At 37.4% G+C, this 144179-nt stretch overlaps 4 protein-coding genes across 4 annotated transcripts; all 4 read right to left on the reverse strand.

The window, feature by feature from the left end:
• Positions 1-5621: 5621 nt before the first annotated feature.
• On the reverse strand, positions 5622-20839 carry LOC140168650 (A disintegrin and metalloproteinase with thrombospondin motifs adt-1-like). Its single transcript, XM_072192066.1, has 16 exons — positions 20653-20839; positions 19716-19886; positions 18156-18284; positions 17755-17916; positions 17458-17634; positions 16455-16619; positions 16079-16249; positions 15160-15327; positions 14692-14859; positions 11054-11191; positions 10597-10779; positions 10142-10309; positions 9010-9162; positions 8755-8870; positions 6888-7897; positions 5622-6444 (listed from the first exon to the last, which is right to left on the reverse strand). The coding sequence occupies exons 1-15, from the start codon at positions 20837-20839 to the stop codon at positions 7568-7570; spliced, it is 2586 nt and encodes an 861-aa protein (XP_072048167.1). The 3' UTR covers positions 5622-6444; positions 6888-7567.
• A 311-nt stretch (positions 20840-21150) lies between these two features.
• On the reverse strand, positions 21151-81399 carry LOC140168659 (uncharacterized). The gene is made up of 33 exons (XM_072192076.1): positions 81213-81399; positions 79563-79720; positions 74663-74754; positions 66905-66972; positions 63089-63352; positions 62015-62317; positions 61056-61313; positions 58780-59034; positions 58020-58277; positions 55329-55580; positions 53561-53626; positions 51788-52039; positions 50016-50267; positions 44692-44943; positions 41505-41732; positions 40588-40854; positions 39586-39831; positions 36845-37099; positions 35730-35987; positions 34180-34437; positions 33421-33687; positions 32954-33202; positions 32052-32303; positions 31369-31635; positions 30732-30998; positions 28567-28821; positions 25562-25726; positions 24755-24919; positions 23039-23209; positions 22267-22449; positions 21903-22068; positions 21590-21754; positions 21151-21289 (listed from the first exon to the last, which is right to left on the reverse strand). The coding sequence occupies exons 1-32, from the start codon at positions 81397-81399 to the stop codon at positions 21715-21717; spliced, it is 6876 nt and encodes a 2291-aa protein (XP_072048177.1). The 3' UTR covers positions 21151-21289; positions 21590-21714.
• Positions 81400-114239: 32840 nt separating this feature from the next.
• Positions 114240-127515, reverse strand: LOC140157094 (coadhesin-like). The gene is made up of 11 exons (XM_072180170.1): positions 127348-127515; positions 126300-126521; positions 125572-125708; positions 123249-123343; positions 121987-122087; positions 120805-120972; positions 120019-120201; positions 119497-119670; positions 118036-118203; positions 116172-116330; positions 114240-115175 (listed from the first exon to the last, which is right to left on the reverse strand). Exons 2-11 carry the CDS (start codon positions 126484-126486, stop codon positions 114985-114987), a joined length of 1563 nt encoding a protein of 520 aa, XP_072036271.1. The 5' UTR covers positions 126487-126521; positions 127348-127515; the 3' UTR covers positions 114240-114984.
• Positions 127516-134954: 7439 nt separating this feature from the next.
• On the reverse strand, positions 134955-135632 carry LOC140164284 (uncharacterized). Its single transcript, XM_072187557.1, has one exon. It carries the CDS (start codon positions 135630-135632, stop codon positions 134955-134957), a length of 678 nt encoding a protein of 225 aa, XP_072043658.1.
• Between the last annotated feature and the right edge of the window lie 8547 nt (positions 135633-144179).

Here is a 144179-nt window from a genome sequence, read left to right on the forward strand (position 1 = left end):
CCTGTGTCAGAGAGAGGAGGAAGAGAGAGAGAGAGAGAGAGACAGGGCGAGATAAAAGCAGAAAGAACAACATCGCAATAAATAGGATGCCATCTTATCTTGCTTAGTAGGTATACGCTCTATACTCTAGTCATAGGGATGTAGATGTGACTTAAGGTTATTAATTATTTTAAACTGTTGTGATTTGGTAGTTCACAGCATCTTACGAATGGTAGTGAGAAATAAAAAAAACTGCATTGCTCAATTCATAGCGAGCGTGTAAAAGAATTAAAATATAACAGATACACTTTTATAGGTGCTGCGGTTCTTGAGTTACGTTGTAAAGAGGGCTGAAACAACAACACTTTTATAAAACGTACATAACTCATTAACAACAATAAATTAAGCAAGTTTGCAAAGTATATGATTTGTAGAATGAACTTTTGCAAAACATCAAGGCGTTAATTTTCAATAATATATTGATATAGATAACGAAAATCGATTTTTAGGTTGCTTCGACTAACAATACCTCGTCTACCCTTAATGTACAATGTGATATAAAAGCATTATACAAATTAATCAGCAAGAAAGGAATCAGGTAAAACATTGTAATAATAATACTTTGAAAAAAAAATCAACTTGTTGCAGACTCCGTGCGTGGGTGTTCCTTAACCTTTTTTTTTTAGTTCACCGCGTGTTTATGCTATGCTAGTTAGTTAATCAACGTAAACTGATATCAGACCCACGTGTATGTATGCATAATTAATTAAAGAATAATGAGTAGGCCTATACATTATGTAGTGTCAGGATGCAGCGTCAATGAAGCAATTTATCAACACTTGTTTTAGCATAATTAATACCTCTTCCCGTGTTGGAGTAGTGAGTAGTAGATATATGAATAACGTAGCTAGTGAGCCTATTGTATTGGTCAAAATGTAATATGTATAGGCATATATTCAGAGAAATCCAACTTGAATAATTATTTTCAAAGATTTCAAAAGGAAATAAAAGAGGTCAGGGGCTGTGTGACATTTATGGCAGAAAGTAATTAACATAAATTGTAATCTAGAGCAACAATAAAACATCGAGATATACTGCGTGCGGCCTTCTGTGCCGTATAATTCTCGCTATTCGCAATAAGAGGCGCCGCCAGCGGATTTGCGATGTAATCGTGATGTATCATGGGAAAAGGGCGACATCCAAGTCCGCGCAATACGAATATTACCATGCTATTACATCGGAACACGTGACAATATTTTTTTAGTTTGTCAAAATAAAGGTGTTACGCGAATCGATACTCAATAATACTTAATAATGTGATTTGAAATGTGCACAATTAATTTTTTCTCTATCGATTTGCGTGTAATGCCGACTTGATGTTGACTTTAAAAATGATACATCACGATTTTCCCATGATACATCACGATTACATCGCAAACCGCTGGCGGCGCCCTTATTGCGAATAGCGAGAATTGATTAAAGACTTTGTTAAGAAGCCCAACTCTGATTGGTTGGAAGTTTTGCATACGTATTATGGGCGTAAACCACCAAATAACTTCTCCATTGAAAAGCACGTAAAAATCTACTTTTTTAAGCGGCGTTTTCTACCAGGCGTGACAATATTTTTCACTTTTTAACGTCATCCCTGTTTTAATTAAGGACTGAAATTTCATTTAAGCTTCAATTTTGGGGAATTTAACAGATTCAGTTTTTTATTAAAAAATGTTGAAAAGCGACGCCGCTATTTCAACGCCAAAACTAGCATTAAAACTTGTTCCGTTAGCAGTAATTCGGACAGGGCCTACTTTTCTTGTGAAATCGATTTGTATAATTTCATATCTATTTTAGTCATTAATAGGTTAACATCTTTCATTTAAATCAGAACATGCCAACCTCACGAAGAACATAGTCCGTAAGGACACCACATAACATTGTCTCCAGTAGCCATATACTTTTAACCGGAACTCATCACCAGTGCACCTTTCGCCCAGTGATTTGGTGTAATGCGCCCTCATGGTTGTATTACATAGAGACAACAGAGGGCGTAAATGACTCTGTCTATTGGACCTGAGCTAGGCCAATACTTGTAAAATGGTGGCAATAAGCAGAATTGTACCCGGGTATAATTATCATTCAGCAGTTTATTACAAAGAATGATGGTATTTTATTTCAATTTTTATTGCAGGATTTTCCCCCGTTTAATAGAAAACATAATACCAAAATGGTTGATCAAACGTACATAAATTTTACTTTCCCGTGACCCGTCCGTCCGCCTTTAACTGACAACATTTTTCTGGTTACGCCGCGCCCCTGATGTATTATTTAGGCCTAATGAAATGTACTAGAACTAGAGAGGTACAAAATACACAGTCTGAATTCAGGCTTTTGGTACGGTATAAAGCAACCACAATTTCCCTTTGCCGGTCGTTTGTAGATTCAGTGATTTAAAAGTTAAAAGGGTAGCCCGATCGCTATAATAGCCTCATCCCCTGAACCCCAGATTTTACCGGAAGTGGTTTAAATTTTGGTATCAGAAGAAAGATACTATATATTTTTGTCATTTATCCTGTAAAATTTTAGGGCTGAAATATATTTACTTTGAATGTCACGAATGAAAAGGTGTATCTTTTGGTCGACCAATAATTAATACACAGTATTCCTATGGGTCTAAAAAATATCACATTTTAGCTCCCATTTCAAAACCAATTGAAATTATGGACATGAAACTTCACAGATGGGAATAGAGGTTATCCGTGTTCTATAAGCTGCATATCCTACCAGCGACTCCTATTCGCTACTTGCACAGTTCCGCCATTATGCACTATGTGCGGGGAGAGCCTCGAACTGGCAGCATACATGAATGGGAATTGAACTAGTCATAACGTTCTGTGTAAGGTTACATAATTCTTCCTTTCATGTATGCTGCCAGTTCGAGGCTCTCCCGCACATAGTGCATAATGGCGGAACCGTGCAAGTAGCGAATACCTTGTTTAGGACTTTCAAAATAGCCCTCCAAAGTCATGCAGGTAACTCCGAGCAAACGAGGTCGTGCATTGAATTAGTTTGAATGAGGAATACTACGGGAACCAGCGCCTTTTGTTAGAAGTCACGCATGAGTAAAGTGGATAACCTCTATTGATTGGTTAAGGTTTGGTGGTAAATGTCATTCAATCAAGCTGAACACTGTATATTGGTAAATCGTGGCATCCCCCTTTAACTGCCATGCGTGCTTTGGACATGGACATCGGTTAAAAGTTTTGTCATGACTTTTGAGAATCATGTTCGTTTGAAACAATAGTTTTAAACATAAATTTTGTTTTATTTCACACAAATACTTTTAAAAATTGCTTATTTCCCTCTTTTGGTATTAGGTGTGAGGGCGGTGTTATCAAATTTCTTGCAATAATTATGTCAGGGCCGTTGTCATGACGTATAGATAAATATTATGCAATGCACCGAAATCTCGTGTTCGCTGTAAGCTGTTAGTGAGTTTTGGCATTTTAAAGTTCTTTAATCCACAAATTCGCTTTTAATGCCTGTTGTGCTAATATCCTTTGATGTTATTTTCCGGGGGGCACTTCAATATGAAATGGATCTAGGTGTAAGACAGGCACTTTCGCACTAAGGGGCATTCGGTGAGAGCAAAATGTAAAAAATATGGGTGAGAGCATGATTTTTGGCATTCGGTGAGAGCAAAATGTAAAAAATATGGGGTCATTGGGTGAGAACATGACCTTTTTTTTAATGGAATCTTTGGGTGAGAGCCGAAACAGCGCTACAGAAACCTCGAAAATCGAATTTCTAGTTCTAAATGCTTCAAATTTCATTGTTTTTTCAATAAGCAACAAAATCAGGGAAAAATGAAAGTTGCTGTTCAAATTGAACTTGTAAGGGTCTTTGGGTGACATATCAAATGGAAAAATAGGGGGTCTTCGGGTGACAGAGCATGTGTTCATAAAAAAAATATGGGGTCTTTGGGTGATAGCGATGCTGAAAAAGGGGGTCTTAACAGCCTTACATACGCGTCACCTCCAAAGTTGGAGTGCCCCCGGGGTTATTTTGAAGTGATATACCAATTAGATTTGTTGACAAATTTCCCTTTAAACAAGCTGGGGATGAAAATAGAGCTAAAATCTAAAAAGTACCAAATAAAATGTTTTTACGCGCTATTTTGTTATATTTACGGTCACCAATTTTAAAGATTCTGTCGCTAGGAATTTACACTTTAATAATGAAATACTAGACTAACTTCAGCAGGAGACCAATTGTTTTCATTTTTCTTCCTCCACTTAATAAAGTAGGCTATGCTTACAAACCTCATCACCAATAGAAAATCAGAATGCATCGCGGCCAATTGTGGAGTATATTATTATAATAGAAATTATCACAAAATACAGTACCTCTAAAGGCTCTAATCACTGAAATGGAAACCCATCACCTACAACCGTACCGTACCCATGCATACGTTCTTATTCCCAAGTTTAGTTGTTACTTGTTAGGTTTCGCACTGGCCCATGAAAAACACGTTCTCTTGGGAACTTTGATTGGTTAAAAGTTTAATATAGAGAGGGCGTAAATAATTGTCCACTTTACCCACCAGGCGGTATAGGACTACAAGACCCTAAATCGACGGTAAGCAGTTACAAATTGAAAAACAACATACTTACAGTGGGGTACTTTATCGAACACAATTTTAATTGTTAACCGTTTTTTAGAATAACATAAACCCCGCGTGAAAATATTTTCATATTACCATGATTACATTATCCCCGTATCAATTGAGGTCTAAATTTTTTTTTTATTCTACTTTTCTTGTGAAATTGATTTGTATGAATTACATAGAGATATAAAAAGGAGAAAATGTCTAGCAAGTATTTTTCGTAAATTTCCACTTTTTGCGGCAATTTTGCGCAAAATTGCCCCCGAAATTCACTTTGCCCTCTGAAGTCCTGAAGATTCATGCCATGCTCGTGTTGCCAAAAAACTATTGCAATAATTAATATCCTAATACAGCCACAATCAACGAAAAAAGTCTTGGAACGCTTGCGTGTAAATAACGGAAAACTCTCACCCCTCTCCCCCGTTCAATGTTGAGAAATACCACCCAGGCAAAATAATACGTAATTTCCATGGTCATATGAAGTTCTGCACGGAATTTTGACAGAGTGTATCAAGCGTTCCAAGAACTTTTTTCGTAGATTGCAGCTATGTCTCAATATTGCATGCAAATGATTACTAGTATATATAGAGCAACCAGAATAGAGGCATGTACCAATCGGGGATGCACGAAGGGCCGCTCCCTGGCTCGAAATACCGGGACAGAATTGACCAAAAATTGTGGTCATTCGCATCTTCCTGAGTAACGGGTCAGCGGGACATTTGGATATTTTGCCCCCCCCCTCCCCTTCAATGGGCCCAGTATATAGTATGCCACTGATTGATGGTATAACCTAATCTGATGTTGGAAGAAGATCCATGATGCTGGGAAAACAATGGGGCGAAAGCGAAAGGGGTATATAACCATGAAGGATGGAGAGGAACCAACTTCGACAAAATGTGCATTCACCGACTACGATGGGCAGCCGATGATAATGATGAATAATAAAGGAATTTCACACTAAATTATGACACTCAAACAACACTAACCGTTTTAAATATTTATATTTCAATCACATTCACCACAAGCACTATACTACCATGACTATAAGCTAATATCCTATTTTGAATCGGGTAATTATATTTTTTATCAAATCCTCACGGTACGTTATGTAAATTTTACTTCTTATACACGCCTAAAATATATTTCATGTTTAACAGGTCCAATTATTCATTGTATATCAAATCAATATTACCATAACCTCTATTTTTCACATAAATTATAATTTATTACATTATGTTTATTTTCCAATAATTTAAATAATTTCCTGTTTAAAAACTAGGAAAATGGAATTCAGAATAACAATATAATCGATAATATTGAAGTATGCTGATTTAAAATATTGTTAAAGATGTTAATTTATATAATTTTGTGTTTTATTTGTCATAGAGAAAGTGCATTTCTGACATTTTAACGCTGTATCGTTTTGACCATGTTTATAATTAGGCCTATAATATTCACAAGTTTTAACTACACTATACAATATTATACAGGTAATGATTCTATTCATAATATCTTTCACCATATATGCTAGTATGAATGATGATTGTGCTTGTGCGGATAGAAGAAGGCCGATTCATCATTTTTGTTTTACCGTTTTCTTTACTTCATTGTGACATTGATTTCCAAATTACATTTACAACTAAAGTGATCTTGAATTTAAAAAAAACTTTTTATACAAAAATAAACAAAACACATTGGGAATTTAAAAACCAACAAAAAATTTTATTTTTGAATTGTGGAACAATTTAACACCCAGAAAAAAATAAATAGATACATAAAATAAAACAACAACAACAGCAACAAATCTTCATTTATGAATTCTCGCTATTCGCAATAAGGGCGCCGCCAGCGGTTTGCGATGTAATCGTGATGTATCATGGGAAAATCGTGATGTATCATGGGAAAAGGTCGACATCAAGTCCGCGCAATACGAATATTACCATGCTATTACATAGGAACACGTGACAATATTTTTAGTTTGTCAATATAACGGTATTACACGCAAATCGATAGAGAAAAATTAATTGTGCACATTTCAAATCACATTATTAAGTATTATTGAGTATCGATTCGCGTGTAACACCTTTATTTTGACAAACTAAAAAATATTGTCACGTGTTCCTATGTAATAGCATGGTAAATATTCGTATTGCGCGGACTTGATGTCGACCTTTTCCCATGATACATCACGATTACATCGCAAAACCGCTGGCGGCGCCCTTATTGCGAATAGCGAGAATTGTAGCACAGGCATGACAGTTGACCCCCCCCCCCCCATTAAATAAATCACCATAATGAAGACAACAAAGAAACAACATTAATTAGAAAAGGTACATCGTTCTTGAAATATCATTGTAGCAATTGCACATTGGAATTCTTGCAATTATACTATACTAGTAATACTAATAAATATTACAACATGCACGTGTGAAAAACTATTTATAAAGAGCATTAAAGGGTGTTATGAAGCAGATAATAGTATGACAAAGTCGCTTTTTCTGCCGTTATTAAGTATATACCCTATACATTGCTTCAGGTTTACTGTTATATACTGTTTGTGTAAAAGTGTTGATACGGTATATTTAGTACTGTTTATAGGAATCTGTTACAAAAATAAAATTTAGTATAATTATTTTGAAAATAGTACTGGAGAATGATAATAGTACTGTATCGTGTTAACGAATAATATAAAATTGAAAAAAATACAATTGAACACCTTAGTTTTTATGTACAATCCATTTCATTAAAACCTCTACCAAGCAAAACAGGCATAATTTTTATACCTCATCAAAATTTATCATTAACAACACTGCCTTTATTCGAATTATAAAAATAAAATATGAGTTTTTGTACATTTGTATAATTATTTTGAAGGCCTGTCGCGTCTTAGTTTCGATTAAAATTCTAATAACTACTTGACTAAATTCTTCAAATGAAGGAATTACTTATTCCATCTAGTACTTTTCTTTGCTCATACGGGTACCGACCCCCGTCTAGCAATACCCTGTCCCCTACACTTCTAACATATCTAGGCGGTTGGTCATAATTGCCGTCAACATACAGGGCTGGTCTTACAGTTCGTGCAACTCGAATAACCGGTTTCTCCTCCTCGCGGACGACCGCCCTCACACCAGGTACTCTCCTAGCTACCCAGCGCGTTTTTGGTTTCTCTGGAACCAATTCCACTTCCTCTACGACGCGTCGTACTCTAGGTGATGGTGGTGGTGTTGGCAAAGGTGTAGGTGGATCCTTGTAAACCTACACAGAAAATGTTTAGAAAACGATAATTTGTATGGGCTTTGAGCCGTCGGTCCCATGTATACAGAATAACACGCTGTCAGGTTCGAAAAGAGTAGGGTTTAAAGCTCGCAGGAGTGCCAATCTGTATTCTGTAATAGTACTGTTTACATATTTTATAATCTAAGAACAGCAAATGATCGAATTCTGATATCCATTATAAAACATTATTGTATAAAAATGGCCGGTAAAATTATAAATAACTCTCATCTGCCTGCAATATTTACTCTCAAAAACAACACAAGGGATTCATTCGCTTTAACTTGTATTTTCTCGGTTCTGTACATGGTCATTCCTACGCTTTCAGGTATTTGGTTGCAAGTATGCATTACTTTTATTAAGATAATGTAAACATATAACTGCCAAAAGCAATATAAATACTGTTAATTTTGACTCATGGATTTTGGGCCAGAAATAATCACAAAAAAGATTATTGCCAAAATATTAAAAAAAATGAAACGGGTAATACAGACATCTACGATCTTACTCATGCAAAAAATCAAATGTTAAATATGACTTTCGAGGATATCTATGCTTGCGCAGGTTTTTGGCCTATGTTGGGTTTATAATCCAGTCGCTTCTTTTTGACCAAACTGAATTATTCTTTGCAATCTGATTGGTCAGATCTCTAGCAGAGTTTCAGTCGGATTAAATAATGGATAGCGAGTTGTGTTCAGAGTTAGCGTTGTTTAAATTCAAATGAAATGTCAACTCTAAATTCAAATTAAAGCTAACTCTAACTCATAACTAACCCATAAACTCCAACTCTAACTCATCAAACTAATTTTTGTTAGTGATGTTATTAAAATGTTAATTACCACCACTGCTGGTCGTCTTTTTCGGCAGAATAAGAGGAAGCAGATTGCGCCAACAATAGCAGCCAGAAGCAATGCTGCAGCAATGAGACCAACAGTGAGGCCAATATTGGTCTTCTCTGCAAAATATAACAGCAATAAGTAGTAAAATAAATTAAATGATTATTATACAAAATACAAATGGACATTATAGATGACTTGATTAAAAATTGATATTTTTTAAGTACGGTGAATTCCTGGGTTATTATGATAGCTTACTTGGACAAGCTTCAGGATTGCAATCAGTGTTGTCATAATTCGCTCCTGGGCAAGTGTAGGCAGAATCAACACTATTGCAATTACGTTCACGTCTTCTGTCGCCACCTCCACACTCTACTGTACATGCAGACCACGTGTTCCAAGGACTCCACGCTGCAAAATAAAATATATAATTAAGCAAAAATGTAAGTTACGTTAAATCAAAATTATTACAAATTTATAAGGACGCACGAACGGGCCGATTTTCGAACGCAAATGGTGAAAACATTCAGAAGTGGCGATTCAGTGACGTCTTTTAAAATGATTACGCCATTCAAAACCGGATCGTTTACCTATACTACCTAGCCGTATTGAATATTTTGCACGTATGAATTGAACGCTTGGACACAGCTGCAAATGTATTAAAATATGTCCGTTTTGCACCAAGGAAAAGACAATCAAGGATACTGAACGTCAGAAAGTATCTTAATATGATCCCTTTGTTGGTAAGAAATCATTATAATAAAGCAACCGCGAGTTCGCCGAGTTGTGAAAATGTGACTTTATGTAGCCTTCACGTGCGGTACATACACGTCCATTGATTCTGGTGCGAGATACAACAAAAGAGGTTGCGATTTACATCGTTGACACAAACTTCCCCGCCGAACGGCCGCCAGGCGTCGAAATGGACAGTTTTGTACTATTATGGACTATTTTCCCAGGAAAAAGTTTATTTTAAAAATAGCCTCATGATGTATGCATGTATTGAGTGGTCCTTAAACTACCGAAATATTCAAAAACCATGTTGAAGTAAAAAAGATTCATGTGAAGTGATGCACGCCCTCACCATATCTTGAAATGGTATGCCGCCCTGCAGTGACTATAATGTTGTCTATTTGGTTACTAAAATTGGAAAGTTTTCTAGATATTCGCCTTTACGCACAAGAAACTTTAATTAGCCGAAGCAACAAGTTTCATTTATTTCATGGTTGTTTCTGTTTTATATCAAGTACGGTACTCATTGATATGAGTCATACGGCATGCGGCAGCAAGTCGTTAGTTCATACTAACGAACGGCGACAAGGCGCAAGGCATAAAGAACTATGTCCCAGAAAGGTATTGTGGGATATATAAGAAGACGTTTGGTACGCACCTGCGCAAACCTGTGTGTTGCAATCCTGGCTTTGTATTGAGTTGCCTGGTGCACAGAATCTGCCATCGTTGGGCTGTTCGTCATAGCATGTACGTATACGCACTTGTTCACCACCACCGCAAGGTAGGGAGCAACCTCCCCATGGCTGCCATTCATTCCATACTGGTGCTGTATATTTAACAGAAAGTATCAGTATTTTGGTAGATGAAGTTATAAAATAAGTTAATAAATTACATGGCTTACTAAAATTTTCCAGGCAAGATTAAATATATTTAACCTGGGATTTCATCTCAGATGGAAAGTTCTTAAGATCTTTTAAACGATATTGTCTTCTTCCTTCCTACATTCATTCATTCATTCATTCATTCATTCATTCATTCATTCATTCATTCATTCATTCATTTCTTGGGTATAAGTTCTAAATGACATTATTATTTGTGAATAGAAGTACTTACGTTGAGGACATTCGTCTCTATTACACAATGTAGGATCACGTTCTGATGCAGGTCCTTGGCATTGGGTGAAATCAAACGGATCTGGATCATTACAATCTCTGGTACGTTCACGTATGCCTCCACCACATGTAACACTGCAATAGTCCCATGGACCCCAGTTGTTCCATTGAGGTGGGATGATAACTACAATAATGATAGGTAAGAACAAGTGTCGTAATAATAACTTCATGATCTACATTAAAACAAACCCTTTCTTTGCCACCTGTCTCTGTGAAACAATTGTAAATACATTTCCCCTATTATATGACACAATACCCATTGACTTGTGAGGATAACTGTCATATATGTTGTTGAAGTAACCGAAGGCCATGTTGGCAACCTTTTTGAAGTGACATGTAAGAAATTCAATTTGCCAATTAATCTAATCTAATTTCGCTCTGCTGCTTTTTTACCATACCTGGACATGCTTGTGAGTTGCAGGGTCCGCCATCCGGTTGCACATCAATTCCAATGCAGTAAGAGCTTGGTGGCAAGGTTGGCGGTACATAGCATATTCTTCTACGTTCCTTGTACCACCTCCACAACTGGCACTGCACTCAAACCAAGAACCCCATTCATTCCAATATGGCTCTGTGTATTCAACATGTAAGTAAATGGTCAATAAAAGCAACAAAAGACACATCTGTTATGACTTTCTCAAGTAGACAGGTCTCAGTGTGTTCTCATTCAACCCCCAACTTCTGCATTATTGTAAATAATCACAATGTTTATAGGTAGCTTAAGCTTCCCTTCCCCTGGTCCCTTCTCTCCTCCACCTCCCTTTTCAGCCTTGATAAGGTGATTATGGGTAGTGCTATGCAACTGTTCATATTAGACAACAGGAACTTGTTCTTTCATAGTGTGTGTTCTGAAAAAATGACTCAAACTTGGTCTTCCACACAGCATGCCCAGTATTCCTCCAATTAGAATAAAAAGTTACATACATTTACGTAAATTATACAAAATCTTTCGATATTGACAAGGGGCGTAGCCAGGGGAGCCGGGGGGGGGGGTGGTTGGAACTGCCCCCAGAATATTTTCAGGGATAAAATGGGGTCGACAAAGAGTAAAGTGTCCGTTAAATGTTTAAAAATGGGAAACAAATTGACAAATAGGGACGAACATTTGCTTTTGCCCCCCTACACTAAAATCCTGGCTATGGTTCTGGATATTGACCCTTGCCGTTGCCCCTAGAACGTTGCAGATCACACTAATCAGCTAAATAATAGAAGAGTTAGTTTTCTTATATAATGAAATTAATCAAAGTACAATTTGTGCAGATTTGTCCTTCCACAGGTTTAAAGTGAACAGTTAACCAAGACGTGGAAAACCAACATTGCTAAAACGATGGACTATACCGTATGTATCTACATTGTACTACTATTCACTTCCTATATGGTACTCTAAGAGTACCTTTAGAGTACCAGGATAGAGCCTTATCTGACGGCAACATGAATGAGAAGTGGCATGCATTTATTATTTCATCTGTCCAATCTCCATGCCAGGTCGCGGTTGACCCTGCTAATGGTAGACATGTGTTACGAGTCGTACTTGACTCAAGGCCAAAATCACCTTTTACCCGAACTCACACGAATGCACAACACAGATACACTGTTTGATTAAGCTAACAAAATCTAAGTCTTTAATTGAAAGCACGTTATGATTGGTATAATATATGACAACAATTGCACATACACAATAATCAAATATAATCACTCTTTATCTATTTCACTTAGCCAGCATTCTTCTTCTTGGTGATCATAAAGAGTTCTTGCAATGTTCTGGATGGCTGATGTATATATCAGCGAAAATCAGCGAAGTCCTTTGTAATAATAATAATAATAATAACAGCACTTAATATAGCGCTTTTCCAACCTGATCAAAGCACTTTACAAAGATACAAAAAAATATACAAAAACATATAATACCTGAAAAAAGGCTTAAAACAGCAACAATCAGAACAAGTGAGTTTTAAGGTTACTCTTGAAACTATCTACAGTGGGGGAAACTCTGATGTTTAAAGGGATATTGTTCCACAGTTTGGGTCCCTGTACACTGAAAGACCTATCACCAATTAATCTGTTGCTCCTGGGGACAACTAGATGAGTTGCGTCTAACGCCGAGCGTAAACCCTCTCTGGTTGGGATATAGATCGTCAAACAATCAGACAGGTATATTGGTGACAGATCATTCAGTGACTTGTAGATGTATAAGAGGATTTTGAACTTGATGCGTTTTTCGATGGGTAGCCAGTGGAGGGAGTCAAGAAGCTCGGATGACGAGTATAAGCGGCGAGGGACTTGGAATACAATGCGAGCAGCTCTGTTCTGTAAGCGCTGGAGACGAGCAATATCGGTAGACCTGCAACCAGATAGAAGCTCATTAGCGTAGTCTAATTTGGAGAGAACAAGTGCTCGCATTGCATTGCTACAAGTATCTTGATCGATATAACGACGAATTCTGGATATATTCCAGAGGAAGAAATTCAAAGATTTACACAAGGAGGTTATGTGAGATGACATGTTCATTGCTGTATCAAATGTTACACCCAGGTTTTTGATTGTAGCTGAAGGTGTTATTACAGTACTACCAATGCAAATTGTAGTGTTGAGAAGGCGATGCATGTTATTTGGGGATGCAGCTATGAAAAAATCAGTTTTGGAATCATGAGTTTGAGTTTGTTTTGTGTCATCCAGCAACGTATTTCTTCCACACAGGATGACAGCTTGAACAGAGCACTAGCTGCTTCACCTGGAATACTGGGATTGAATATGAAATACAATTGAATATCATCTGCGTAGAGATGATATCTAATACCATGATTTCGGATTATTGAGGAGACAGGTTGAGCATACATGGTAAATGCTTTTGGACCAATGACCGATCCTTGAGGAACGCCATAATTCAGAACATAAACATCAGATATTGAACCATGTATACTGACATGAAATGTGCGACCGGTCATATATGATTTGAACCAATTTAGAGCTGCGCCTTTGATACCAAAGTCAAGTTCAAAACGATCAAAAAGAATGTTATGATCAATGGTATCAAAGGCAGCAGATAAGTCAAGCATGATCAAGAAGGCGGCATGGTTATTGTCAAGTGCCCGATCAATGTCATTTTTTACCTGCAATAATGCGGTCTCAGTACTGTGTTTGTTTTTGTACGCTGACTGGAGAGTTTCATCAAGATTATTCTCTTCCAAGTGCTTGCTAACCTGCTGAATCACAGCCTTCTCGATAACCTTGCCAATGAAATTGATACTGGAAACAGGCCTATAATTTTGTACACTTGCATTGATAAATATCCTTGCGTATAAAATCCTCACACAAATCTCCTTCCACCTTTCACACAATATCTTCAGGAAGCAGGACTGCGATGCAGTTGTCCCCACTTATTTTGACAGCTGTGTTGTATCAAAACCATAGATCATTATATTTGGATAATCTATGCATGAACCAGACTTCAGCGAGTCGACAGAAGAATATATATTCCTTTCTTAGAAGAAGTACGTTCTTTCACGTATTCTAGATCTTCTCCGACAACACTGGCAGGTAGTAGTGCATTGACTACTTAAATTAATTCTGGTTCGCAATTTCCTTTCTTTGAAGGAATTGGACTGTAAGCATATTAGCTTGCTAGCCCAGATCAACACTATCAACTGTGAATAATTGTGTTTACATTTTCTTATATATCAAGCAGTGGGAAATCCCAAATATTAATAGCCAATTGTGATCTTGGAAATTCCCAAGCCTTAATTATAACATTAACCTTTCACATGACATCATTTCCTGAGGGGAATCCCGTGATGTCATCTTCACTTTACAACCTCAGGGGGTTTCCAAATATTCCAAATTAGATATGATTCAACTTGTTTTGCTCAAATTGAAGAGGGGAATCCCCCAAAATGTCATCACTCATGTAACTTTGTAAACAAAGGTAAATCATCAAATTAAATTACTCAGGGCACATCACACATGGTAGAAGTTCGCAAGGAGCAAATTGTTGCAACACCACCACCACTAATAATAATAATAATAATAATAATAATACCTGGACAGGCATCTGTGTTACACTCGAATGGATCCTGTTCAATGTTGGAACCCAGACACACATCTTCATCTTCTGGATAAGGGTCATTACATGTACGGAATCGGGCTCTTTTTCCACCTCCACATGTTACGCTACATGTCCATGGTTGCCATTCATTCCATTCAGGGACTGAGATTGAAGGGAAAAAAGTAATCAAGCAACTACAATACAAGCAGAAAATGCTCTTCATTCTTACAAATATCCCCAGATCATGATATTTTAACTCACTTTTTGCTAAGGGGTGGGTTCAAAACTCGATCGGCGGTTGACCGGCGGTTCCACCGGACGGAATCGGCGGGTTTTGAAGCCGTCCCTAAATTAGTTTACTTTTAATATCGCTATCACCGCATCATCATGATCATTACAATTTATTACTTGTTAATGTCTGCCCGAATGGATTTGTTCACCTTCTAAACAACTATTACTTACAGACACATTCGATGCCACTGCATACTCTGCTGTCCGCACGGTCACCATTTATACATGTTACATCATCAGTGCGATCAGGATCTTGGCAGGTTCGTACACGTTGCTGTAAACCTATGCCACATGTACGACTACAACCAGTCCATGGAGACCAGGCACTCCAAGCAACAACTGTAAAAAAGAACGTGCCAATTTTGGTTTCATCCGTGTGTGTGTACAAAATGTTTGTTTTTTTAAACTTAAAGGAGTATTTCGTGATCCTAGCATCCTCTTTTTATGACAATTTTCAGTACATATCCACGAAAAAAGCATATTCCCAAAATTTCAGTTGATTCCGATATTGCGTTAGCGAGTTATGCATGATTATGTGTATTACACTGCTCCATAGACAATACGTTGTAATTTCGTTCTGGTGCACCAGAACGAAATTCAAATTTCACGATATCTTTGCTAAACGAATTAATCTGCAAGAAATATTTTGTACATAAACATTATGTAGCCAAAGGTTTCCAGTGATATAAAAATCTCAACTTTTTTTGAGAAAAGTGGGGGGATGAGGCTGTGGATCACGAAATGCCCTTTTAATGTGGTTGAAAGTAATTTTGGGCAGGTGGATTTAGGTCAACAAAATCAATATTAACTAAAATTGTAACAAATTTAGAGCCAAATTGCAGTTGTTGAATTGCAATATGAAAGTTGAATTTCAGAATGAAGTGGTTATTTTCCATGGTTGTGTACACTTCTTGAATCTTTTAGATCCATCGCATCCCCCTGCCTGTCAGCTGGTATGCCTACTTTTATGTTTAGATGCAATATGAATGTTTGAATTGAACCTGCAAAGTATTCATGAGGAGTGACAAGGACATTAATAGAATAAAAGTTAATACATTGATTAGTATTTTAGCATCCGCGTTGTGCTTACTTGGTCCTTCACATGGGTCTAAGTTACATGGCACTGGATCCAGTCCAATAGGTTGTCCCACACACGTCGCTTCGTCAGTTCTGTCCGGATCATAGCATGTGCGTATACGTTCACGTGTGCCACCTCCGCAAGTCACAGAACAGTCTCCGTAGGATCCCCAATTATTCCACTCTGTTAAAATAATAGAGATTGATAAATATTCCTAGAGAACGTGTGTTATAAAGTAACGGTGTGACACCGGTTGCGACTTGGAGGCATGTGTTTGTTGATTATCGAGTGCCCCTAATTTGACATACAAGTCCGGTATAACACCTTATTGACGTGTCAGTTGTGTTTAACTCAGGTACACATTACGAGCAATTTTTTTTTCACTTACCAGGACATGGCTCCACGCTACAAGGATTAGGATCGGTGTCTGTATTGCCTCCAGGACAGTCCTCGAATATGAATGGGTTGGGGTTATTGCAAGTTCGGAAGCGTTGTCGTATACCAGTGCCACATGATGCCGTACAAGGTGTCCACGCCATCCACTGACTCCAACCTGTAATTGGAAGAGTTGCATAGGTAAGGTAAGGTCCATATCCCAATTATTTGGGAATTATTTGAATTATTCCAATACTGATCTCGCTATTTCTTGTCTTGAAAGGGGGACCCTATTGGTTATGGATATGGATTTTCCTCAAACTTCCATAAAATGTCAAATATCAAATATTGTCTCATATAATATCCATGTAAAACAACAAGAACATTATCAGAGTAAATGTGAATAATTAGCACAATTAGCAAGCCGATACGTTGGTACACGCCCGATCATTGTAAACAGCGAAACCAATGTGTTCCGTATTTACTACTTCATTTTGCAGTTTCTTCTGTTTATTCAATATATAGCCTATTGTTCTCTTACATGTTATAGAATGTGTGCACTTTAGCAGGAATAACACCAACATCTAAATGTAATTTAGATTATCAGCAAGCTCTAACCAAGATTTACAGCGTTTTATATGGAGTTAATCTCTTCATTGGTGCCAAGTGAAATTCTTGGACCTACCCACAATGCAACGTTTGCGTGGTTACCACAAAGCGACGGGTTGTTCACGATTTCTTCGGTAATACATCGATTTGGAATGTCAAATTTCAGGATGGTATTAATGAGAAAAATTATATGATACCAAAATCTAATCAACAAAGAGGTAAATCGGGGGGGTGTGTTGCTGTCGATCGGGTAAAGTCCCGGGTAAAGTGTACGAGATTATAGCCAGGGTTGCTCTGTTACAGTTAGGATTAATGTTAGGAATAGGATTAATGTCAACCTGGAACACCTATCAATTGAAGTTGAATACAATCGTCATACTTTCCCCGATTCATCCTCTACCACTCACCTGCGCAATCTTGAATATTACACATCCTTGTTTGATAGTAATCGTAGCCGTTTAGATCTGTCTGACATCCTATGCCATCATCTGGGTTGGGATCTACACAGCTTCTTTCCCGTCGTTCAGTTCCGGGCCCACATGTTGTACTACATTGACCCCATGGTCCCCATACATCCCAATATTCTGTTTGTGAAAAGAGCATAATGTGGACATAAATAACAATGCACAAAGACTAATAAATCATATCTACATGTGAAAGAGAAGTAGATAATGTTTGAAACAATTGCAAAAAGTGCTAATTACCTGGGCATCTATCAAGATTACATGTTTCCACTGTGGTACTCGATCCTGGACACGCTGGTGCTAAGTAACCTGGGTTGTAACACTCTCTTGTTCGTTGTCGCACACCGCCATTGCAATCAACACTGCAGTCGCTCCAGTCACCCCAACGTTGCCATTGTGATACTGATAAAACAATACACCAACGTTTGGTAAAAGTTAATGTTTTTTAAGTACTATAAATAATTATTTTGGGGCCTTATATTAGTGCATATATTTCCCGCAACCCCAAGTGCATATTTATATTGCTCTCAACACTACAAGATGAATCAACGATTTAATGACTTCATAATGGGCTAATTTATTTGAGTTTTCCTTATGGAACATACATGGACATCCGAATTGGCTACAAGCCCTGCTCTCACTGTCTTCGCCCTCACACGTATTGGTATCAAATGGATAGGGATCTTGGCATTGACGATCACGGAACTGCGATCCACCGCCACACGTAGCGCTGCACTCACTCCATTCCGTCCACGGTCTCCACACAGGTTCTGTAATATTAAAAAACATTGTCAATAGCAACAGCGCTTTATGTGACATAGAGAACCGTTGCTATGTACACACTGATGGTGTCACCAACACTAATTTTACTATTTCACTGTGAAAGTTTGTACTAACTAATTAATGTTGGAAGACATGCAAATCACATTCAGAGGTTTGTTTCCAAACATGAACACATGTTTAGATTATAAAACAACAACATTACTCAAACATTGGTTGGTTAAGAAGTTATGGGTCTCGCAAAACCTTGTTTCGTTTTGTCAAGGTTTTTTGTCAAAACCGAAACGAAATGAGGTTTTGAGAGACCCATAACTTCTTCAGTAGATAAGATCCAATGTTTCTGAGGCAAGATACTGCTTCTCTGGGTAAAAGTCACCCTAGGTAATACTTTTCAGCTTAAAGCCTTAATGTACGATCTTTTTTAATTTTTAGATTTTTCTTTTTTTTCTTCTAAAATGATAATATGCAATCATGAAAGTTCCCAATACATTTGGACGCGAAAACATTGGGAATTTGCAAAGAAACAACATCATAAACTTCACCTCTATCACTCGAAACATCTCGCACTATTTGGATTTATAGGACAGCGAGTGCCGCCTCAGAGTTAGTCTCCTACGCGGCCAGTTTGGTTACGCTCCCTCCACATGTGGAGGGAGCGTAACCAAGCTAGTTTTGTAGGAGACTACGGTTTGCGATCGTGGCCGACATAAAGTCATAATCTAAAAAAATTATGACTTTATGTCGGACCAACAGAAAATCGTCCCGTTTTACTACAAATAGGATGAATTTGACAGTTAGCTCATAGATTTAAGTTAGAACATGTTTAAGTATTACAAATATGCCAAAAAATCGGTTTTGAAAAAAATAAAGGTAAATTCTGAAAAAAGATCGTACATTATGACTTTAATATCTTTTTCGCAAAGTCAAAATATGAGTGTCCTAAAACGTGACTAATTCAACGATGCGACTCGAGAGAATAAAAAGTGGGGGTCTGGGTCAAATTTTGACAAGCCATATCTCCAAAACCGCTTGGAGTTGAGCATTCATTTTTTCCATGTGTTTATTATACCCATAGAGGTATGCTAGAAGGGGTTCCCTTTATACATTTTACGGACCTCCAAACATCGTCTTTCGCGTTGCGACACATTTTTTACGCTGACCCCCCTAAATTTCAAATTGATGCCACAGGAAAACGAAATGGAGTATGAAGCTCAAATTTTCAGGATTTTACTTTCTTATCAATATCTACCACCACACAGAAAAAAAAAAAAAATTGAAGAGGTGCTGCGGTGCACATCCCTGGAGTTGATGTGTCCGTCACCTTTTCTTTTAGGGAAGAGTTACAAAGCTTGCAATCATAAATACGCTGAATCCAAGTACAAAATACACTGTAAACAAAAAAACAAACCCATGCGTCTTACCATCGCAGGGGAAGTCATTGCATCCTCCAGTCTCGACTGGACCTAGGATACTGCCTGGTTGGAAACAAGCATTTACGTCAGAGTGGCTACATATTCTTTCCCTTGTACGTGTGCCATCGCCACATGTTACACTGCATGCAGCCCATGGACCCCAATTCAGCCATATAGGATCTGTGATAACAGTAAAAATTGTAAATAATTATGTTCATTTATGTCTTGTTCCTTTCATCACTACCTTATCATCATCATCATCATCATCATCATCATTATCACGAAGTCAATAGACGTTGTTTGTTGAGAAGAAAGAAAAAACATAAAATGTCATTTTGTGCGGATCACCAGATAAATGGTAAGAGTATATTGTAACCTTTTTAAAATTGACTTCTTAGGGGTGTGTTGTGTAAGTGCGGGGTGTGTGCCTGCATATGAAGGCGCTGTGTAGTATGTGGATTTGAGGGTATGTAGGGGTGTGTATGTCAATTCGACGACGATATGATGCAGGGGTTAAATAATTAGATATCTTTTAATGTGTCTATTCGCAAGTTTTGATGTAACAGGATAAACTACCATAGATGAATAACGTCCTGCACTACAAGCAGGTTGTACTCATCACCTGTGTAAGTCTGTAATCATAGATCGAATACAATACCGCTCTTTTCAAAGATACTACATGATCAGCATGATATATGAATATACTATAGAATTACGATGCACGTCTTTATCCAGTGTTCTTTGACATCTACGGTTCAATGCATATGTACCGCGTGAATGTTGTAGTGCAGGGCGATATATTCATAAATGATATTCATCTATTGCTGTGGTAGTTAGTCCTGTTACATCATCGCTTCTACGACGAAATGTAAGTCTTGTGCCTTTTGTTAAACTACGTTTATATCCTTAACCCTTTGTGTTAAACTAGGTTTATATCCCAACTAACCAATGCATTCTTGAATATAGCAATGTTGCGAGTCTGTCGGAGATCCAGAACAGGTTTGACCAGCCACAGGATTTAGACAGTTACGTTGTCGTGTTCGAAGTCCACTACCGCATGTTTCACTGCAAGATCCCCACGATGTCCAACTCGTCCACGTTGCCTCTGAAGTTAAGAACGTATGATTCAACATGAAAGGTCATCAGTGTTGGTAGAGTTCATAATCAATTATTTAAACTTATGATCTCAACATAAAATTAAGAGGTACCTTGGTCACAACTTTGACCTTCGTCTGGAGACTGGCATCCCAAGTTTGGGATTAGTGATTTTAGACACTTGACCCCAAAACTCGTTTATATCCTAAACCTTTTGTTTTGGGGTCAAGTGAGTTTTGGGGTCAAGTGTCCAAGTTTCTTCGTTGCCATGGTAGCTCCGCGTGAGTGCAATGGAAAATTGCCTATTGCACTTGCACACTTACCTTGGCATTGCAGGGTGTTGCATGTCACGGTATCAAAACTAGAACCGCTGCAAGATGTGTCTGGGTTGGTATCCGTGTCTTCGCAGGTTCGGGTACGCTGCCGTGTACCTCCGCCACAAGTGGCTGTACATGTACTCCATGACCCCCACGGTCGCCATACAGGGACTACGATTTCATAATAACAATATCAACATATTGTGATTAATACTTTATACACAAATTTATATTTTAATTAACTTGTGAGATTTTTTACACCTAATGATGTGGCAATATAAAGATAATGTCACTTGGTCAGGTCAGTCCATGTTGAGAACTTATCCTGCTGAACATAATAATCTTTCTGCTTTTATAATGACGCATGTGAAACAAATAATTCTAATTTATGATAATTGATATTATTAAATAAGCTAATAATTAAATATCGAAGAAAACCTCAATAATGATGTCCATTCCATCACAACTTACATGGACAGGGCTCTCTATAACAGGATTCAGTGGAGGATGCCGATCCTAGGCAGACATTGAGATCAAGAGGATTTGGGTCATCACAATCCCGATAACGTGTCCTTACAGCAGTACCACACGTAGCACTACAGCCACTCCATGGTCCCCATTGTTGCCACATTGCAACTACAATAAGAATAACAATAAAGATATTTTATATTATATCCTGATATATTTCATGTTACGAAACGATTTGATCACATTTTTCTCATCTTAAACAAGTAAATAATACGGTGCTGGCAAATGGACAGTTAGTTGAATAAGATCTACTTACCAGGACATATAAAAATCATTGCACACGTCTGTTTCGGTGTCATCACCAACGCATGTCTCAGTATCATCATCAAACGGATCAAAACATGTACGAGTACGCCATCGGAAACCACGGTCGCAGGAAGTGCTACAAGGTGTCCACGGCCCCCACGGGTACCATTCTGGTTCTAAAATATCGTGTAAATACGGTACAATCACTAGAAAATATAACTTGTGAATAATGCAAACATAGATGAATCAATTCAAATAAAAATGACTGGGCTCAAAAATTTATAAAAATAGTTACATTACCAGTAACAACCCTATAAGCTGTAACTAAATTCATTTTCCTCTTCATTCTGTAGATAATTATTACAAATACTTACCAGGACAGACCTCTATGTTGCATGGTCTTGTTTCCCTCTGTTGTCCTGTCAAGTCCGTTTGTCCATCACAATAGATTTGATCCTGTGGGTTTGGATCACTACAAAGTCGCGTTCTTTCTTGAATTCCGCCATTGCACCTGGCAGAACAATCACTCCATGGAGACCATTGTAACCACACTGGATCTACACACATATCAAACAAAATGTCACGTTTGTCTTACTGCCGATGTTTTTGGTTTCATTTTTATGTTGTTGAATCCGTTAGATATATAGTTCGTCATATTATGAATTTGATGATTAGTAAATGAGTTTTGTATTATGGAAGTTAGAGAGAATAATCAACATATCTTACGAAATACACTTGAATTTAGTAGCATTAGTAGACCTATACGAAGGAAATTTCTTAAAACCTGATATTTCACGGCTATAATAAATATATCTCTTCATCGAGAAAAGATCGCCATATACTCTTATGTATAATACCGCCATACGATGGCGGTATTATATTGAGATGAGGGAACGTTTGAAGACCTTTACTGCAATCAATATCAGCATGTGTCTTACAATTGTAGCTTCTGACTTACTGAAGTTAACATTACTAGTAGGCAGATCAGAGGCGCCCTATTTAATGTGAGCTTTGGACGTTTCATTATTTTATTGATATTTATCAATAGGGCGCCACTGCTCGACTTCGCGACCTATACTATCAAAACAATGATGATTTCTTATATATTGTACATGTTCTAGCATCTTCGATGTAGATTCAACTAACCTGGAGGACACAATATAGTGTTACACGTTTCTAATTCTTGGGGTAAGCCAAAACCACATAAGTTTGGCGGCTGCTCTATTCCAATATCGTCGATACATCTACGTTCACGAGTTCGAGTTCCTCCATTACAAGAAGCGGTACATCCAGACCATGGTCCCCAAAATGTCCAATCTGTCAATTTCAATTTCACATTTTAGCAACATCTGTTTAGTGTAATCAATTCATAGTCAATTAAAATGTATGTTTCAATCTCCATTGCGTTTCTGTAGCATTCAATGATTCCTTGATCGGTTTTAAGGTGATCTTAACCTCTATTCTACCTTTTGTCATTTTATTTTATTGTCCTAGCAGAATATGCATCGCAGGATTTGGATATCAAAAGACTTTGGTTGTGCATACGTACTTCTGTAACAGCTCTTTTTAAACTGATCTTATTTTCATTAGAAACTACGTGGGCAGTTTTTTGTCTTAGATAAAGAAAACGTTCTGACAAAAGATGTGTATACCAATCCACGCTATCATCTGCCTGTACCAATCCACGCTATCACTCGCCCATACCAATCCACGCTATCACCCACCTGTACCAATCCACGCTATCACCCGCCCATACCAATCCACACTATCACCCGCCCATGCCAATCCACGCTATCACCCGCCCATACCAATCCACGCTATCACCCGCCCATACCAATCCACGCTATCACCCACCTGTACCAATCCACGCTATCACCCGCCCATACCAATCCACGCTATCACCCACCTGTACCAATCCACGCTATCACCCGCCCACACCAATCCACACTATCACCCGCCCATGCCAATCCACGCTATCACCCACCTGTACCAATGCCCATGCCAATCCACGCTATCACCCGCCCATACAAATCCACGCTATCACCCGCCCATACAACTCCACGTTATCACCCGCCCATACAAATCCACGCTATCACTCGCCCATACCAATCCACGCTATCACCCACCCATACCAATCCACGCTATCACCCACCTGTACCAATCCACGCTATCACCCGCCCATACAAATCCACGCTATCACCCGCCCATACAAATCCACGCTATCACCCGCCCGTACCAATCCACGCTATCACCAACCCGTACCAATCCACGCTATCACCCGCCCGTACCACTATTATTATGATCCTTTTTGTTTGTAAAAAATCATTACAATAAACATGATCAGGGATGTGTGAAAATTTGATTTCAGTCATACTCGCGGTTCATTCGTACAGATTGTCCATTGAAATGCATGTGAGATCGGCAGTATAAAAATGACATTGCGATGTGCCTTTTCGATACATATGTGCCTAATTTTTACCACGAAAAAGTAATCATTTTGAAAATGAAGTCATGATATTGGTCCCTAATCTACAGAAATATTAGGTTTTTTGTAATAATAATATTCGGGAAGCACTGGAAAACAATCAATTTAAGGGCCATGTTAGGCCTGTTCTAAAATCAAATGAGGCCGAATTAACATTATTATATAGACATGATAGATCGCCGTTAAAAAACACCCAGATTTTGATCACAAATATTTGGCCACAAGAGGGTCGAATGCTGTTTCCAAAATCGTTGGTTGACTATATACAGCCAATACATGTATAACCGTGCGTACAAACGCACGATACGCGTGCCGCGTATAGAACATCGCAATCTCTCTTATATCTATTGAAGATATGAAAGCAAACGTTGTCTCACCGACACAAGGAGTTGTATTGCAGTCCTCATTCTGCACCGCATCACCTACACAAATGTCATTGTCATTAGGTATAGGATCGTTGCACGTACGTGTACGGGTGCGTGTACCTGTACCACACGTGCGGGTACAAGGTGTCCATAAGCTCCACGGATCCCAATATGCAACTGAAATTAATATATATAATCATTTATTCAAACATTAATAATTGAGATGTTTAAGAAAAATCTTTGTAGCTGTACACGTACTTTACATAGATGGAATATACAGGACAGCGCGCGCTTCGTCACAAAGAACAAACATGAACAAATTTGTCTTAGACAACGGCCTGAAATTTCAAATAATATCCTGCCTATCGATGTGAAGTTGAGGTTGTCATAAATAAATCCCCTAGGGATTTCTCACTGGTTTAAGGTACACAGGGATGAGCCATGGTTTTGGGGTACCTTTCAGCAATTTTGGTATATTGATGGGTGGGTTTTCAGTGAAGACCAATGCACCCAATTGGACGCATTTGGGCAAAGTGCTCCTAAAAGCGCCCAATTAGGGCAAATTTGGGTGTTTTATGTGAAAAATTGGTATACTGACAAAACAAGAAGTAGGTATAGATAAAGTCAGCACCCGAAAGTCTGCGTGCCATATCCCCGTGCAATGTTTTTTGCGGGGTTTTTCGCAGACACTCCCTGGCAGTAAACTAATGCTATATAAATTGCGTATTGCACAGTACCAGGATTTATTTTGATCATCAGCAAGCTTATCTTGTACATGTAGTTGGATTAGAGAAATGATTACGTCACCAGTTAACTTACCTCCACATGACCCAAATGGACACTCCCGTTGTTCAAAGCTGTCTCCAACACAATCAATGAAATCATTAGGGTTCGGGTCATTACACACTCTGCTGCGAGTTTGTTCACAAGAGTTTACTATTAATGAACACGCACCCCAAGGTGACCATGGTCCGAACTCTGGCCCTAATTTAAGAAGACAGATACACGTTGATTAGCGGTGTGCATAACTTCATTGTTATTTCATCATAATTTTATTATTTCAAATGTCCTGTTAATGGTGACAGTTAAACTACTCGTTCGTTTTGAGTGGCTATTGGATAGACACAGCAATACATATTAATATTCCGTAACCACATGGCTGTCTGTAAACATTTCGATTTTTAAGCAATCATTTGAAAATATTGACCTTTCACATACTTTCCTCCCCAAAAAAGACTTGCTTCTTTTTGGGGTTTTGGGGACAAAAACCTTATCTTCAATACGAAAGGTCAAATGTTTCAATCATCCTTAGCTTTTCGTACCAGCTACATACACTTTAATTACATCACTTAGATTTAAAAAGTTTACTTCGACAACTGTTAAGTAGGCCTGTAAACAATATCAATTTTTAATCATTTAAAAATGTAAATTATATCCCGAATATCCAAATTATTTGATATAATAACGACATTCTTAGTATTCAGAATGCAACTCCTTCCGGGAACTCCTTATGTCTGATATGCTCTCATGTCCCACCAAAATAATATCCAAACGCTCATACCCCAACCATTAAGTTCTTTTTTTTTGTGTGTCCCAGTTCAGTCATTCATACCATATTATTCCCAATATGTTTGTTAAACATTTACAATACCCTAAATCATTGACAGTTTTCTTTGGTACGCCCATTTCCTTTTTAAAGGAATTTTTTTAATTTTCAATTGTTAACGCATGGATGAGAGATGAGAATGAGGCGTCACTGTGTAGCTGTGGTAAACAACAATAGTGGACATACAAGATATTGAGTTGAACAGAGAGCTACAAACCAGCAGTATTCAAATGACATTTTTGTTTCTCTTTAAAAAATCTTTATGAACAGAGACATTATTATTTACGAGTCATTATTATGTTTTACTGTTTTTATTAAATCTAAAAACATGCTTCCACGAATCTTTAAAAGTGTTTTTAATTGTATGTATGTTTAAATGGTAAAAGGAACGTGTTAATACACCGTTAAAAGTTGAAAAAGTTCTAGAGCGCTGGTATTATCGTTTTAATTTGGCTAGCATAGGTAAGGCTGTTTAAACTTTAATACTGATAGCCAGAATAGAGTCAAATGACTCTCAAACATGTCAAAGTGGAGTAAACTAGAACTGACTCTCAAAAGGAATCGTCTGACTGTCACAAAAGTGTCAGTTGACTCTACCTGCGGAGTCGTGCACGAAGTGGTAATTATTTGACGCTAACTCTCAAAAGGTGTCGGGACCCGACTTTCACTACAGAGTCAATTGACTCTACCCATGGAGTCAATTGGTTCTACATTCGGAGTCATCGACGAGGTACACAGTGTATTTCTCTTTGCAGCTGTTCAGCATGCTTGTCATTCACACCGGTATATCATGTACGGGTGTGATGTGGTATTTTCATGCTGTAGGATAACTTGTTCTTGTCTTGAGCTGGATTCCACAGAAGAGTTTTCACCTGACGGTGAGGTAAAGCTAATAACAGTACGCTTAAATTATTGTAACTTGAAATTGTATATGTTCACCTCACTGGGTGACTCTATACACGGAGTCTGGGTTACTCTAGAAGCAGAGCCTGGCCACTGCGCGATTCTGTCTAAAATGACTCCATATCGAGTGTCAAATGACTCCTGTGTAGAGTCATCAACAGTGATTCTTCAGCTGAGTCAACAAATATGACTTGTATTTTAGACTCATAGAGTCGCAGAGTGGTTGGACCCTTGTTAGAGTCACCTGACTCCAGTTTGGCTTTCAGTGAACCTGTACTTCCCCGTTATCATAACAAGTTACTTTCTAGCATTGTTCTGGTGCACCAGAACGAAATTCAAATTTCACGATATCTTTGCAAAACGAATTAATCTGCAAGAAATATTTTGTACATAAACATTATGTAGCCAGAGGTATCCAGTGGTGTAAAAATCTCAACTTTTTTTTTTTTTTTTTGGGGGATGAGGCTGTGGATCACGAAATGCCCCTTTAATTAACAATGAAAGGGTAAAATCACAATTGTGCCACTTTTACTAGGGAAGAGGGCTGTGCATAAATCAATGATAGCATCAATAGCATCAAGTTTATCAAGAGTTCCTTCGTGAAATCAAAAGAATGCATCAATTACACAACAATACAAAATTGTTTTTAATGTTTTATCATGATAAAGGTATATTGATTATCTTTTTCCACTTACGACAAAATAAACGATAAATAAATATTTCACATTCTGCTGTAAAATAAAATGATTTTACCATGGTAAATACTGTTCTCTTTGTCATTCAAGATATGTTAAATGACAAATAAATATTGCACACTTATAGGTTAATGAACTTTGACAAGTTCATGAAATTTGACAAATTAATGAAATTAGACAAAATAATGCACGCGTGCTGGTGTTGATGCGTCTAATGCACGAGCCCCGAAGGTGGAGTGCTTTAGACGCATCAACATCAGCTATCATTAATTTACATGTACAGCTCTATTCCCTAGTAAAAGTGGCACAATTGTGATTTTACCCTTTCGTTGTTAACTAAACATATCTTGAGATTAAAAAGAGCAAATTGAACAGAACAAACGGTATGAGTGTTTGGTAGCAAATTTGGTAGCAAATTGGAGCTAAAAAAGATTCTGCACACGACCTTATCAATCAAATTGTCATAACAAGATCAGGTTTTGGTGTAGGACGGGTTACATAGCTGCAGACTTTCTTTATTTGAGGTGTTTATAATTACGTCGTATCTTATAGTTGTTTTCTTATCGCGAGATACTACGTTTACAAAAGCATAATTTTAAATGATGTTATACGTTACTTACGTTGGACAATAATAGTGTAAATGCACGAGTCAGTATTGCCAGTGCCGTCGGTCACAGATACAGTAACAATATTGTTTCCCAGCTCTAAACCTATTAAGGTCACCGGTGAGGTCCCTACGACGAATGTTCCTAATGTAGTGCTACCCGACGAAAACGTCATAATTCCTCCGGCACCAAATCCGACCACAGTCGGAGCTGGAACTTGGATTTGATTGGTGTTCGAAGTGAACGGCCCTGATGGACATTGTATCGTGGCTATGTAAAAAGTGACAAAGAGACAGACAATCACGATATGATGATTAGCGTCAGGGGTCACTAACCCCAGCCCTAATAAACGTAACCCCTGACCCTTATTAACATATCGTGATGGTCTGTCCATAGATAGTGAAGGTGATCTGTCGTAAATGAGACATCTACCCCATCATCATTCCATATTATATCTTCCGTAAACCATTGAACAGCAGTAAGTTTCTTGGCCTGGGGCGTAATTTCTTTTAGCAACCATAATCATGATAATGGGCCGCAATACGATAACACGCAGTGGATACATGTAAGTATAGGCTAGATATAACACGAGTTTATTAACATTATTATTTCCTCTTACTTAATAAAATAAAAAGAAATTTACTAGAATTAAAATTCTACAACGGTTTACCCGGGGTTCGAACCCACAATCTATGGATCCATAGTCCAATGCCTATACTGAGCTATGAGTCGTTGTGCCAGGAAGGTGTTTGTTCATCATATTGATTACGGAATAAAGTGCCTACAATATACTATTACAAGTATATTAGTACTAATAAATACGTAATAATCTCCGATCAATAATGAACCTTGCCTCACCCTAACCCTAATCCTAACCCCCTAACACTAACAGGCATGAGAATGATCATCCATGAAAAAAACATGAAAAGTTTGAAAAAGCGGGATGAAATTAAAAGAAAGTGCGGAAATTTGGACCATCAAAAAGCAGGAAAATTATCATGCCTGCACAAACCCTAAACCTAACCCTAAACCCTAACCCATACACCTTAACCCTAGGACCATAACCCTAACAATAATGAACCTTGCCCCGGACTTTGCGATTAGTGGTATATTGCGGCCCATTATGGTTGCAGAAAGAAATTAAGCAGCCGGGGTGGTCAAGCTTAATCAATTTTACACAGCGTGCTAACCACCGCCAAGGTTCGAACCCGCAACATCTTGCACCATAGTCGAACGTCTTATCGATTGAGCTAACTTGACTGCATAAGACACGCCAAATTTAATAACATGATTAGGGTAAAAGAAAAAGCGATACAGAACACTCAATCTTCTTTTAATTAACTCTCAAGGAAGGTTAAAACCCTAAAGTAATCCCACACAAAGATAGTAATACGAGTATAATGCTTTAGTGACGGTTTGGTCAATGTTATAGCGTTTCATACATAACTTTACGTTAGGAAACACTCTGATCTCTTATTGACCTTTTGGCCACATCACACACTATATTTTTGCTCTTTATACTATATTTTATCTGGAGTTCATAAAGTAAAACTTTTAAGGTCGCTCAGTGTTTGACTGACTACATATTAATCAGCTTCGGTGCAATTATGATAATAGTAATGGAAGTGAGGCTGAACTTAGACTATGCCATAGTCGAATTTTATTAAAAATATGTTATTATTAGTCATGATGAACCCATTTCGTTGAACTCAAAATTATACTGATGTTTATTAAAATTAAAGTATTCAATAGTGAAATGGTCATAAAGAGTTAAAAATATCAGATAATTAGTGACAATAAAAGTAACTGAATGCAACATTATCTTGCATAATTATAATGGCTCAATTAATAATGAACAATCCTGATTTTGGAATCTACCAGTTTATTGATAGCGAACCCCGAAAATCCGACTATGGACTTTGAATTTTAAGCAGAACTTTACCCCCGGGACTTTGCTCTCTAAAAACACACAGTCAAGCATACTTGTTTATCAGTCCATTAACCACAAGTACTAAGCATGGTATAGTACAAGACGCGCTAGATGTTTGATGAGAGATTAACTTTCGCGTCAACACAAAAGTCGATCACTGATGACACTGGGTCGATCAAGGATGACCTTGGGTCGATCAAGAGTGACCTTGGATCGATCAAGGTCATCTGTAATAATCTTTATGTCTTACCGGAAGGAGTAGTGAAGGTAAATGAACAAGTAACAACATTGCCCTGACCATCACTCGCTGATGCTGTGACGATTGTCGTTGTACCAGATGGAAAAGTGTATTGTAACTGGTTATTGGACGTCGGATTGGGATTAATCGCATTGCCTCGGTCGTCTACATAAGTTATAAATACATTGGCAGGATTAGGGAATCCTAATGGGCTGGGAGCACTCCAGATTACCGTTGAAGATGAAACACTAGGCACAACTGGGCATTGTAGTCTGATCACTGTAAGAATAATTAACATAAAGACAATATACATGGTTACGTTGATTTTGAATGAAGTGGGTTTATTTTAAAGTAGCGCCTTCCACCATGCCACAATAACAATCTTCACATAGCTTAACATGAAAATTCAAAGCAGAAATTAATCAAACAAGTGTATTGTAACTGGTTATTGGACGTCGGATTGGGATTAATCACATTGCCTCGGTCGTCTACATAAGTTATAAATACATTTGCAGGATTAGGGAATCTTAATGGGCTGGGAGCACTCCAGGTTACCGTTGAAGATGAAACCCTAGGCACAACTAGTGCGATCACTGAAAGAATAATAACCTTCTTCACATAGCTTAACATGAAAATTAATCACACAAACCTGATATTCTAAAACTGCAAGTACTGGTTAGGCCGTTTCCGTCCGGGGCTGAAGTCACTGTGATTGTTGTAGTTCCCACTGGAAAGTTACCACTATGTGGAGTAAAGCTAGTGTCGAAGTTAGCTACATTTTGATTCGGATTGTAGAATGCAATAGCGAGGTTATTTCCTTGGTTATCAGTAGCCGTAGCAGGTTGGAACGTAACAGATGTTGGATTACCAGTAGTCGAGGGCACCGTCTGGTCTTGAGGACATATAATGGTTGGTGCTACAAATAAGAAAATTTGACGTAATGAAAGTCATTTAACTCTCGTGTAAATTGTTTTCATCGTTTGTCGTGAAGAGGATTCTATTCCAGGACGCCTTATGATGCTTTTCTCCCATAGGACCCATACCCATTGTATTTATTAATGCCATAAGAAATTCTTATAAGAATAGCATGCAAGCATATCAGAAGATTCCTTTAAAAAAGGCTTAATTGTGTTGATGAAAAAGTGCTAAAGTACAAAAAAAGGTTCAATTGCCATTATTGCCACAAGTGAACATTTAGACCCCTAGTCACAATGCGTAATGCGAGAAAATGCGATACACCCAAAATGCGTAAATTATTGGGTATATTTGCAACTTGACATTTAACATACATTATCATTTATTCATTCATGTGTTGTGTGTTGTTGTACTCACCAGTCGGAGGTGATACAGTGATTGGGAACACACATGTTACCACGTTGCCATTGTCATCAGTAGCAGTAACTCTTACTATTGTTGTCTGGCCCAAGGGGAAACCTGTATATTGGTTCAATCCACCAATCCGTGTTGGCACAAAAGGAATGCCATCATAAGAGTAGCTGATTAATGACGGATTGAAACCTAACGGAACAGGATCAGTCCACTCGCTTTGAGGTGGAATGGGAGTAGGGCATCGAAGTCCAAGTACTGAAATAAATAGAGATTTAGACAAATTTATTTTACTGTCTTTCTGTAATAGGACACAATGAAACATTTCTTTCTTAATCAAGGCCATCAGCGTGGAAAACTCAGAGTTCGATGAATCGATGCATATCTATAAATGAGCATACAGGTAGAGGTAAATAACTTGCTTCAACATCGGTTTCACATGTGATATTACCACAGGTGGGTCCACAAACATGATTTCTACACACAGAAATCTGAAATACGTCAATTTTAATTTCTAAAACATAAATTTAACCCTTCCAAAATTGGTTTAAATGTACAAGTCTATGGGAGCAATCAATACCATGACCCCGGGACCATGACTCCTAATAAGATACCAAGTATGAGCAGAACCTGATCGTTCAATTGGAAAGAAATGCTATGCTATTGCATGTAGAACACAATAGTCATCAGGATGTAAAACAAAAATACTGTAGAAAAAGGAATTTGGTAATGAATATTACACCTTACAGCTCAGTATTGCACAATACCGTACAAATTACATCAAACAATATTATTGATTTTATTATTAATACTCACCTTGCTTGGCTCCTCGTGTTTTGTTAGGTCAATTGTGTAGACAGTAACTATGGTAACCTAAAGAACGTTGAGCAATGAAACTTATTACAAACCTGTTATTGTGAATGAACAGGAGTTGCTAAGGCCATTTGAATCCAGATCAGTTGTTACGGCCACAGTTGTTCTTCCCAATTGGAAAGTACCGCCAAAATTGTTCAGGCTTGGTACATTTTGGTTGGGTGAAAGGAACACATTCAGTGCGAAACCTTGACTATCGGTTGCCGTTGCAGCAGGACTGAAGCTTACAGATGCTGGTTGTTGCGAAGATATAAATTGTGAGTCTGGACAGACGATAGTTGGTACTGTAACATGGTAAAAGGATCAAGGAATTACAATTTCTGCATATCTTGAAAATAAACGCTTTGTATTATTCACTAAATTTGATTTGTTTAAAATGTAGGCCTACAATTCAATGGAAGGCAGTATGGCGTTGACCCGGCGTTGACCCTGCTACGCTTGCTTGTAAGCTATAATATTCAGGCTCAATGTTCTTATCACTAGAAAACGAAGCAAGACTTACACTGTGGATTAAATGTGACCACAAATTGACAAATTGCAGTGTTGCCAAAATTGTCGGTTGCTACAACTCTCACAGTGGTCGTTCCTGATGGGAAATTATACTGTAGGAGTCCATTATTTTCGGTAGGTGTCAACGGGACGTTAGTGTTATCATCGAAATAGTTCACGGTGACACCAGAGGGGTTAGAGAATCCAACTAGGCTTGGGCGTGACCAACTAACGGATGACGTTGTCGGTGTAAATGATGATGGGCAAATCATTCCGACAACTGAAAAATAAAAACGAAGATATTTTATTAACAAAGTCTTACAATATATTATTGACGCTAAATGTATTTAGCAGTTGTTGAAAATCATCATCAAGTTACTTTGATTTATCCCAGTTAGTGGATTTCACTGAACAAAAATCTATTGCAAATGACATTATTTTACCGAGTATTTGCCCTTTGCACGGATCCGCCATCTTGCTACCAAAACGAGATTTTCCCTGCAAACGCATGCGCAAAAAGGTTCATTTTTATTTCTCACGCTTTCTAGAGGGCGTAACACTAAATCACTAAATCTTCAGATCTTTGCGCTGTCGGGACGGACGCAATTTCAAACGTACACATTCATCTGGCGGATAAACAAATTCAGATGAGTGTATAGAGGGGCCTATACTAGTATCCAAATATCTGGCTTGTAATATGTGTATTTTGTGTATTAGAGTTTGCATATTGTCTATAAACGGTAAAGTACAGACCTGATCGGGAACAACTAACCTGTGACAGTAAACTGGCAGAAGTTGGTCAAACCATTACTGTCAGGAGATGACAACGCTGTTACTGTTGTAGTGCCAATTGGGAATGTTCCCATTATAACGTTACCCAATTCATTTCTATTTTGTACATTTGTAGAGTAGCTGTAGGAAACACCAAGAGGAGCACCATTGCTGTCACGTGCGGTGGCGGGAGAGAAGCTTACTTGAGTATCGACCGTAGAATCAAAGGTCAAGTCGACTGGACAAGTTACGATTGGTGCTAATGTGTTATAAGACATAACAAGTTAAGTTAGTATTGATTTAGATTTAAAATATAACTTTATATTAGATGCAAGATAAATACACATTCATTCTTTTCTTACTTTTTCAAACATGTACGCCTCGAATTATTGTCATGATTATTAATGACTAATTAGCCGCTATTACAGATTTTACACAGTACGATATTACACACAGTGCTGAAACGTATCGAAGTAGCACTCTACCTTCTCTCAAATCTTGAACACAAAAATAATGTAATTAATTAATGACAAGTCATGCTTATGATAATAGCACATGCATTACCATGCATGATTACCATTTGATTATGTCTTTTGCCATAGTTCATAGTGGTGTATAACTTGATACATCACTATGTCAGAACAAAGACGATCTCATTCATAAGTGGAAAATGTTGCGTACATCTCAAAATATGTGCGGTATGTCATTGGAAGTGACATTTTCAAGTTCTGACATACTGGCTATATAGCCATAGTATTCAGGAAGTCCTTCAGAGGTGCCCGATTGCTCTTCCTGTTAAGCCGCGTAAAATGAACTGGGTCACGCGATGCTACGTGGATTGTTCGGCGAATCAGGTGCCGATGTGATGATGACGTGATTCAATTGGCCAATCAGAACCTTGCCGAAAACTATTAGTACATCAACCGAATTGGATCACATGCATCGCGTATATATACGAGGCTATGAATCACAGATAATAACTTCCCATAAGCCTTTGCAGGTAGACCTGTGATGTCGTCACGCCAATGCGAACATCGTTACTGTGCACTTCACGGCTTTCAAATCTTTTTTAGTTTGGTATTTTGAAATATCTAAACATTGTGCTTTGGACATCGGAATAGCCACGGGGCTACACCCTAGGGATATTCCTCGGGCAACATTTCGATATTACGCCCTAAAAAGGCGTAGAAAGATGTTCACTGTAAATAAATATTTTCGGCCATGACATCTACGAGTCGTAGATTATACAATGTATAATAATTATATACGAAGTAGATAAGGCTGACTTGCCAGTAAACAAAGTGCTCGGTCCGTAAAGGAGAGCGTAAGTATAAACAGAAGTAATGCAAAAATTAAATTTTTATGCAACTGACAGTTTCATCCATGATGGAATCATCAGGCATACTGGTCTTAAAACTACAGTACAAGCACACACATATGTGTGTGCTTGTACTGTAGTTTTAAGACCAGTATGCCTGATGATTCCATCATAGATGAAACTGTCAATGTATAATATACATCAAAATTTGGGCTTTCACAAACAATACTCACGATTTGGTACTTGAACTGAAACAATGAAGTTACAACTGATAGTGTTGCCAGCACTATCTGTAGCTGTTGCAGTTACCGTTGTGATTCCCGTCTGGAAAGTGTGTATCGCTTGTCCGTTCTGAGTGCTTGGTAAGATCGGATCCCCATCAATACTGTAAGATACCGTCGGTGTTGATGGAAAACCAGAGGGAGCAGGCGCAGTCCATGAAACAGATGCACCTATACTTGTTATCGTCGCTGGACATTCCAGTCTCAGAACTGTGAACAGCAATGTGTATAATATGAAAATAGAAGATTAATTTGGAGATGAATTAGGCATTTTTTTAATAGTAAAAATCATTGCAGAGATGTATTCGTGTAATTATTACATGGAGAAAACAGCTGTATCGATATTATTCTATGATTGTATCATCGTATTAAGAGCCATTTGTAATAATTATAGCTAAAACACTATCTTGTCTGTACTTGGGACGTTTCAAGACCTTAGGTCGGCTGTCCCTCGTCTACTATAATCATGTACTGATGTATTCTTTGATGACTTTGACCATAATTTTTTATTTTTTCAAATGTCTAAAAAATACAAAAAGATAATTGAACAGAGAGTAGTTGCACTATGTGTATCTCTCAATACTAGACTTCTTGTCTAAAAATGCAATGTTAACTAGGAGCATCGACCTACTGCTCTTGAAACATCCCAAAGTGGTAAATTGGTCATGTTGATAGGGGCGGAAGAAAGTAACCTGGGATGTCAAGGGGCCAGAGCAGGTTGGTGGTGATCAGGGAACGAAACCCTCTGAACTTAATTGTTTTATTTATTTACATTTTTCCAATTCGGCTACAATACATACAAAAGGAAACAGAGAAAATAGACCCAATAGAAGAGTCTGAAGTATCTGTCACCAAGAGGTGTGACTCCTCCAAAAGTCTCTTTTTATTATTTATACATGAAACGTACATGGGATGAAAAGGTCTATTAAGAACTGTGTAATAGATAATTAGCCCAGGGTAATTAATTATGTTAGTGATATTGTACCGTCAGATTAAATTTAAACTGTTACACATTCTGTAAACTGTATATAATATTGGCAGGGCAAATTTGGAAATAATATACATACCGTAAACATTGAAAGAACACGAAACAGTGTTACCCTGCGTATCTGACGCCCTTGCTGTTACCGTTGTTGCAGAACCCTGATTAAAGGGAAACTGTAGCTGACCAGTCTGTAACTGAGTTGGGTTGATTGTATTACCATTATTTGTAGTGTAGGTAATGGTTGGGGCTGCGTTCGGGAAGCCAGTGGCAACAACGGGATTCCAAGTAATTAAAGAGAACAGCTCAACTATATTCGATGGACAGCTTATTTGAAGAGCTGGAAAAAGAGAAAATTTACCTCATAATTATATCCAGAAATAATAGTGGTACAGTCTTCAGCAATATTATTCTATCAACCAGGGGTGTGATTGTATTGTGGCCCAAATGTATGCATTTTTTATTTATAACATTTGGCACAAGGCCAGGCAGATCCAATATTGATTACACAATAAATTGAAGGATTGCCCTTACATTAAAATCAAAACATTACTAGAAAATACATATAATCAAATACACAATAAAATAAAACAAAAATAACCACAAAGTAACTGGGCAGTAGTGTACCTCTGGGTTTGGCAGCACAAGGAATCATTTGTATAGACTTTCACCCCGTTCATGCAGTTTTTCTGGATTTTCTACTACTTTCATGATATTTCGCAAGCTTTGAATCGCACCCTGATCAAAAGTAAATTATGTAACAAATGCCTATTTATTAACCTATTTATTATATTTGCTAACTGTATTTACCGATGTCTTTGATTCATCAGTTATATGACATTTTCTCTCAAAACTCCGAACTACAATAGCAGATTCCTTGTGCTGCCAAACCCAGAGGCACACTACTGCCCAGTTACTTTGTGGTTAGTCTAGAGTACCAGCGCAGTACCAATCCAGTACAACACATGTAGCAACAGAAATCTGGCAGTGTAATCTGGGACGGAACCCTAATCCCAAGTCCTAACCGCAAAACTGATTTCTAAACCTAAATCAAAACCCTGAACCTATAGTCCTGAATTATAACCAGGATCATAACCTTAAAACTTCTCCAGACGTGATCACTTAACTGTGTTGTTATGTTGACGTTTGCACTACAAAGAGGCAAACTATTAAGAACTGAAATTCTATCGAGAACAAGTCGTAATACTGGCATCAAGAAGAACGGCCACGTATTGCGGATCATGATCCCAATCAAAGGCATGAGGCAAAGCAAATTACTGTTTGTGTATGAGAAACCATACCCGTTCTTGTTTTCTTTAATATGGAAAAGTTATGGGAACGGCGTTCTTCGACTGATGTCCGTATTAAAGAATAGAGAACAAGTAACCTATGGGTTCTCTTACTATAGTTGCCTCAGAGATTTTGTGGCGCGTTGTTGAAACGGCCCGTGTTAAAGCAGGGATGTCACATCCCTGGTTAAAGCCATAATGTATGATTTTGTTTTTTCATGAAAGAAAACCATTTATCTCAACATTTTACTGTAATTAAAGCACTTCTGGATTAGTCTTTCACATGGTATTTATATTAGTTTACCACTGGGCATTACAATGGTGCTAAAATAATAAATTCGAGAAAAATTGAAGGCATCGCTGTGGAGCAAATCACACATTATATAGTTTAAATATTCTGAACGCATTATTTTTTTTCTGAAGAAAACAATTTCTCGAAAAAAATATCACTACTGACTATCGCTGCTGACAGTATCGCTAATATGCTTACAGTCCAGTTCCTTCAAAGAAAGGAAATTGCAAACCAGAAATATTTTATGTAGTCAAAGTACTACTATTTGCCAGTGTTGTCGGAGAAGATCTAGAATACGTCAAAGAACGTACTTCTTCCAAGAAAGGAATATATATTCTTCTGTCGACTTGCTGAAGTCTGGTGTTTTGATTCAACGCAACTGTCAAAATAAGTGGGGACAACTGCATCGCAGTCCTGCTTCCTGAAGATATTGTGTGAAAGGTGGAAATAGCACCAAGTTTGGAGAAAGCAGCGCAAGGAGTTTAGTATTGGAGAACGGCGCAAGGAGTTTAATATTTGGAGAACTGCACAAGGAGTTATAAATGTGTTTGGAGAACGACGCAAGGAGTTTAGTACTTGGGAGAAAGTAACACCATTTTCGTATGAGGATTTTATACGCAAGGATTTATAAATGCAAGTGTACAATGGACTTAGCTGATTTTCGCAAGACAAGTGAATAAGGATATATTACATCAGTCGTCCAGAACATTGCAAGAACTTTATGATCACCAAGAAGAAGAATGCTGGCTAAGTACTAAATAGATAAAGAGTGATTATATTTGATTATTGTGTATGTGCATTTGTTGTCATAATTATATTGTACCAATAATAACGTGCTTTCAATTAAAGACTTAGATTTTGTTAGCATAATCAAACAGTGTATTTGTGTTGTGCATTCGTGTGAGTTCGGGTAAAAGGTGATTTTGGCCTTGAGTCAATTACGGCTCGTAACAACATTGATGGACTACTGTGATACCAAACCGTTGGAGCCTTATTTAACTCAAAACTATGAATATTTAACGCTGCACGAAAGGTTGAAAACACCTGAACACCATGTGAAAATCCTGACCACCCGGTACCCGCCATTTATAATAACTCAAAAACCTGACCACCCACCTTCAACTCAAAAACCTGACCACCCGCCTTTAACTCAATTGTTTTGGTGATAGGCCTCCTTCCATGTAATGTAGAAAATACCGTATGAAAACATTAATGAGACAAATGTAACAAAAAGAGTACACTTACTATTGACTGTGAAAAAGCACGTGGCGCTAGTGCCTGCACCTGTTGCCGTGATTGTAACCATCGTCTGCGTACCGGGTGTAAATGTGTATGTTGGTTGCCCATTCAGTAATTGTGGGTTAATGATGTTGCCATTGATAGAGTAAGAAAATGTGGGCGATGTGCCGAGACCAGTGAATTGAGTAGGGACATTCCATGACACAAACGTTGACGGACTTACGATATTTACAGGGCAGAATACGTTCGCCACTGTCAGAGAAAAATAACAATGCAACATGGTTATCAATTTGAAAACGTACAGGGATTTTCTTATTTCGTGTGGTTCGTATAAAGCACCCGTTTTACACTGTAACCTGCAATACACATACATTGAACTTTGAAGTAAAATACCCTGAACATTTTATACATTGGTTTTTAGGACACCAGGATTTCCCAGTTTTTAAATGAAATGTTTCTCAAGCTGGGAATTCCCAATTGTTTGCAATATAGAAATTATAGCCAGTTTATGTTCCCATTTTTATTTAATTAAAAGACTTAATTAATGGAATACGGAGGGGGGGTACTCAGTAAAATGACAATATGGGGACGTGCCACAAACATGGGTAGCATTTTCAGCTTTTTGGAATATCAATGACCCCTCTTTCTAGGCCAATTTTGGTATATGGATGTGTCTATTTTTTAAATAGCCCAATTTTGCCTTACCGTAGCCAACATTTTTATGAAATTTTCCCAAAAGTTGGAGGAAACTTTGTAAAATTTAAGGACAATTTGAGTTAAATTTGGCCGAAGATTTTGATTTTTGGGTATATAGATGGGTTCAAATTTCTTGAAATTGGTATATTGATAGGTCCCCTTTCAAATTCTCAGCGGCACATTCCTACCCAAACCAAAATTGAGTATCCCCCGGATACTCAAGAAACTTTCAAGAGATAATAGTGTTGGAAGAAAAATAAGAAAGCACCTTTTACTGGTTAGTAAATGTAAACATTTGAAACATAATAGTACCTTGAGATACAACAACGGTGAATTCACAGAAATCCGAAATGCCAGAGGCGCCTTCGGTTGCCGTTACTCTTACTACAGTCGAAGTACCGGCCGTGAATCCACCATATTGAGATTGACCATTTCCTAGGTCTGTTGGGGAGATTGGTGCAGTGTTTATGCTATATGAAATAGTAGGTGACGAGAACGCTTGCAATATAGGATTATTCCACGTAGCCGGTAGGTTGCTGGAGGAAATCGTGATATCCTGAGGACATTCCACGTTAATAACTGTAAATTAGAATAATCAGAATTCGTTACAATCTATGTTAATATGCTGATGCACAAGGATTTCACAAAGTTTTGCAAATTATTTTTGTGGAATTTATCAAGATACATTTAAAAAAGAGTTCATTCCGGGTTCAGTCAATGTCTAATAGGTTGTTGTTATAATTTGTTTATGTATTTTCTTTCCATCCACCATGCTAATATTAGACCTTTTTGCTCAGCTTGGTCCCATCAGGACCCAAGCTGACCACTCAGGGCGACCGTTTCAACAACTTGACAAATGTTTAATTTGTGATTCTTTTTATTGTCTGTGAGTGAATTAAATACTTTTGAAGAGAGGGCTATAGCCAAAACAACAATTGTCTATACCTTAGCGGTTATGAAACAAAGGTACACCCTGCCCCCCCCCCAAAAAAGGGATTATTACAAATTCTCCGGGTCTTTTATCTGAGATGAGGATTTTTCACACTGCCTGTGACGATAATTTCAAGTCTGAAGTGGCTCTCAAAAACTACCCCCACCCAGTCGGTTGTACTGGATGCTTGATACGTTACCTGCATATTCAACAACTGAATACAGTACAGATCAGAAAAAGCTGTGAAAGACATTAAATTTCATAAGTTCATATTCGAAAAACCAACTTGATTACATACCATTTACGACAATGTCACACGTTGCTGTTGCAGCACCTTGGATTGCAGTCGCTGTTACTGTTGTACTCGCTCCCAAATTAAACGTGTAGAAGTTAGGATTTATAGTTTGGCCGTTAATGGAGTACGTGATTGCCGGCTGACCCACAAATCCACCAAACGGTGTAGGAGGTGGCAAAAACACAGTTTGTTGCGATGTGGTTATTGGTGTTTGACAAGCTAAGCCTGGAGCTGTGACAAAGCGATTCATTTGGAAATTTCAATCAGTTTAAGTGATTTTAAAAGGAATTCATAAGGCGATGAATGGACCTCTCAAGTAGCCTGTAGGGTTGGTCGGTTTTTCCTTAGCAATTTGCAAAATTGCTAAGGTATCTTTCTGTCAAGTTCTTTCTTTCTTTCTGTCAATTTTATAATGAGCCACCGTAGCCATATTAGCCATGTTGACCATAGTTGGTCATTAGGACCATTTGGTGGTGGGACAAATAAAACATGATCAACTTCAGGTCAAAGGTCATCCACTTCCGGTCAATGGCCAAAAACGTGATTTTCACTAGAAATGCTACTTCTTCCACAAATTACACAGCACGATGATGGCACTTGGGCACATGCATCAGCTATACCAAGTGTCTAAAAGTTATTGTCCAGAATTGGAGTCAAAGGTCATTAAAGGGATACTTCCGGTATATGACCAAATACTCTAAAATGCTGCTGATGTCGCAAATTACATACAGTACAACGATGTTACTTGGTCACCAGGACCAGTGGCTGGTGGTACAAATGTCACATGACCAACACAAGTTCAAAGGTCATAGAAAGGTCATTATGGCCGAAAATGTGATTTCCTGTTATTTTTACTAAAATCGCTACTCCTTACACGAATTACATAGCATGATGACATCACTTGACACATGCATTAGCCAGGAGGTCAAAGGTCATACAAAGTTCATTATGGCTAATGTGATTTTCTGTTCTGTTACTAAAAATGCTAAGTCATTCCACAATTTAGCCTATAATATAACATAATGACATTACTTGCATACATCCATTGGGGTCAAAGGTCATGTAGGGATTACTTCCGGTATGAAGCAAAATACCTTAGGAAGTCAAACTATAATAGCGCATGACCAAAGTTGTACAGAAATATTTACATGAATATTGAATAATTTTTGGTTAACAAAATGATTTCACATACAGAGTGTAATACTAGGGAAAATAATTATGTAATATAATTGATAATTATAATTATAATACTACAAACGTCTGTTCATATTCCGAATTATACCAATATGCTGGTCCTTTTGAACTTGCATAATGCTATTATAGGTGAGCTAACAAATTAACCCTAGTCCCTTTCCCTGGTCAAATTCCAAAGTAGAGTGCATTTCAAAAAAGACCTCTCAGTGAAATCAGCAAATATATTACTGCTGGCTTTTTATATGCCTTACATGCAGATAGCTGGGCTAATTGGCTATAGGTCTAGTTAATTAGCTATTGCTAAGGTCGCGTATATGTGTACGCGCAATTAGCTCTAGTTGTTTTTGCAAACATATTTTCTAAACATTTTCAGCAAAAATTGATCAATTTTGGCCCCAAAACGTCTGATTTTACATGATTTTAGAAAAATAATACAAACAAATTCTCCAAAACGCAAATTCTGGATTGGTCGGGCCCGTAGACTATGCCATAGTCGAATTTTTATTAAAAATATGTTATTATTAGTCATGATGAACCCATTTTGTTGAACTCAAAATTATACTGATGTTTATTAAAATTAAAGTATTTAATAGTAAAATGGTCAAAAAGAGTTAAAAATATCAGATGATTAGTGACAATAAAAGTAATTGAATGCAACATTATCTTGCATAATTATAATGGCTCACTTTAATACTGAACAATTCTGATTTTGGAATCTACCAGTTTATTGATAGCGAACCCCGAAAATCCGACTATGGACTTTGAATTTTAGCAGAACTTTACCCCCGGGACTTTGCTCTCTAAAAACACACTGTCAAGCATACTTGTTTATCAGTCCATTAACCACAAGTACTTACTAAGCATGGTATGGTATAAGACGCGCTAGATGTTTGATGAGAGATTAACTTTCGCGTCAACACAAAAGCGCCGCAAATACCACAGATAGTTGTGTACGGTGTAGTTAACTGTAATGACGCGGGCCCGGAAGATTTAAACCATAGCGAGATATGGGCGACCAATCAGAAGGCAGATCCATTTAAAGATGCATTACATCATGGCCAATTTTAGTTAGGCCAGAAATTGGCCTAACTCTCCACAGAGTCCCGTGTTAAAAATCTTAACCGCAAGGCAAAGTCAGTAGTCCACTTGGGAAGCTAACAAACAGAGGGAGTGCGGTGACTGAAAAGATCAGATACAGATGTGAAAATCTATCAGTTGCACACAAATCAATATAAATCAGAGTTTATGCTTAAATGTAATAGCCGGAGTATGCAAAATGGGCAAGTGGACTACCGAGAAGTCTATCGGGCCCGTGGAACAGGCGGGTTTTTTTTCGTCGCCTTAAATCACCATCTGCGTGTAACGCACATGATATAAAATTTATATAGTTGCTTCTGATTTCTTAAACTGTAATAATAGTTAATCCTTATCTTATTATAGCTTATTATCTAGCTCTCACTGGGAACATGGGAATGAATCATGATTTCAGAGGCAAGGTGGCATGGTGTGTTTTTGTGCATGCTGCATATAAGAATTCTGTGAATTATATAAATAAGGGCGATGTAATCAGACTATTTGAAAGACGTCATTCAGCATATAGCATAAACATTATGGGAAACACTAAGTTGCCTTTATTCAAATTGCGGTCTTTTAAAAACGGATTTAATTCACTTTGGCTGATTTTAGTATTAAAATAGATTAAAATAAGATCTATTTTTAATCCTTTGTCACGATTCAGTCTTGGGTTTTAAGTCTTTATAATTATGTAATATCACTTCAAAAAATAATGTTTGAGGAAAATCTTTCTGTTCCCGTTCAAGGACTTTTACACATTCCCACTCAAACTGGCGACCTTTAAAATACGGCAAGCTCACTGATTTTACTTCACCTGGAAAAGTGCGAGGGTTACATCCGGTTGGTGACAAAATGGTTTTTTCTGGCCTTTTACCGAACCTTTGTAGTTCTTTGTATAAATATCATATTTTGAGGACCTTACCTTGACTAATTTGGACGTCAAATGAACATGTTGCCTGGTTGGAGCCAGCTGTTGCTGTGACTGTAACTGTAGTTGTAGTCCCAGGTGAAAAACTTAATTGAGACTGGCCATTTGAAAGCGTTGTTGGAAATATTTGCTGTCCATTGGCAAAGTAAGTGAACTGCGATGTAAAACCCGGAGTATTAGGAGTGACAAAAACGTAGTTTTGAGTGGCACTGAAGTAATTTGCTGGGCAGTTGTTTATGACGTAAGCTGTGGAAGTGATATAAAAACTACAATTACTATTTTAATATGGTTATGATTATATCATTCCAATATTGATTATAGAGTCAACAAAATAGCAATATGTATATTAACATTCCCATTACTTCTGCGCGATTTTTATTGTCTGTTTTCTTTGTGTTCACCAACCCAGATGTTGCATGTTGCTGATCATCTTTAATGTTATATTAATTACAGACTTGACATTTAATATGGAATATTTTTTCGCAAAATTTCAAGACTGGACTGGAAGGGGTCTGGATAAACCGCACGGGCTAAATTTAATTGGGATGTGTCGGGAGACGGTGTAAAATAATTGTTTGATAGAAAATATGCTTTACATTAGTTTACATTATGGTGCTCGTAATGTGGCAAATTTGCCTAAAATGGCGGATTTAGGGAGGCTGAATTTCAGCTTTGTGGGGGACACAATTTCGGACTTTATGCAACATTGTTCTGTTATTATCAAATTTATAGTGGTTTGAAGTGGTATTTCGTAAACTTCGTCAGCAATTGGCATTCATCACAGCTGAAATACACTTGCAACGTACCACTTTTTTTTAACATGGGAGGAGCTTAAAATATGGCTTATAAAAGTTTCACGTACTCAGAAAGTTTGAATAGCCCCCCTGAGGTCAAATGTTATAAATTTACAGTACAAAACAACTGCGCGGATTCTTGGTTGTCCAATGAACTCACGCTGTTTCTTTGTGTACAGTAAGTTCATAACATTTGCCCCCAGGTAGCCATTCAAAATTTCTGAGTGCGTAACACTTTTCAGAGCCATATTTTTAAAAGCTCCTCCCACTTTCAAAACTGGTACAAGTGCATTTCAGGTCTGACGAACAGTTATTGTATTTAGGTTCAGTAAATATAACCTCAAACCTCAATAAATTTGATAATATCAAAATAATATTCCTCAAATTCAGATATTTTACACCCACAAAAATCAAATTCAGTATCCTTAAATCCGCCATTTTAGGCTAATTCAGTACATTATGAGCGCCATTATGTAATCTAATGGAAAGCACATTTTCTGTCAAACAATTATTTTACACCATCTCCCGACACACCCCAATTAATATTTAGCCCGTGCGGTTTATGCAGACCCCTTCCAGACCAGTCTTGGAATTTTGCGAAAAAATATTCCATATTAAATGTCAAGTCTGTAATAGATATGTGTACACTAAGTGCCATCATTATTTTTTCAAACAAAAGCACTGAAAACCAACTTGAACTTGCCCATTTTAAAAGTGATATAGAGGGTCTCAATGCGAAAATTTTGGGCTTTGAAGAGGAAAACTTTTTTGGCCCCCCTTTCCTACCACCTAAAACTTTTGGCCCCTCCCTCTTTTAAGATTCAAAACTTTTTGGCCCCCCTCCCTTTTTACCAGCCCCCCCCCCCCCACCGTAGTATTTCTGAACGCTCCCTTAGAATGATTTGTACCAAGTTTTCAAAATGTTTTTGGAATGTTATTAAAACGTTTTTATACCCTTTATATAACCCGACATTTAAATGTTTTCTGTAAAACATTTGTGTTTGCTGTGCAGTAAATTACCAACAAATGTTATTTAATGTTATGAAAAATGTTTTATACCATTAATGTACCCTTTATATAACCCGACATTTAAACGTTTTCTGACAACCTTTTATAACCTTTTGCGAATGATGTCGAAAACGTTTTGTGTTTGCTGAGTATAGAATCTTTCCCTTCTGACTCAACTACTTGAAGAAGGTGATCAATATGATTGAATAGATCAATAGAAGACCCAGGCACTCTATACCATTGGTTTGAATTGTCACTTGATATAATCATACCATTGTTGCTTTCGATACCCATACTGCAAACTTTATTTAAAACATAATCAGTATAACTGTCATTGCTATTTTTAACACTATTTTCCTTTAAAAAATGGATGCTATTTGTTAATTCATTGATCGCTTCATTATCATTAGGATCAACCTCAATGTCATTCTTTATGTTAACATGAACAATATTTCTCACAATTGTATTTTCATTTTTGACACTATTAATTTCTTCATCAAGATGGTTTATGGCCTTATTTGCATCTTTGACTTTGTTTTCAGCAACTTCTTGCGTATTATCATTCAATTTAGTATACTCATTTATAACAATACAATTTTCCATATCAACAACACTATCATTGCTACATGTATAAGCATTTTTTTCATTTGAAAGGTGAATAGCACTATTGAAACAGTTGTTAACATCATTGTCATGAGAGTTTCTGTTATGATTAGTATCAAAATTCATATTATTTACAATATTTATATTATTTACATGAACATTACTATTAGGTACATGGGAACAATAATTCTCGGCAGTAGTGTCAGGATAAACATCTGTTTTTTCGAAACACAATAATGTACTTCAGGTTTCACATACAGGACAGCTTAAGAACGTTTTAAGTTCTTCTTGGAACTTTTTTCTAAGAATAAATATCATATTTTGAGACCTTACCTTGACTAATTTAACTTCAGTAACACATCAAAATCGACAATAACTATTGAGTCGCATTGAATTCTATTGAATTTGAACCTGACAAATTGTTGTGTACCCTGGGTAAGAAAGTACTCAAGATAGTTAAAACTGTTGTTTTTCTGATTTCTTGCAACAAGACAAATAATTTGAGACCAGTTTCACCAAAAGCAGAGCAAGTTTCATTTTTGCCCCCAGCGAAAAATTGGACATATGACGTCACAATGTTACTCTTTTGCCCATAACTCCATAACCGTACATCATATATATGTCAAAGTATACTTTTTCTGAATTCTTATTGCCAGAGGATCACGATGGGGTGAGTTTTGAACAGGTCTGAGTAGTTTTTAACTTGACTCTCTGTGCAAAGTTCAATGACCTTTTTCTACTAGAATAAGGGTACTGTTAAAATGCCTCCATAGCCTAGATTAATTAGCACATAAGTACTATCCCTCTGCCAAATATGACAACTTTAAAATGATTTGCACGATTATAGTGCATGTAAACTAAAATCTATTGCACTAATAGGTCAGTAACCACAGATTCAGCATGATGAAGTCAGCGTTCTCACAACACTGAGTTTGTGCTCAAGTAGGCGATGTGTGGAGAAATCAAAATTGAGGGTTACATCCGGTTGACGACAAAGTGGTTCTTTTTGGGCTTTTACCGAACCTTTTTAGTTTTTGTAGAAATTCTTAAGGTTTCACATACAGGACAGTTTAAAAGAACGTTTTAGGTTCTTCTTTGAACTTTTTTGTAAAAATAAATATCATATTTTGAGGACCTTACCTTGACTAATTTGGACGTCAAATGTACATGTTGCCTGATTGGAGCCAGCTGTTGCTGTGACTGTAACTGTAGTTGTAGTCCCAGGTGAAAAACTTAATTGAGACTGGCCATTTGAAAGCGTTGTTGGAAATATTTGTTGTCCATTGGCAAAGTAAGTGAACTGCGATGTAAAACCCGGAGTGGTAGGAGTGACAAAACGTAGTTTTGATTGGCACTGAAGTAATTTGCTGGGCAATTGTTTATGACGTAAGCTGTGGAAGTGATATGAAAATTACAATTAATATTTTAATATGGTGATGATTATATCATTCCAATATTGATTATAGAGTGAACAAAATAGCAATACGTATATTAACATTCCCATTACTTCCGCGCGATTTTTATTGTCTGTTTTCTTTGTGGTCTTTGATCTTTTTGCTAGCTTCCTGGCAGATTCACCTATGTTACTTCATCACAATCAGCGTAGGGAATCTCATAAGCGACTCCACACTGTTTAATAGTTTTCTCCTTGTCTTTTAGGCATAACGTGTTCGATTGCTTGAATTTGGTGGATACTCTCGCCATCCGAAACGTTCCGCGTAATTTCTCAGAAAGACCTACGGTACGATAAGGTTTAAAAACCTTTGTTGGCAGACGCCGGGTCCTGAATCTGAGATAAACTGTCCTTTTCCAAAGGTTGACCGCAGAAAAAGGTCTAATCTTTAAAATTGCAATTTCTTAAAGCGTTCTTCACATGAGCGATCTCTTCTGCTTTGTTAGACATAGTCCAATAAATTCGCGTAACAATCGTGACATTCATGTTAAATTTGCTGTTTTTGGCAAATATAGAGTACTTTTAGCGCTGATCATTATAGGCTATAGAGGCATTTCAACAGCACCATTATTTGGGGGGAAAAGGTCGTTGAACTTTTACACAGAGGTCAAGTTCAAAATTACTCGAACATTGTTAAAACAGGCAATGTGTTCCTATAGTCAAAGTCAAAAGGATTCAGAAAAAGTATAGTTTGACATATCTACGATGTACGGTTACGGAGTTATGAGCAAAAAGGTAACCTTGTGACATCATAGATCTGATTTTGGCACCACAGGGAGCAAAATTGAATAATGCACCGATTTTGTTGAAAATGGTCCCAAATTATTGGTCTTTCCATGATAAATCAGTAAGTAAAATAATAGTTTGTGCTTATGCATGATTTTTCGTTACCACAGTAACACATCAAAATCGACAATAACTACTGAGTCGCATTGAATTCTATTGAATTTGACCCTGACAAATTGTTGTGTACCCTGGGTAAGAAAGTACTCAAGATAGGTAAAACTATTGTTTTTCTGATTTCTTGCAATAAGACAAACAATTTGAGACCAGTTTCACCAAGAATAAGGGTACTGTTAAAATGCCTCCATAGCCTAGATTAATTAGCACATAAGTACTATTCCTCTGCCAAATATGACAACTTTAAAATGATTTGCACGATTGTAGTGCATGTAAACTAAAATCTATTGCACTAATAGGTCAGTAACCACAGATTCAGCACGACGAAGTCAGCGTTCTCACAACACTGAGTTTGTGCTCAAGTAGGCGATGTGTGGAGAAATCAAAATTGAGGGTTACATCCGGTTGACGACAAAGTGGTTCTTTTTGGGCTTTTACCGAACCTTTTTAGTTTTTGTAGAAATTCTTAAGGTTTCACATACAGGACAGTTTAAAAGAACGTTTTAGGTTCTTCTTTGAACTTTTTTGTAAAAATAAATATCATATTTTAAGGACCTTACCTTGACTAATTTGGACGTCAAATGTACATGTTGCCTGGTTGGAGCCAGCTGTTGCTGTGACTGTAACTGTAGTTGTAGTCCCAGGTGAAAAACTTAATTGAGACTGGCCATTTGAAAGCGTTGTTGGAAATATTTGTTGTCCATTGGCAAAGTAAGTGAACTGCGATGTAAAACCCGGAGTGGTAGGAGTGACAAAAACGTAGTTTTGATTGGCACTGAAGTAATTTGCTGGGCAATTGTTTATGACGTAAGCTGGGGAAGTGATATGAAAATTACAATTAATATTTTAATATGGTGATGATTATATCATTCCAATATTGATTATAGAGTCAACAAAATAGCAATACGTATATTAACATTCCCATTACTTCTGCGCGATTTTTATTGTCTGTTTTCTTTGTGTTCTTTGATCTTTTTGCTAGCTTCCTGGCAGATTCACCTATGTTACTTCATCACAATCAGCGTAGGGAATCTCATAAGCGACTCCACACTGTTTAATAGTTTTCTCCTTGTCTTGTAGGCATAACGTGTTCGATTGCTTGAATTTGGTGGATACTCTCGCCATCCGAAACGTTCCGCGTAATTTCTTAGAAAGCCCTACGGTACGATAAGGTTTAAAAACCTTTGTTGGCAGACGCCGGGTCCTGAATCTGAGATAACCTGTCCTTTTCCAAAGGTTGACCGCAGAAAAAGGTCTAATCTTTAAAATTGCAATTTCTTAAAGCGTTCTTCACAAGAGCGATCTCTTCTGCTTTGTTAGACATAGTCCAATAAATTCCCGTAACAATCGTGCAATTCATGTTAAATTTGTTGTATTTGGCAGATATAGAGTACTTTTAGCGCTGATCATTATAGGCTATAGAGGCATTTCAACAGCATCATTATTTGGGGGGAAAAGGTCGTTGAACTTTTACACAGAGGTCAAGTTCAGAATTATTCGAACATTGCTAAAACACAGGCAATGCGTTCCTATAGTCAAAGTCAAAAGGATTCAGAAAAAGTATAGTTTGACCTATCTACGATGTACGGTTACGGAGTTATGAGCAAAAAGGTAACCTTGTGACATCATATATCTGATTTTGGCACCACAGGGAGCAAAATTGAATAATGCACCGATTTTGTTGAAAATGGTCCCAAATTATTGGTCTTTCCATGATAAATCAGTAAAATAATAGTTTGTGCTTATGCATGATTTTTCGTTACCTCAGTAACACATCAAAATCGTCAATAACTATTGAGTCGCATTGAATTCTATTGAATTTGGCCCTGACAAATTGTTGTGTATCCTGGGTAAGAAAGTACTCAAGATAGGTAAAACTATTGTTTTTCTGATTTCTTGCAATAAGACAAATAATTTGAGACAAATTTCACCAAGAATAAGGGTACTGTTAAAATGCCTCCATATCCTAGATTAATTAGCACATAAGTACTATTCCTCTGCCAAATATGACAACTTTAAAATGATTTGCACGATTGTAGTGCATGTAAACTAAAATCTATTGCACTAATAGGTCAGTAACCACAGATTCAGCACGATGAAGTCAGCGTTCTCACAACACTGAGTTTGTGCTCAAGTAGGCGATGTGTGGAGAAATCAAAATTGAGGGTTACATCCGGTTGACGAAAAAGTGGTTCTTTTTGGGCTTTTACCGAACCTTATTAGTTTTTGTAGAAATTCTTAAGGTTTCACATACAGGACAGCTTAAAAGAACGTTTTAGGTTCTTCTTTGAACTTTTTTGTAAAAATAAATATCATATTTTGAGGACCTTACCTTGACTAATTTGGACGTCAAATGTACATGTTGCCTGATTGGAGCCAGCTGTTGCTGTGACTGTAACTGTAGTTGTAGTCCCAGGTGAAAAACTTAATTGAGACTGGCCATTTGAAAGCGTTGTTGGAAATATTTGTTGTCCATTGGCAAAGTAAGTGAACTGCGATGTAAAACCCGGAGTGGTAGGAGTGACAAAAACGTAGTTTTGATTGGCACTGAAGTAATTTGCTGGGCAATTGTTTATGACGTAAGCTGTGGAAGTGATATGAAAATTACAATTAATATTTTAATATGGTGATGATTATATCATTCCAATATTGATTATAGAGTGAACAAAATAGCAATACGTATATTAACATTCCCATTACTTCCGCGCGATTTTTATTGTCTGTTTTCTTTGTGGTCTTTGATCTTTTTTGCTAGCTTCCTGGCAGATTCACCTATGTTACTTCATCACAATCAGCGTAGGGAATCTCATAAGCGACTCCACACTGTTTAATAGTTTTCTCCTTGTCTTTTAGGCATAACGTGTTCGATTGCTTGAATTTGGTGGATACTCTCGCCATCCGAAACGTTCCGCGTAATTTCTCAGAAAGACCTACGGTACGATAAGGTTTAAAAACCTTTGTTGGCAGACGCCGGGTCCTGAATCTGAGATAAACTGTCCTTTTCCAAAGGTTGACCGCAGAAAAAGGTCTAATCTTTAAAATTGCAATTTCTTAAAGCGTTCTTCACATGAGCGATCTCTTCTGCTTTGTTAGACATAGTCCAATAAATTCGCGTAACAATCGTGAAATTCATGTTAAATTTGCTGTTTTTGGCAAATATAGAGTACTTTTAGCGCTGATCATTATAGGCTATAGAGGCATTTCAACAGCACCATTATTTGGGGGGAAAAGGTCGTTGAACTTTTACACAGAGGTCAAGTTCAAAATTACTCGAACATTGTTAAAACAGGCAATGTGTTCCTATAGTCAAAGTCAAAAGGATTCAGAAAAGTATAGTTTGACATATCTACGATGTACGGTTACGGAGTTATGAGCAAAAAGGTAACCTTGTGACATCATAGATCTGATTTTGGCACCACAGGGAGCAAAATTGAATAATGCACCGATTTTGTTGAAAATGGTCCCAAATTATTGGTCTTTCCATGATAAATCAGTAAGTAAAATAATAGTTTGTGCTTATGCATGATTTTTCGTTACCACAGTAACACATCAAAATCGACAATAACTACTGAGTCGCATTGAATTCTATTGAATTTGACCCTGACAAATTGTTGTGTACCCTGGGTAAGAAAGTACTCAAGATAGGTAAAACTATTGTTTTTCTGATTTCTTGCAATAAGACAAACAATTTGAGACCAGTTTCACCAAGAATAAGGGTACTGTTAAAATGCCTCCATAGCCTAGATTAATTAGCACATAAGTACTATTCCTCTGCCAAATATGACAACTTTAAAATGATTTGCACGATTGTAGTGCATGTAAACTAAAATCTATTGCACTAATAGGTCAGTAACCACAGATTCAGCACGACGAAGTCAGCGTTCTCACAACACTGAGTTTGTGCTCAAGTAGGCGATGTGTGGAGAAATCAAAATTGAGGGTTACATCCGGTTGACGACAAAGTGGTTCTTTTGGGCTTTTACCGAACCTTTTTAGTTTTTGTAGAAATTCTTAAGGTTTCACATACAGGACAGTTTAAAAGAACGTTTTAGGTTCTTCTTTGAACTTTTTTGTAAAAATAAATATCATATTTTAAGGACCTTACCTGGACTAATTTGGACGTCAAATGTACATGTTGCCTGGTTGGAGCCAGCTGTTGCTGTGACTGTAACTGTAGTTGTAGTCCCAGGTGAAAAACTTAATTGAGACTGGCCATTTGAAAGCGTTGTTGGAAATATTTGTTGTCCATTGGCAAAGTAAGTGAACTGCGATGTAAAACCCGGAGTGGTAGGAGTGACAAAACGTAGTTTTGATTGGCACTGAAGTAATTTGCTGGGCAATTGTTTATGACGTAAGCTGGGGAAGTGATATGAAAATTACAATTAATATTTTAATATGGTGATGATTATATCATTCCAATATTGATTATAGAGTCAACAAAATAGCAATACGTATATTAACATTCCCATTACTTCTGCGCGATTTTTATTGTCTGTTTTCTTTGTGTTCTTTGATCTTTTTTGCTAGCTTCCTGGCAGATTCACCTATGTTACTTCATCACAATCAGCGTAGGGAATCTCATAAGCGACTCCACACTGTTTAATAGTTTTCTCCTTGTCTTGTAGGCATAACGTGTTCGATTGCTTGAATTTGGTGGATACTCTCGCCATCCGAAACGTTCCGCGTAATTTCTTAGAAAGCCCTACGGTACGATAAGGTTTAAAAACCTTTGTTGGCAGACGCCGGGTCCTGAATCTGAGATAACCTGTCCTTTTCCAAAGGTTGACCGCAGAAAAAGGTCTAATCTTTAAAATTGCAATTTCTTAAAGCGTTCTTCACAAGAGCGATCTCTTCTGCTTTGTTAGACATAGTCCAATAAATTCCCGTAACAATCGTGCAATTCATGTTAAATTTGTTGTATTTGGCAGATATAGAGTACTTTTAGCGCTGATCATTATAGGCTATAGAGGCATTTCAACAGCATCATTATTTGGGGGGAAAAGGTCGTTGAACTTTTACACAGAGGTCAAGTTCAGAATTATTCGAACATTGCTAAAACACAGGCAATGCGTTCCTATAGTCAAAGTCAAAAGGATTCAGAAAAAGTATAGTTTGACCTATCTACGATGTACGGTTACGGAGTTATGAGCAAAAAGGTAACCTTGTGACATCATATATCTGATTTTGGCACCACAGGAGCAAAATTGAATAATGCACCGATTTTGTTGAAAATGGTCCCAAATTATTGGTCTTTCCATGATAAATCAGTAAAATAATAGTTTGTGCTTATGCATGATTTTTCGTTACCTCAGTAACACATCAAAATCGTCAATAACTATTGAGTCGCATTGAATTCTATTGAATTTGGCCCTGACAAATTGTTGTGTATCCTGGGTAAGAAAGTACTCAAGATAGGTAAAACTATTGTTTTTCTGATTTCTTGCAATAAGACAAATAATTTGAGACAAGTTTCACCAAGAATAAGGGTACTGTTAAAATGCCTCCATATCCTAGATTAATTAGCACATAAGTACTATTCCTCTGCCAAATATGACAACTTTAAAATGATTTGCACGATTGTAGTGCATGTAAACTAAAATCTATTGCACTAATAGGTCAGTAACCACAGATTCAGCACGATGAAGTCAGCGTTCTCACAACACTGAGTTTGTGCTCAAGTAGGCGATGTGGAGAAATCAAAATTGAGGGTTACATCCGGTTGACGACAAAGTGGTTCTTTTTGGGCTTTTACCGAACCTTTTTAGTTTTTGTAGAAATTCTTAAGGTTTCACATACAGGACAGCTTAAAAGAACGTTTTAGGTTCTTCTTTGAACTTTTTGTAAAAATAAATATCATATTTTGAGGACCTTACCTTGACTAATTTGGACGTCAAATGTACATGTTGCCTGGTTGGAGCCAGCTGTTGCTGTGACTGTAACTGTAGTTGTAGTCCCAGGTGAAAAACTTAATTGAGACTGGCCATTTGTAAGCGTTGTTGGAAATATTTGCTGTCCATTGGCAAAGTAAGTGAACTGCGATGTAAAACCCGGAGTGGTAGGAGTGACAAAAACGTAATTTTGATTGGCACTGAAGTAATTGGCTGGACAGTTGTTTATGAAGTAAGCTGTGGAAGTGAAGTGAAAACTATATACAATTAAAAGTTTAATACTGAAATGAACATATATCAAACCAATATCGCGAATGTTCTCAACAAAACATTGAGTGTGGTAATGGGATATCCAGTCTTGCCAATGAGAGGAGAAATGATCATGGATAGGAACCGCCAAAGTTTGTAAAGTTACCGTTGTAATAACCGGTGTATTTTATTTATTTATTTATTTATTTATTTAAACTTCTTTTGCCTGGGTAATAAAACTCAGTGTAAACACTGTTTATCAGTTTAACCCAGGGGTCAAATTTAAAACATCAAAAAATAAACAATACATATTAAAATACATTACATTAAGTATATATCAGATTGCACAATTTAACAAAATTAGGAAAACATAAGAACTAGACCAGCTAGGCATAAAATTTGCATACGTACAACAATGATAAATAAAAACAGTGATATTGCACTACAGGACATCATATGGTGAAGTTTACTTGCAATCATATATAAAATAACCGAATGTAGCTGGAAACGGATTTTTGGCTCTGGTAGGAAGACGGTTAAAGGACAGTGCACCTCTGGAGGAGAATTTCCTTTTGGCAGAGGCACTTCGGTTAGTTGGAGGGACAAGATTACCTTGGGATGCGGATCTAATGGAGTGGCCATGACTGTTACTGACAGTAGAAAAGATGTTACATAAAGGCAGTGGGAGGATGTTGCTAAAACTCTTATAGAACATGATGTTAAGGTGGATATTGCGACGGGCATCAGATTTGTCCCACTTCAAGGTATTTAGAAGAACATCAGTGGGGTATCTGCGTGGGAGACCAAGAATTATTTTGCCAGCAGTATTTTGTAGCCTGTCAAGCGTTTTCAGTAGGGTCTTACCAGCATTTCTAGTATTTTCATTTACCAGTATTATTGTCTAAGCTGATCACAAGCTTTTTATGAATTTAATTGGTACATCACAGACGGTTGGATGCCATTTTTTTTAGAGGCAATGGCACCTTTATCCTTGAGATCTTTCAATAATAGTAGGGTCTTTCTTCAGTTTTTCGTAAGCATTTTTATCCATTGCCATCCTTTCAAACACAACTGCGTCAATAACACAACCTTTGTGACCAGACACAATAATTAAAGCGTATATAGAACAAGTATTTCTTCTTAAGTAATAGGCAGGGTCGAAACAAAGATATGCAAAGGAAAAAATCTTGACCCTCCCCTCCATTTGTACATGGGATGCTTTAAAAAAAGGCTTAGGTAAACTTAAATATGCAAATTTTAATCCTCGCTACGTTCGCAATGATATAAGTTTTTATATTGGGATATAAACAATTTGCCATGTGCAAATGGAGGGGAGGGTAAAGATTTTTTTGGCAGCTCGAATGGGGGAGGGCAAGTGATATTTGGCAGGCCGAGAAGGGAGGAGGCAAACATGTAGAAATGTTACCCCCCCCCCATAATTATTGCACAGCCCCTGTATCAAAAAAAAAAAAAAAGTAGACTTTAATGCTCTAAGTGCTAGCCATAGCCTTCAACATAAAAAATCCTAGTTTTGAGATATTTTCTCAAAATATTAAGAGCTATCTAAAGAACCACTGAACCAATACTGAGCTTATTTGTACTCATTTTCTTGCATTTTTCATGCTGATTCCAAATATGGTAATGACAAATTAAAATTCTGAAATTTTTTGAAATTTTGAAAAAAATTTTATTTGTCGTCTGCAGTCGACACCCGCGTGGAGAGAGTTAAGGAAATCTAGTCAAAACTTCCTCAGCATTGTCACATTGGCTAGAAAAACTAACTTACTTTCTTGTATTACTACGTGTACTTCAATGGGATGTTATTTGATGGCGTGCCTCTAAATAACAACCTATAAAGCGTCCGTCGTACATTTCATACCGTCCACCACTATAGGTCACGGTGAATGGAATATCATCTTAGACGTTCAAGAAAAAACTTTGGCGTCTAAGATTTAATTAGCCAGTATTTGAATAAACTTAGCATGCTTAAGATGATTGGCTGTTCGTTATTTCTGGCTTTGTGATTCGTCGATTTTAAGTCTATCGCGAGATTCTTAGACGTCTAAGATCGCATCTTAGACGTATAAGATGGCATCTTGGACCTCCAAGGTTAGACGTATTATCTTAGACGTCTTTAGAAGCTTTTCCGCCATCCATAAATTACACTCCACTCACACACAAAAAATTACCTTTTTAAAATACCAACATGCTATTCACTCAAAGAAAACCGGGTTCTATACACAGAACAGCTTTTAGGTAAGGTTTAGTAAGGTCCTTTAGTAAGGTTTTAGGAAATTGCAAGAACTCCAAATACTTTCACAGTATTGAAAGTTTTACCTGTAGGACAACGTAAAAACCTTTTTATGTTATACTTGGAACCTTCTAATTCACTTTCTAAGAGTGAATATCGTATATCGAGGACCGTACCTTGACTTATTTGGACGTTAAATGAACATGTTGCCTGGTTAAAGCCATCGGTTGCTGTGACTGTGACTGTAGTTGAAGTCCCAGGTTGAAAAGTTAATTGAGACTGGCCATTTGAAAGCGTTGTTGGAAATACTTGCTGTCCATTGTCAAAGTAAGTAATAGTTGTCTGCGATGGAAAACCCGAAGTGAAAGGAGTGCTAAAAACGTAGTTTTGAGTGGCACTGGTGTAATCTGCTGGACAGTTGTTTAAGACGTAAACTGTGAAAACGATAAAAAAACCAATTAATAGTTTAATATTGAAATATACATATCGAAAGAGATTAAAGTCAACAAAATAGCAATATGTATAACGGCACTTCCATTACTTAAGCGTGAGTTTCTCTAATTTCATAACCAGCAAATGAGCGAGTCGCATAACGCGATTGTTTTATATACCTCACAAAAATGTTTAAATTACCATGATTAGATGAAATTGACTTCTAATGAATAAATATTTATCATGGATCAGATGATATTAGTATGCTGGCACAGAATGAAATCTGACCATATACTTTCAATAAGTAATATCATTTCGAGCTGCTTTTGAAGGAAATACACTGACGCGTGTACCGATTGGGTGCCTGGGAAGACTAGAAACTTGAAAAAAAAGTAAAATGCATATGTTGTTTTTTTTTGCTTCTTTTGTTATGTATTTTTTTTCATCAACTGGAAAACCAACATAATTTGCACGTCAATATTAGAATCTGGGGTGAAGACTTACCACTAACGGTAAAAGTACATGATGCCATTTGACCATTATTATTAGATGCAGTCGCTGTTATTACGTTATTACCAGCAGGCAAACTATACTGAGGTTGGCCATTCACCGCGGAAGGTAGTAGTGTTTGCCCATTATATGTGTACGTAATTCCGGGAGCAGGATTGAATCCAAACTGAGAAGGGCTATTCCATCCAACTAAGGCAGGGTTAGACGTGCCTGTTACTGGTGACACTGATGGACACGTCAAACTTGCGGCTGGAATACAATAACAAATTCGTAATTTGTAAAGTTTCTATTTCTGGAGTTGACTTGTGTAGTATTGCCGCATTGTATTGTATTGCCCCGGTCGATGATCTTGTGCTTGGCACACGAGGTGTCTAACGTTCGATTCCTGTGGGTACCAAGTACCTTCTACTTTCCGATAACAAAAAAAACATGGGCCATGTTAGGGTTAAATCTTACTGGAAAACTATACTGAGTCTGGCCAAGTTGTGTTGTTGACGGAAATATTAATTGATTGCCATTGATAAAGACCAATGTCTTTTATTTTATTTATTATAACACTAACATTGCATCTCGTCTTCTAATAATTGAATTTAGTGTATACATGTTGAGGGGCCGAGTGGACTTACGGTCTTGCGCTCAGGTCTCAGGTCTCTCATGGCAAGCTAATCTGAAAATTGGTTAAACCTATATGCAACTTGAGACTCGGGTTTATTTTAAATGTTTATTTTTGCAGAGCTTATTTTCAGTCATGGATCATACTGATAAATTTCGCAAGGGAGGGGGGGGGAGGGAGATACTTGAGACTGAACAAGTGAGAGTGGGAGGGGGTGAGGAAGAAAGAGAGGAGAGGGAGAGACGGAAAGACTAGAAAGAGAAGAACTCGAGAGGAGAGAGTAGGGACCGGGGAGGGAGTGGGGAGACTGATCAGGGGGGGGGGGGGGCAGGAGGAAGCAAAATAGGGAGATAGCCATTGATACGAGCACTGAGTAGACTAGAGCACGGTGGCCGAGCGGAACGGGCTACGACTCATAATCGGAAGGTTGCGGGCTCGAGCCCCGGCGACGCCATCGTGTTGTGCCCTTGAGTAAGGCACTTTATCTCGATTACTCCTCTCCACCCAGGTGTGAGCGCCGCCCAAAGGGAGCTGACATATTCTAACGACGGCGGAATAAATGTAAAGCGCTTTGGTACATGTTCACATGTGAAAGGCGCTGTATAAATACCAACATTTATTTTATTTATTTTACGAGGGAAGGGCGACACTGTGGCCCTGCACAAGTGCATTGGGGTGCGACAGGCTTATAAGCGGGCCTTTTGTGATTTAAGGGCTTATTTTCAACGTTTTTACAGAAAAAAATGGACTTTGTCATTCGGATTGGCATGCATCAAAGACGAGAGGGCACTAGACCATTAAAAACACCGGTGTTGTCTCTCCCGCTTTTCTTTACATAGGCATCCGCCTCTTTTGAAATAAGCTGATTGGTACTTCAAAGTTAACAATGAAGTCAGGTTACAGTAAACTTACTAAATCCCTTGCGTTTTCGTATCTGAACAATAGACTTACGGAAACAGAAAAGATAAAACGACCCTTAGTGGCTTTAACATGTGAGTGAACACCAACGTAGTAGCCAAGGCGTGAAAAAACACCTGCGACTTTACATGCATGAACTATTGATTTTATAATTCGGCAAAGAAAATCACACAATAGTAACTACTGTGTTAGTTAATTGTCATTTGTATACTAGATATTGATCTTGGTCAATTTTATATTATGATGAATCGTGGTTTGCTGCACAACTATCTGTTAGAATCGGGGTTAGAACTAGTTCCAATTCCTCGATGGGCCAACGAGGCGCTTGTGGATTTTGTGATGTCATTATCCCGTACGCACTGAACAATGCTACTATCTTTTAGAATTGAATATCTTGTAATAGAATTCTACGATGCAGACGGGGTGATGCAGCAGAATTTGACATCACATAGATTTAGGTAAGTTTACCCGAGCTCGGCACTTTAGATGCTAAAAAGGCACGTACAATCCTGAAGCTTACAAATAAATTTTCATTTTCTAACGAAATGGTATACTATGGAAAGCTGATCATTTAACAGCTATTTAATTGCGCAATTAACCCAATATAGAATTGGAAACAAGCTCTGTCTGCAGCTATAGGTCAGGACATCATTTTAATAACAATACGCTATTCCTAAATAAGAATTTGAGATATGAGCAATTATTGTCCCATCCTGATTTCTATTATCCTTGCACATACCTTGAGGGAATGTTACTTGAAAAGTACAAGTCGCCGTACTGATGCCATTGGTAGCTGATGCTGTGATTACACTGGTACCGCCAGGAAATGTGAATTGCTGTAGTCCATTGGCCTGTGGTGTCGGCACCAACTGATCGCCACTATTTGTGTACGAGTAGGATATTTGTGGTGTGTTTGAAAAACCTGTTGGTGTAGGATTCGTCCACTGCGCTGTTGTGCTTGCTTGATTTATATCGTTTGGACACAGTAAACCGACCACTGTAAATGACACCAAATGATAACAAGTAACACAATTTTAGAGTAGTTAGGATATGACCGTTATGACGTCTAATGGTTGGGATCTAATTATTCTTACAATCACGTTTCAATAAAATCAGGGCATCAAGTCGTATTCTGCCTACATGAGTAAAGTACATGGCATATTCAGCTTTTTACTTGGGATGCCGATTGAATCAGTATGCTGGAGTCCAAATTCAAACCTATAGTATCTGCTCGCAAAGCGGATACTGTTATCATACCTCCATGGACATTGGCACATCACAATGGGTAGAGGTATTGCTATTTCTATGCATCCCGGGCATGCTTCATCTTCTTGCAAGGCTTTAACTAATCACAAACTAGTGGATTCGAACCCCAGAGGCTTACCAGGGAAGCATTAGTTTAGCACAGTTGTATGTGAGCATTTATAAGACATGACCTTTACCAATCGGGGGGGCGTGTCCCCTACCTTTAGGCAAAATGACCAATTTTATTTTATTTTCAGCCACTTTTTTACAAAAACGAACGTCTCCTCCCACATTACTAGACGGATTGAAGCTAATGACTGTGGGTGATCAGACACATTGCACTAAACTCTGATTTCATGATTTAGCGTGCCCTTCAGTGATATATTCGAGAAAAGAGGACTTTTGAGAAACGATACCATAATTTGATCAACCAACAGGGAACATTACACTTACCAGTAACCGTGTAGAAGCATGCATTAATAAACCCGTTGCCTAAATTTGCATAAGCAAAAATGTAATTGGTTCCCAAGTTGAATGTACCAGATAAGAAATCAGTACTGGCCGGGGTTGGACTACCCGGGGTTAGGTTTACTACTGGACTGGTTAGATAGTTAACCGGAATGCGGGTATCGAAGGAAGATGTTGTAGCTGCTGTAGCTGCTGGCAAACGAGTACCCGTCAGCGTTATAAAATTGCTTTCTTGCGCATCTACAAACACGTTGCCAGGGCAGGCAACTGTAGGAATAGTTCCGGTCGCTGAAATAATAATTCGTGAAAAATAAAATCAGTTTGGTGGTCATATATTATACAAACAATTACAATTACAGCTAGGGTATTAATCAAAACTGCCTTTTCGATTCAGTTAGAAATGTTCTTAATAAGACTATGAGCATTTTAGACATTCATTTGTAAATAACATTTAGTGAAGAATTAGCGCAATTATTGACAGCCTCATCCCCAACTTTACCCTATCAAAATGCAGATTTTGGTATTAGGTGAAAGCTCATATGTTTTTCATTAACATATTGAAATTAGGCAAATGTGGTATACCGCAATTTTGACTAATTCAGCAGTTGTTTGATGATATCTTCGGAAATACACCGATTTGGAACTCCTAATTTCAGTATGTGAATGAGAAAAATAGGATCTTTCATTTGATATCAATTTATTACATGATCATTATGATTATCATTAATAAAAACACTCAGACTACCAGTTTTATGTTGTATTAAATGTCATTAATTCCATGAAGAATTAGTCGTATTTACAAGAAACATTTACATGATCTTTTTGCATGAATGCTTGAAAGGGACAACAGTTTATGTTATACATACAGTTTTAAAGAATTTGATTTTCCAAATATATCCGGTCACCTTCCTTTAACCCAACCATATATATACTTTTTTTGTTTTTTGTAAATATTCCATGTGAAGTGAAAATATTAGTCAATTCAATATGGCACTTGATGCCGAGTAATTGGTGGATAAGACACTTTGCTTTGCCAATATCAATATCAAGGAAAATTACCTGCAAATGCATTGACTTGTACTTGACACGTCCTTGTGTTGGTTCCGTCAGTTGCCGTCACAGTAAGAAATTGCGCATTACTGTCAACGTTTGTTATCGTATGGTAGGGTAGATCGGCACCGTTCAGTGTTAGTTGGTTGTTACTAGTTGATTGTGTGTAGGTAAACGTAACTGCTCCGCTAAAGCCGGCATATACAGGGGCAGGAAGAACTATTCCACTTGAGAAACTACTGTATGTCAAGGATGGACACTGGACAATTGGAGCTGTTGATAAAAACATAAAACACGAAACCTTACTGATGATTATCATTGCTTTACATATACCTTTTATAGATATTTAAACGTATAGTGTATTATTCTTTTTACTTAGCACACTCTGTGAATTCTTCTTATAGCTTAAAGAAGCCTAATAATAAACATCTACCAAAAAGTAATCACCCACCCCTTTATTATGAGATAATAACTCAACATCTATGCATCAAATTTTAAAACTGAAATAGCAAAAGGAAACCCAGTTTTGTTTTGCAAATTTTGATGCTCATTTGTCTTAAAAGGGCATTTCGTGATGCACAGCATCATCCCCCACTTTTCTCAAAAAAAAGTTGAGATTTTTATATCACTGGAAACCTCTGGCTACATAATGTTTATGTACAAAAAATTTCTTGCAGATTAATTCGTTTTGCAAAAATATCGTGAAATTTGAATTTCGTTCTGGTATACTTAAATCAACTTAAATTTTGGAAATAAGCTTTTTTCGTGGATATCTACTGAAAAATGTCATAAAAAGGGAATGCTCGGATCACGAAATACTCCTTTAATAGCCCAAAATTAGTTGCCATGGTGACCCTTTGTTACACCGAAACCCATTGAGAATGTTGCTTTTGTTGCTAGAGTGCCTGGTACACTGACTTGAGTAGCTTTTTAGTGCAACTTTTTAAAATGCATCTTTTTCATTCAACGAGTCACCATGGCTACAAATGTTGAGCTATCAAAGCCGGGATGAAGGCAAAGGAGGTTTCAAAATTTGCACAATTAACTTGTTGGTTTTTTTTGTGTTTTTTTTTTTGCTATTTCAGTTTTTTAATTTGATGCACATATTTTAAGTTTTGCCTCGTAATAAAGGGGCGGGAATTACTTTTTGGTAGATATTTATTAAGTACAGACTTGACATGAAGTATGGCATATTTTTTCACAAAATTCCAAGACTGGCCTAGACGGGGTCTGCATAAACCGCACGGGCTAATGTGTACAGTAAGTTTATAAGTTAACATTTGGTCACCGGCCATTCAAACTTTCTGAGTGCGTACCACTTTTCAGAGTCATATTTTGTAAAGCTCCTTTCACTTTTAAAACTGATAGATTACAAGTGCATTTCAGTTCTGACGAACACTTATTAGTACTATTTTAGGTTCAGTTAATATCACCCCAAACATCAATATATTTGATAATATCAGAATAATGTTGCTCAAATTCAGAAATTTTACCCCCACAAAACTCAAATTCAGTCTCCTTAAATCCTCAGTTTTAGGCTAATTTGCTACGTTATATTAAATGTAAACTCTTGGAAAGCACATTTTCTATCAAACAATTATTTTACACCCGACACACCCTGATTAATATTTAGCCCATGCGGTTTATGCAGACATTAACTAGAGACATTGCGATTTCCAAACGTAGACATCGTACGTACGTTGATCTATTCAAAACCACTCTCCTGTATCGAAGCGAGGTCACGTATTTAGCTATTTTTGAAGATATTCCACGTGCGAAATCGACGTACAAGCTGTATCAAAATGTTTGGTACCCGTCAGTCTTTATTGATAATCGATGAGCCTGGCACATCAAAATTCAAAATCAGATCCAAATCATTTGTAGATGAATTGTAAAACAAGTCATAAACTATACATTCTGGACATTTAAAGAGTATCCAATGTTGTATTTGGAAGAGGCAGACTTTTCAATAAACATTACATTTGATGGGTACCAATCATTTTGATACACCCTGTAGATACATCGTTGAAAATGCACAAAATTGGTCCATTTCACAATATATTAAAGACAGTCAAAGATAATGAACATATGAAGGAAAGTCTAATTATTATTATGATCCTTTTTGTTTGTAACAAATCATTGTAATAAAGGTACAGCGATGTGTTAAAAATGGACTAAATTTAAACGCAATATTCACACGCAGAGATTGCCCATTGAAATGTGTGTGATACTTTGCGTTAAGAAAATTACATTGCGATTTCCCATTTTGGATTCCAACGTAGAATACAAACGCAGATGCTACGTGAAATATGCTGATTTTACCTCATGTCTAAGTCCATGCAACGCGCCCAATTTTCAGGACGAAAAATTCTCATTTTGAAACTAAAGTCATGATGTATGTATGTATGTATGTTTTGCAACTATAATATTTGGGGAGCACAAAAACAATTGTAGTGATCTTTAATCAAAATCAAAAGCAGTCTGTTTGAATTTAAGCAGAGGCTCAGCTCACTGTTATTTTTTCAATTACTATGCCCACTATCGACCTAGGTTAGAAGCTGTTGAGATTTGATCAAATAGTATAGTCTTTATTTCAGCTCATTTGTTCTCCTTCGTGACGAATGAGCAAAATCCAGTTCAAACTGAGACTAGCAATATTTAACACCGTATTAACGTACGCGAAAACGTACGCGAAAACGTACGTGCTACGTGCTGCGTTTGGAAAGTCGCAATGTCTCTACTCTCATACCGCTTGCCGCTGCGGCAAGTGGCAGCCAGTGACAAGCCTTAATCAAAGTATTCTTCCTTAATTATGTCCGTTCGGCAAGCGACATAACAGTATGAAACCAACATAAGGCCACGCGTTTTGAACTCGCCACCCAAAAATGGTGGTTTTGTTACGTTTTTCCAAATCGAGACTCGTTCAAATTGTTATATCTCTGCTTAAACAAAAGGTATTGAAGTGTGTTTGGTGTCATGTTGTAGCTAAATGTGTGCCCTAACAGACCTCCAAAGCTTGTTTATCAGCTAAGATAGTGGAATTAGAGTTGTTTGAGTTCAGAATGACAGAGGTGGGGGATTTGGCGGTGGCGGATGAGGCGGTGGCGGTATGTGTAAAGTCTATGGGAAATAAAGATTTTGTGTGTGCGTGTTGAATCAACTGATCATATCTTTGCATCCATATGGGCTACAGACATGGTTAAGAGCTCTTTTGAAAGATTTTTTATTCTGCTAATTGTTTTTAATCATTTTGAACTCTTTATGATTGGTTTAGTCTATGAAATGCAAACTTGTATGTGCAAAACTACCTGTTTTCATATTAAACACTGTAGTAAGCAATGCGGATGTCTTCAAAATCTAAAAGTTGCCCTAAATTTTTAATTACTTATCCTATCATTTTCTGAGAGGAAATTTGATGAGGAAATTTTGGGACACCCTGTATTCCGAGATTACCAAACAGCTGTGAGTTTTTTTCTTCCAAAGTCAGTAGGCTCCCCCTAACATCTAACCAAATCAATGTTATTTACTTTCAGTTTATAACTGCAAGTTAGTAATAAGCAATGCATTAAGTGACCCATTTTTTATTTGGATTTTTTTTTATTCCACCCTGTATAACTTCAAGGTCACCCTGTACAATGAGTTGAATGTGTATATTTAAATTGCTTTTGCCTTTAGCTTTCCAAAAATGTATACTTTTGCTAGTTTAGGGATGATAGTTGTGGAGATATTCTAATTTGAAACTTGATTGGTGTAAAAATTCATAATATTGTGATGTAACGCTAAGGGTGGCGAGTTCAAAACACATGGCCATAAAGCCAAGCTTACCTGACGCTAGCTGCGATGAATATACGTCTGTCCAATATACGGTGTAAGGGCCCTGAACAATTGTCATTCTGAAACATGTTAAAAAACCCATGAAGATAACGATAAGATATAACGATAAAGAGATATGAATTAAGAATTAATTATAAAAATCTGTCACTGTCTACTTAGATTCGACTCTCAAGAGAATTCAAACAAAACGAGGGTAACAATTGAATATATGAATACAAAACCCACCCAAGTCCATACGTTGGCCAAATTGAGTTAAGCATGGGAAATTGTTGCTATACATAGGCCTGTCATATGTATGGCAGAACAACTCAAATTCATCATCCGCGTCTATTGAGCATGTGAGAAATAGCATGTATGAAAGAACTACCCAATTCCGTGATTTGAGTCTTGTAACACATTGATTGAAATCCAGTATGTATAAAAGTCCACTTGTAACACATTCATTGTTGGAGAGTGACTTTTGAAAAAAAAACCGAGTTTAATAAAGGAACGTGTGTGGTTTATATTACATGGCAGAATGCTTATCAACATTATACATACCTGTGTGCTTTATTTTGTATTATCTTACTAGTGGTAATCTCATTCCAACGTTGTTGTCTTTGTATATGATTCAAAAACCACCCAAGTCCAAAATTTAAAATGAACCCTACAAAGTCCCTGAAATGCTAATCGTCATACTTTATACAGTTTAATCCACTCATTTGCACGTACAACTTACCATATTGACCAGGTAAATCTAACTTTAGGAATTAAAATGATACACAGGGTTTTCTCTCAAAATCACTTCCCATGGACTTGGGTGGGTTTTGTATTCATGTATTCAATTATCAAAAGGATCTGTTGTTATAAGTGCATCATGTTGCTATACACGAATCCGACTTGACACATTCCTACACCTCACTGGCGTCATAGCTGGGGGCCATCCATCCATTTTACGCGACGCCAGTATCACAGGCGTGCAGCATTTACCGTTCCCGTGACGCGGCGCAAGTGCCACGCGCTCCCATGCGCTTGCGATAGTGGGCGTCTTGGATCGCAATCCAAACGAACTATCCGGCTGTCCGGCTATGCGTTTCGCCGCGCTTCCACGCATCGATCAGATATTTCGGATATAGATAGATATCAGGCATTCCACGTTTATGGGGTGGTTTTCGAAGGGCCCCCTCGAGGTCAAAGGTCATCTAGATGGAAAAATACCCTAAGTGGATAGTAAATAGCAAATGGATAAAAAGATGTGTAATGGGCAACTCTGGACATGTTTCATTCAGCTTTTGGCCAGCTGCCCAATTTGAAATGCACTGTAATGTCTACCCAGAATGCATTGCTGCAAATGATTTTTAAATTTCGAACTTTGTCCGATCGGGCCCAAACTTGCTGAAAATGATTTTTTATAAGCACCCATACCCCAATAAGCGCCCATACCCCAATAAGTGCCCATACCCTAATAAGCGCCCACATACCCCAATAAGCGCCCACATACCCCAATAAGCACCCATACCCCAATAAGCGCCCATACCTCAATAAGCGCACATACCCCAATAAGCGCCCATACCCCAATGAGCGCCCACATACCCCAATAAGCGCCCACATAGCTAAAGGGCCATTACAGCTACAGGCGCATTAGTATACAAAATGTTCAAAAGAGTCTGGAAAATCTTTTCTGCCATGTTACCAAATTTGTATCCCGCGCATTCTATTCCGTTTCCATGGCAATGGTCACGCTATTTAAGGATTTTTATTGTTTTTTACCTAAAAATGGCATATTTTAACTAGCTATTTCTTGAAAACTAAATGGAATAGAAACTTGGTGTGCAGACGACATGTCACAAGCATATTTAAAATATGCGAACAAAATCATCGCATAATTCAATACATTTAATTTATGGGTAAACATGTCATTTTTTTTTGGTGATTTTTTTGCATCAGAGAACAATAATATAAACAAATTAGTCAAAATGAGCATTGAAAAGAAACGGCTAGAATTCTGCAACGCTCCTAACCTCCAGTGGCAGAATGTTCCAAAGCATTGGGCCATACACTGAAAATGCTCTATGTCCAATGAAGATGGTTCGTGGAGGTGGAGACGGGAATTGGAGAAGATTGTGCGATGAAGACCGAGCGTGCAAGAAGGCTTGTAACGTGCAATAAGATCAGCTAAATGGGTGCATGTCCAATGAGAGTTTTGTATACCAGCAGGAGAACGGTGTACCTAATGCGATGGGAAATTGCGAACTAGTGCAGTTCAGTTGTTTAAGGATGGGAGTTATATGTTCATTGCGTTTGATGCAAGTGACCAGGCGAGCAGCAGCGTTTTTGAGTCTTTGGAGTTTCTGAAGGACACATTCCGGCAAAGCAAAAAGGAGACTGTTGCCTGAGTCCAAGCGCATAGTGGTGAAGGCATGGATTAAACGTTCTGTGGTATTATTGTCCAGATATTTCCTGATTGCCCAAGTTTGTATATTAAGCCAAGCGCGACATAATTATATTGCTGATTAGATGTGAGATTTCAGTTTAAAATGAGTATCCAAGATAACTCCCAAATTGTGAGCTTCAGGGCTTGGGGTGATATCATCTGGGGTGATATGAGAGTCACCAATTTTAACTGAAGGAATATTTCAGTGCCAATAAAACGGGAGCTGAGGTGTAATATCTCGGTCTTCTCATTGTTGAATTGGAGCTTGTTGTAAATGGCCCAAGCTTTGAAGTAAGGCCTCAAGAAGATGATTTACCGACTCCCTTTCTTATGACTTAAAGAGGATGTAAATTTGGGTGTCGTCAGCGTATATAACATGTATAATCAATCAATCAATCAATCAATCTTTATTTCATTCAAAATACAACAATACAATAACAGCAAAAACAACACATTTGAATGAGGAGATGCTCAGAAGGCCAAAAAGGCCTGAACAAGCACCCCTTAACCTTAGCCTAAGTTTCTTAATTTGTCTAATAAAATACAATTACATACATACAAACACCCCACCCTCTTTCATACATTCATGTAGAACGAACTAAGCAGGAAAAAAATGATGAATAAAGAACATGCAGAATATAAATTAGGATTTCATAACATTTGCTCACGTACGTATATCGCACAAGAAAGCTGACATTTCTATAAGGTTTGTTTTAATTTGGGATCTAAAGAGTTTTACTGATGTAGCCGTTTTGGCGCATCTGTCAATCGAATGCCATTTTCTTGGCCCGGCGGTTCTTATTGTTTTGTTAGCAAACTCTGTTTTTGTAAGACAGATCTTGTAATCTTCAGCGTTTCTTGTGTGATACCTGAGGTGATTCCTCTGCTCAACAAAATAACTATTGAAGGCCTTTGGTAACTGATTGGTATTATACTTGTACATAAAAGTGCTTAGTTCGAGATCATAACTATCATAAACATTAAGCAAATTGTAATTCTTGAAAATAGGGGCTGAGTGACTTAAAAGTGACTATTCGATATCATTCTAAGGGCTTTTTTTGAAGTTTGAAAATCTTTTCCAAATATTTTTGACAAGTATTTCCCCATGCTAAGATACCATAGTTTATGTAAGGAAGTATTAAAGTACAATATAGTGAATACATTATTCGCTCGGGGACAAAATGTTTCAGTTGGTTTATTACACCAACACCTCTAGATATATTCTTTGAGATGTTGGTAATATGAAATTTCCAAGTTAAATTCTCATCAATTGTCACTCCAAGAAATTTGGTCTTATTCAACCTTAGAAATTTGGTCTTATTCAACCTTATTGTATAACGTGCATGAGATTGTGTTTCGTGATAATTTCGCTCAGGGGGCCGGTATAGACACAATGATAGAATGTAGAAGGAGGTGCACCGCATTCCCCAAACAAGCTTGTGATATCTTGATTTGGAGTATCCAACGGTGACGGATTGGAAGCGATGTTCAAGGAATGAGGTAAACCATTTTAATGCAATGCCAGAAATACCGTAGCGAAGCTCGAGTCTTTGTAGGAGAACATGATGGTTGATCTTGTCGAAAGCAGCGCTCAAATCCAGAAAGATGAGCACTGCCTCACTATGGTTGTCAATTGCACGAAGGATATCGTTCTGAATTCTCAAAAGGGCAGTCTCAGTGCTGCGGTGGGGACGGTACGCAGATTGAGCGATGACTGGTAAGGATGTTAGTAGTGTGGCCTAAATCCACTGTCTATCTGATATTAGTTGGCTCCCAAGGCAGTTGAATCTGTGCAACAGCCTCCATGACCTTGCTGATGATGCAGAGCAGAGAAATGGGCGGTACATGGATGGATTACACTTCGAATCTCTCTTGTTAATAGGGATGACAGATGGAGTCATCCATTGACTTGGGCAAACTGTCTTGAAGAAGAAAATGCTTGGAGAAGCAGATTCCTGAGAAGCTTCCTAACATCTTTGACATCGAAGGCTATTTCTGAAATTTCACGAGCAGATTCTTCTGCGCTGGCAAGCTGACATTTAGCGGCAAAAGTTTGACAAAATTTGTCAGCTTTGTCTTTTGATGTAATATACTTGACGCCCATCCTTCAGCACTGGTATATCAACTCTGATGGACTTACCAGACAGGGTATTAACAGTTTTCCACCATTTCTTGCATGTTGCTGAGGCTGCCATCTGAGAGTTCTTTCCTCAACTTGTTGTAATAGCTCCTTCTGGCTACCTTTTCTGCATGATTGTACTTCTTTCTTGTATATTTGTCCTTATTTTCCTTGCTGTTGTTCTTTTTTAAGCTTCCTGAATAAGCGGCGCTTCTTGATTGCTGCTCGTTTGCAGTGGTTATCAAACCATTCCTGGTCGCCAGTCTCTTCTTGAAAACAAGCTTTGCTTGCATCTAAATGCTACTCAAGACCATTCAGCTTCAAGATACTACACATGATCGTAGTATCGCTATCCTTAGTATCGTCTCTGTGAACCATGATGCAGTCATGTCTACAGTAGAATTCATCTCGACCTTTGCAGGACTTAACCCCATTAAAAGCTATTAAACCAAGATAACACTCATTGAAACAGCTCAACTGATTAAATCGGATCTTCTCTGGTTGTGGACAAGTGTCTGTTTTCATGTGCGATATCGCAATAAAGCTGGTATTCATAGCTTCAGTTGGGTAACCGATTATAAAGGAAACGAAAGGAAACAATGGTATGTGTGGCTTTGTTCACGAAATCAGACAATGGCGTGCTTTTTGTAAACCAGCATTCTTGAAAATGAGCAACATAATGATTGTTGACTTAACACGGTTTGGAAATAATTTCTTCATATTTTTGGTGTTATCTGTCGTTTACATGTCCTTCCTAAAAACACAAAAGTACGACCCTCTCCAAACACCTAAATTAGCTAAAAATTTAGGACATGTTACAAAACTATATTGTCTAGAATTTTAGAAGAGTACTTTTAATATTGGCCGGTTATTTTTCACACAGCGACGTGAACTAGGCAATGTACTATTACCTATAACATTAACTAAAACACCAAAGTACGAATATTTCCAAACTCTAAATTAGTTAAAATTTAGGACATGTTAAAAACTATATTTTCTAGAACTTTAGAAAAGTACTTTTAATATTGGCCGGTTATTTTTCACACAGCGACGTTAACTAGTCATATCCCCATACTTTTAACGTAGGGCTATTTGTAAAGGTCACGCGTCAATGGGAAAGAGCACTGTGTATTGTGTATAGGAAAACGGACAGTAACTGCAGTATGCATTAAAATCTCCTGCTAGAACAGCACATCCTGGATTGTTATTAACACATTCAAGTAGTGAGTAGAAATTGGAGAACATAATTGTTTGTTATCCTATTTTCTTTAAATAGGGTGTCTTTACACAATAAAGCGTCGAACTGGAGATGACGACGCACAAAAAGATGACACTGTCAGGCCCATGTACTAAAAGGAATTATACACAAGAGTTGTATTTATCTGCACTTCGAAACCCTTGTGCAGAATGACACAGGTACCACCATGACCACCGCCATTGTGTTTATAATAATGATACTTATAACATTGTATACTCAAGCAGTGCGTTCCTGACGTCAGCTATTGCACGCCGGGGGGGCACTCGAATATTAACGTGACGTACCTGTGCCCACCAGCGTACGAAAGTAGGGGTCTATCAGTGTAGAAATGTTCAGAAAAAGGGGATCATTCTGTGTTGGCAATGTCAAAAATGGGATGGGAGTGTATGGGAGCGCCCACAATTTCACATCATGAACAATCAAAAATACCTTTTTACCAGGCTTTACAGTACAAAATAGACAAAACTTTAAATTTTCAATTTTGAGGACTAATTATTCAAAAAGGGTCATTCAGTGTAGGCTACTGAAAAAAAAACCCGGGTCATTAGGTGTAGGATTTGTACGACACGATGAGCGTTTATCATTTGTTAACGAGTACTCGCATCGAGAGGCTGTTTTGCACTTCGCTTCACTGATCAAGCTTTCCATGCCCCCAAACTTAACTTGAGGGGGCATGACCATCGGTAGCTGGCTGCAATGGGACTGTAATCAGATTGTCACTGTTACATGTACGCACACACCTGTCGTTCGTTTTACGTGAAGTAGGGCCTAGAATGATAGCATCATGACAGTGGTAAGGTTTTTTTGCTTCAACCCCAGCTCTGCATCCAGGTGAAGATAAGTTCACTCTAATTGACAGAAGAGTTTGACGACCGTAAATTAAAGGCCCATTCAGTGATTTCCTCATCCTGACGATCGCAAAAATCATCAAAATTCAAATTTTGGTGCCTTTGTAATTTTCATACATGTGCTAACATAGCATGCTAGTGTTTCAGCCGAAAGCTGTGTATAAAAATGTTCAAGTTTCATGAACTATTTTCATATTAAAGTCTTTATTACTTGACAAGGTTAATAATATCAGCAAGAGGGTGTTTTTTAAGTTGTTATCAATTGAATACATGAATACAAAACCCACCCAAGTCCATGGGTAGTGATTTTGAGAGAAAAACCTGTGTATCATTTTAATTCCTTCAGTTATATTTACCTGGTCAATATGGTAAGTTTTACGTGCAAATGAGTGGGTTAAACTGTATTAAGTATGACGATTAGCATTTCAGGGACTTCGTGGGGTTCATTTTAAATTTTGGACTTGGGTGGTTTTTGAATCATATACAAAGACAACAATGTTTGAATGAGATTACCACTAGTAAGATAATACAAAATAAAGCACACAGGTATGTATAATGTTGGTAAGCATTCTGCCATGTAATATAAAACACACTTTCCTTTATTAAACCCATTTCTTTTTCAAAAGTCACCCTCCAGCAATGAATGTGTTTCAAGCGGACTTTTATACATACTGGATTTCAGTGCTACAAGACTCAAATCATGGACTTGGGTTATTCTTTCATACATGCTATTTTTCACATGCTCAATAGACACAGTGGATGAATTTGAGTTGTTTTTTCATACATATGACAAGCCTATGCATAGCAACAAATTCCCATGCTTAACTCAATTTGGCCACACTATGGACTTGGGTGGGTTTTGTATTCATATATTCAATTATTTAAATAGGTTGTAATAACAAGGCAAGTGAGTCATTTCTATGAGTGATATATACCTTGATGAAATCATTTCTATAAAACGAAGTGGCTGTCTATTTTCGATTCAGTGTTTCTAATGAGCAGACATAAGACCTTCAGACGTTTGTTTGCATCAACTTTGAATTTGTAATGAATAGATAATATTTATACAACCAAATGTACAATATAAGACCTGAGCATATTGAATGCTTACCTGAACCTTAGTGGTCCTACGTTTGTCGACGGTGCTATCCATGTTGTTGAGAGTGACGCTTTGTTGTTAGAACTCCTATGAGCCCATGCATTCTTAAGCGAAAAATTATTGAGAAAAAATGTTAGTATAATCATACATTGTATTTCATGTACATCTTGTCTTGGTAAAGAGATTTCTTTCAAATCAAACCTGGTATTTTTAAAAGAGATTAATTTACAACTTCATCTTTTAAATAGTATTTAGTATTAATATTTTAGTGTGCTAAACCTCTGTACAAAGATATAGGGACGGGTGGCCAAACACGATTAGTACAAATGTATATAGTGTTGTGAATAGCATCATGCTTATGTAACTCGGAAATATTGATTTTGAGATGTAGCCAAACAAAGGAACTATTTCCTTTTGTTTCCTGTTGTTTTGGAAACAATTTCAATGGTGTTTTTTACAAAATCCAGCGTTGTTACACAATGCTGCTTTAATCTAGTTTAAGTTTCAAAATAAATATATTTTGACTTTAATCCATTAACTAGAGCGGTTACCGCACCAAAGCTGAACCATGGCTCCGCACAAATTATATACCAACTAACATTATCGTACATTTGCAATGACCCCGAGGTCACACGGGGAATGTGTAAATATTATGCTGCGAGCTATAAACAGCAAATTTTAACAGTATGTTCATGGCGGCGAACATGTAGCTTCTGTTTTGATAACTCGGAGGGGGGGGGTCGTTCCGAATGTCCTGCAGGCATTCTTCGCATCATGAAGAAGCTCCTACTTCCGGTAATACCGCGCAAAATTTATACCGGTGTGTTTATAGTGCAAATATCTCGCGAAAATGTCCTTTGGTTGAGAAGGATATCGATGTACCGTACATACATATACTGCTAGTGTTTTTAGTAGGCAAGTATCCGGATAATTTCTGACCGGATAGAAATTATAATACTAATATGAAATTTAAAAAAAGTAAAATATTAAGTTCGGCAGAGGTGGGGCTCGAACTCACGCCGCGCCGCTATCATGGACACTGTGTGAGCCTAACGGCCGCGCCTAACGGGTTAGACCGCTCGGCTACCTGACTTGTTGGTATCTATCTTGAAACTTATTTGAACATATAATCGCAACTTCAACATAGGCCTACCACGTGACAAACAAAGACAGAATACGTACCGCCTAGTGTTTATTAATAGCGCACAATTGTTGATAACTGCAACTGTGTATACTACATACAGAAATCCGACAATAAATGGACCGCTATACATGCACAATACATATCGATTTTGACTCGCCGGACTGCACGTGCTACTCGTATATACTCGTGTGTCAGTATATGGAGCCTACCATTTTTCTTGTACACACGTTCGATGTTTTTATCATTTATATTTACAAAAAATCCACATTAGACCCCAAAGTTTATTTCAAAAAAAAAAAATTAGATTACCATAGAAACGAAACAGTAATCTTTCAGTAATTTGTACATTTTCTATCTTCATTCCCACTAATTGAAAAAAAATATTTTGGCGTATTTAAAATTGAAATAAAATTCTCTGCCTCCTTAATAAACGACATCAAATGTGCCACAATTGGGTATCACGAATCGTTATATGATGTGCAGTGAATATTCATATATTCTTTTATACATAGGATGCTTCAGTTTTGACACAAAAATATTTCATTGAAACCATTCTGCGCCATGATTACGTGCACCGGTTCAAATCCTTTGTTTGGAGCCAATCAATAATTTCACGTACAGCCTCTATGCAAATTAGAGTTTACACACGCTGCAGCTGGGGTATCGACCACACTGGGTATCGACCGAAGCTGGTTGCCGTTAGTGATCGAATGCATGAGCTTATTTGCTTTACTGAATCGATTTACTGGATTAATTTCCTGTTAACTGGGTTTAATGCCACAAAGGTCGAATCGGGCTTGCCATGGACCATGAGTGCATCATGTATAATTTTATCCGGTCAGAAATTATCTGGATACTTGCCCACTATAAACACTAGCAGTATATGTTGTACGGTACGATATCCTTCTCAACCGAAGGATATTGTCGCGAGATATTTGCACTATAAACACACCGGTATAAATTGTGTGCCGTATTACCGGAAGTAGGAGCTTCTTCATGATGCGTAGGATGCGCGCAGGACATTCGGAACGATTCTCGCCCCCAAGAGTTATCAATACAGAAGCTACATGTTCACCGCTATGATCATAATATTGTTGAATGGGCTGTTTATAGCTCGCGCCACAATATTTACACATTCCCCGTGTGTGACCTCGGGGTCATTGCAAATGTACGATAATGTTAGTTGGTATATAATTTGTGCGGTTAAACGGTGGCACACTATAGACGAATCCAAATACACGCATTCCTACACCTGACTAGCAGCCTTTAGTTGGTCCCCATCGGCTGCAATGCATCCAAAATGTGAAATAATTCGGCCTTGAGGGAAATTTTAAACTGCATTCCATCACCCGTTTTACACCTTCCGCGAAAACACAGGTAGACAAAGGAATGATTTAAGTTTACAACACAATACAGTTCCAACAGTTGTGCAAATAAAAGCCGCCTTACACCTAGATAAGGTCCAGGAGGGTTAATAGAATAATACAACAGAGATAATTCCATGGAGCTATTAAGAATGGAGAGGCAATAGATTATGTAACGCATTGTACACTTGTGCCGATTTGAAACCTGAGAAGCTATTCATCGAAAGGTACCTTTTGTTTGGGACAAAGGGCTTCCACCATTAAATCGGTAAGCTGACCAGACAGTGTATTAACGCTTTACCTAGCAGACTACTGTCAATAAGTGATCAAACGAAAGTCGCGTGAAAGCGCTTACTATAACGAAAAGTACCTTTTGTTGTTATACCACTCAAGGGTGTAATTGAGTAGCCGTAAGCTCAAAAGGCACACATTAGCCGCTGATGCAGTTCGTTGTCACCCCACTGACTGTAGGTGCTTCATTTAAATAAATTGAATGCGCTTGCTGAATGATTACATATCAAGGCTGCCATGTCTGCATGTCTATTACTGTATAATGGTAATAGCTACGTATAGGCCTACATGTAACATATAATAAGTATACCGGTATAGGCCTATATTAAAGTTGTTTCACAAATTGACATTTTATTTTATCTTAAGAAGGAGAATGTCATAAACAGTGGCGTACTGAAGGGGGGCAGCTCTTTTGTGAGAGGTCTTGGGAGGGGATGAGGGAGGAAGAGGTGGAGGAGGGGACATGAAGAATGAGATGGGGCTGGAGGAAGAGAGAAAGAGGGACAAAAAGTATGAGGGGATGGAGAAGGGAAGGGAGATAAGAAGAGGGAGTGATACTTTAGCAAGGAAAGAATAAGTACAGAGAAAGGAAAAGAAAGGAATAACAAATAAATGTAGGCCTTATAATAATTATTATAGAAACTAAACACAGCCCCCCACAAAGGCCTAACACTAACAGCACTATAGGCAGCCATTCGATGATGTCAATGCCTTTATGCGTTACGTATTTAAAACGCCCAGTCAGATGTATTTTACACCTGCCAAGCACAAGTCACCCAATTTCGAAAATTGGACGTTGAATGTACACTCTCATGAATATTGATTGGCAACATTTTCCAATATGTCAGCGCTCAAATCGGACACAATAGAACAATAGACCATTCAGTGCGCTGGATAATTCCGCAGGTAATCCCGTCGCATCTATTCATAGATGTACAAATGGATGAACAAAAGGGCTATGTATGAATAGATGCGACAGGATTACCTCTATTGTATATATTATTCTATTAACCCTCCTCGTCTTTGCATCTTCTCCAGGTGTTAGGCGGCTTTTATTTGCACAATCGGGCGCTCAAAACCCCAGGTTGGTGCTAGCGGGAAACCAAAGATGGCCGACCAAATCCTGCCCATGACTTCCCTCGTTGGATTCGTCTATAGACAAATCTAAATTCACGCATTCCTACACCTGACTAGCAGCCTTTAGTTGGGTAGCCGTCGGCTACAATGCACTCAAAATGTGAAATGATTCGGCCTTGGCGGAAATTTTAAACTGCATTCCATCACCCGTTTTACACCTTAATACATAATAATCGGATTAACTACACGCGGTATCTATGAATTGATGTACTTGTGAACAAAATGACTATGTATGAATAGATGCGATGGGATTACCTGCGGAATTATCTCTATTATATATATTATTCTATTAACCCTCCTCGTCCTTCTCTAGGTGTTAGGCGGCTTTTATTTGCACAATTAGACGCTCAAAACACCAGGTTGGTGCTAGCGGCTACCCAAAGATGTCCGACCAAATCCTGACCATGACTTGGCTCGTTGGATTCGTCTATAAACAGCAAGGGTATCGGTACATATACAAGGATTATCGTATACGGTATACTCAAAATGCGGTATACGCCGTAGAAGTGACGTCATAATCGGATTAACTACCATAGCAATAGTGAAATACAGTTTTTGAATAAACCGCCCTGCACTACAAGCAGATTGCACTAATCCCCTGTGTATGTCAGCAAACATAAATTGAATACAATACCGCTCTTTTCAAAGATACTTATCTTACAGGTGCGAGTGATCAGCCTTTCTTTAACATCTATGGTTCAATGCATCGGTACCGCGTGAACGTTGTAGTGCAGGGCGGTATAGTCAAAATTGTATTCATCTATTGCTATGGTAGTTAATCCGATTAACTACGTCACTTCTACGGCGTATATTCACTATAAACACGCTCCTTGTTATATCATTTAGGAGGGCTAGTGATATACAGTATTGTTCCTTTGTATTGGTTGATCGATAATGTTCATTTTAGGGACAGTTGGGCTAGCTTTTTTAAATTTTTGGCGTAGTGGATGAGTGGCCTGTTGTTTATGGTACTTACATCAGATCCCGTGCCGCAACTCAGGTATTGTGTTTGGGCTGGAGCTTGACCATTGAACCGTCCAATTGGCTCATCTGTTGATCCAAAGTCATTGTTTAATCGCCGAGCTTGAACGAAGAACCCCTGAAATTGTTGCCCACTTGGTGAGCTTATTGTAACTGGTGTTTGTGAAAAAATGTAGAAATGATTATTCACATTCATATCTCTGAAAATATCATATTTTTTATGATGTAGATAGTGGCATAGTGCATTGCAATTATTACTAAGGCCCCGCACAATGGGGATTAATGATTAATAGGTTAGGCTAAGACCGACAGAATCAATATTAAACCATACAGACTATTGCAAATTATACAATGACGGTAATTGTTATATATTTTAAGGTAAAGAATAAAACAGTAAAACAGCATACTATTTCCTGTACTTTATATGTATAGACTACTAGAAAAGCTTTAGCTTGTTTCATCCAATGCTCAGCTCCAAAAGTTATATCCGATTAAGGGCTGGGGTATGAACGATTGGACAGTATTTTTGTGAAACATGAGAGCACATCAGACATATCGAATTTCATTCTGAATACGAAGAATGTCCTTCTGATATCAAATCATTTTGATTTTTTGAAATTTGCGATATAATGCACATTTTATGGCTAATGATTAAAAATTGATATTTTTGACATTTAACAGCCATCGAAGTAAACTGTACTTCAAGTGTATGTAGCTGGGATGATAAGCCGACGATCAATTGAAACATTTGACCGTATCGTATTGAAGATGGATTCAACATGTTCAAGATGGATTTTTTGCCCCAAAACACCAAAACAAATTAGGTCTTTTGGGGGAAAAATGTACGTTGTATATCTTCAATATGAAAGGTAAAAAATTTCAACACTTGGCCTCAGGGGCCATTCAAATTTTCTGAGTATGTACCACTATTAAGAACCTTTTTTTTTTCAAAAGCCCCTCCCACATCCAAAATTGGTACATTACAAGTACATTCCAGTTCTGATCAACACTTATTTGTATTTAGGTTCAGTACATATCACCTCAAACTTCAATAGATTTGATGATATCAGAACAATGTTCAGGAATTCAGAAATTTTACCCCACACGAGACTCAAATTCAGTGTCCTTAAATCCGCCATTTTAGGCTAATTCACTACATTTATGAGCACCATAATGTAAACTAATGGAAAGCACATTTTCTATCAATATTATTTGACACCATCTTTCGACACATCCCAATAAATATTATATTTAACCCGTGCGGTTTATGCAGACCTTTTTCAGAATAGTCTTGGCACTTCGTGAATAAATATTCCATACTAAATGTCAAGTCTGTATTATTGAAAAATAACACCTTGATGTTTGCAGAAGTTCAGCCTACAAGTCATATATTTTGAAAATTTGCTTGATTTATTGTGATTAATATATCTTGAATATCTTAATATTTGAATCCTTCTACACACTCGCTATAAAATGATCAATGCAATTTTTACCAAAGTATCATTCGCAGGATGCTGTGCCTTTGGTAACGTAGACAAAACTTATTTAAAACAAGAAATATTATGCTGTTGCGCATTTGTTTTAATTTAAAACAAAAATGCGATTGTGCAATTGTTTTTTTACAGCTTGGAAATTGATTGCTTACCTGTTACAGTTGAACCAGGTAGATAGGCTGCCGGTGAAATCTCTATAGTATATGGTGATGGTGATGTTTGTGGACCGGCAGGATGCCCAGGCACCAAACTAGTACATGCCGAAAGTGGTGGCCCTCCTGGTAGAGCAATACCACGACCGACCAGGCATAATAACGTTAGCCACAATGTGGCCCACATTTTAAAAAGCGTGTCTGTTGAATAATAAAAAGTAAAGATTGTGATTTGAGAAATCCAAACCATGACTAAAAGCTCTTCAAATATTCCGACACAATCAATAGAGGAAATCGGCATATCGGTGCCCAATTTCGCGATACCAGCTTTCATTAACCTACCAATTGCGCTATAGACTCTGCTATTTCTGAAAGCAATAATTTCAATTTTAGTGAATCATCTTCTGAGTATGGTTTCAGATTGTTCTTTTTCAAATTTCAATATTTTTCATCAAAACGGAAACGAAGCCATGAGCAACTAATAGTTTTGGAAGGTAACATACAAATATACACATACAAGCAAATATAGCCCTTTCGGCAGAATATACCATCATTCTAGATTGTAGGTAAAGTTGATGTAAAGGTGATCAGTCAATTGACTTAACTGTTGTGATGGGATTTTGTTCAAAAAGTAAAACTAGAGCTACTGTGGCTCAAGAGCCACAAATATCAGGTGGTGACCTCATTTGACCTTTAACCTCGTTGATTTTTTCACGTTCCCCTCATATACCCCATGTGAGGATATCAGGCTCACACACTAAAAGCACGGCGCTAATTTTTACGTGCTTTTCAATGGAAAGTACGGCGCTCAGTTCTCTTGTTCAAGAACGCTTTGTGTACAAATCGTACAAAACTATAGGTCATGCTATGGAACAAACTGCAACTTTAGAATAATCATCTTCCTTGGGTTTTGGATCGTCGTGATTTTAGGGACTGTGCAATAATTATGAGCCATGGAGGAAGGTAAAATTAGGGGGAAAGAAATTTTTGGCCAATCAAAAGGGAGGCAACCAATTTTTTGCAAGCCGAGATACTCGAGAGGGGAGGGGGAAAGCGATTTTTCGCACACATTCATGAGGCGCCTTTTATATAAAACACTAAAGACTAAAAACACTAAAAAACAGTACGAAAACCCATATACAAAAACTATACAAATTTTCCTGCTCGCTGCGCTCACAATAATATCTAGACTATTTTAGGTAAGCAAATTGGGATCACAAAAATTAGGCATGTGCAAGGGAGGGGGAAGCGATATTTTGCAGGCCGTTTTAAAATTTTACCCCGGGTGGAGGGGGGGGCTCATAATTTCGTATGATTCAACGAATGAGGTAGAAAAGTTTCTCTTTAATTCTAACATAAATCAAACATGATACTGTCTGCATGCCTCTACAATCAGTGCTATATAGTAGGCATAATAGCTCTCTGTGGTCTAATTATCATAATAGTAAACATGGTAAAGTTTTCAACTCGATGGTGACCTTGTGCAAGTTTGTCAATTCAATCAAACATAAAATAATATCAAGTTCATGCATCAGTTAATTTCAAAGACCTTTGTTACCAGGTTTGTTACACTGTTTGCATGGGTACAAGAAATACCCAAAACGTGCTATTCTTCCCATCCTTTAAAGTTTTAGGTGTAGCCTAATTATTTCAGTTTTATCACTTTGACACCGAAGCTTTATATGGGAATTGTTTTATATTTTAGCATTGATTCTATGTTTGTTTGTTTGTTTGTTTAAACTGTTTTATAAACGGTTGCTACGTCATGTACGTGTGGAGACACATTTGGCAATATTAACTTGCAATACGGTGTTTTGGCTTATGAGCCCTTAAATACAATTAAGTCGACTTTGTTAATATAATAGACCTTTCGAAATACAATTAACAGCACTAAATTTATTCAAACATTATTGTATTATTTGTTCGACTATACTTCCTGTCCCAATAAAATGATGCATGTAAAAATGACTGATAGTGTGATGAATTGGTATTGATTCCATTCTACAGCTAAGATATTCGGCTTTGCCATACGATTGTGATTTTCATAGGCGTCTATAAACAGTTAAAACCTGAAGCCTCATTAATTTGGCTTTAATATATGTAAAACAAGTCAAAAAGTTAATGCTTACATTATTTTTCAGTTGTGAAGAAAATAAATACAATTTTGACAGCAATCGTATAAATTGCTCACATCTGACAAGGAAGGACCTGTTTTAATTCATCAAATATCTCTTGTACCATGGTGAAACTGTCCGGTTGGTAATTGTGAAAAATGCAGTTTTGTGGTAGAGGAAGCGAATAATAAAATCTTCACTCATTAAGGGCTGGGGTATGAACGTTTGGACAGTATTTATTTTGGGACATTAGAGCACATCAGACATATCGCATTGCATTCTGAATACAAAGAATGTCATTCTGATATCAAATAATTTTGAATTTTGAAATTCGCAATTTAATACACATTTTATGGCAAATCATTAAAATTGATATTTTGATATTTAACAGTACTTGAAGTAAACTTTATAAATCTGATGATTTATACTTAAAGTGTATGTAGGTGCGTTGAAAAGCCGACGATCAATTGAAAATTTTGACCTTTCGTATTGAAGATATGGATTTTTTTCCCAAAACACCAAAAAAAAAGAGGTCTTTTGGGAAAAAATCCATATCTTCAATATGAAAGGTCAAAATTTTCAATTGACCGTCGGCTTTTCCTCCCTGCTACATACACTTTAAGAATATATCATTAGATTTATATAATTTACTTCGAGGACTGTTATATATCAAAAATTCGAAAAATATCAAATTTTTATAATTTGTCATAAAATTTGTATTATATTGTGATTTTCAAAAATGAAAATTATTTGATATCAGAAAGACATGCTTCGTATTCAGAATACAATTCGATAGGTCTGAGGTGCTCTCATGTGCCACAAAAAATACTATCGAAACGCAATAAACGCTCATTTTAGATCCCTTAAGAAAATGCAAACAATATGCATGCCAAGAAAGATTGCATACTGGGGACAGTAGTTAATAAATTAAATGATGATATACCATTTGTCTGATGTTATACTTTGTCACTTGTGGTTTATTAGAAAATACGGAAGCAAACACGTGTTTCAGTCACAACGACCCATAGAGCAATACATGTGGTAACCACCATGAGGCTTTCCCCTTTTCGTTCATAACATCTAAAAGCGGCACATTCAGGCCTAAAAGTTCACTAAGATTATGAGTAGTGATGGTATGAGGCTGTCGATCTGAGATTACGAGTAGTGGTAGTATGAGGCTGTCGATCTGAGATTACGAGTAGTGGTGGTATGAGGCTGACGATCTGAGATTATAAGTGGTAGTATGAGGCTGTTGATCTGAGATTATGAGTAGTGGTGGTATGAGGCTGACGATCTGAGATTATGAGTAGTGGTGGTATGAGGCTGTCGATCTGAGATTATGAGTAGTGGTGGTATGAGGCTGACGATCTGAGATTATGAGTAGTGGTGGTATGAGGCTGTTGATCTGAGATTATGAGTAGTGGTGGTATGAGGCTGACGATCTGAGATTATGAGTAGTGCCGGTATGAGGCTGTCGATCTGAGATTATGAGTAGTGGTGGTATGAGGCTGTCGATCTGAGATTACGAGTAGTGGTAGTATGAGGCTGTTGATCTGAGATTACGAGTAGTGGTGGTATGAGGCTGTCGATCTGAGATTATGAGTGGTAGTATGAGGCTGTTGATCTGAGATTATGAGTAGTGGTGGTATGAGGCTGTCGATCTGAGATTACGAGTAGTGGTAGTATGAGGCTGTTGATCTGAGATTACGAGTAGTGGTGGTATGAGGCTGTCGATCTGAGATTATGAGTGGTAGCATGAGGCTGTTGATCTGAGATTATGAGTAGTGGTGATATGAGGCTGTCGATCTGAGATTACGAGTAGTGGTAGTATGAGGCTGTTGATCTGAGATTACGAGTAGTGGTGGTATGAGCCTGTCGATCTGAGATTATGAGTAGTGGTGGTATGAGGCTGTTGATCTGAGATTATGAGTAGTGGTAGTATGAGGCTGTCGATCTGAGATTATGAGTAGTGGTGGTATGAGGCTGTCGATCTGAGATTATGAGTGGTAGTATGAGGCTGTTGATCTGAGATTATGAGTAGTGGTGGTATGAGGCTGTTGATCTGAGATTATGAGTAGTGCTGGTATGAGGCTGTCGATCTGAGATTATGAGTAGTGCTGGTATGAGGCTGTTGATCTGAGATTATGAGTAGTGGTGGTATGAGGCTGTCGATCTGAGATTATGAGTAGTGGTGGTATGAGCTAGGCTGTCGATCTGAGATTATGAGTAGTGGTGGAATGAGGCTGTCGATATGAGATTATGAGTAGTGGTGGAATGAGGCTGTCGATCTCAGATTACGAGTAGTGGTAGTATGAGATTATGAGTAGTGGTGGTATGAGGCTGTTGATCTGAGATTATGAGTAGTGCTGGTACGAGGCTGTTGATCTGAGATTATGAGTAGTGGTGGTATGAGGCTGTCGATCTGAGATTATGAGTAGTGGTGGAATGAGGCTGTCGATATGAGATTATGAGTAGTGGTGGAATGAGGCTGTCGATCTGAGATTACGAGTAGTGGTGGTATGAGCCTGTCGATCTGAGATTATGAGTAGTGGTGGTATGAGGCTGTTGATCTGAGATTATGAGTAGTGGTAGTATGAGGCTGTCGATCTGAGATTATGAGTAGTGGTGGTATGAGGCTGTCGATCTGAGATTATGAGTGGTAGTATGAGGCTGTTGATCTGAGATTATGAGTAGTGGTGGTATGAGGCTGTTGATCTGAGATTATGAGTAGTGCTGGTATGAGGCTATCGATCTGAGATTATGAGTAGTGGTGGAATGAGGCTGTCGATATGAGATTATGAGTAGTGGTGGAATGAGGCTGTCGATCTCAGATTACGAGTAGTGGTAGTATGAGGCTGTTGATCTGAGATTATGAGTAGTGGTGGTATGAGGTTGTTGATCTGAGATTATGAGTAGTGGTGGAATGAGGCTGTCGATCTCAGATTATGAGTAGTGGTGGTATGAGGCTGTCGATCTGAGATTATGAGTAGTGGTGGTATATGAGGCTGTCAATCTGAGATTGTAAGTGGTGGTGGTATGAGGCTGTCGATCTGAGATTATGAGTAGTGCTGGTATGAGGCTGTCGATCTGAGATTATGAGTAGTGGTGGAATGAGGCTGTCGATCTCAGATTATGAGTAGTGGTGGTATGAGGCTGTCGATCTGAGATTATGAGTAGTGGTGGTATATGAGGCTGTCAATCTGAGATTGTAAGTGGTGGTGGTATGAGGCTGTCGATCTGAGATTATGAGTGTGGTAGTATGAGGCTGTTGATCTGAGATTATGAGTAGTGGTGGAATGAGGCTGTCGATCTCAGATTATGAGTAGTGGTGGTATATGAGGCTGTCAATCTGAGATTGTAAGTAGTGGTGATATGGGGCTGTGAAACCGAGATTATGAGCAGTGGTGGTACATGTATGTGGCTTTCAATGAGATTATGAGTAGTGAGGCTGTTGATCTGAGATTATGAGTAGTGGTGGTATGAGGCTGTTGATCTGAGATTATGAGTAGTGCTGGTATGAGGCTGTTGATCTGAGATTATGAGTAGTGGTGGTATGAGGCTGTCGATCTGAGATTATGAGTAGTGGTGGAATGAGGCTGTCGATATGAGATTATGAGTAGTGGTGGAATGAGGCTGTCGATCTCAGATTACGAGTAGTGGTAGTATGAGGCTGTTGATCTGAGATAATGAGTAGTGGTGGTATGAGGCTGTTGATCTGAGATTATGAGTAGTGGTGGTATGAGGCTGTTGATCTGAGATTATGAGTAGTGGTGGAATGAGGCTGTCGATATGAGATTATGAGTAGTGGTGGAATGAGGCTGTCGATCTGAGATTGTAAGTGGTGGTGGTATGCTGTCGATCTGAGATTATGAGTAGTGCTGGTATGAGGCTGTCGATCTGAGATTATGAGTAGTGGTGGAATGAGGCTGTCGATCTCAGATTATGAGTAGTGGTGGTATGAGGCTGTCGATCTGAGATTATGAGTAGTGGTGGTATATGAGGCTGTCAATCTGAGATTGTAAGTGGTGGTGGTATGAGGCTGTCGATCTGAGATTATGAGTGGTAGTATGAGGCTGTTGATCTGAGATTATGAGTAGTGGTGGAATGAGGCTGTCGATCTCAGATTATGAGTAGTGGTGGTATATGAGGCTGTCAATCTGAGATTGTAAGTAGTGGTGATATGGGGCTGTGAAACCGAGATTATGAGCAGTGGTGGTACATGTATGTGGCTTTCAATGAGATTATGAGTAGTGATGGTATGGGGCTGTCGATCTGAGATTATGAGTAGTGGTGGTAAGGGGTGTCGATCTGAGATTATGAGTAGTGGTGGTAAGGGGGTATCGATCTGAGATTATGAGTAGTGGTGGTAAGGGGGTATCGATCTGAGATTATGAGTAGTGGTGGTAAGGGGGTATCGATCTGAGATTATGAGTAGTGGTTGTAAGGGGGTATCGATCTGAGATTATGAGTAGTGGTGGTAAGGGGGTATCGATCTGAGATTATGAGTAGTGGTGGTAAGGGGGTATCGATCTGAGATTATGAGTAGGCCTAGTGGTGGTAAGGGGGTATCGATCTGAGATTATGAGTAGTAGTGGTAAGGGGGTATCGATCTGAGATTATGAGTAGTGGTGGTAAGGGGTATCGATCTGAGATTATGAGTAGTGGTGGTAAGGGGGTATCGATCTGAGATTATGAGTAGTGGTGGTAAGGGGGTATCGATCTGAGATTATGAGTAGTGGTGGTAAGGGGGTATCGATCTGAGATTATGAGTAGTGGTGGTAAGGGGGTATCGATCTGAGATTATGAGTAGTGGTGGTAAGGGGGTATCGATCTGACATTATGAGTAGTGGTGGTATGAGGTTGTCGATCTGGTCACACCCCTTTAAAGTTTAGCTGGATTCATGAAGTCGATTTCACCAGGAATATAAAATCTTTTATATTTCAATTTAATTAAAGTAATCAATTGATTTTGTTGCTTAAATTGCTTGTTTTATTCAACATAGAGCTCTGATATACAAATGTAGCCAATCAAAACAGTGTGATGTCCTGTAGAATGCAGGCAAATTCAATAGGAATGTATAATTAAATGATCCGGAATGGAAAAAAAAGCAGAATAAAGTCAAATGTAGCTGGCCTTAATAAACACATCATCTCTTAAGAGCAGTAAAAGGATATACATAGGAACCAAAAGTAAACATAAAGGGCGTATTCTAAATACAGTCATACCTTGACACCTCATAAACTCGGTCAAATTTACGTCATTCGTTATTCTTATTGATTAGTTGCAGTTATTCCCAATAGGGTCAATGCCACTCGGTTCAAATCATTTGGTCCGATGCCACTTGGTCCAATCACATTGTCCAGTTCCCAGTTACGCCAGTCTCATTTCGTTATTCCCACTTGGTCCAAGCACGTTTGTTCAATCCACCGGGAATCCCACTTAGTATGCTTTGTCCAATCCCAATATTCCGACGATAAATATTATTACTAAAATTTTTTCTCGACGCATAAACAAAATTCAAAATAAATCCGTTGATATTTTTCCAAACAGGTGAATTTAGGAACTGACGTAGACACTATGGAAAACCAGAAGCTGTGGCCAACGTCATTTATAAAAAGCGCGATACGCAACAGCTCAAAATATACCGTAATGGTATATGCATATATCTCCGATCCTTTCCACCTGAGTTCTGCAGGGTGATGTTCTGGCTCCATTGCTATTTATAGTATTAGTAGACTTTACGTACTTTTTGATGAAGAAGGCCACATCAGATCTCGACTCGAGAGAACATGCAACACATCTTTGTCGCTCCAGACGTCATGTGATGACGCCCCTGCTGGAATCCATTACTCCCTAGGCTCAGGCTGACCAGAACAGCAGCAACAGCAGAAAATCTCGGCCTCATAATTAACGTATCCAAGACAGAAATTGTTTACTGTCATCCCACACCCAACACTTCAAGTCTATGGTGAACCATACATCAAAACAACATGACATAATATTTCAAATATCTTGGCTTCAAATGGCATCTGCTGCAACCGACCTTTATTTTATTCTATTTATTATACAGGGTGGCCAAAGTCAGTTAACAAAGGACTAGGCGCTTGAAGGAAATGGAAGGATGAAAACGCCAGCAATAGATGGCAAGAATGTACGACGGAGTCAAACCGACGAGTCGTTTGGCGCTAAATTGTTAAATTCGAGGGGCCCGAGGCCCGAGGTTCGAATCATGAAATAACAGCCTGTTACACCATGCCATCATATTAAAATCTTTTCATACGCCGTCGCCATGATTAGACGTGCCTAAAGTGTTTTCTCTCACGACCAGCCTAATATTCATCATTTAACCGAGTATTATTTTGTCATGAGTATTCAAAACCGAGGACAGATTACGGGATACTTTTTGAGAGACAATACACAGAGAAATACTTCAAAGCAAGGGCAGAAAATGTCGGGAAACGGACAAAATATTAGCCTACAGAGCGTTGTATCGCAAAACCTGTCCACATCAGCATCACCAGATACCGCGGGCAATACGAACAATGCTACAGCGAGTGTGTTAACAAAACAAATCGATGAGCCGGTAAGCACAGCTGAACTGAAGAAATTGATACTCCGTATGGAGCAAGGCCTAACAACAAGGTTGGATAGGATGGAGAACGAACTAAAAGCAATGAAAAGAAAAAAAAAAAAAAATGAAGAGAAGATTGAAGGTATGGAACATGATGTTTCAAATATAAAAGATAGAATGAAGGTTCTGGACGATAGCGTAATTCCGTCTATTAAAGGGGATACGGAGCATAACTTCATACGTGCAAATGACAGAATAACAATGATGGAAATTCATAACAGGAAGCAAAACCTGTTATTCTATGGCGTAGAACAAAAACCAAATGAAGATTTGTTCGAAGTGATGAGAAAGTGTTGGGTGACAGATTTTAACATTCCTCCAGAGGAAGTGGGTGATATTGCAGTCGTAAATGCACATCGGTTACCTCGACAATATGCAGGACAAAACCAAGGACCAGACCCAGTTATCGTTCGCTTTGTCCATATGATGGACAGAGACTGGTTCTTGACTCAAGCTAAGAAACGTCCCTTCAACAAGGAGAAAAAGCCAGTAATGGTATACACAGATCTACCGCAACATCTGAAAAGGCAGAGGGGAAAGCGGCGCAGGCGGCTAAAGACATAAGAAAAGGTGGACAGAGGCAAACAAGAATCCGATGTGTTGGGACAAGCATAGTTTTGGAATTTCGAGCAAAACGACAAACAAGGGAGATGCACCAGGCAAATGGACCCAGAGTGCCTTTTGATTTAAACCAAAGGACCTTATATTTTATGTTATATAAAATGAGAAATCAGACTTTTTAAAGACTTTTCATGTTAGGTTTAAAATTTATGGTATTGGAAGTGAAAAGTGAAAGTTGAAGGTTTTTGGTGAGTGTAATAATTTAAGTGCTCTATGTAAACAAAAAGTAACGGCAAACAAACAAAAGCGACAAATTGATAACAATCTTTGATCAATGTTATTTAGATGTGCCGGGTGGACATGTAGCTTTTTGGTTTATCTTCACTTTTGATAGCAGTGTGCCTACATATATTGGAAATCGATCAGTATCAGATTTAAGCCACTTTCTGAGTAGGCCTATAAACGTAACATGCATTTTGGAAAAAATACTGATATTTCTGTATCTGTGCTACACATATCTTTCATTTCAAGAATTCACAGACTGATTTTCCCTGATGAAGTGTTTTTGAATGATATGGAAAAAAGTATTTCCCCGTCTAGAAAATATTGAGAAATATACTTGCTTATTATGTTTCTGTTCACAAATTATATTGATTCAAAAAGTAAACGAAATATGCAACCTTCAAGTTGAAGACTATAAAATAAATTGAAATTTAAAATTATCTAAAGTGAAACTGGAAAACTGTTTTTGGAGATAAATATCATTTTCGGTTAAACATGTTGGTTTTAACTATTTTGTGCTGGTCGTGGATGAAAAATTATTTCAGATTATTATTTTATTTCCTTTCATGCACTCGTGCATTGAGTGCAGGTTTTTGTGTGTATGTGTGTTTTGTTTTATTTATCACAGTGTATATTTTGGCATATTCTGTTTTGATAGGTGTCAACTTTTCATGATATATCTTTGCATGCTTAGAGATAAGACTGTACAAATAGTATTAAATACGAGTTTGAATATGATAATTTGTAATTATGGGTATACGGTTAATGATGTTAAGATTTTGTCAATGAACTGTCGGGGTTTAAATGGTAAACAAAAGAGGAAGGATGTTTTACATTATATTCGTAGTCTGCAAACAATATTAATACCATTGATAATTAGTAAGTATGGGTACGGTTAATGATGTTAAGATTATATCAATGAATTGTCGGGGTTTAAATGGTAAACAAAAAAGGAGGGATGTTTTACATTATATACGTAGTAAATCCGCTTCAATTGTTTGTTTGCAAGACGTTCACTTTGATAAAAATATTGAATGTATGGTAAAAGCAGAATGGGGTGGTGAAGCTTTTTTAGCTCTTTTACCTCCAATGCAAGAGGAGTAGCCATTTTCTTAGCAATAAATTAGATTATAAAGTCCACAACACTCGTGCAGACGAAGAAGGAAATTGGTTAGCTGTAGATATATCTATTAATGATATTCGTGTGACACTCTTTTCGATTTATGGTCCAAATGAAGATAAACCGGATTTTTATAATGAAATTAAAAGACATGTAGAAGAAATAAATAATGCACACTGCATTTTGTGTGGAGATTGGAATTTGGTTCAGGATCCAAAACTGGATACCTCAAATTATATTCGAATAAATAACCCAAAAGCGAGAAAAGTAGTTTTGGATATGAAAGATCATTTTGGACTGATAGATCCATGGAGACTTCACAATCAAAATATTCGTAGATACACCTGGCGTCAGCCAACCCCTTTAAAACAATCCAGACTGGACTTTTTTCTTATATCAGAAGAGCTTACAACTTATTATTTAAATTCAGAGATTGAACCTGGATATCGAACAGATCACTCTCTTACTAGTCTTTCGCTTGACATGTCATCTATCAAATATGGAAAAGGATTTTGGAAATTTAACAATTTACTGTTAAGAGATCTCGAGTTTTCGGCTAGGGTAAAAGAAAAAATTAAGGAAGTTAAAATTCAATATGCTGCTTCACCGTATAACTTAAATAGTATAAGTCAAATTCCCCCAAGTGAACTTGAGCTGACTATAAATGATCAATTATTTATGGAAGTATTACTTATGGAAATTAGGGGGGAAACAATTAAATATGCTTCAGAAAGGAATAAAAGGAAAAAAAGCAAGGAAAAGTCACTAGAAAATGATATAAATAAGTTAGAAGAAGAGCTCGCTAGGTCAAATGATCCTGTTGTTCTTGAAAATATTGATATCAAAAAGTTGGAGTTAGAAGAAATAAGAAGGAAAAAATGGAGGGAGTTATGATGAGATCAAAAGCAAGATGGGTAGAACACGGAGAAAAACCGTCAAAGTATTTTCTGAACTTAGAAAAAAGAAATCATGTTAATAAGGCAATTGCCCACTTACAAAACCCAAACGGTGATAATATAAATAATCAAGAACAAATAATGGAAGAAATTCTGAAGTTTTATTCAACATTATATGCATCTAAAGATAATGATTTAAATTTGGAGGAATTTGAACAACATTTATCTAGATCAGATTTTCCGCTGTTAACTGATGATCAGCTCCAAAAACTTGAGGGGCGTCTGACTTATCAAGAGCTATTATTTGCTATTAAAAAAATGCCAAATAACAAAAGTCCTGGTTCCGATGGATTCACTTCTGAATTTTGGAAGTTCTTTTTTCAAGATCTAGGTGAGTTTCTATTACGTTCTCTTAATTACGCTTATGAATCAGGGGAGCTGTCAGTGACACAGAGATTGGGAATTATTACACTCCTTCCAAAAGGAAATAAGCCAAAACAGTTTTTAAAAAATTGGCGCCCAATTAGTCTCTTAAATATAACTTATAAATTAGCTTCTTCATGTATTGCTGAAAGATTGAAACATATCCTACCGAATTTAATAAATGATGACCAAAAAGGCTTTATGAAGGGGCGGTATATTGGGGAAAATATAAGGTTACTGTATGATTTAATTATGTATACCGAGTTACACGACAAGCCAGGTATGTTACTCTTAATAGATTTTGAAAAGGCTTTTGATTCTGTTTCTCACAAATTTATATTTAAAACATTAGATTTTCTCTCAATTTTGGAACTTCTTTTAAAAATGGATTAAACTCTTCTACAACAATAGTCAATCTTCAGTTCTGGTAAATGGCAACGCTTCAAAACAATTTAATTTGGGTCGAGGCTGTAGACAGGGTGACCCTTTATCCCCGTACATCTTTTTAATCTGTGCGGAGATTTTGGGCGGCCTTATTAGAAAAAATAATTATATTACTGGTATTGATGTCGAAAATGTTCATTGTAAAATTTCTCAATATGCTGATGACTCCACAGTTATTTTAAATGGAAGCGATGAGAGTTTGGTACAAACATTGAATACTTTGGATTTGTTTGAGAGATTATCCGGTTTGAAAATAAATGAAGACAAAACCAATGTTGTTTACATCGGTTCACTTCGAGGTAAAAATCCAAACCCCGAACTAACAAACAAAAAATTGAATTGGGTGAAAATGGTAAATTTTCTGTTCTGGGTGTTGATTTTTCAACAAATTTAATGGACATGCCAGAGATTAACTACGAAAAAATTATGGAGTCGGTGACAGGTTTAATAAAACAAAGGTATAAAAGAAATATAACTGTATTGGGAAGAATAACTGTTGTTAAATCTATTTTGATGCCAAAGTTTAACCACCTTGTTCTTTCTATTCCAAATCCATCTAAAGAATTTATCAAGGCCCTGCAAAAGCAATTTTATGATTTTATTTGGAGGGAAAAGAGATAAAATAAGTAGAGATCAATTGTCAAATGATTACTCTGATGGTGGTTTAAGATTGGTAAAAGTAGATTTGTTTTTGAAGCACTTAAAAGTACTTGGATCAGACGAATTGCAAATGGTAATATTGATGAAAAAGGATTGATGTTTTTAATAAGCTTACCGGCATGAACATTGATGATCTGGAAAAAGGAGCAAATCATACTTTAACAGTTGCGAAAAGGATACAAAATATTTTCTGGAAAGAGGTTCTTTTATCGTGGTCCCATATAAAAAGAATCATACTCCTCAAAAACTTGATGACGTTTTAAAATCATGTTTGTGGGACAACGAGCTATTCAAAATTGGTGGAAAAGAAATTAATTACAAGAAATGGCGCACATCGGGAATTTGTTTCATTTCGGATCTGGTTCATGCCGATAGTAGTCGTTTTCTTTTCTTGAATGAAATTGAAGCTAAATATGATTTGAAAATGAATCCTTTAGAATATAATGGTGTACTTCGTGCAATTAAAAGCAATTTTAAGCATATATTCCAGGCAAATATTCAAATGTATCCGATCCCAAAACCTTTTATTCCTTTTCATTTGAGTCTGATCCTTCAGGATAAAAAAGGTTGCAAATCACTTTGTAATCAACTAATGAATATAAAGGTTCCAAAAGCAAAACAAAATTGGAGCGAAAAATTGGGCTTCCCTTTTCAAGATGATGAATGGAAGATGCACTGTTTGATACCTTTTAAATGCACAATAGACGTAAAATTGCGGTGGTTTCAGTATAGAATTCTAAATAGAATCTTAACCACCAATACCTTCATGTATAAAATCAAACAAAGAAATAACAATTTGTGCACATTTTGTAATGAGGAATCTGAAACAATTAAGCATATCTTCACAGAATGTAAAAAGGTGAAACCAATTTGGGTTCAGCTACAAACCTGGTTTTTACAAAAAGTTGGTATTCCTGTTACCTTAAATCAAAACCATATTCTTTTTGGAACAGACATAAAAAGAGTAATCATGCTGTAAATTTGATTATTATCTTAACCAAATTTTATATTTATAGAAGAAGATGTCAAAATTCGTCACTCGCATTTTTACCTCTTCAAAAAGAAATTGAAAATTATCACATTCTGGAAAGATTTATTTATTTAAAAGACTTAAATTACCAAATATATCAACGTAAATGGCAGGTTTGGAGGGGCTTATTTAATTAATGCATGCGATGATTTTTATCTACACTATTATATTTGAGAATTGAGCTGTGATAAATTGTTCTGTCTATTTGTTTTGTATTGTTGTTTTGTGTTGTATTAAAAACCCGGTAGAGTAAGATATGTAATATGTTTAAGGAATGAAAATTTGATTTGCCGGAGAAAAAAAAAAAAAAAAAAAAAAAAAATCATATTAAAATCTTAACACTATGACATTGATTGACGACCCATGTCACATTCTGTGTTCAACTTGATCGAACATGCACACAGTATAGCAAAACTGCTGGGTGACACATGTAGCTAAATTGAATTTCAACTTGGGAATGTTAATCATGGGTATTGTTAAATATTTCCGATCCATAACGGAGTTACAAACATACACCCAAAAGACAATGGCATACACAGCATAATCAAAGACAATAAATGACATGTTTATTGTCGTCTTATCTTTCAAAGCAGAGCTAAATGGATTGTAACCCGCGCAAAGAAAACATAAAACCATGAAGTACATTCAAATAAAATACACAGAGGGAAGAAGAACCACGCATTGCACACTAGTACGCTTAAACATGAAATTACAATGGAAACATAACATGCATAGGAAGATAATACTTGCCTATGCGGGGACTTGAACCCCAGACCTTTCGCTTATGCGGTGAACACCTTAACCGCTTAGCTACACAGACTGTCCCCTGATACAGGACTCAAGTCTGGTACTCATGGATATGAGCCGTCAGCATAAAGAGTCAAACAACACACCAGCGTACGATATCAATCAACGATGCTTACCCGCCAGTATAATCATATAAACAAGGGAAGAGGCTTACGCATCGTTCACTGGAACATAGAACATTTAAACATTACAAACATGATGCTTAATCTTTGTTCTTAAACATGACATTATAATGGGAACTTAACATACATAGGCAGATAAACCAGACAAAAAATCCTTATATACCTGCCTGTGCAATGACTTAAACCCCAGACCTTTCGGTTGTGCGGCGAACGCCTTAATCAATGAGCTACACAGACTGTCCCTGATTAACAAAACTAAAGTCTGGTATTAGCGGTCAGGGTAAACAGTACAAACAACATACCAGCGTACGAGATCAATGATGCTTACCCACCACCAGCCTGGTATATAGGCTACAAAGTAAGGTAAGAACCTTACGCATCGTAAACTGGTACATAAAAATATTCAAACATTACAAATTCTAGCATGTCTAGTCAAAAGTTATTGTTATTGTATCTTGAGACTTCAGACATTGCATTGCTCTCATTCTACAAAGATGATAAATTTTCCTATTTATTTTGTTTTAAATATTGTGTAAATGTTAAGTCTGTGACGTGTTCAACAGGAACGTTTGATTATCAGTAAACTTACCAGACAGATCAAGATTTTTAAATAAAATTCATGACAAAAAAGGTCAAACAAACAATGTCCGGAAATAAAAAGCTATGATGTTGGGTTAAAAGCATACGTCCAAATTCTTAAGTATCATTGAACTTAACTAGGACACACTAGAGACAAAATACAGATGATATGTTTGTCATATCCACGGTATAATGGTAAAAAAATGTGTCTCTGTCTTATCACTTTTAACGTTGATAAATTCTTTTTGATATACACATTGTCTCTTTATTATAACCATTACATAATTCAAAATTTCGAATTTCAATGTGTAAGCATTCTCATCAACGTCATTTAGCATGTTGTCACATTCTTCGTTTAATTCAGTAGCGTAACGTCATAGGGGCATAGATTGCAAAATGTTGACAATCCCAAAGGAAACTTGCCGAAAAACGGTTTGTGCCCCCCCCCCCCCTCCATCAGACCCGGTGCCCCAAATCATGGTCGGTGCCCCCCTCCCCAATATGATGACCCATGCAATACCACTGGCTTTATTAACTTGTTTCTATTCTTTAACCTTAACATTATTTAAAATGTCCACATGTAAATGTACATAGGCCTAATGCGAAAATTGCAACAATATGCAGTATAGGATTTAACTTTATGTATAGCCTAATATAATTTGTGATTAGGCATATTAATTTAATAAAAATTCCTTTAAAAAGGAACAGGGCGAATCAAGAGGAAGTGCCATGATAAAGGTGTAGTTATTTTATTCGAATTGTTTTTATAATTATTCATAATAATCACTTGGTGTTTGTCAAATGACAAGTAGGGCATGTAGTAAAAATACACTGGGTAATTCTTGATAGGCAATTGTTGGCTAAAGGTTGGTTAAAAGAAACACAAATAATTACTACAGACACATGCAATGTAGTTTTGTAATTTTAATAATACTGGAAATAGAATCTTATAAAGATCGAGATAACATAAAAGCATTATCATAACACAGTAGTTATTACGTTGACATTATTATGTAAATAAGTTTATGTGCATCAGTCATATCCATAACAAAATATGAATGTCATTAGAAGGTTAGTGGTGGTTGGCATATGAATTGTTTTCATGTGTTTGTTAAGTCACTTATAATGAAGATGGAAGACTTAAAAGTGAAAGTTTGGCATTATATTGAGTTTTGTTCGTGCAAAAATATATAGTAATTTTAATAATGTACATATTTACATTTGTAACTGGCAGGCTTTTGAAGTTACTGATATATTGTACAAGGAGGAGCATAGTGTTGAAGCTTACGTTTGAAAGTTATAACATTACATAGTATTAAGGGATCTAAAATGAGCGTTTATTGCGTTTCGACAGTATTTTTTGTGGCACATGAGAGCACCTCAGACCTATCGAATTGTATTCTGAATACGAAGCATGTCTTTCTGATATCAAATAATTTTCATTTTTGAAAATCACAATATAATACAAATTTTATGACAAATTATAAAAATTTGATATTTTTCGAATTTTGATATATAACAGTCCTCGAAGTAAATTATATAAATCTAATGATATATTCTTAAAGTGTATGTAGCAGGGAGGAAAAGCCGACAGTCAATTGAAAATTTTGACCTTTCATATTGAAGATATGGATTTTTTCTCCAAAAAGACCTAATTTTTTGGGTGTTTTGGGAAAAAAACTCCATATCTTCAATACGAAAGGTCAAAATTTTCAATTGATCGTCGGCTTTTCAACCCACCTACATACTTTAAGTATAAATCATCAGATTTATAAAGTTTACTTCAAGTACTGTTAAATATCAAAATATCAATTTTAATGATTTGCCATAAAATGTGTATTAAATTGCGAATTTCAAAAATTCAAAATTATTTGATATCAGAATGACATTCTTCGTATTCAGAATGCAATTCGATATGTCTGATGTGCTCTAATGTCCCAAAATAAATACTGTCCAAACGTTCATACCCCAGCCCTTAAGTGATGGTACATAAATTGCTTAGAATTGTTGATATAAATTTTAGACAAGGTGACATTTGTGAACATGGTAGAGAGCTGTTTAAAAAAGGAAAGAAATAAGTATTTTGCTGACAAATATGTATTATGAGTAGAAGTTGTAAAGGTTACACTAATGTCCTTAACGTCTCGAGTCCAGGCACAAAATTGAGAAGATTCAACAAAGTCTTTGTCACGATATTGACAAGGCACGCCGATCGATACCGATGCTACTTCAAGTTTATCACCAAAAGTATCCAATGAATACAATTGTAAGTATTGCACATCAACAACAATTGACCAATGAAAACACATGTAAGAGGAAGTCAAGTGGAAGAAGTGCATGATCAAAGCGTGCCAAGCTACTTCAAGTTTGACACCAAAAGTATCCAATGAATACAATTGTAAGTAATGCACATCAACAACAATTGACCAATGAAAACACAGGTAAGTGAAAGTCAAGTGGAAGAAGTGCGTGATCACATCATGTAATTTACCTGATATCATGATGACTATGATGATGGCTTGCGTGTATTGTGAGATAGAAGTGCATCAATCTTCTAACAATTCAATGCTATTTTATCTCCGTGTTCTAACAATAACAGTACGAGTACGACAGCAACTTAGCTCACTTCCGGTAATTTTTACCGGCGTGACCTCTGCTGTTACGTACCGCAATATTGAAAATCAGGTGGCAAATACGGTTTTTCAGAAAACATCAGAAAAATGGAATACACGAGTCGTTTCTCCCTTCATTTCCGTATTGAGCCCATAGATAAGATTTTGAAACATGAGTATAAGGCAAAGAATAACGTGTAAAAGTTGAATTATTGTGGAAAAAATGAATGCTTTTGGTGCGCGAAGTAGCCTAAAAAATGAGATAAAATCGGGGATAAAATGCATGTCACGATCACCAAAATGGTTATTTCTACAGCTTTGAGGAAACGCCGGTCTAATGCTTTTCTGTTGTGATAAACATTAATTAATCACAGCTTGTATTAAAATTTCAGCGAAAATGAGTGGTGGAACAACCTAGTCGTAGGTTGAAAAGTTGCGTTCTTTGATTCCTCGTGTCGTGAGCGCACGTTGCAAGTGTCACGATGCTTCACGAAATGGATGCCAGCCGGCGCTGTCTATTATACATGTTTATGTCGATTAAAAACGTCTATTGTTATATATTTTATAAATGCAAAATACTCTATTGTGTAACAAAATATTGTAGTCGTCAAAGAAGGTAGTTAAGTATCATCTCATTTAACTGAAGTACAAGCAGTTTTGAAAAGATTGTTGTTGAGTGAGATCCTTGAACATGTTGAACGAGAAATAACATAGCAAAAGAATACCCTTAACAAGTTGCGATGGCTTAGTGGACAGAGCGAAGGTATGCAGTGCGGAAGGTTGAGAGTTCGATTCCCATGTTATCTTATCGATTATGTGGAATTTTTCAGTGAATAGAATTTTTCAGTTCGTTTTTCTTTTCTTTTTTCCTCTCCCTTTTGTCTTTAATAATATAGGCCTAATGAATGTCAGCTTGAAGGCCCACTTTTTTCATGATTTATTTCTTGTTCATGTTTAAGCCTAATCCTACATTCGAGCTCATATCTTTAAAAAAAAATGCATTTAAGTTCAGTAGCTTTCAATATGAAATAATCAAATAAAGCATGTCAAACTTAAGTAATTTTTAAAAGTTCAAGAAAATATATAGGCCTATCAAATAAAGGAACGTCAACACAGATTTCACGATTTTTTAATTGGACTAGACCCCTCCCCTATCGGCAAGATATTTTATGAGCTTTTATGCATACATATCAAATCATGAGATGCACGAATTTCAAACCTAATATTTTGGCATAGGCCTATTTGTAATTTTTACACAATGTCCAACTTACACCTCGGATTACACCTAATTGGAATCAGCCAAGTTCGTTGTCTAGATAGAGCAACTATAACTTTGATGTCTTATTAAGACTAATCCCCCATAGAACACCACAGTTAAGCGGTCAAGATAGTAAGTGTTTTCTTTCATTTTTATCTCGCTACTTCTGCTTCAAAAATAACGTGAAAACCTTCCTGACAGTTATTTACTAATATTATAAATATTGTTATAATTTTTGGAATAACAAAACTTCAAATTTGCCCGAAATCGTATATTATGGCTTTAATAAAAATATGAAAACTAGGATTTAAAAATATGAGTTAAAATCAAATCAAAAATCAAAGAGAGGTGCTTTGCGGGGTTCGAACCAAGATCGAAATTCCAAATACATGTATTTACCACTAAGCCATACCAGAGATATGATTAATTCGGTGACAATAATACTAATAGCAATGTTATTCCCAATCAGTGGCTCACTCGTGCATTCTATTTCTGGAATGAATTAACACCGTCCAAATAATGTAACACAAACCTTTATGCTGACTTTTAAAATTGTTTGAACGTTGGGAGTATTATTTTCAAGTTAAATAACCAACAATGGACAATTGACAATGAAAGTTTCTTTGCAGGAAAAACATCGGCCGTACAATATATGGCGTGACAGTAGTCACGCACAAAGATAAACATTTCAACATGTTCAATATACGACTGTCAATATACCCAACCAAAATTTTTCTTGCTTGATGATATGAACATTTTTGTGTTCGTGACATGCAATTTTTCTCATTTTCCGAGCTACTTTGGACATGTTCAAGCTTCTTTTTTTTCATTTAATTCAACTTTTACACGTTATTTGTTGCTTTACACAAATGTTTGATGTCTTATCTGTGGTCAGGGTACATGAATGGAGCAATATACGACCCGTGTCTTCCATTTCTGGAGCTATTTTGATAAAAAGCGTTTGCCGGCTAAAATTTCAACATTGTGTTACGTAACCCGTGTTCACCAACCCGTATAAATTTCCTGTCAAACAAAAGAGGTCACGAAGTTGCTGTCGTACTGATAAATTTCATCCGCAGAATAACATTTTCACATGTAATTTTTGCCTTTAGCCTTAAATGTTTGATAAATATAAATGACGTTCTTTGTAAGTTAACTTCCACGTTTACCCAGATATTATTACCAGTATCAGATCTCTCAATCTAGTATATACAGATTTACGAGTCATCTTACCCCCCCCCCCTTCAGAAAGTCAAATTGGCACGGTACATGTACAATAATTTACTTCCGAATGGTACCTTGCGCCTTTTAGCTCCACTTATTCATTTACACCGATTAAAGGATTCTCCTTAAACCAGCAAGCCTGAGTGAGGGCGTTACGGTGTTACATCAGCAGAGCCAAGTGAAGGCGTATAGTATCAATAGAGAGTTTGCGGAATGAAGTTACTTTAACTGGAACGGCAACTTCAGAAATATCGATTGGATTTCTTGCTCAAATTTACTCCAACGCGAACGCATGGTTGGTTACTGCAACAACAGCGTCTTGTCGCTTAAACTCGGGACATGTGTATCAATGTGCGTTCAAAAGAAGGGCATGTGTAAGAGCTTGTAACCAACTACATACAAGTGTCTCTCTTTTGTTTAGTCAAGTGGTTATTAGTCCCACTTCAAGACAAAAGTCTCTACCTTAAGAGCTTCGTTTGAGTAAACATGAATGAACTCGCGATACCACTCAACATGGATTATGTCGGGACCCAGCGTTAATCTCCTTATCATATTATTTTGAAACTAGCTATACGTTTCAATTAATATTCTTACGATATAGGCCTATATATATAATATTATTTAATAAAGGCTCGTCAGCTTTGTCAATTTCATATTCCAATTTACTTCGCAAAGCCTAATGAAATACATATTCTTTATTTCTTTCCCCTCCTTCTGAATCTCTCTCCCCCTTCCCCTCCTGTTTCCCCTTCCATACCTTCTCCTTATTTTCCCCTCCTTCTCCCCTCTATCTGTACTCGCTCTCTCAAACTTGACCCTCCTATAATTACCCACTCGCACTCCTGTTTCCCTCTCCGCAGTGATTTTGTCAGGGTTTTTCTGTTAGGAGGGCGTGGGCCGATTCTCAAAGGGAAACGTTTTTACAAAAATGGGCTTAAAATTGCTGAAAAAGGCCTAAAAGCGTAAAATATCACGGCGGCCAGCATCCAAAAGGGGAGGGTCAAGACGGAAGACAAGATGTCCAACGGGGGAGCCCCCCCCCTGGCTACCAGCAAAGCACCTCCCTGTCCACTTCCAATGCCCTCCCTCTCCTCCTCCCTACCCCCTCTCAATACCAGGCACAACCTATGACATGATATATATAAAAATGTTATGCACCTGCTTTACTCTTCCAGAAGTATCGTATACTGCTGGCTCAAGTAAAACCAGACCATTTTACGATAACTTAATCCCCTTGGCGTTGAAGTCAAGCTAAAAACTTGGTTCCGCAAACTGATTTGGTGTACGCCATGAGCACACAAAAGTATATATCAAGTGTGACGTTTGGAACAAAAATTATTTTGATCTAATTCAATCAATAATTTTCAGCAACATGTAGCATGTTTTTTACCCAACCAAATTAGATTTCCAATAATTGGTCTATTAACTGGATAATACATAAGTGGTAATTATGTAGTCAATGAGGAAATAGGCAAACTATTGTTCTAAATTATGACGTATTTCATCATAAATTACGGCACACTATAGATTCTCGCGTTAACTTTAACTTCAAGCGGCTTTAATGGCAGAGTGGTTTTGAATACATAATCCTCTATAATCCTCTAGACGTTAAAGTTTGTGGTTTCTAACTCAATTTCGCAAGCTCTCTATTAACACATTCTATACGCTACAGTAAAGCAACAAGCACATGCAAGCAAGTATTTCGACAGTATCAATAAAACTAAATGAGGCTAAATGTAGCCCAACTGTACGTACAATCTGGCAATACCGCTCAGTCTGAAAGAAATGAAAAATATCTGTTGCAATTTTCTGATTTGCATAAAAGTAATGCTAGTTCATGGAAGTTGTAAAACAATTATTTCTTTTAATACAAACACATTTCTTGGTACGACAACTTTATAGCACTGTTTGAATATCAACATGAAGTAGTAATGACAAATTTTAATGGATACTAACGCCTCTGTAGTTTCGTGATTACATAGACAGCACGAATATTTCGTTTTTATTCTGAAACGCCGTGAAGAAGTAAGTAGAACAAAACCCAGCGCAATATGGGTCGAAAATCACTTCGTGATTTTCGACCAAAAAGGGGTCTTTGGGTGACAGAGCATGTGCTCATAACAAGATATGGGGTCTTTGACAAGAGATGCTGACAAAGGGGTCTTAATGGCCCTACATACAGGTCACCTCCAAATTGGAGTGCCCTCCCCCGAATGCGTATTTACAGTCTTACACAGGGGCCTAGCCAGCTTTGGGGTGGGGGCAAAATAAAATTTCGAGGGCACAGACAAAAAAATTGCAATTGCATCATACAATACCGGGTTGTTTTTTAGAGAGACTGTACATGTCTTCGAGTTTCCAAAAAAAAAAGCTTTATTTGACTGATGTTTTTGCATTTCACACTATTTTCGCCCATGATCGGGATGAAAAGGGCTTTATTGTGACAATGTGAGGGCGCCAAAACAAATTCTATTTTACACTATTTTGGCCTATGATCGGGGTGAATTTTGGTGGAAAGGGGTTCCTTTTTCTTTTCCTTTGCCCTCCAGTTTTCTCTTTCATTTTTTTGTCAGAGGGGCACTTTTTTCTTTCATTTGTCTGGTAAACAACCAAGGTGTCATATTATATAGTACATAAAATTGTAAATGACTTTCAGAAGAGTTGCTTGCAACAATAAACAATGTTGGTATGTCTCTGAAATAACACAATAAACTGTTAATATCTGTGATTTATTGAAAGATACGAGCATAGGGCAGCTATTGCAACAACAGCTAGATAGCATTCACTCAACAAACTGTCCACTGCGTAGCAGAATTTGGTCAATGTATTTTACCCTAGCAACGCGGAAAACGTGCAACATTATCGTTTGAACATGACAATTAGTGGCCTTTTTCAATACAGATTCTAAGATATAGCAAGTGAGTAATATTCAAAGATTAATTTACCGTTTGCGAGACGATTTCAATATTTTTCATACTCAAAAAATGTTTAAATTTATAAATTACACTGTTCCAATAATTAAACAGATATGTAATATAGCCGCAATTTTGGTTCTCATAAGATGATTTTTAGGTCCACGGTTTGCGTCCCATTATGTAATGATATTAATTGGCTCAGAACGACATGACATAACACTGATAGCAACCGGTAGACTGTTTGAGGTGTGGACCGAGACAACAAGGAAAAAGAAAAGATCTAAGACTAAGAAAACTGAAAGCAGCATGCAAGTCATATAACAAGTAGAAGAGTGCAAACACCGCAACATAGCAAATGCAAAACCAAACGGATAAGTAAAAGAGAAAGGGATACGATTTGATAGGTGATACTAATTTCAATATCAAATACCGTATGCAACAATAAAATATAATAATTCACATCATTTGTCAATTTTTGTCAATTTTTTTTTATGTCATGCGCCCCAGTATTATGATATAACTAAGTCTAGCATGTATATGTACATATGTTGATGATGTTTTAGTGTTATTGAGAAATCGTGATAGTTTAAGGTGGTACTACACTCTCAAAAAATAACTACACATCCCTACTACACACTGGTAACAAAAGTTATGTATATTTAATATAGGCGCAAGGAATCCAATTACTTCACTGGAATTTCAGTGATTCAAGGCAAGTGGTTCATTATAGGCCTATATGTTAAGAAATGAGGTACATTCTAGCGGTACCTCTTTTCTTATCATAAATAACGTACCGCTTGTCTTGAGTCACTGAAATTCCCAGTGTAGTAACTGGATTACTTGCCCCTACAATATACATAACACTTGTTACCAGTGTGATATTATTCTTTGAGAAAAATGCAAAAATAGTCACAAATTTATCAAGGGGTGTAAGTACCACCTTATGCTGCAATAAACAATAATTTTATATATTAATATGTTTGGTTGACGGTGAAATCCACTATAAGGAAATAAATAATGTAGCTGAAAGGTAACATATCGCTCTACAAAGATGACAATTTTCTTATTTATTTTATTTTAAATATTGTGTAAATGTTAGTGTAACGTGTTCAACGGGAACGTTTGTTTATACCAGGCAGATCAAGACTTTACGTTTTTAAAAATCCATGACAAAAAAAATTCAACAAACAAAGTCCAGAAATAAAAAGCTATGATGTTGGCTTAAAAGCATACGTCCAAACTGTTTAAGTATCATTTAGCTTAACTAGCACAAACTCGAGACAAAACACAAATGATATGTTTGTAACACGTTGATTTAGATAACAAAAACATAACGCTTTCCTGCAGATGGTAACACACATCCATATCCATGATCTAATGGTATTTCAAGAAATATAAAAATGTTGAATTTCAAAAATTATTTCTCTGGTCTTATCAGTTTTAACGTTGATACATTCTTTTTGATATATACATCGTCTCTTTATTATAACTATTACATGATACAAAATTTCGAATTTCAATGCTTAAAAGCATTCTCATTTCATTGAGTATTTTGCCACGTTCTTCGTTTAATTAACGTGTTTCTTAAATTTTGAATAATTGTTTTTTGATTAAGCTTAATATTATTCCAAATTCAAAATGGGCACATGCAAATATACATAATGCGAAAATTGCAACAATATGCAGCAAAGTATAGAATTTGACTTTAATATAATTTGTAATAAGGCATGTTAATTTTCATATAATAATGTTGTTTTACCTTCTTAAAGCCTTATGTACATTCATAGGGACTGGTTATTGCATTGATCTGTATAATAGGAGTAATGTCATTATACGATTAATTGTGTAAATTATAATTTGGACTGCTACTTTTCGCTTTATCTGCTTAGGCTTTTGTGAACTTTTCAACAATTCAAACAGAGAAATAGAACGTAAAGATTCACGCCGTATATGTCCTACGTAAATTGGAATGAAACAAAATGTTGCTTTATCAACTTAAAGTGGGCCAACATGTCACGGTACTTAATTATAGGTGGTGTGTATGTACATTTGAAGTGTACAAGAACAATCCTCTTTTAATTTAACCCACAAGTGAAAACACTCATTATAACGAATGTGTTATACCACTTTAAGGCATTTTGTCACTCAGACTTATTTTGTGCAATTGTTGCTCTTTATGTCGTTCCAAAAATACTAAACTGGAGTTACATGTTAATGACCTAGTAAGTTGTGTACGGTATAACAATAGCCACGTATAAGTCTTAATATAGTAAGGTACGGTGTTCATGATAATGAATTACATGCATTGTACATGTCAAATTCTATCGGTGAACTATACTTATAATAATTATCTTAAGAAGAAGCCAATAATTCTGCGCTACTTTCATAAAACGTTAATAATAAAACAAGTGTTTAACTCACCAATTTTCCAACTTTCAGAAGAGTTTGATATTTCCGTGGTAATCCTTAGAAAAGAAGTAATAATTCCTCAAAATATATGCCACTAAGTGTCAGTCCACGCACCACCATACATTGTTAATTTACTTAGTTGGGCTGATTTTCTAGGCGTTGGTTAACCTGCACTCTTATTCTTGTTACTGTTGCGATGGATGGCTGATCAAACTGAAAAAAACTTTGGTGTCAGATCGGCAATGAACCTGGCGATATGACCCACCAGGTAAAGGGCGCTTCTTTTTGTGTTTTGACGCATGGGAGCGGTCAAGGTTTTTGAACTTCGCTGTCTGATAATAATAGTGTATGAATTAATATGAAAAGAGTGAAATAGATTATTGAAACACACGTAATAATGATTTACAGGGCATAATTCTGAGTTAATGTATGAAAATCATGCAAAAAGCAATAACCTAATAGAACTATTTAAATTTGTACTTCGAGTTAAGGGCTAGGATAGCAACGTTTGCACAGTATTTTTCTTGGACATGAGAGCACATATCGAATTGCATTCTGAATACGAGGAATGTCCTTCTCATATAAAATAATGTTGAGTTTTTTTGTAATTCGTGATATAATACAAATTTTTATAGCAAATTATTAAAAGTTTTCGGGTTTTTTTGTCTTTCATATTTAACAATCCTCGACGTAAACTTAATTTATCTAATGATATGTAAAAGTGTATGTAGCTGGAAGGAAAAGCCGACGATCATTTGAAAATTTTGACCTTTCGTATTAAAGATGCACATTTTTCCCCAAAAGACAAAAAAAAAATTTAGTTGATAAAAGTGCCGTACTCACGCACGACATTCAAATTCAAAAGTGTAAAGTTTCTAGCATAAAGACAGATTTGATGAAACAACCACCAGTTTGGGGAAAAAATCACCCTTTCCCACACACCCCACCCCCCAAAAAATATTATGAACAAAATGTACTCGTTTAAAATTTGAAATTGTGCTTTTTCGTAATCTTGGGGACTCCATTATACACTATAGGGACCATTTTTTCCCTTTGGATATCGGATATGGATATATTATTTTGAATTATTAACCAAATAAGGAAGACAATATGACTTGTTGACTAAAAAAATAACGTTCTTCTTGTTATTTTATTTATTTATTTATTTATTTTTTTGCTCTCTTTGTTTTCGATCCCTCATTTCAGAGTGTAAAATACATCGGCAAGAATCACAATTAACCTTTATTTATTTTGGTCAGCAAAAATTGTAGCTAAACCCGGTCATGCATGAACAATTAAATTGGCTGAACAGTGTACTATAATTACGGCACCATACAAGGGGCGGTCAGTAATGAAAGTTGAATTGTAAGTTGTAACCCCATATACATGACATAATGGAATATTTTCATGGCATTTCTCTATGATCACATAAACACTATACCTTTGTCTTTCAAACAACACATGTAAAATTATATCACACGCTTGATTACGTTAGCATTAGCATAAATTTAATGGTCTACAGTAACTGGCTGAAAATGAGTCGTTTTCAAATGAGGTATTGTTGTATATTTTAGATTTGACATCAATGATCTTAGTTAATCTTTGCCGGAATGTGAAGTCATGCCACATGGCAAACAACAGGCCCTGCCGATGCGAGCAAGAACCAATAAAAACTGGATTTGGATTGGGGTAAGGGATGTGTGTAGGTGTGCGTGTGGGAATTTGATGATAATAATGCGCTTTTTGTTTGTTTGCCTTATTTTCTTTTTTTTTCTGTTTGTTTGAAGCATCTAAAGTCAGAAAAGTCTACCTCTTCGGCTTCTTTACTGAAGCACATTACAAATACAAGCCACTCATGCCTATTGCAATGCATTTCAATTCCACTAATTATCTATCATATTACACAGTTTTTAATGGGAAAACTAGATGTTTAGTTGCCAAATGATCAAAAACTCAACATAGGTTGACGTGAGACTTTTCTTGTCTTGACATACTTAACCGTACTGTAAACACTATAAAATGGCAGTGGGCCCTCCCCAGCAAACACAAAACGTTTTCGACATCATTCGCAAAAGGTTATAAAAGGTTGCCAGAAAACGTTTAAATGTCGGGTTATATAAAGGGTACATTAATGGTATAAAACGTTTTCATAACATTAAATAATATTTGTTGGTAATCTATTGCACAGCAAACACAAATGTTTTACAGAAAACATTTAAATGTCAGGTTATATAAAGGGTATAAAAACGTTATAATAACATTCCAAAAACATTTTTGAAAACTTGGTACAAATCATTCTAAACAGAATGTTATTTTGGGGTTGAAAAAATATTTTGCAAAAAATGTTTGCCCAAAATATTTACAATAACGTTTTTAAAATGTTTTCACGACCTTTATATAACCCGACATTTAAATGTTATTAAAACGTTTTGTAAAAAACATTTTAAGAACATTTCTGTGTTTGCTGGGTGCAAATATTTTAACATAATGTTATTTAAATGTTGACATAATATTTGGCCAAAAATGTTTGCAAAAATAGTTTACAATGACATTTCGAAATCATTTTAAAAATATTGTTGTAGTGTGTTTTCATACAAAATGTTTTGAAACGATTTCATGGCCTTTATATAACCCAACATTTTAATGTTAGTAAAACGTTTTTACCTAAACCAAAACCCAAAATATAACTTATTTAAAACGTTTGTGTTTGCTGGGTCGATGCTGAAAGTTACAATTCGGCGGGGCGAAAAAAGTTTCTTTATGGTTAGGAAATTTACCCACTATTAAAATCTAGCAACTAATTTTGTACGTTTGCTAAATAATCGCATGCGGGGGATTATTCTGCGCATTTTGACACCTCAATTACTACCTTACGACACTCCTGAGAAAAGATATGAATGTTTAAGTAACACGAGGTCGAAAAAATAAAAATTGCAAAGAAGCCTATTCAATGGTTGATTCACTGATCGAAGAGGGTTTCATTATTCCCGCCTTTCAATTTGAATTTAAAGCATTTCCCTTGATGCATGTTGGATAATCCTTTGCTTATTGTGCAGGTGAATGATCAAAAACAAAGGTGAGTGGGTACTAAGACATTTACGTTTTGAGAAATGGTTTTGGAAATTCAAAACAGGCCATGATTGCAGCAGTTTGGAAGATACTGTATGTTCAATATGTTACCAAAACAGAAGGAATTGAGACACTTGAGTGGCCCTCCGGAAGCCCTGATCTTAACCCCTTGGAGAACCTTTGGGATCAGCACAAGAGACGAGTCAACAAGAAGATAAAGGCAGATACAACTCAGATGGGATTGCGTCGCATCGTTATCAATGAGTGGAACGGGATTGAGCAAGGTAAACATTCGACGCCTCATTAGGAGCATGAGACGCCGCATGGCTGCTGTAAGGGAAGCCAATGGTGGATACACAAAGTACTGAAAGAGAAAGAGATTAATCTCAAGTGAAGTTGAAAGCGGCAGTATGATGCTTGAAAATGTAAGTAAAGCAGTAAAGTGAAAGTAAACCAAAAATGGAATCTGCATGTTTGTTGTTTTTTGTGTTCTTTTATGCTGAAAACTTGAATCGGCCTTCTTGCAATTTTTATTGTTCGACCTCGTGTTACTTAAACATTCATATATTTTCTCAGGGGTGTCGTAGGGTAGTGATAGAGGTGTCAAAATGCGCAGGACAATCACCCGCATGCGATTATTTAGTAAACGTACAAAATTAGTCGCTAGATTTTAATAGCGGGTAAATTTCCTAACCATAAAGAAACTTTTTTTGCGTAGTGTATGACGCAAATGTCATAATATGTGAGAAAGTATACCAGTTCTAAGCATCAAAACCCAACAAATGTACGTTATTGGCTAAAACTTGGTCAATTTCAGTGATTTTAAAGCAGTATTATCAGATGCCCCATAAACAAATAGTTCTTCGTCGTATTTCCATACATTGCCCCGGCTTGTAAGTGGTATATATAACCTTATGGGTGTGTGCGTTTGACTAGCATTACTTCTCAGGACTCAACTGCAGTGGCGTAGTTGGGGGGCAAGGGGCCACATTAGGGGGACGCCGAAATGATGGTGGATAAACAAAGGGTCGACCAAAATAGAACTCAACATAAAAAAAGAATAAAATATACGTTGTTATGTTTGTTGTTGTTGTTGCAGTGGCGTATGCTAGTGAGCATGAAGGTGGGCACGTGCGCTGGCCGCTCTCTTATAAGGGACGCACCATTAGATTCTCAGGGGGGTAGGAAGTTAGGGTCGGGGGATTTTTTAATTTTTTTTTTCTGTTTGTTTGAAGCATCTAAAGTCAGAAAAGTCTACCTCTTCGGCTTCTTTACTGAAGCACATTACAATGTGACAAATACAAGCCACTCATGCCTATTGCAATGCATTTCAATTCCACTAATTATCTATATATTACACAGTTTTTAATGGGAAAACTAGATGTTTAGTTGCCAAATGATCAAAAACTCAACATAGGTTGACGTGAGACTTTTCTTGTCTTGACATACTTAACCGTACTGTAAACACTATAAAATGGCAGTGGGCCCTCGATGCTGAAAGTTACAATTCGGCGGGGCGAAAAAAAGTTTCTTTATGGTTAGGAAATTTACCCACTATTAAAATCTAGCAACTAATTTTGTACGTTTGCTAAATAATCGCCTACGGGAGATTATTCTGCGCATTTTGACACCTCAATTACTACCTTACGACACTCTGAGAAAAGATAAGAATGTTTAAGTAACACGAGGTCGAAAAAATAAAAATTGCAAAGAAGCCTATTCAATGGTTTTAGAGCTGATTCACTGATCGAAGACGGTTTCATTATTCCGCCTTTCAATTTGAATTTAAAGCATTTCCCTTGATGCATGTTGGATAATCCTTTGCTTATTGTGCATGTGAATGATCAAAAACAAAGGTGAGTGGGTACTAAGACATTTACGTTTTGAGAAATGGTTTTGAAAATTCAAAACAGGCCACGATTGCAGCAGTTTGGAAGATACTGTATGTTCAATATGTTACCAAAACAGAAGGAATTGAGACACTTGAGTGGCCCTCCGGAAGCCCTGATCGGGGGGGGCTCAACTTTAGAAGTGACGGGTATGTGCCTACCGGTGTCGCGAAGTAGGGGCCTATCGGTAACCAAAGCGTTATTTTAAAAAAGGGGTCATTGGGTACAAACAAAATAAAAAAGGGGGTCATTGGGTATAATATTTTGAAAAAAAAGGGTCATCGGGTAGAAAATTTTGAAAAAATGGAGCAAAATTCTGAAAGTTTCGGCATAATTTTGAAAAAAAATGGAGCAAAATTTGAACGTTTTGGCATTATTTTGTTGCATTTTGATGATGCTCTTCTAGAAAATCTAGAAAAAAGGGGGTCATTGGGTAGCCGCAACTAAAAAAAAGGGGGGTCATCGGGTATGACTTTAAAAAAAAGGGGGTCATCGGGTATAGTCGACTTCAAAAGAGGGGGCCTATTGACAGGCACATACCGTCACTTCCAAAGTTGAGTGCCCCCCCCCCGGGCTCTGATCTTAACCCCTTGGAGAACCTTTGGGATCAGCTCAAGAGACGAGTCAACAAGAAGATAAAGGCAGATACAACTCTGATGGGATTGCGGGATTGAGCAAGGTAAACATTCGACGCCTCATTAGGAGCATGAGACGCCGCATGGCTGCTGTAAGGGAAGCCAATGGTGGATACACAAAGTACTGAAAAGAAAGAGATTAATCTCAAGTGAAGTTGAAAGCGGCAGTATGATGCTTGAAAATGTAAGTAAAGCAGTAAAGTGAAAGTAAACCAAAAATGGAATCTGCATGTTTGTTGTTTTTTGTGTTCTTTTATGCTGAAAACTTGAATAGGCCTTTTTGCAATTTTTATTTTTCGACCTCGTGTTACTTAAACATCCATATCTTTTCTCAGGAGTGTCGTAGGGTAGGGATTGAGGTGTCAAAATGCGCAGGACAATCACCCGCATGCGATTATTTATTAAACGTACAAAATTAGTCGCTAGATTTTAATAGCGGGTAAATTTCCTAACCATAAAGAAGATTTTTTTGCGTAGTGTATTATAACGCAAATAGTTCTTCGTCGTATTTCCATACATTGCCCCGGCTTGTAAGTGGTATATAACCTTACGGGTGTGTGCGTTTGACTAGCATTACTTCTCAGGACTCAACTGCAGTAGCGTAGCTCGGGGTGGGGGGGGTTGCAATGGGCCACATTAGGGGGACGCCGAAATGATGGTGGATAAAAAGGGGTCAACCAAAAACAGAACTCAACATAAAAAAGAATAAAATATACGTTGTTATGTTTGTTGTTGTTGTTGTTGCAGTGGCGTAGCTAGTGAGCATGAAGGTGGGCACGTGCGCTGGCCGCTCTCTTAGGGACGCACCATTAGATTCTCGGGGGGTGGCAGGAAGTTAGGGTCGGGGGAATTTTTTTTTAATTTCCTGCATTTATACACTGTTAGGTGGGGAAAGTTTTTTCTTTTTTTTTTAGTGTTGTTGGGGAAAGTTTTTTTTTGCTCATGTAGTGGGTGAAGGTTTTTTTTCAAAAACTTCCTACCCCCCACCTGAGAATCTAATGGTGCGTCCCTTAGGATGACATCGTATGGCTGTTAAACGTGCGTCCAAACCTTTGTTTTCTTTGCTGAGTTGAGTACATGACAATGAGCGCGGGCCAGTACCGTACAAGTCATGTGTAATTGTGTATGTACGAGGTTGTGCGCGCCAGTCAGTTTTCCTCGTTTACGTTAATGGATGTGAATAAAAGACAAAATAACGAACAAACGAATAAGCAATGCAAAAGAGATTACTATTTTGTGTATTAATATCATTAAAATCAAGAACAAAATACTTACTTAAATATTTAACTAAAATTTATAAAAATAATAAAAAATATTTTATTTATGAAAAACTCTTATTATTGTTGTGGTAGATTGATCCAACAACAAAATATACGTGTCTAATACAAATGGATATAGAGATTCAAAAAACATCTTCTTATTTGACAATTGACAACAATTTTACTGTCCAGTGAGAAAATAAATAGATTCAATAAAAGTAAACAGATTCAATAACAATCACGACTGCAATTTGTGGTTATTTTTTAATGTCTATAATAATATGTCTTGCTTTATTTGCTCACTCTTTTTTAAATTTATTTTTATTAAAATGTACAATACTAATCCTGAAAACACCATAATTTCTAAATAATCATATACAACGTGTAAAATGAACAAGTCAGTGCTTGGATATTGCAGCCGACGACACTGTAAGAAACAAATGAAAGCAACAATAGCAACTGATACTGGTCCATCCAAAAACTCCCGGTGCAAACAGTATGAAAGCTATCCTCCAATGTTTTAAAATTAAACACGATTTTGATTATGAATATGTATTTGTATGCACAAATGTTTTAAATGTTTTCACAACACAAATGTCCATCGAAAAAATGCCGGACTAATTTGTGCTCGATTGTGGATCTACTGTATTGCTATAAGCCAATAAGCATTGATAAGCCATGGAATTGTAATGTTCTTCTTTTTAAGGACGCCACGGCCACCACCGATTCTTTCTCCAGAATCATGCAGGTCTTGGATGATAATATTTAATATGTTTAAAGGTACTGTATTCAATATCCCGTGAAGTTTTCCATTGTTTATCGATGAAATAAATTAGTAATATGGTCTTCTTGCTATTCTTTGAGGTGGTAAGTCCAACGCTATTAAACCTTTCGGCTGTCTATTTCTTGGTCGGAATCCAGCTCGTGCACAGACGCACATTGCTGCAGCAATAGCCCCAACAATACCAAAGAATACAACGATTCCAACGATTATCCAAATTAAGTTTTCTAAGCTAACGTCACCTGAAATGTAGGAAAAATACCGACACACGACATGATTAACTAATAACAATATAAAAAAAATTATGTGATGCGATCAAGCAAAATCAGTCGGAACTCGGAAATATTGATTTTGAGATATATCCAAGCAAATGAAATATTTCCTTTTGTTTCCTTTGTTTTGGACACTCTTTAATTGCTCATATCTTTGGAACTGGTTGTTCAATTTCAGTGGGGCTTTCTGCGAAATGCAGCTTTGTAAATGCTTTTGATAATCTATAAGAAACTGAAAATTTAATATTTCCGAGTTCCGACTGATCTTGCTTGATCGCATCACATATGTATATATATATGTATGTAAATACACAATTGTATACAACTGTTAGAGGTATACAATGAAGTTTGGGTGAAAAGTAAAGGGGAAGCAAAGTGGACAATTAATGAGTCAAATGTACAGAGATGGAAAAGAAGCCAACAAGCTGGAGTTGTGTATCTACAAGCCTTTTTATATACCGACTTATAGACGAATCTCATTTCACGCATTCCTACACCTCAATGGCAGCTCAATGGCTGGGTCTCATCTAGTGGGAGTGTATATCTCACCTAAAATACGAAATGATGCGTCTATGGCGGGGATTGTAAACTGCATTTCATCACCCGTGTTACACGTAGACAATGGAATGATGAAAGTTTACAACACAATGCAACATAACATCGATTTTTAACATCGCGTATTACATTAAGTCTTTGAAAATAATTTTGATGTCCTTAAAACGTAACTTATGTCCACGAACAAGATACTTTATATAAATTACAAGTTTCGAGCATTTTGAGCTTGAGTTGGGGAAAACGCAAGAGAAAACTATATCACATTGAACATGTTGAATTTGAGATGTTTTTGGCCAAAGGAATATAAAAATGTTACCGTTATCATCCTCAACACTCCATCAATTTGTGAAATAATGATGTTATTTACTTCATAATTATCAGCATGTCAAAAATATTATTGATTCAACTCACCACAGTCACAGCATCGGTCATTACATGCTTCTGTCTCCACACTGTCTCCATAACATCTATCATCACGCTCAATGGGATCTTCACATGTACGCACTCGTTGTCGTTGACCAAGACCACACGTTTCACTACAACTACCCCAGTTGGACCACTCGTTCCATTCTGAAAGGTATGGTAAAATATCCCAAAATGGCTGATTTGCTTAAAGATGGTTTCTTATAACGTTATAATATCCGGGAGGGGGCACTCCCACTTTGGAGGTAACGCGTATGTAGGGCTGTTAAGACCCCCATTTTCATCACCGCTGTCACCCAAACACTCCATATTTTTCCTTTCGACCTGCCACCCAAAAGACTCTTATCATTGAAGCCATTTAGAACTAAAAATTCAATTTTCAAGGCTTCTTTTGGCTCTCACCCAAAGACCCCATTTTAAAAAGGTCATATTTTTAGTGGCCCCTGTTATTTAGATCCAAACGGTCCATCTCTCACCCAATAACCATGATAACCCCATATTTTGTACATATTTCACCGAATGCCGAAAAGCATGCTCTCATACAGTGACCCCATATTTGTTATAGTTTGATCTCACCAAATGCCACTTACTGCAAAAGTGCCAGCCCTACACCTATAGGCCTATCCATTCCATATTGAAGTGCCCCCCTCCCCCGGGGTATTATATTCTATATCAGTATAAGATACTTTTGGTTCACCCAATATAGTGCTGTCATTTTCCACGAACATCACTCACATTAATTTACATTATTATTATTATTATTATCGATATTGCGTAGCTTGTAGCAAATATAAATTAGGAATTATTACAGCAGGTATTCTAATTATTATAATTTATTTGATCATTCTATTACCTCCACGACCCATTATTCAAATCGCGCACTGTGAGCCCATTATTCTGCAACAATGGGTCGAGCACCGTAACACATTCTACGCACTACGCAATATTTCCGCGATACGCGCTGTCACTTACGCGTACGCGCTCCACCTTGAAGTAAACAACTTAAAATATTTGTGCCCAGAAATGACATTTTCTCTTTAAATCTTCTGATAATAGAATAGAAATAAAGGGTGCAGCCTCGGCAGTAAAAACGTTTAAATAATGGGTTCGGCTGCGCCTCACCCATTATTTACGTTTTTACTGCCTCGGACACAATATTTGGGTGTAAAGGATAATGCATTACCCTTTATTTCTTCATTATAGGTCCTTAATATAATAGGTATGTTAAAGCCATAATGTACGATCTTATAATATTTATGAAATTGGTTAATTGTTTTAAAACCTATCACAGTGTCGCCGAGAAGTATTAGGGGTCCGTGGGGTAAAATGAACGCCTGGCCCCCTTGCCCCCCACGAAGTCTCTTTTCTGTGGCTTATGGGCTCATTAAGGTATGTTTTCTTTATTTTTACAGGCCCCATAGGACCCCGGGCCCGTGGGTCCGAGTAACACGCCCCTTAACCCCCATTGTCGGCGTCACTGAAACCTGATGTTTTGGCATATTTGTAATGTTTACACATGTCTCAACTTGCACCTAAATGGAATCGGCGAAATTGTTTGGCTTCGTGCAACAGATCAAAGTGCGACATACAGTCATAATGTTTTTATTATGACTTTATGTCCTCCCATGGAGCTGCATGTTAAATGGCCGGTGGGATTTCTTTCAGCTTACCTTGTTATTTCAGCTCAATATGGACAGCAATCGTTACCGCAGTTATTCTAATATTATTTCAACCATTTTGAATAAAGAATTTGACGGAAATCGTACATTATGGCTTTAAGTAAAATAATTTTGATATTTCTGAAATGTTTTTTCTGCCCTCGTATGTAGGCCTATCTTCTACGTTTGCCTACCTAATTCGTTTCCATCACATGCCCTTATGAAACAGGTCTCCGTCTGCACGGGTGCACCTCCTTCAAAACAACTGTCTTGTGGAGAGCATAATCGTCTTCGTGTCTGTAGCCCTGCATCACATAACTCTGAACAGGCTGACCAGTCCCCCCATTCACCCCACTCCCCAGCTGGAAACGAAATAATATATTATCAACATCATTTGTTGTACATGTACGTGCATACATATGGATGGCGGATACCTTCTAAAGACGCCTAAGATAATACGCCTAACTCTAGACGTCCAAGATATAACCTTAAACCATGTAAACGTCTAAAATGCAATCTTTCTTTTTTAATTGTTACTACATGTACTTCAATGGGATGTTGTTTGGTGGTGTGCCTCCAAATAACACGGCAAGTTTATAAGTGTCCGTCGTACATTTTGGGCGTATCGCGATACCGTCCACCACTATTATAGGTCACGTATATGGTCAATCGTAGACGTCCAAGAAATCTTGCGCGTGTAAAATCTTAAGCGTGTAAAATCTTAGGCATCTAAGATTTAATTGGCTAGTAATTGAATACGCGTAAAACGATTAGCTGTTTGTGATTCCTGGCTCTGTGATTCGTCGATTTAAGTCTACCGCGAAATTCTTAGACGTGTAACAAGGGAGAGCGTGGCGCAATGGTTAGGGTACTTGCCTTTGGTGCATGAGGTCCCGGGTTCAATTCCCGGCGGTGGCGATTTGCTGGGATATTGACTTGGAAAAAAAAAAGTCTGAAATTAATTGGCAACATCTGTAGATTAAGTTTAGACTTCTGCTCTCCCCCATGGTTCATTTAGAATTGGGTAAATGAATCATGAAAGTACTCCGTCCTTCGGAGGGGACGTTAAGCCGTCGGTCCCGTGTGCAGAGAGCCATACCTGTACATGTATCTCGCAGTCAGTTTCGAAAAGAGTAGGGTGTTAACCCCTGACTGTTCCCAACCCGTCCCGGTGTTCAAATGGACCCCAATGGAAATAAGCTTCGATAGAGGCTTTCTTGGGTTATCCAGGGTTGTCACAACCCGAACAAATCAAATCAAAAAAAGATTACATCTTGGACGTCCAAGGTTGCATATTGAACGTTCAAGGTTAGGCATATTATCTTAGGCGTCTTTAGAAGGTATACACCATCCATACATACATGCATAATTATTGCGTCAAACAATGTTTTTAGTATTCTTAGAGGCGATCAATTCTCTTAACACTGCTTGCATGCAGTCCATAAAATATCGAAGTTTAAAATCATTGAAGTTATTTTTATTCCTAATAGTATTAAACTAGCGTATACAAATTCCAACGAGCAGAATGTCAAGTTCCATCATGTAATAAGACGTTATACCACGTGACCCATTTGCTTAGCTAACATTGGGCCGGTGTACCAGGAGTCCTTTGTTTTAAAAAGTTTGCATATAATTTCCTGCATTACAACACTTACCAATAAACCCTGGACATGGTTGTGTATTACATGGGGGATTTTCTGAATCGACACCAATGCACACGTCATTATCAGTGTCATCTGGATCTTCACAGGTGCGTGTTCTTCTTTGCGTACCACCTCCACATGTACGAGTACATCCAACAAAAGGAGTCCATTGTCCCCATGTGGCAACTGAAGAAAAATAAAAAATAATGCATGCATCCCATTCTCTAACATGAACGTATGTGAAACAGTGATATTCAGCGGCGTAGCTGGGATTTTTGCCAGGGGGGGGGGGGCAAGCCTGTATGGGGGGGGGGCCCAAATCCACCAAATTTCCCTGCACTTGGGGGGGGCAGGGGTATTGCATATCGTATGGCTTCCTCATCTCTCTGCCCCTCCTCTCCCCCTCTCTCTCCTCTCTTTTTCCCTCTTTCTTCCTCCTTTTACCTCTTTTTCCCTTGCACTAGGGGGCGGGGACCCAAATAGGCAAACCTTCACACTCCAAACAAAGGTATAAACAAAATAATGATAAATTACCTGGGCAGTCTTGCGTGTTACAATCTCGAGGCTCCCTCCCTAGAGCCTCTCCAGCTGCACCGCGTTCACATTCAGGTTCATCATCAGAATAGGGATCAGTACACTCACGTGTTCTGTATTGTGTGCCTGTACCACAAGTTGCAGTGCATACTGTGTAGACACTCCAAGAACTCCATACAGGATCTGTTACGTTAACATAATAATGTTAAACTTTAAACGAAGTACCGACTTAATAATAATTGTAGATGTTTATCATTATTCTATACAGGTGTAATTTAAAGGTCATTGCTTTTTAAAGATCATTAATGATTGTTTTCCTACAATTATTAAATAACTGCGTCAGATAACCATAATAACCAGATGTCCACAAGGTTTATATCAAACTCGCAAAAGTAGGTGAGATTACAAAAAACGCTGATCACTGTTGTCCAAGACACGCCATACAAACCATCTTGCAGCTAAGAAGCGCACAACCTATGTCACCACAATAACCAGCGCAGCCAGGATCAGCTCCCCGATTTCTCGTATGGTGTAATCGAGACCATAAGCAGTTAGTTCAAATTGCCCAAGGGACTTTCAAGTTAGCTCAATTATTCCACAAGAACAAACAGGGACTGCACCAGGGCTCCAACTCGCGTCGCCACATTATACCAATGCACCTGATGAGTCTAATGCCTTACCGGTTGAGCTAACTCGCATCGCCACATTATACCAATGCACCTGATGAGTCTAATGCCTTACCGGTTGAGCTATTAAACTTGACTCTACGTCATGTACGTTACGTACCTGGACAAACCTGAGTGTTGCAATCTTGGTCGTCCATAGTGGAACCACTACACGTATTATATGCGTCTGATGGATCAAGATCAGTACAAGAACGCGATCTATACTGTACCCCTGAACCGCATGTCAAGGAGCATGACCCCCATGAACCCCACTCACTCCATTCAGGTGCTGAACGAAAAACGAAGAGATAGCAAATGTCAGTGGTTGTGATACGGGTGATACAACTGCTCACAAAAAGTTTCTTTACACTTGAAATGGTATTGAGCAAATTAATAACCTCGCTGGATAGGCTACACACTTTAATACTGTGAATTTTGATACATCATTTGTTGGTCTGCGATCTTGTTGAAAACAGTTACAAGTTTGGGTCTCATTGTTGAAAAATAAACCATGTGTTAGTATATGTCATAATAATATATGTTACTAGAGAAGGACAGCATTTGTTGCTGCTGCTGCAATTTCAAGTTGATAAAGTAAGGGCTATTAATATATAGCAGCTTCAACTTCACGGTGCACAAATTTAAATGAATTATACGACATGTACTGACCCATATGGCATTTCTCACACATGATAGTTGGTGTAGGTCATGTTTACTTTTCAACAGGGGCTAACCTGAAAAGGTTCGCTAGGACACCCCTTGAAACCAAAGTACTACTATATCGATTTAGTTGTGCTATATCCCTCTACGAACAGGACAAAGAGAAACCTAAATTGACACACTACTTTTCACAAACCTTCTAATGGGGTAACTATGTAAACAGTCCATTTGGTTTCCTCAAGGCAGTTACTTCAGTGTATGCTGGGCTGGGCGCAGTATTTGTCACGTTCATTCACTCAATTGGCAGGTGTGTGTACAAATATTTTTCACAAAATACAATAATCCAAATGACGTTAACGAATGTAAACATTAATATCCTATAGCAAATTCCTCCAGCTAGCTCGACAAAATACAACGGTCGCCATAACGCCATTGCTCTAGTTATATAATGTCTATGGTTTACAAATTAATTGTGACAAAGTACTGACGTCACTGCCTCGAGGAAACCAAATAGACTATATTAGCTGTGAATATCAAGGATAGTATCAGCAAATCAAACTCACCTGCATTCTAATTCATACAAAATAATAATACAAAACGGAAAGATTTTCAAAACGAGCTAAAGCATAATAATTATACTTACTAGTACTTTGTGAATACGTGAGCAGAGCTGATGTAGTGACATCTGGAGCCCAGTAAATATTTTCACCACTTGTTGTATTATATATTTGAACAATTGGAGTTCTGTTGGGACAATGATATTGAGTCATCAAATTAAAAGACAGAATGTTTCCTTGCAACATGTACTGCATGTAGTCTCTGTGAATTTATTATAATCAAACATTGGTTCGTCCGAAACCGGGGGGGGGGGCAATAATTTTTGTGGCTATGGGTAAGTACCATTGGGCTCCTTCAGTAACTTTGGCCAGGCACACCATTGGCCCCTGCAATATTTAAAATTTTCGGGAGCCTCTGTATTCATGTTGCTCTCACAAGGCAGCTCAAAAGTGATTCCACAGGGACATGAGGCGCGCGTTCAATCAATCAATCAATCAATCAATCAATCAGGCTTCAACTTGCCCCATGAGCTTGTTTTGGGTCAACTTTTTTCAAAGTAAATAATTCACTATCACTGACTATTGAAAGATTTTCCATAACTTTCTAAAGCACATCATACGGGGCTATATATCATAGTTTTGTCAGAATTTCGGTTTTGATTGCACCATTCCGACTACCAATTTTGTCAAAATCAACTTGTGAATATATCCATGGATGAATGATTTTGTAAACCAGAACAGAAATATCGATTATTTCTGCTGGTTGTGTTAGCAATGAAGGACTGAGTTGGGCATTGGCAGTCGCAAGTGAAAAATAGTGAAATCAAACGCATATTCTGACAAAACTAAACCCATACGATGTGCCTCGTAGAGTTGGGAAAAATCTTTCTTTTGCGAACTATATTAGTTTGAATCGCTAAAAAGTGAAAATCAAAAAAGATCACGGGCAAAGTTCAGGCCTGTAAAAATCAAAAATCTTAATACCGTAAAAGACACAATTTCATGCCTAATTTTAACACCAGGATTTGTTTTAAGAAGTGTATCAAAGCATGATGCTTTTATCTGACATTACTGAAACAAAATAAAATTATTGTTTTTTTATTTAACCGAGAAAAATAATTTCAAATAAAATAATAAAACCCAAAAATGTGTATCTCTGAATTGTGTTGATTTCAACATGTATCGATCCACTTTTGGTACGACTGTGCATAACAATAGAGGATGGTCAGTAGCGTTCTGAGTATTATGACATTTTCAAAACAACATCTGTTCAATGTAATTCAATAGGCTTTGCTAGCTCAAGTGCAATGCATTATGGGAATGTACTCAAACCATCCTCTGTTCTTACCGGAATCTTATAGGTCCTTCATTCGTGCTGGGCGCTATCCATGTAATCGTTCTACTTGGCGATTTTAATTCGTTATTACTGTGTACCCAACCATTCTGTAATGTAAACAAGAATGTATGTGAATTAAAGTTTTAACTTCAACACTACACCATTTTTGGTTATTCCTTCATGTAATTTTACACGAAATTAGGGTTAGGGTTAGGGTTAGAGTTAGGGTTAGTTTAGGATTAGGGTTAGGATTAGGGTTAGGGTTAGGATTAGGGTTATGATTAGGATTAGGCTTAGGGTTAGGGTTAGGATTAGGGTTAGAGTTAGGATTAGATTACACGAAATAATTACATGAAGGATCGACCCTATTTTTGCTCGCCTGGAACGTTTTCACTAGCTCGACCAGCGTCTTCAGCAGATGGTGATGCTGTGATGATATCTGGTCTACAATCGGGATATCTCACTAAATGATGTCATAATTATGATTGACTATTTCTAGTCCTTGGTCATGATTCAGTCTCGGTTTTTGAGTCCTTATCTGAATGGTTTCAAGAACTCTCCGGAATAATTCTTTTTGTTCACGTTCGAGCACCTTGTTGACGTTTTCCCCATCAACCTGGTGACCTTAAATCTCACCACATGTTCTTTGACCGCTGATTTGGAGCTACCAGCAGTAGACTTGTTACTAAGCTTTTTCTCAAGCTTCCTGGCAGATTCACCGATATAACTAGCGTTACAATCAGCGCAGACAATCATATACAATCCCTGATCGTCATGACGTCATCAGAGAGCGATATCCCGATTGTAGACAAGATATCATCACAGCATCACCATCTGCTGAAGACACTAGTCGAGCTAGTGAAAACATCCCAGGTAAACGAAAAATAGTGTACTGTTAAAGTTAAAACTTCAATTTAATTTTATCTACCCCTACGTATGAATAGAAAGTGTGTACGGATATATACCTGATGCGGACATATTTTGTACTCTTTTGATTTTTGGTCATTTTTGTATTGTAGTAATTGTTGATTTGAATTGTTCACTACTCTATGGGTGGGGGGGCAAAATCAACAAATGGACACTTTGGGTTTTTACTGGGGGGGCAACTGGGGGCAAGAGTTCTGACTGGGGCCCCCATGTCCCCTGGTGCCGCCACTGTCTATTGTGGATGTGTGTTTGGGGGTAGGGTTCATCTTGTTTGGATGAGGGAGTGTGTTTGATTTAGATGATTATGCTGATGATATCTGGTGATTTTATATGGGCAAAACCAACGGTAAGGGCCCATTCCGTGATCCCAGCGAAAGTATTTATAACTTTTCAATGTCTCACATTGACTGATGTCCTGCTAGGGCACAGCAGATATGCCGCCCTCTCTCTTTATATAATCAATTTACATGGTCGTGAGACATTTGTGAGAGAATAGAATCATTACATGCCCCCGGCAGATCCGCCATTGAGCTGTTGTGGTGGTAAAATCAACGACATGCAATCGTGAGTGTGCACTGGTTCGATCGAATCTCCCTTATTATAGTGCCAGTTTCCTGAGCTTCACTTCTTCATTTAAAGTATGAAAACATTAAAAATATTGTATACATTGTCTAAAAAAGTGAGGATTAGTCATTTAAATTGTCATTTGGATAAAAATAAGAAAAACGTCAGTACTGACAAAGTTGGAGCCCCATTCAAATACGTGTAGCTAATTTCTTAACTTAAAGCCATATTATAACTTTTTTTTAAAATAGATTAGTATTAATTTTCAATAAAATATTAGCATTTACTGTCAGATATGTCCCCTTTTAATTTTGAGCCGAACAAGTGAAATAAAGCAAAGAAAATCGGAATTTACAACTAGCGCCAATGCATGTCACGCCGGCGGTTGTAATATGGTACGACCCTCTGGCGTGTGTGTGTGTGTCCCGCACGCCGTGTACGTAGGGGTGTGTTGACATCGCATACGCGTTCGACTAATATTTCTATCGTAATAATAAAACGCTGATTCAGGCGGTTTATTCAAAATATCGGATTTTGACAAAACTACAGCACCTAAAGTCTTGATTTTTGCAGAGAATCTTTGTTTACTAAAGTACATTACAATCGTGTAAAAACCTGAATTTAATTTTTTTTGAGGGCGTTCTCCTCAGCAAATGTTATAATATGGTTTTAAGTAGAGATGCAAGATGTTACAATTTAAAATGTCCTATATAAAAGCTTTCGGCTTAACCACTAGCATGCTAGGTTAACACATCTGTGTTACTAACAAAGGTGCAAAAAACAGAATGATTTTTCAATTTTAATACAACCTAAGTTCAAGATTACCAATTGTAAAATTACTCACACTAGATCCAGGGCTGCAATGCAGTAGTTTAGTATCTGCTGGAGGACTCCCAAACTGGCCTATAGCTTGATTAGATGAACTGTCCTGACGGCGAGCTTGAACAAAAAATCCTTTAAACGGCCCTCCAGATACAGTAACTAAAAAAATCCATCGAATAAGGAAGTAATAAAAATAAATATGTTCAATATATAATATCGGATCAGATAATAAATTAATATTATTGCTCTATTATTATTATTATTATTATTATTATTATTATTATTATTATGATTACTACTATTATTATTGTTGTTGTTGTTTTATTATGCTCGAAAAACAATCTAAAATACGTCCTATGATGCCAATTTTTAGATACATTTCTACTACGTCACGTTCCTTGCCAAAGACACAACACCAGATTTAAAGTCATGTATTCATGCACACCTAACGAAGCCGATACGTTACCATGCATGACATGTCCAATATTTAAGACGTGTCAATCGTAGCTTGTGAGACATGTCTCAGTGATATTGCGTATGCAGGTTGGATGTATTCCTTGAATTAAGAAATTAAGACATGTCTCAATAGAGCATAAGTAGTACATTGCATCGCCAGCCTGAGACTAGACTCATATTTATATTGTGACACGCTTTTAATTGACACCATTAGACTAATTCCTCTTGACAGTGATGCACTATCACTAGCCTATCTAACACACATTATGAGAATTGGAGAGTATCCTCAAGTACCTTGATGGGTAGAGCCAGATTGATAGGTAGTCGGTGTGACAGTTAACGTGACAGGACTATTAGAGTTTAATGGTGAACCTCCATGGTTAGGAAGCTGGCTCTCACATACATCGGTAGGAGGACCAGAAGGATATCCAAACACGGCAACTATTTGAAGTAACACCAACAGTATCCTGCTGTAAGCCATAATGGTCGTCAGCAGGGGATACCTTCTTCCACCCGCTGTAAAATTAAGCGCATATTGAAATATTTTCATTAAGTTTGTACTAAAATTAATCAAATTAAGAATATAAAAATGAAAAGAAGATTAAACTGAAAGAGAAGTAGGGTAATTTATCTTAAAGGAGTATTTTGTGATCCTAGCATCCTCTTTTTATGACATTTTTGAGTAGATACCAAGAAGATTTTGCGTTTACGAGTTATGCATGGTTATGTGTATTATACTTCTCCAGTCTTGTAATTTCATTCTGGTGTACCAGAACCTAATATTCAAATTTGATGATATTTTTGCTAAACGAAGAATTTTTTTGTACAAAATCATTATGTAGCTAGAGGTTTCCAGTAGTATAAAAATCTCAACTTTTTTGAGAAAATTGGAAGGATGAGACTGTGGATCACGAAATGCCCTTGTAAGTGTTATGCAAAAGAACTTTTGAAGTTCACACGCAAAATGGATAAATGAGCCCGTGTATTAGAAAATAGTACATGTACATGATCAGTTTAATCAATCTATCATTACTAACGGGTTTAGGTGAAGATTCTTGTCACATACGTTATTTGCAATTATTATTAATATTATGTTCCAAAAATATATTTTAGAAATGTTATAGCTACTTATAAACAATCAAAATTAATAATTATATAATAATAATCAATCAAACCAGACAACCATGATACAAGTTAATGGCACATGTACATTAAAACTGTACAATTATTGTTGAACTGTTTCTTGTTCAACAATTTCATGCTGGATATATTTTGTCCTTAATTATTTTATTACACTGTTAAGGAAAATTGGTCTCGTTAATAAAATATATGATTAACTTACCACTGGGTGAATCAGGTTGACTGCTAACAGAATCGCCTTTGAATCAATGGTAACAGAATCTGCATTATTTTGATTTGGTTGTGATATTGACCTGGCTGTTAACACTTGGTGATCACTGTCAAGGGTGTGTAGGATTCAAGCTTTGTTGTTTGCAGAGATATTCAGTTTGCTCGTGTCATTCGTAACGCTTAGAAACACAATTTGAAAAGCATTTCAAAATCAGTCAAGGTGAGCGGTGCGGTGACTGCAAAATTATTTTTGGTTTTGTACAATATTATGCGTCTATGCTTGCAAAAAGTGTGCATGAACACGACCGGTGTACGTGTTTTTACCGTAATATTGGTTGGTCATGTAACGATTTTTTTAAAACGATAATTTAAAAGATAAAGCTAGCAGGAGCCTTAATCTTTAACAAAATCTTTAGGAACAAATCACTTAGATTCCTAGACATAATTATTGCACAGCCCCTTAGTCGATTGAGTCGGATTGACTGTAATGTCCACGTTTGGATTATGATAATTATGTCTGTATGTATGGGTCCACGGTTTCACTGTGAACAACCACACACAATACGGGTCCACGGTTGTCGGTGAAAACGAGTAGGGGTGTGCCGAGGCGTGTGTGGTCGATAGTCAAGTACTTCGACTTCTGAAGGGTATCAAGATGTTCGACACGGGGTTCGACAACAGTACAAAGGACTTAAAGGAGTGTTTCGTGATCCTAGCATCCTCTTTTTATAACATTTGTCAGTAGATATCCACGACAAAAGCTTATTCCCAAAATTTCAGTTGATTCCGATTTTGCGTTTGCGAGTTATGCATGCTTATGTGTATTACAATGCTCTACAGGGTGTATCAAAATTAAGTATACAGTTTGAAAAATGCCGCTAGATTAAAAAGTATGAGGTCTTTGGTCAAAATTCTCTAGTTGCTTAATCAACATCTTGTCCTCTTACAGCTGAAAAATCACTGGCGTGTGACCATTAATAAGGATTTGATGGCTACTTTTGTGAACCGAGTTACAAAAAGCAGTTGCGCGAAGTAAATTAAAACCAAAATAACATACAAATCACAAAACAGTCTCACCACTTTCTTTACTGTTTACAGTTATTGACAGTTTTAGTCTTAGTCTTCCACATGCCCACAATTCTTCTGTATGCAGATTTCGGCTCTTCTCAACATGGCGTTCACACCACGTCTAATGAGAGGTCTGTCCTGCTTGAAAATGTCAACTTGTGCAATTATGCGTCTCTGAAGTTCATCAAGATATGCAGGAGGACTTGTGCAAGATGTTGATTAAGTTAGCAACTAGAGAATTTTGACCACAGACCTCATGCTTTTTAATCTAGCGGTATTTTTCAAACTGTATACTTAATTTTGATACACCCATAGACAATGTGTTGTAATTACGTTCTGGTATACCAAAACGAAATTTCACGATATCTAAAACGAATTACTCTGCAAGAAATTTTTTTGTACATAAACATTATGAAGCCAGAGGTTTCCAGAGATATAAAAATCTCAACTTTTTTGAGAAAAGTAGGGTGGGGAGGTGATGCTGTGGATCACGAAATGCCCTGTTAAATAAATATATACTGTTCAAGTAGGTCATTAATTTTCTTCAAATATTATCGGAGTATGCTCACTCAGAACGCTACTGACCACCTTATTGTCGTCCTGGAAGTCGATCGAAACTGAAATTCTGACAAAACTATGATATATAGCCGCCGATGATGTGCGTTAGAGAGTTGGGGGAAAATCCTTCATTAGCAAACTATATTACTTCCAATTTGAAGCATGTTAAAAATCGAAAATCTTACACTACAAGACTAAATTTCACACCTAAGTTTAACACCAGGATTTAAAAAGAATCAAAAAGTCTATTTCGAATCTCTCGTAACATTTTATTAAAGGAGTATTCCGTCACCCTACCATCCTCTTTTTGTGACATTTTTCAATAGATATCCACGAAAAAGCTTATCCCAAAACTTTCAGTTGATTCCGATTTTGCGTTTGCGAGTTATGCATGATTATGTGTATTACACTACTCCATAGACCATTGTTGTAATTTCGTTCTGGTATACCAGAACATAATTCAAAATTGGCGATATTTTTGCTAAACGAATTAATCTGCAAGAAATATTTTGTACATAAACATTATGTACCCAGAAGTTTCAGTGGTATAAAAATCTCAACTTTTTTTTTTTAAAGAAAAGTGGGCTGATGAGGCTGTGGATCACGAAATGCCCTTTTATTGATCGCAAACTCAATTAACCCCAGACGGAGACAATGAAACGCAAGGAACCATGAATTTTTGGTCTACTTATTGGCCATCAGGATAGACAATAATTTATTTCATATAAATTTGCAAAGATTCCAGCCATTACATCATTAAAAGCAAAGGGTTTGTACATAACCCTGAATCAACAAGGATGCCTGGGATTCCAAGATGAGAGCAAAACAGCTCGACCCAATTTTGTTCGACAGTAAACCCAACTGAGGAATCTGAACCCCAAGGCAAATCCAAAAAGGAAAATCAGAAAGATGGGATTCCAAGATAAAAGTAAAATTACTCAACCCAATTTCTGTTCAACAGTAATTACCCTACTGGAGAATCCGAATCCCAATCAAGCACAATCAAAAGGTGAACTCCAGAATAAGAGTAAAATTACTCCACCCAATTTCTATTCTACAGCAAGCGGTGCTGAGGAACGTGGTGCTCACACAAACCCAACAAAGGGGAAGTTATAATGGCTGGAATTTTTCAATCAATTAATTTTCATTCTGTGATTAGTGCATACAAACAGTTGCTCCGAAGGTTGGCACCTTGGAGATTCCTCGAGGTAATCCTACCTGGAAGAAATACAAAGACTGAAAGAATGAATGTGAAAGAATATTAATAATGGATATAGGTATACAAGTGCATATAATTGGACGATGTAAGCTAAAATAAAACAAACATCTCCATTTTTCTTAAATATTTGACTTGTTTTTATGGATTAAATAATATTAAACAGACTTGTAAAATCCTGGTTGAAGTGTCTTTCTTCTGTGTGGATTCCTTTCTATCTGTTAATTTTTTCTAGAAGACAAGGCTTTTGCATTAGTAAAGATGCTATAAGCTGATGCTAATTCTTTTGCTGCAGCTATAAGCATTATGATAAAAATTACTATTATTCCATTAAAAACTGACCGAACATGTCAGGAGTTTATAAATTAATTTCCACTTGTTGTGTGCAAAAGTTCATTTAAATGTATTTATAGCGCTTAGTCAGCATGCCCAACGCATGCTATATCATGCAAAACAAAATTTTTCTTGTTTTCCTCATTCATGTAAGGAAGACAGCACCTGTTTTTATAAACAGACTATGATTTTTCTTGAATAGCTGCACTTGCTTAAATTATTTTATTAAACCCAAAAAGCTCCCCTTAAATTGGGAGTGGTGGGTGGGAGTAAAAATTTTCCGTCTATCCTGACTGGAATCCAATAATGCAATGAATTAAATCGCCGAATATGACGACCTAGCGCAATTGAGAGAGCAGCTCTGATTGGTCAAAGCACGAAAGCGTCATACAGCCATGGAAACCCCATGCAAAATCTGACCCGGAAATGATCGCGACCTAGCGATATGCAAAAGCAGCTCTGATAGGCCAAAGCCCAATAGCGCCAAAATTCATGAAACCCCGGGAAAAAATGACCCGATGACCCGGAAATGTTCCGCATGGGGTCAAAGTTGTTTTCTTACTGTTTCACGTTAGAAAACTTTATTAACCCCAGACGGAGACAATGAAACGCAAGGAACCATGAATTTTTGGTCTACTTATTGGCCATCAGGATAGACAATAATTTATTTCATATAAATTTGCAAAGATTCCAGCCATTACATCATTAAAAGCAAAGGGTTTGTACATAACCCTGAATCAACAAGGATGCCTGGGATTCCAAGATGAGAGCAAAACAGCTCGACCCAATTTTGTTCGACAGTAAACCCAACTGAGGAATCTGAACCCCAAGGCAAAACAAATAAGGAAAATCAGAAAGATGGGATTCCAAGATAAAAGTAAAATTACTCAACCCAATTTCTGTTCAACAGTAATTACCCTACTGGAGAATCCGAATCCCAATCAAGCACAATCAAAAGGTGAACTCCAGAATAAGAGTAAAATTACTCCACCCAATTTCTATTCTACAGCAAGCGGTGCTGAGGAACGTGGTGCTCACACAAACCCAACAAAGGGGAATTTATAATGGCTGGAATTTTTCAATCAATTAATTTTCATTCTGTGATTAGTGCATACAAACAGTTGCTCCGAAGGTTGGCACCTTTGAGATTCCTCGAGGTAATCCTACCTGGAAGAAATACAAAGACTGAAAGAATGAATGTGAAAGAATATTAATAATGGATATAGGTATACAAGTGCATATAATTGGACGATGTAAGCTAAAATAAAACAAACATCTCCACACAAGTTTATTAGGAATGGAATGACTGAGAAACTTGCCAAAATCCCCCTCCCCCTCCCTTTAAAGCTGAAAGCTGGAAATTACTCTTTTGGCAAGAATCTCAGTGCACCTGGTGGGTAGTGTTTTGAATTTGGCTGATTGTTAAAATGAACTAGCGCATTGGACATATTTTGTCTTAATAGAAGTAATCCAAAATCTGAGGGGTGAGTACAATCGTACTTGTAAATAGGTCTGCCATGCAAGTTGCGTAGTTTTGACGCGAACACCCCGGAATGCACAATGACATAAGCATTCTCTCCAAGCTTTTCCCTACAAATTTTGTGGGCCCATTTATTGATGGTACGCATAGCGCGTTTTCCTGCCCCATCAATTGACTCTTCTGGATAGCCAAGCCGGAGTAAAATATCTGACCATATTATGCGCGTGTTAGGCAATAGAGCTCTCAACCCTGTTAAATTTTCTTCAACCCTTTGACGAATTTCCCATAATGGGGACGAAAAAATATCATTGGTGCCCACATGTATTATAAGCGTGGTCGGTGCGGCCCGCCGGCGGATATTCATCAATCTTGTCACTCGGCCCACTAAATCTACACAATGTCCGCCTGGTAAGCCGTTCCACAACACTTTGCCCCCGCCATGGATTTGGACCTGGTCTTTTCCCGCTCGGTTAATAATGGAGTCGCCAATTATCCACGTGCGCATATTTTCTGTAACAATAAATAGCAAAAAGAACCAGGAAACAGCAGGGCAAGTATAAAGACACATAATTATTATAATTCACAAGCATGTAAAATTCTTTCTCCACTGTCCTTCTTTCCGATCTAAAATTTCTGTAAAACTAAAAAGGCAAAATTAACACCTTTGTTAAACAGTCTCTGGAACAATTTGACTGCCATTATATACTGTCCCTTCCGACATTGTCTGGAGTAGCTACTCGGACGACGCTGCAAGTAGATACCTGGGGCTAGGGAAAAAGACAGTATAATATTAGGTATTAATTAATTTTATCTTACTTTTTTACTCCACTTTATGGAGTTGATTGGTTTGTAGGCCTTGCAGGAAATTTCCTGAAACAAAACACAGTTCTTATTAATTACTTTCCACATTAAATTTCTATCATTGTTACCGAGTAGTATACTCTAACAGCCGCAGCGCAGGTAGGATACCTGGATGCATTATAAATTGGCGTTCTTTACCTTATTTATCCACTTAACTTCCAAACTTTTGCATTGACTGGGTCCTATGTCCCAGATAGTTATTTGAAATGAGGAGGGGTAAGATTTTCTTTGAAATCTACATGCCACTAGTAACGATGCTCTGTGGTCTTATGTACACTTGAAAGGCATCCGATTTCCATCTTCCCATACATTTTATTACTTCATCTGAAAACCCACTTGAAGCTGCTGCAGTCGCTGCACCTATTCTTAAACTATGGGCGCTAAAATATGTGGGGCAAAGGCCTATCAATTTGATTCCCTCTTTTAACATACGTGTAAACTGACGTGATGTTAGTGTTTCTTTATTGAAGTGAATAAAAAGTGGACCTTTTCCTACAGGTCGTGACTTTAGGTATTCAACCATTGCCTTTACTGGACATAAATCTGCAATAGATGAACTATCAATCTTTAACTGTGCAGTCGCTCCCCTTTGATCCGTCTTGGACCCTCGAATTGTAATTAACATGCTTGACCCTGAAACTTCTACGTCATCAACTGCTATGACTCGGGAATTGTATATGTCATGATTGCCTGTTTTTGAAAATTCTCCTATTCTCAAAAAAAAAAAAAGGCTACCAAAAATGCTGCCTTAAACATTTCAGCCTCGTACATCGATTTGCATATGGATGTTAATTTATTTATAATTCCTTGAAGAATCACTGGACTAACTGGAAGCCTAGCATCCTCTCGGGGATTGTTTCTTCTACACCCTTCTTTCAATTTTTAAATGAAAAATTATCTGATGGATCCTGCCACCCATTAATCTTATGCACAAACGCGAGCGCTGAAATTACCAGATTAATTGATTAAGGGGCAAAACCCTCTATGGACAGGAATGCTATGAATGCCGAAATATGCTGTGAACCTACTGGCCAGCATTGATTTAACTGATACTGAGTTCTGAACATGATGAACTTTTCTACACTTCTCTTATAAGCCACCCACGTCCCTGGAGCCATTGACGCTTTTAACAGTCGTTGTGATTCTACATTTAAAGATTCCACAGAAAACTTGGCACCGGAGTGCTCTCTGGTACTGCTGTTGGCGCTAGCTGTCTGAACCTCCCCATCTGAAATCGTGAAAGAGCATCAGCGATGTTATTCTGCTTGCCTGGGATATGCTTTGCATAAAAGGACACATTTGATTTTAAGCATTGCAAAACAAAGAATCTTACTAACTTCATGATTTCGGGGCATTTTGATGTCTGTTTATTAATGATCGTCACTACCGGACTGTTGTCTGACCTTATTAGAATTCTTTTTCCTGCAAGCTGTTTGCCCCATAATACCACTGATACTAAAATTGGGAAGAATTCTAACCATGCTATGGATCTACTTCTGATTGATTCATTTGGCCATTCACCTTGAAACCACATGCCTTTTAAATAACCCCCATATCCTACTCTGCCACTTGCATCTGTAAAAGCTGTATATCGGTTTCCTCGGACCAAGCTTGTTCTGGAATCATCACTGATCCGTTAAAGTGCTCTAAAAATACCACCCACATTTGTAAATCCTTCTTAGCGCCTGCCGATAGTTTCAGTTTACACCAAGGCTTTCTAATGCCGCATGTGAGATCAATTAGTCTGCGTAAAAATGCCCTTCCTGGGGACACTGCTTTACACACAAAGGATAAAGACCCTATTATAGACTGCAATTCTTTTAAAGACACGGTAGATGCCTTTAATGCATCCTGAACTTTCTTCTTTATGACGTCTAGTTTGCTTTGTGGAATAGCTATCATTTGCTTAACAGAATCAATTTCCAAACCTAAGTAAGTCAACTTAGAAGTTGGGCCCACTGACTTTTCTTTGGACAGGGAACTCCCAGATTTTCACACACTTCCTCAAATTTTGCAACTAATCGCGCACAAGATATTTGACTTGATTCATGAGCTACAAAAATAAAATCGTCACAATAATGACTTACTCTCTCTGTTGCTGCTTCCTTTTTACCACCCATTCTAAAAATGTAGAAAATTTTTCAAACAAAGCTGGTGAGCATGAGGCTCCCATGGGTAACGCCTTATCAACAAAAAATTCATCTCCTACCTTCATACCTAACAGTTGAAAATCGTCTGGATGAACGGGTAATAACCGGAAGGCTGACTCTATGTCAGCTTTAGCCATGAGGGCGCCCTTCCCAGCACTGACTACAATTTGTACAGCGGTGTCAAAGCTTGCATATTTAACTGTACACATTTCAGGATCAATACCATCATTAATTGAATTACCTTCTGGAAATGAAAGATGTTGGATTAATCTTACTTTCCCAGGTTCCGATTTTGGGATTAGGCCTATTGGAGATACTATAAGATTTGCAATGGGTCTTTGATAAAATGGACCCGCAAGACGTTTTAAATTGACTTCCTTCATTAATTTTGTTTTAGCCATGATTGGATCAGCTAATACCGATTTTAAATTTGGAGAGTCCCTAGCACACCTGTCTCCCTGAAAACCTAATTTGAAACCAAAAGTAAAACCTTCCCCTAATATCTTTGCTGCTTTTTTGTCAGTGTATAGTTTCAATAATGGCATCAGCTTTTCTACTTTAATTGGTGATGGATATTTGCAGCATAGGCAATTTTCTTGAGTAGTACCCATTGCACTTTTACTTGAATTGTAATTGGCTTTGCATCCCAGATTTTTTACACTGGAGCATTCCATGGCCAAACTCTTGGCACCTTTGACACTTGTGCACGTATGGGCAATTTTTTCGAGCACATGATGATTGCTTGTTGTAGAGATAGCAGATTCCTTTGCTTCTCCCTTTGAACCCAGAGGGGACAGCCTGTGATTGCTCTTGAATTCTAAGTTGGGGACGAAACCCCCAGTAAGACCCCTCTTTGGCGCCAGGATGATGTTGATGATGAGCGATTAAATGGGGATTTAAATTCACTCTTTGAAGCTGCTACGTATATCGCCCATAGCTCACCGTCAATTACTGACCATGATTGTTGAGGTCGAGACTGTTGTCTCATCCGAAATTGTTGGTCATATGACCTCCAACCCCAGCCCCCAAATCTATGTGCTGCCGTTCTAATAATTTCAGTGTACTTCAGAATTTCCTGTACCCTGGTTGGATGTGCTTGTAAATAAATTGCACTGTAAATTAAGAACGCTGATGTCCAAGAGTGGATTGAAGTAATAATTAATTTGTGCTTTGTGCTTTTCCAACAAATCTGTCCCTCTTTGTCAACAGATAGAGACATGCCCTTATCATCATCTATGAGATTGCTCGGATCGCTTTTATAGAGCAATTGAGCCAAATCTATATATTCCCCATTAATGATCTTCGTTTTCATAGTTTGGGGCACTGAGCTTCCTAATGGGCTACATATTGATGTCAAAGGTGTAAAACCCAGCTGTTGCTGATAAATATTATCTGCCATGCCCGCTGTCGGATTGTTTATGAAGTCCGAGTGAACAGGCAGGTTGATTAAAGATTGAGCCATTGGCGTAAATGTACTTGGGGCCCCCGTATTACCTGTACTACTCGACCTATTCTGCATTGGCACACTTGTACCCGGTTGAGCCATTGTAAAATTTGATGGCCCCGGATTACTCGTAAATCCTATTTGTGCTTGCATCGGCCTATTTATACTTATAGTTGACTGTTGCCCAACATTGTTGTGGGTCGATGTCCCCGCCAATGGGTTATTAACCTGCATATAATTTCCACTAACTACATTACCACTGCCTGTATTATTAGCCTGTCCTATTGGTACATTGTTACTGTTATTCACAAAACTTGCACCTGTAAAAATTGTCCGTCTATCCTGACTGGAATCCAATAATGCAATGAATTAAATCGCCGAATATGACGACCTAGCGCAATTGAGAGAGCAGCTCTGATTGGTCAAAGCACGAAAGCGTCATACAGCCATGGAAACCCCATGCAAAATCTGACCCGGAAATGATCGCGACCTAGCGATATGCAAGAGCAGCTCTGATAGGCCAAAGCCCAATAGCGCCAAAATTCATGAAAACCCCGGGAAAAAATGACCCGATGACCCGGAAATGTTCCGCATGGGGTCAAAGTTGTTTTCTTACTGTTTCACGTTAGAAAACTTTATTATAAACCACGGCGCATAGCGTACTTTCCATATACACGTTCATTATGAATGGGTCCTCGCAAATCGCACACAACGAAGATTGACATACCAAAAAAGTAATTAAGCCCCTTTAAATAATGGCCATTATTCCTACACTGTTGATTGTATGCCAAATTTGGAATACGTAGTCGAAGCAGAATTTATTTCTGCGCATTATGACACCTCAATTGTTGCAATGGCACCCCAAATTGATGTCGTAGCGTACATTTAAATGAAAGATTTGAAGCTTCATGTATTCCCCTGTAGGCCTATTCAGTGTCCATGAAAGGAAATGTTTTCTGCGCTCATTGAATTAATCTTCTTGTTTCGTGAAATTGGATGATGTCAAAACATATAATAAACAATCAAAAATGTCATTATTCGCATCAGTCGTCAATGTTTACTTAATTCCATATTAAAACTTTTCAAGTTCAATGTTTTCTGTGACCAAGAAGATCACAAGAAGTGGAATAACAGCTCCTCCCACCCAATCAGTAAATTTTGAATCTAACTTTACCACTGAAAGGACAACTTGCACTTGTAGGCCATTTAGGACTGTGTTTAGTCAGAAAACATTGAAAAATTCATGCTTCAATTTGACATCACGTGAATAATGAACACTGATGTGAATAATGACAATTGTTATTGGTTATCACAATACCACGGAAACATAGCATGTTGCCTCAGGGGATCGACGCTAAGTCAGGTACCGCGTAAGCAAACTCAAAAATAGCGCAAACAGCGCGAGCGTACACAGAAGAAACTTCGCGCGTAAGATAAGCTGTACCGGCGTCAGCTGAATTCGAGTACGCTTAGAGGGCACAGGCATGGAAAATTCCAATCTGTGTATTTAATTATCTAAGGTATGTTTTGATCCCCCTCCAAATACATGAAACAAAAAGAATAATTCGATGAGAGCTGATAAGATTTCCTTCAATGGATACTGAATTAATTATAATTATTTATCTGGTATTGTCGCTGTGCATGGTCTTAAGGGTATACGATTTATTGTTGGTCAAAGCAGCCAAAAAAAAGTAGTTCGCAGCATCTTGCAAATGGTAGTGAGCGTTAGCAAAAAATGCATTGCTCAATTCGTAGCGAGCGTGTAGAAGAATTCGAATATCACAGATATACGTTTGTAGGTCCTGTGGTTCTTGGGTTATGTTGTAAAGAGCTAGGGCTGAAACAACAACATTTTTGTAAAACGTACATAACTCATTGACAACAATAAATTAAGTAAGTTTTCAAAGTATATGATTTGTAGAATGAACTTTTGCAAAACACCAAAGTGTTATTTTTAATAATATATTGATTCAGATAATGAAAATCGATTTTTTTTGGCTGCTTCGACCAACAATACCTCGTATACCCTTAAAGAGGGCTTCTGTTCTCGGAGTTTCATATACAGCGTGACAGCAGGCCTTGCCATAGAATTTAAGGCGAGTGGTCACTCACTCCCCAAAAACGTTTTAAATAAGTTATATTTTGGCTTTTGGTTTAGGTAAAAACGTTTTAATAACATTAAAATGTCGGGTTATATAAAGGTCATGATAACGTTTTAAAATGTTTTGTATGAAAACACACTACAACAATATTTTTAAATGTTTTCAAAAAATGTTATTGTATACTATTTTGGCAAACATTTTTGCCAAATATTGTGTCAATACTTAAATAACATTATGTTAAAATATTTGAACCCAGCAACCACAGAAATGTTCTTAAAATGTTTTTTCAAAACCTTTTAATAACATTTAAATGTCGGGTTATATAAAGGTCATGAAAACGTTTTTAAAACGTTATTGAAAATATTTTGGGCAAACAATTTTCGCAAAATATTTTTTCAACCCCAAAATAACATTTTGTTTAGAATGTTTTGAATCATGTTTTCAAGAATGTTTTTGGAATGTTATTAAAACGTGTTTATACCCTTTATATAACCCGACATTTAAACGTTTTCTGTAAAACATTTTTGTTTGCTATGCAGTAGATTATCAAAATATGTTTTTTAAGGTTATGAACACGTTTTATACTCTTAATTTACCCTTTATATAACCCGACATTTAAACGTTTTCTGACAACCTTTTATAACCTTTTGCGAATGATGTCGAAAACGTTTTGTGTTTGCTGGGTCGCTAGCATAATTGCTTGGCGAGTGGTCAAATCATTCTCTAGTTGTAAATAGTGGTCGAGTCAGGGCCGGATTTATCTTTTGGGGGCCCTGGGCCAGGCCAGAATTTGGAGGCCCCCAAACTCACAGTGAGGAAGGCATGTACACTCAAGTGCCCAGTTTTGGTTTAGGTATAAGATCGATAGTGGCGGTGGAGAAACGAGCATAGGTTTTAGTCGGATATTTGTTCGCGAATCGCGCGAAAAAAAAAAATTCTGACTAATTTAGCCGTATAAGGTGACGGTGAATTTTGCTATTATGCAAAGGATCAGTTGTAATTTTACCATTATTTTGGCCCAAAATAATGTGTTTTCGGGCTAAAAGGAATATGCACGGAGCAATTTTGGGGGTCCAAATAATTTGGGGGCCCTGGGCCCGGCCCATCTAGGTCTGAAAGATCATTAATTCATCCAATATGAGCCATGTACGCACTATTTTGACACCCTTTTGGGTGATCGTGGTGTTTCGCAGCGAGCGATATTTTGATAGTAATTTCTATTGTACTGATGATATGTATACTGATGTTGTTATTCAGAATGACTTAGTTTGCTTTAGAAAGCTTACGCAAAAGGAAGTCTGTAATATCATTATGGGTTGTACCAACAAATCGTGTCATCTGGATTGCTTACCAACTTGGTTACTTAAAGAAAATATTGATGTTGTTTTACCAAGAATTACCCAGATTGTAAATACTTCTATCACTTGTGGTGTATTTCCTGATTATTTAAAGCAGGCTATTGTGACTCCAGTCCTTAAAAAGATCACTTTGGACTGGAATGAATTTAAGAATTACAGGCCTGTTTCAAATATAGCTTTTATGGGTAAGATAATTGAGAATGCAGCCATCATCCAAGTAAATGAGCACATGCAGGCAAACAATCTTGAAGAAGTATATCAGTCTGCTTACAAAACTAAGCATAGTACTGAAACGGCATTGCTCAAAGTTAAGAATGATATCACACTTGCCCTTGATGATGATATGGCTGCCTTCCTGATTATGCTTGACCTCTCTGCTGCCTTTGATACCATTGACCATGATATCCTGCTTCATCGTTTAGAACATGGCTTTGGTATCAAAGGCACAGCCCTAAAATGGTTCCAGTCTTATATAACCAATCGTCATTTCAGAGTTTCTATTGCTGGCATAATGTCGGATAAATTTGTTTTGAATTGTGGTGTTCCACAAGGGTCTAAAATTGGCCCCAGGGTTTTTACCATGTATGCGCAATATGTAGCTTCCATAATTCGTCGTCATGGGCTAAATTTTCATATTTATGCTGATGATGTTCAGATATACATGGTTTTCAATCCTAAGGTACCAGGGGATGCAGCGTGCGCAATTTTCAAAATAACATCTCGTGTTGTGGTGCTTCGTGGTTGGCTGTTGAACAACATGCTAAAACTATATGACTCTAAGACAGAATTTTTTATTGCTGCTTCTAAATATAACATCACCAGATTGTCTGAGATCACCAATACAAATTGGTTGCGCTGATATTGCTCCATCTCCCACCATTAAAAATCTGGGTATCAATTTTGACACTGCTATGACTATGTCTAATCAAATCACATCCATGTGCAAATCAATTAACTTCTTACTGTGGAACTTGGCTAAGATACGCAGATTTATCGATCATGATGCTTCCACAAATGCTATGCGGGCACTTATTTTATCTAAACTAGACTATGGCAATGCACTCCTGTTTGGATGCAATAGTAAAGATCTTGCTCGTCTACAGCGCCTACAAATTCGGGCGGCCCGCATAGTTTACCAAGTTCCTCGTCGTCATTCAACATCTCCTTTATTAAACTCGCTTCACTGGTTACCAGTTGAAAATGAATCCGATTTAAAATTATTCTTCACGTTTTTAAAGTGCTAAATGGACTGTCACCGATCTATCTCACTGACTACATCGCTACCTACTTTCCACATAGGAAAGGCCTTCGCTCTGAGCTGGATATTACTCGCCTTGTCATCCCCAGGAGTAATAGAAAAATTGGTGATGGTTCATTTAGTGTGTCTGATCCAACCCTCTGGAACCAGTTACCGGCTACCCTTCGCACTGCTCTCACAGTTGAATCTTTTAAAAAGGGTCTTAAAGCATATATTTACCTAGCTGGGGGGTTTCCAACCCCCCGAGCTAGGTACTGTTTTGCTATCGGATCTTTCTTCTTTCTTTCTTTCTTTCTTTCTTTCTGGCAATTAATTTCAAAATGCTTCTCCTCCTACATGTTACGCCCTACACTGACGTAACTTGCACATATGTATCGGCTATATCCAATGCCCATAGGGTGCAAACAGAATTGGGGTCAAAGGTCATTAAGGGGCATTACCGGTATATAATCAAATACCTTCAAAATGCCTCTTCTGCCACATATTACATAGCACAATGACATCACTTACACATGTGCATCGGCTTTACCCAGTGCCCATACCTTGCACACAGAATTGGGGTCAAAGGTCATTAAGGGGGTAAAATCTATTTTGCCTTATCTCGATATCTGTAAGGGGTGTGGGGCTTACACTCAGTGACAACAAATCTCATTACCTGGGGAACATTGTACAGGGGTCAGGTCAAAGGTCATGCAGAGGTCAAATTTTAGAAATGCATTTTCTGGACATCTGTAAGGGGTACAGTGCTCTAACTCTGTGACAACAAACTTAATGACCAGGGGAATATTTTGGAACACTTTGCAGGGGTCATGTCAAAGGTTAACTGGGGTCAAATCATATAATTTCATTTTCTGGATATCTGTATGGGGTGTGGGGCTCAAACTCTGTGATAACAAATTTACTGACCAGGGGAACACTTTGGAATGCTGTACAGGGGTCAGGTCAAAGGTCATCTGGGTCAAATCGTAAAATTTAACTTTCTGGGCATCTGCAAGTCGTATGGGACTCAAACTCGGTGACAACAAACCTTCTGACCAGGGAACATTTTTGGAACATTTTGCAGGGGTCAGATACCTCCAAAACACCAACATGCCCCAGCTAGGTTTGTGGTCTATGACCACCATTTGCCACTAGTTCTAATTCCTTAGCAATTTGCAAAATTGGTCCTTAGCAATTTGCAAAATTGCTAAGGTCTGTTTCTGTCAAGTTCTTTGCACAGCCGCCATCGGCGCTGTGCATTGTTTTTACCGCGTTCTTCTTCTTCTGTCAACATTTTGCAGACCCCCCCTCTTGAAATTTACAAATTGCTCTAGCTCCGACATACTTTCATGGATTTCAACCGAACTTAGACACACTCATCACTGGCACTTGCTACAAATGTCACATGATCAATTTCCGGTCAAAGATCATCCACTTCCGGTCAATGACCAAAACGTGATTTTCACTAAAATGCTTCTTCTTCCACATATTACATAGCACGTTGACGTCACTTACACACATGCATCATCTATATCCAGTGTCTAAAAGTTATACCACAGAATTGGGATCAAAGGTCATTAAGGGGTCACTTCCGGTAAAAGTCTGACAGATTTGTAAAAAATATTCAAAAAATCACTGTCTTTACAAATTACATAGCAGAGAGTCGCCATTAGCACACATGCATTGCTACTAGCTAGGGTCTTTAGGATGCCTACAGTTTTGGGGTCAAAGGTCATTAAGGGGTTACTTCCGGTCAAAAACCAAAATTATCAAAAAGTTACAAAATTTTTTATCTCAAAATGTAAACAAACCAGAGTAATATACCCATCATACATGAATTAGTGTTACATGATGTATACATGGTATTTTTATTTTGGGGGTCAAAGGTCATTAAGGGGTCACTTCCTGTTTTTAGCTAAATAACTTCAAGAATTTTTATCTCGACAACTAAACATAGTAGAATTTTTTAATTAAAATTGGAACAATGCATTTTGTCGGTGTACATAGGGTTTTTTTTTTCATTGAAGTCAAAGGTCATTAAGGGGGTCAAAAGGTCAATCATAAATTTAAAAAAAATCAAAATCCATGTATAAGTTCCGATTAAGCTGAAATTCACCAGGAATGGTTATGAGGCGTCACTTCCGGTGTTAAACAAAATACCTTCTAAAATACCTGGCGGTTGTGCATGCTCGCTTATAATGAGCCACCGTAGCCATATGCTTTGAGCCATGTTGACCATATTTGGTCATTAGGACCATTGGGTGGGGGGACAAATGAAACAAGATCAACTTCAGGTCAAAGGTCATCCACTTCCGGTCAATGGCCAAAAACGTGATTTCACTAAAAATGCTACTTCTTCCACATATTACAAAGCATGATGATGGCACTTGGGTACATGCATCAGCTATACCCAGTGTCTAAAAGTTATTGTCCAGAATTGGGGTCAAAGGTCATTAAGGAGATACTTCCGGTATATGACCAAATACCCTAAAATGCTGCTGCTGTCGCAAATATATATAGTACAACAATGTTACTTGGTCATCAGGTCCAAGATTGGAATTCCAGTTTCCTTTCTCACGAAGTAAGGGCTAAGAGTAAAATTGTACAATTGTGTTTGGGAGTGGCCTTCTCTCTTTTCTCTTTTTCCTAGCTATTTTCTTCCATTTCTTGCTTTGTTTATCAAAGCTATCTAGGCCAGCATGCATATATTAGCCTACACTGGCTATCCAGGCTTGTGCATTTGTATGAGCTTGGAACGGTCCATGGTTTTCCATGGATTAGCATGTGTTCCTCACGGACCAACCTGGGTAAACAAACAAACAAATGCTGGTGGCACAAATGTCACATGACCAACTCAAGGTCAAAGGTCATGGAAAGGGCAATATGGCCAAAAATCATATTTCCTGTTATATTTACTAAAACTGCTACTCCTTACACAAATTACACAGCAAGATGACGTCACTTGACACATGCATTAGCCTTGAGGTCAAAGGTCATACGAAGGTCATTATGGCTGA

Source organism: Amphiura filiformis, chromosome 1, assembly GCF_039555335.1.
Source record: "Amphiura filiformis chromosome 1, Afil_fr2py, whole genome shotgun sequence".
Lineage (NCBI taxonomy): Eukaryota > Metazoa > Echinodermata > Ophiuroidea > Amphilepidida > Amphiuridae > Amphiura > Amphiura filiformis.

Bases quoted from the DNA above. Each gene is read 5' to 3' on its own strand.
- LOC140168650 (XM_072192066.1), bottom strand. From the start codon at position 20,839: ATGTTGAATCATACGTTCTTAACTTCAGAGGCAACGTGGACGAGTTGG. The intron at 15,328-16,078 runs GTAAGCACAACG...TCTTTTTTACAG, and splicing joins AGACCCATGTGAAGGACCAA to TTGTTGCTTGGAGTGCCTGG. The intron at 10,780-11,053 runs GTATGGTAAAAA...TCATTATTGTAG, and splicing joins CAACTCACAAGCATGTCCAG to TTATCATCCCACCTCAATGG.
- LOC140168659 (XM_072192076.1), bottom strand. From the start codon at position 81,399: ATGTGGGCCACATTGTGGCTAACGTTATTATGCCTGGTCGGTCGTGGT. The intron at 35,988-36,844 runs GTATGTATATTA...TGCTGTTCACAG, and splicing joins GTGTTCTTTCAATGTTTACG to TTCTGAGACTGGAATGTCCA. The intron at 33,203-33,420 runs GTAAGTCTTGCT...ACCATGTTACAG, and splicing joins GGTCACATTTAATCCACAGT to TACCAACTATCGTCTGTCCA.
- LOC140157094 (XM_072180170.1), bottom strand. From the start codon at position 126,486: ATGGCTTACAGCAGGATACTGTTGGTGTTACTTCAAATAGTTGCCGTG. The intron at 122,088-123,248 runs GTAAGAACAGAG...TTGTCCCAACAG, and splicing joins GAAGGACCTATAAGATTCCG to AACTCCAATTGTTCAAATAT. The intron at 120,973-121,986 runs GTAAGTATAATT...TTTTTCGTTCAG, and splicing joins CACGTATTCACAAAGTACTA to CACCTGAATGGAGTGAGTGG.
- LOC140164284 (XM_072187557.1), bottom strand. From the start codon at position 135,632: ATGGGTACTACTCAAGAAAATTGCCTATGCTGCAAATATCCATCACCA.